At 41.9% G+C, this 122,826-nt stretch overlaps 4 protein-coding genes across 11 annotated transcripts; 2 read left to right on the top strand and 2 right to left on the bottom strand.

Annotated features, from left to right (window-relative positions):
• The first annotated feature begins 6,817 nt into the window (after window positions 1–6,817).
• COG2 (component of oligomeric golgi complex 2) lies at window positions 6,818–33,798 on the top strand. Of its 2 annotated transcripts, XM_021527146.2 has the most exons (18): window positions 6,818–6,938; window positions 7,422–7,583; window positions 8,298–8,363; window positions 9,280–9,360; window positions 9,988–10,091; window positions 11,312–11,420; window positions 13,096–13,275; window positions 14,289–14,413; window positions 15,683–15,809; window positions 19,540–19,679; window positions 22,828–22,889; window positions 24,135–24,286; window positions 25,530–25,730; window positions 26,511–26,583; window positions 27,712–27,854; window positions 28,380–28,519; window positions 31,574–31,754; window positions 33,365–33,798. In XM_021527146.2, exons 1-18 carry the CDS (start codon window positions 6,870–6,872, stop codon window positions 33,464–33,466), a joined length of 2,217 nt encoding a protein of 738 aa, XP_021382821.1. In that variant the 5' UTR covers window positions 6,818–6,869; the 3' UTR covers window positions 33,467–33,798. The 2 variants fall into 2 exon arrangements, with proteins under 2 accessions (XP_021382821.1, XP_021382822.1); XM_021527147.2 differs by lacking the exons at window positions 6,818–6,938; window positions 7,422–7,583 and having other exon boundaries at window positions 8,335–8,444.
• Window positions 33,799–38,323: 4,525 nt separating this feature from the next.
• Window positions 38,324–49,888, bottom strand: AGT (angiotensinogen). 5 transcript variants are annotated; one of them, XM_021527150.3, is made up of 5 exons: window positions 49,790–49,888; window positions 43,459–44,272; window positions 40,904–41,168; window positions 40,340–40,484; window positions 38,324–39,877 (listed from the first exon to the last, which is right to left on the bottom strand). In XM_021527150.3, the coding sequence occupies exons 2-5, from the start codon at window positions 44,243–44,245 to the stop codon at window positions 39,692–39,694; spliced, it is 1,383 nt and encodes a 460-aa protein (XP_021382825.1). In that variant the 5' UTR covers window positions 44,246–44,272; window positions 49,790–49,888; the 3' UTR covers window positions 38,324–39,691. The 5 variants fall into 5 exon arrangements, with proteins under 5 accessions (XP_021382825.1, XP_021382828.1, XP_021382826.1 ...); XM_021527153.3 differs by having other exon boundaries at window positions 43,459–44,269; window positions 49,790–49,826; XM_021527151.3 differs by lacking the exon at window positions 49,790–49,888 and adding an exon at window positions 46,648–46,795.
• Window positions 49,889–61,249: 11,361 nt separating this feature from the next.
• On the top strand, window positions 61,250–83,092 carry CAPN9 (calpain 9). Of its 3 annotated transcripts, XM_021527200.2 has the most exons (20): window positions 61,250–61,462; window positions 66,037–66,106; window positions 66,526–66,644; window positions 67,250–67,383; window positions 67,737–67,905; window positions 68,414–68,497; window positions 68,744–68,829; window positions 70,599–70,676; window positions 71,512–71,672; window positions 72,463–72,620; window positions 73,247–73,455; window positions 74,120–74,156; window positions 75,279–75,359; window positions 75,879–75,936; window positions 76,493–76,557; window positions 78,876–78,944; window positions 80,339–80,417; window positions 81,066–81,182; window positions 82,204–82,262; window positions 83,066–83,092. In XM_021527200.2, the coding sequence occupies exons 1-20, from the start codon at window positions 61,250–61,252 to the stop codon at window positions 83,090–83,092; spliced, it is 2,073 nt and encodes a 690-aa protein (XP_021382875.2). The 3 variants fall into 3 exon arrangements, with proteins under 3 accessions (XP_021382875.2, XP_021382876.2, XP_021382877.2); XM_021527201.2 differs by lacking the exon at window positions 70,599–70,676; XM_021527202.2 differs by lacking the exons at window positions 66,037–66,106; window positions 66,526–66,644.
• A 16,038-nt stretch (window positions 83,093–99,130) lies between these two features.
• On the bottom strand, window positions 99,131–120,284 carry C3H1orf198 (chromosome 3 C1orf198 homolog). The gene is made up of 4 exons (XM_021527155.3): window positions 119,885–120,284; window positions 112,598–112,648; window positions 103,477–104,031; window positions 99,131–101,575 (listed from the first exon to the last, which is right to left on the bottom strand). The coding sequence occupies exons 1-4, from the start codon at window positions 120,230–120,232 to the stop codon at window positions 101,519–101,521; spliced, it is 1,011 nt and encodes a 336-aa protein (XP_021382830.1). The 5' UTR covers window positions 120,233–120,284; the 3' UTR covers window positions 99,131–101,518.
• Window positions 120,285–122,826: the final 2,542 nt, after the last annotated feature.

Genomic DNA, 122,826 nt, shown 5'->3' with positions numbered 1-122,826 from the left:
AGTACAAGATTACATGCAATTTCCGTGGTATATGGTCCACAACTCACTCATACATTTTCCCATGCAGAGTTTCTCTTCCAGCTTGGTTAGCTCACACCTCTTAAATGAAATGTGCAAAAAAACTTTTAAACACCTTTTGTTGTGTTCCTCAGAATTTTAGAGTATTTGTTGCCACCTTAAAAGTCATCAAGTTAAACAAAACTTGGCAAGCGCAACCAGATCTCTGCTTCCTGCAGGCTAATAAAATTTGTTCCCATTTCAGATGGAAATGCTTCTCCTCCAAATCTTGTGATCTTTAAATGATTTTTTACCCTTTGGAAAAAGTGCACAGATTTCTATGTTTCTGTGAATCATTGGTGACATCCAGTGGCTAAAATGCTAAAAATTCATAATTCCTATTGTCAAGGGACACCTAAATTTTCATCTCTTTCTCTAATAGCTACCTATTAGTAAAAGGAGAAAGGTGAAAAATTCTGATGCCCAGCTCTTCCAAAACACATTGTGAGTTTGATTAAATTTCACTGAACTTGCAACATACAACTGTTATCTTTCCTTTGTGATAACTATAAGAAACTATAGAGCTCCCCCAAGGAACCATGGAGCTCCTTTAAGAAATCAAATGGCTGAAACCATGCCACTTTCAATCAAAACAGAGATACATATCACAATGCAAAACAAACATGAAAATGCTGAGAAATATAAACCAAAAGCAGAAAAGGGTTTCACTAAGTAGTGTTCCGGGGAGGGTGTGCGTGGCAGAATAAGACATGCCGAAGAAACAATATGGAATGAAAGAAAAGGAACAGCAGTGATCTTCTGGACAGTCACAGCATTGCAGAACTACAGAACTAAAGAATGATTTGGTTTGGAAAGGACCTTTAAAGATCATCTAGTTCAACTTCCCTGCCATAGGCCAGGACATCTTTCACTAGCCCAGGTTCCTCAAAGCCCCATCCAGCCTGATCTTGAACATTTCCAGTGCTGGGGCATCCCCAGCTTATCTGGACAACCTATTCCTCTACCTCACCACCCTCATTGTAAAAACTTTTCTTCCTTATATCCAACCTAAATAAACCTTCTTTCAGTTTAAAATCATTGTTACATATCCTGACGCTACAGGCCTTTCTTGGTAAAAAGCCTTTATCCTTCTTATAAGTCTTCTTGTTCAGACTGAAAATCCTCAGTTCTTTCAGCCTTTCTTCATAAGAGAGGTGTCCAAGCCCTATGAGCATTTTCATGGCCCTGCTTGTGAATAATGTAACCTTGACCAAATGTTTAACAAATTTTTTTTGGCAAAGCACTAACTAAAAGGGATCTGGATCTATAAACCAATGCAACATTGTGCTGTTGTTTGAATGTTCTGTCTTAAAAATTGCCTTTTGTAATTTCTTGTAGTAAGCACATCAAATTAATAACAACTCTGCCATTTGTTTCCTCTCCTGATGGTAATAAATTGATGACTCCTGAAATTTGGGTAATAGTCTGCTGAATCAGGTATAGGCAGTTATCTCTGCTCTAGTCTCGCTACTTCTGTAATGCCACTGAATTCCAATTAGCCAGCTACCTCAACAACTGAGAAGAAATTTTCAGGTTAACTCAAAATAATTAAATTCCATTTTGAGAGCTTTCCTAACTGTCATTGTGAGAATGTCAGGAGGAGCTGAAGCTGGAAAACCACAGCCTTTTTTTCAGCTGTGTGGGGACCTGAGGCAGGATGTCTTAAGTTAAGCAGCTCCTTTACACTACGCCTTGTCTGGGCATGGCAACTCAAGCATGGGAGAGCTGAAACCTCCTTCACTTCCCTTTTCTCCCCTCCTGCCTCTCTCCTTTCTCATGTCACTGTACTCAACATATCTTTGATGTAAAGTATTAGTCTGTACTTATCCCATCAGGGCAAAGGGACAATTCTGAAACAATTCAAGATGGTATATGTTCAAAACTGCTTTTAAGCTGGCATATTTCATACTGCAGTTCTACATTTTACACACATTCACTACAGATCTTGTAGTATGTGCCACAGAAACATAGAATGGGCCAGTTTGGAAAAAACCTCCAGAGATTATTTGGTCCAACCTTTCATGAGAAGGGGAGCCTTAGGTGTCATTATTTAGCACCCCATCCAATCTTGAAAATCTCCAGTGATGCAGCCATGGGAACTTCTCCAAGTCCCTGGGGAGATTGCTAAACAGAATGATTGTTTAAAAATTTCTTTTTTATGTCAAGATTCATGTTTATATCATACATATAAATTCATATTTTGACATACTGCAATATTATAGTTGTCTTCCAAGTTCCATCACATGAGGAATTTCCAAATTTCTTTTGCTTGTTTATTTAGGACCAAGTATTTTTTAATGTACTTATTGACATTAAGCATGACTAGACCCTCACCAGCTCAGTAGGCTTATTAACACTTCTGGTGTTGGGTTACTGACAGTTAACCAGAGAAATCAGCAGCATTCACTCACTGACTTCAGTGTTCAGGACTGGAGTCAGGTATATAAACTCTTCTACACTTTTTCATGTATTTAATTCAATTTCCAAAAGGAAATAAAATAAAGGGACTCAGTAAGATATCAATATTCAAAAAATGTCATTTTCTCCCTTCAGAATTTCTGTTTATTAACTGATGCTCTTTGTTTTTAACATCTACTGAAAGCAGCTAATATAGACTAGTTCTTACTCAGTTTTTCTGGAGGGCCAGAAGATACATTGATGGAGATGTCATCTTAGGAAGGCAAAGTACTCAAAATAATAATTAACACTGGCATCTCAGTTTGCCTAATACTACCTAAATTTTTGAAGCTTCTCAGTACCTGGAGTGTTGTAGCACATAGTAACTGTAGTATATCTGTCTCTATGTGTTGTACACAGTCACACTTTCCCCATTTTTCATAAATTGTAGGTGATTTCTTCAACTCTTGTAAATAATAAAACCAGAGACGACTTTCAGGAATGTGGTAGAAGGTAAAACTAAATGCTATCCTTCCCAATTTAAGTGGTATCCACCAGTATTTCCAAGATAGTGGATTGGTAACTGGCAGCCTTCAGTAAAATGATAATACAATTATCCTAAACATAATTTGTTGTATCATTCATTATTCCACCCTTGTAATGTTTTTTATTTGAGAATAAGAAAGGGTCCTAGAATCTTTAAAATTCAGCGCCACACAACAGCTAAAAGTAGCTCTTCTACTCTCAGGTACCTACATTATCCTTATTCAGATAATAACAATAATAACTAAGACAGACTTTCAGGTGCTCTCTCTTCATTCATCTAATGGGTCCATTAATGATATGCTATTCAAAGCTGCAGATTAAATGGTGATTTAAAGTTTTCAAGAAATTCTTAGGTGCCATGTCTTTGTTGTTGGGAGAAAGTGTTTAAAACTGTGTTTTCTAAGCCAGGAGGTATTGGAATGACAGTAACAAGAATCAGGAAAGGAAAGGGATGAAATAATGAACTAAGTAAACAAAAGTCATGGAAGTATAGAGAGCTTTGCAGGAATCTTTTAGGGTAGCTCCTTCACTGCTTTGTCTATCTCTTCTCAGAGAAACCTTACTTTGTGCACCACTGCCCCAGGTGAAAATGGCTGTATAGAGACACAGGGCATGTGGAAATAACCTACAACTCCTAATTCTTGTTTTAGCATTAACTTACAGAGGTGCCATACTGCAGTCTGCACTAGCAAATTGTTAAGTTCCACAGACTTCATATTTGAATTTACAATTGCATCAATAAATATGAAGAGTGTAAGAGCTCATCAATAAACAAATCCAAGTTAGAAGCATACTTTTTATTTCCTCAAAGAAATTCATAATTAGAGCTTTGTAAACAAAACCATAAATGGCACTAGCAATTATTTTTAGTGCAAGATTTGTCATAGCTAGTACACTTAGAAGAAGTAGGTGTAACTACTTGTTAAGAAGTTAACATTAACTGCTGGTTAAAATTTTAACTTCAAGCATCCAGCTCATTAAATTAAAATATGGCTAAAATTAAAATGTAGCTTTGTTCCTGTACCAGAATGTAGACATTTCAATATCACACTGTAAGAAACCTGACATGCACAGTCATAGTTATCGCACAAAAATGCCAGTGTAGATTTGGGAGGTGGGGTGTATTGTTTTCTGCTCTCCATCTGACAACACATGACAGCTATAAATCACGCCTGCCAACCTCTGACATCTCTGAGGGGGTTGGACTCTCTGAATCATGTCAGTCTTGAAAAGCTTTCCAAAGGGACACAGTGAAAGCAAGCGGGGGCAATGAGCACACAAGGAGCCAGCCAGGTACCCATGTCCACCATGCTCACCAATGACCCACCTGGCCCTTCATACTCCTAGCAACTCAGGGATGTCCTGAGAAACTCAGTGCCAGACTTGAATCACTGGCATGAATCTTTGCTGGTTACAGACCAGCCAGGCTCTGTGGCAGTGCTGAAGAACTTAGGACGGGAGATATGTGTTGGAGCTGTCAAAATGTTGGCTGCCCAAGAGGTCTGGGGGTTTTGAGCCCAGCATACCACTGAGTCTGCATTCATCAGGCCTTGGGAGTCTTCTTTGTTATTCATTATCCACAGAGCAACTAGCAAAGAGTTGTGCAGGATGCACCTTTATAACTCTCTGGAGCTGTCACTAGGATAGCTCCTCATTTGAGCTCACTGAGACAAAATTAAATCCACAAAATGCTCATGTGAGGAATGAGGTCATTTGCTGTCTTCCATCCTGAGATGCAAACAGAAACATAAGTGACAGCAGGGAGGCTTTCTAGAGCTAAATTTGTCTTCACTAAGTCATCAGTGACCTCGAACAAAAGATTTTGAAGGAAAAAAGAGCCCAAGAAGAGATTCTGCTGAAAAGGATGGGGGAAATAAATTATGTTCTGACTCAGTTCCTGTTACTCAGGATCACATGAACACAAACTACAATAAATTTAAACATGAGAAAAAGCTTATTTTGCTTTAGCGAATGGTCTGATCCTGGCATTTCTTGCCTATAGAGGCTGGGTGTCCTCCACCCCGGTAATACATAAAACCTGAGGAGATGTGGCTGTGGGCTACCAGATCTGCTCAGCTTCCATCCCCTGGAGCCCCTTTCCTTCTCTGCAGCCCTGTGTCTCCATGGCTTGTGCCGTCGGCCCTGATGGCTGGGCCCCGCAGCTTTACATGACTGGGTCAGTTTGGTGCACTTGGTGCCCACTGTGGGGCACACACCAGGCACCCACACCAGCAGCAAAGCTCAGCTACCCTGACATCTCAGGGTGGCAAGAACCACAGGTTTAGATTTAGGTATCAGGAAGAAAGCGTTTACTGTCAGGGTGATGAAGCACTGCAACAGATTGCCCAGAGAATGTCCCTGTGGATGTCCCAACCCTGGAAGTGTTCAAGGCCATCTTGGATGGGGCTCCGAGCAACCTGGTCTAGTGGAAGGTGACTCTGCCTATGGCATAAGTGTTAAAGCTATATGATCTTTAAGGTCCCTTCCAACCTAACCCATTCAAGGATATTATCTTTGCCAACCCAGATCATTCAAGGATATTGCTGTGCTGGAGCATGTCCAGAGAAGGGCAGCAAGGCTTGTGAAGGATCTAGAAACATGTCTTATGAGGAATGGCTGAAAGAGCTGGATTTATTTACTCTTCTCTAGAGGTGGCCCTCATTGCTTTCTGCCTGAAAGGAGGTTGTAGTGAGGTGGGGACTGGTCTCTTCTCCTATGCCTGCACTGACAGGACATGGGGAAATGTTCTTAACCTGAGACAGGAGAGATCCAGGTTAGATATTAGAAAAAAAATTTACTGGTAGGGTGGTCAGGCATTGGAATAGGTTGCCCAGGGAAGTGGTGGAATCAAGAGGCATCTGGATGTGGCTCTGGGTGACACAGTTTAGTGTTTTAGGGGTTAGAGTGGTAGTACTGCTGGATGATCTGGATGAGGGGATTGAGTTTACCCTTTGTAAATCCACAGGACACAAAGTTGGGTGCAAGTATTGAGTGCTGAGTCCTACACTTTGGCCACAACAACCCCATGCAGTGCTACAGGCTAGGGGAAAGGTGGATGGAAAGAGGCCCAGTGGAGCGGGACCTGGTGGTGCTGGTTGGCAGCAGCAGAACATGAACCAGTGTGTGCCCAGGTGGCCAAGAAGGCCGATGGCATCCTGGCCTCTATCACTAAGAGCGTGTTCAGCAGGACTGCGGCAGTGAGCGCCCCTCTGGACTTGGCGCTCATGAGGCTGCACCTTGAGTTCCGTGACCAGCCTGGGTGACTCTGTTCAGCAAGGACATTGACGTGCTGGAGTGTGCCCAGAGAAGGGTGATGGAACAGGTGAAGGGTCTGAAGCTAAGTCGTGTGAGGAGCAGCTGAGGGAACTGGGAATGCTCAGCCTGGAGAAAAGGAGTCTCGGGTGATCTCACTACTCCTCTGTACGGCTGCTCCAAAGGAGGCTGTAGCCAGGTAGGGGTCAGCCTATTCTTCCAGGCAACCAGCCACAGGATGAGAGGAAATGGCCTCAGTCTGTGCCAGGGAAAGTTTAGACTGGACATTTAGAAGGATTTTCTTCACAGGAAGGGTGCATGGACATTGGATTGGGCTGCCTAGGGAAGCGGTGGAGTCGTCATCTCTGGAGGTGTTTAAGAAAAGGCCGCACGTGGCCCCCCATGGCGTTCGGTCACAGGCTGGGCTCGGCGATCCCAGAGGCGTTTTCCAGCCCCTCCGCCCCACCCGCAGAGCCGGCCCCGGCCGGCTCCCAAGGGCCGCGCCCCTCGGCCGCCCGGCGGGGCCCGCTGCAGCGCCGCCCGGAGCCCTCCAGGGGGCGCTGCGGCCGTGCCGCGCTCGGCGGTGCCGCGCTGGCGCGGGGGCGGGGCGGGCCGGCATGGCGGCCGGGATGAGCCTGCCGCGGGGCCCCGAGAACCTCTGCTTCGACAAGGACGAGTTCATGAAGGTGCGCCGGGGGCCGCCGGGGCTGGAGGGTTGTGCAGGGGCCTCCTGAGGATGGGGGTGGTGGGTCCCCTGCGGCAGAGAGCGGCCCGGAGCCTTGGTCGGGATCTACCGCTCCGCCACGGCCTTTCCCGGGCGGGGGCTGCGGGAGCGCCGAGGGGAAGCGCCCGACACTGGCCGGGGGATGCGGGAGGCGGCCGGTCCCGGGCGGGCCGGGCTCTGAGACTGACAGCGAGAGGCCTCGCTGCTTGGACAGCGTAGGGTAGTTGTCAGCACTGAATTTCGACTCTTGGCTGATGTTCCGTGCTTTGTTTGGTTTTTAAAGTTTCCTGTATTTTACAGAGCTGAGTTTTAACTACTGCGTTAAGAAGCCTTTTGCCCCCTAGGGCTTTAGTTTGGTGAACTCACAAGCATATGGAGTACTTTATTTTGGGTGTGTTCCTCGTGTGAACTGTTTATTTACATCCTTCTCTCCTTCCTGTTTCAGGCGGATTTTGATGTTGATCACTTTGTGTCAGACTGCAGGAAACGTGTGCAGTTGGAAGAGCTCAGAGAGGATCTAGAGCTCTATTACAAACTCCTTAAAACTGCTATGGTAGAACTCATAAATAAGGACTATGCAGATTTTGTTAATCTCTCAACAAATCTAGTAAGTGTTACTGGTTGTATTGTGTAGTTCAGGCTTAATGTGGTTCAGTGGGATTTTTATTTTTCATATGAAAAGTATTTGGCTTTTATTTTGGTATTTTATGATTTAAGACCTCTTAAACTGAGGTGTCTAATCCTTGCACTGGGACACCATTCCTGTAGAACTTACAGAATTGCTGTTGGCCTGTAGTAGATGTTTTAGATGTATGCATTTTCTCTTGAAAAGCTGATTTGTTAGGGAGTTAGACTCAGGGCAGACTTTGTTTCAGACTGTCAGCACTTTTAAAATGGAAGGAAATAAATTATTAGAATAGAATAGCAATGATAAAAGTAAGCCTGTTCTGAAGGATTCCTTTAGAAATCTTTTAACTTTTTATATAGTCAGAGTATCCTGAAAAAACCCCAACTTCGTGTCTGAAAATTGTAATTGTTTCGATTATACAGATTCAAAGACTGAGACTTAACATATCTGAGAGGAAAATTTTCCATAGGAGGATATTTTGTTTCTCTTTTGGCTTTGTGTTAAAGGAGTCTTACATCTTTATGCTTGTATTTGAGATAACATATTTTTGCATTGAATTAAAAACTGGAAATTATAAAGGAAGTTATGTTTTCTCAGTTCTCTTTCAGTAGCTGTAAAATGATAGGCTTTGTCAGTAATTCATATATGATCTTATCAAAGAAGTAATAAATGTGTTTATGATGATTTCTTCAGGTTGGCATGGACAAGGCTCTCAATCAGCTTTCAGTACCCTTGGGACAGTTAAGAGAAGAAGTGATGGTATGTTCAAAACAGTCATTGTCAACAGCTTGGTAAACTTCACCTCGCTCTCATGTGATGTACAGAATGTCTTCTACTGAAGTTAGTATTTGTTAAAATAAACTCTTTGAACACTGATGACTTACCTTGCTAGTAGGAGAAGCATTGTGTTTTCAGGCTCTTGTATTGCAGTAAATTTATGTTTCCTATAGTGCATTTCAACCAAAAGATAAAGAGTTTCTAAAATTTGACAGTGAAAATTTAAAAGAGAATAGACTCTTACAAGACGAGTCTATGGAGATATTTTGGAGCTATTTTAATATTTGAATAACTTAAAGGTGGTAGAAAGTTCAGATACAGCACAGTCCCTTTATGGACTTAACTTTTCTCAGTGTGTGATTTAACCATGAAACATCACCCTCTTGAAGGTGGATCTTATTCTGGATCTTCCACACTGACTTGGTATTTATAGAAAGAGACAATTTTTTATCATCTTGGCAGCCAGTTCAAAAGGATGCTTGCTGCATAAATGTGCCTTCAAAATATCACATCCTTTGTGTCTCACAGAAAACAGGGTTGGCTAGCATAGAGAAATCCTTATTATGTGAAAAATACTATTTAAAACTGATTTATAACTTCAGTTACAAGACATAAAAACATATGAGTTGATTGCCTATTTTTAGGCAAAGGTCATTTGTTCTCTCTAAGGTACTAAATGAATGGTGGAAATAATTATATTTGCAGTGGCAATACTTAGGGAGCACATTCTGCTTTCAGTTATTTAGTTGTATTTTTGGTTTTTTCACTTGATGTACTGTAGCTTTTACTAGTCTCATAATCTTATTAATCTTTATTTTAAGTTTAGATTATTTTTTTAGGTTTTTTCTCAACCCTTAAATGGGAAGCAAGCTTCAAATACTGACTTTTTCTCTCACAGAGTCTTAAGTCATGTGTCAGTGAAGGTATTCAAGCAGTAGATGACCGGATGACTAAACAAGAAGACATTAGAAGAAAAAAGGTACAACAGATAAATTACCACCTTTAAAAGATCATCCTTAGGAATACTTTGATTTTGCCATTAACCCAGAGAAAATGAAATTTAGAAAGTTCTAGGCTGTCTAGATGAACATTGGAGGATTTTGTACTTGTAAAATAGATTGACATTTTGGTTGACAGACTTCATATTTTTCAGTGTCTTGATGATCATAAATTTGTTTTACTGTTGTTGTCCAAAACATATGTTTGATTTTGTTGTTTTTGTTTGGTTTTTTTTTTTTTTTTTTTTTAAAGTTGCTCTTGTTTCCAACTGCAGTAGCATATATTCTTACTTATTATGATTGGAATTGAAGTACAGCTGTTTAATTTTTATGGGCAGTAGACACACTATTTTTTGTCTTTGTGCTTAACTTTGAAAAACATGAGGGATAGGAACAGCTGCCCTACATCTGTGACAAACATTTATTTGTGGTGTTTTATGGACTTATTGAGCAATACTTCAACTGAGACATGGCTCAAGTGTTAAGATAAAGGGAGAAAACTTAAACCAGTAAAAACCCAAAGAACTACGTAACCATCTAAAATGTTTTCTTTACGTGATGTCATTGGGGATTGGGGTTAGACACAAAAAATCTTTTTTTAATTACAGATGTGTGTCCTGAGACTTATTCATGTTATTCAGTCTGTTGAGAAAATTGAGAAGATTCTACATTCCCAAGGCACTAAAGAATTGTCCTCATTAGAGGGGAACAGGTAAAAAAATTGCAATGTTCAGTTTTATTTGTAATTGATGGGACTAACTTCATTCCATTATATTGTTTAAGGTGAATTTACACGCAGTAGGATTTATCTTTAGAAATGTAACTCTGATGGGATAAATTACTTTAATTTTAGTATTTTCTTGGTTTTAGTCTTCTGCAAACAAGTCATTCACTGAATGTATAACAGACTCCAAAGTTCCAAGTTACTTGTGGTACTTTCAGTAAGCAAGCTTTATGAAGTTAGTGTGCAGTTATTTTATTTTACTTTATTTTATTAGAAGTCACTAATCCTATTATGCCTGAAATACTCTGTATAGTTTGTTCCAATGTCATTTGTAAGTGAAACAAAATAGTTTTTCTTGTTTTCCCTGCTTATGTGTAAGTGAAAGGACTGCTGCAAGAGTAGCTGAAGGCAGGTAAGGCAAACTTAGTACAGGGAAGGTTTGTGACAAATTCCAGTCAAACCTCTTCCTCTGCCATTGCTGAGGATTGCAGGATGCTGATCAGCCAGTTTTGGAACTGATGTAGCAGTCATGTACTTGAAAGGCTTGACTGGGATGCAAGTGCAATTTAAGCTGGAGGGAAGACACAGTGTGAGACTGTCTCTTTAGCTCAGTGTGCTGGATCACATGGTAGTGGGGTGTAGGTGTACCAGAAAGGTTGATACCTAGAGGGACAAAAGCGGATGTTTTCAGTCAGGTGAGGCACTTTGCAGAATTAAGTTTGCAGTTAAGATCATACTTGAACTACTGAAAATTCAGCTCATTACTGGGGTTGTGTGGACTTGAGAAGGGCAGGTGTGTTTCTCTAGAGATAACTATCATTAGTTTTACTATATGACAGCATAAGAAAGAAACAAATCTGGATGGTGAAGGTCACCTGGTGCAGTTTCTGAGCTCTCTTAAGACTGACTTTTCATGTGATAACAAAACTGCCATCTAGAAGGAAGTGCTTTATGCTGCTGAGGCAAGAGCTTATGTTCCTCTCAGCTTCTGCTTCACCCACTTGATGTTAGAGCTGCAAAACAGCACTAATCATGTAGCGTGCTCCAAATAATTATTGCTTGGTTGCAATCATATAGTAGTACCTATCAGAATTCAAAATACTAAAACTACAAAAAATGTAGGGAGAGCTCTGTCTATCTGTTACAGGTGAGAATGAGTTGGTTTGAAGGGATCTAACTGTATTCTCATTTTGTATCATCTCTTCTAGTCCACTTCTAACTGGACAAGTTTTAGAGAGAATTGCCACAGAATTTAATCAACTACAATTTCATGCAGTACAAAGCAAAGGAATGCCCCTTTTAGACAAAGTGAGACCAGTAAGTATTGCATGACACTTAACACTTGCAGAGTCAAGCAAAACCAGTATAATTGGAAGACAAATGCCTGTTTCCACAGAGTTTATTGAATTCATTTATGGAGGAAAAATGGGTTTCATTTTCATCAATTGACTAGAACTATTGCTTTTTCTGAAGATTTATGCCATTTGCTTACTTCTTGAGCATAAATTACTGAGAATAAGAATAGGAAATAAAACAGATGTTTTTGTCAGCCTAATGTATTTTGCAGTTGATCTGCTTACTGATACTGAGGTCTCGTTCTAGAGATGTATGTTGGCTTTGTTGGCTGTAGTGTACAGACCAGAATATAAATGGAACGTGCCTACACAGGGCACATTGAATATATTCGAGTTTGTCTTCTCATGAAATTATGCTAGCTGTTACTAATCTCCCAGTGTACTGTTTTACCTACTGTAAAATATTAATTGATGTTTTGTTTTGGTTTTTTTTTTTTTTCTTCTATTCATTCAGGTGGGGAGAGGGAATAAATGAAAATTTGTGCTTAAAGAAAGCTGTGAATATAGACATGGGGTAATGCTTTAAACTGATTAGCATGAGGGTGTCATTCTTAATGGCTTTCAAGCTATTGAGGTAGTTCAGAGTTCCAGTTTGTGTCTCTGTCTGTTGGCAGTATAAACATGTTTCAGCTCCAGACATTCATGGAATCATGTTATGTGGACAGTTACAAGACTTCTCTGGCTGCTAAGTTATCAAACTTGGATAAGAGTAGCAGTGAGCATGAGCAGCAGAGTAGTGCATGTGGTGGGAAAACATTTGTCACGTGGTTTCCTTAATGGTGTTTGCCAGGACTTCTGTCCTGTACCTGTTGTTACTAAGGCTCAGAATGTAGCTTTCATGACCAGTCAGAAACTGGGTTCCTGACTTTGCAGATTCAGTACATGAATCATTTTAGGATGGATGGACACAATACAGCATGTAAAAAGGGAGAGAAGAAATTTTACTGGTTGTATTCATAGTTCAACTCTGACTACCATAATGTGTGTTGCTGAACTTCCTTCAAATGCAGAGTTATAGGGAGCATCTTGGGCCAGGAGTATACCTGCAGTATATAGCAATGAGTCAGATCTAGTAAAAAAGATGTCATGGGAGATCAAGAAAAATGGTTTGCAAAAAGTAAAATATGTGTAGACTGAAGAAGCTGTTTGGCAGAAGCCAGAAAGAATCTTAATTTCTCTGGTGTCTGCTAATGTCACTCAGTGTCATTGGTTTGTGGCTATTCAACAATTAGTGCTGGGTACACGCTGTCTGTTTAGTCTCTGACAGGGAGGGATAAATGCTACAATTGTTATCCCTGGTCACTTACTGTAAATCGTTTGTTTATTGTCACATACTGGTTCAGTTGAACAAGGAACAATTTTTGACTTACTTCCTCAGAATAAAGCAGACCTGATAAAACTTACAACATATAGAAGATAATAATTGCCTGTAGCTTTATTATAATAAATCCTGTCTTATATAGACAGGAACCCATTAAGTTTGTGTTAATGGTCATTCAACCCTGGGAGTTATCAAATTCTTGTACTTTCAAGTAAGGCTAGAAAGCTAAGTTAGGTACATCTGATGAATTTACTTCAACAATGATGACAGGCTTTGATTTTGGCTTTTTATGACTATATTTTCTTTCTCTTTGTAGCGTATAGCTGGAATAACAGCCATGTTGCAGCAGTCTCTGGAAGGGCTGCTCTTGGAAGGCCTTCAGACATCAAATGTTGACATAGTACGCCACTGTCTACGCACTTATGCAACAATTGATAAAACACGAGATGCAGAGGCATTAGTTGGTCAAGTGCTTGTAAAACCTTATGTAGATGAGGTAAGATAACATAAAAAAATCCATTTGTTTTCCAAACATGCTTATTTTTCCTATGAACCTCCAGCTTTTTTTAGCAGTTTAAAAATACCTTTGTGGAGAGAACAGGAGAACTGAACTACAGCAAAATGTCAATTTGGTTGTTGCTGCTATTTAAGAAAAAAAGGGATGGAGGAATTCTCTTACCTGCCTGTCACCAATTTCAGGTTATATCCAGTGTGGATTCTTTTTCTTTACTCCATTTTTGTTGGGCTAGAGAATCAAAGAACCAAACCTCTCCTGTTTAGGACAGGTTTTCACTGGGTTTCTGCTAAGTGCTGTAACAGCTGCTACAGTGTGGGACGTGTCAGTCTCCCCTCAGTTTTCTCAGGGTCTATTCTTTCACCACTTCTGCACCATTCCACTTGTTTATGTAGCAAGAGATGAATCTGTTCAGACATGAGGTGAGTGTGTTCAGACATGTGGAAGAATACCAAGAAACAAGCTGTTCTTTTCCTACTGGCTTCTCTTTATGGCAGAGATTATCCATTTTCACTGGGTAAAAGGCACCGTCCAGACAAACTGATTTGCTAGCTGCGTTGAAGGCTTAGTAATGTAACAGAAGTTGCTTTGCTTTGTCTTGCCTGTATTTCGGATTGGACCAACCACCTCAACATTTAGAAGGAGTTTTTACTTTATTCTGAGTTTGATTAGCTTTAACCAGTTAAACAGTTGCCTGTTTAACTTGACAGACTGCATCAGGTGACAGTGATGTGGCAGTAGGCTGACACAGTGGCTCACATTTAAAAGAAAGGATCTCCTTCTCGTTTTTGGGGCCAGTCTTGGCAGTTAAGAGTCCTGCTTTAAAGTAAGTAATAATTCAAGCTGGCAAGTTATACTTGGAAAATATAATGAAAAAAAGTAATACACTGACTATCCCAGTATTTGAGGTTATAGTGTTAAGAGTTTTGCGAGTCTTGCATTACAGCATATTTTATTCACTTTTCTGGCATCTAACACTGAACTGTTCCTGGCAGGTGATGGTGGAGCAGTATGTGCAATCTCACCCTAATGGCCTCCAGGCTATGTACAATAGGCTGTTGGAATTTGTTCCTCATCATTGCCGTCTCCTGCGGGAAGTTACAGGGGGAGCAATTTCCAGGTAAATACCTTGGGCTTCTCAGCTGCACTGAAGTTACAAGTATGATATGCTTTGAAATCCTTTGCATTTTCAGCTTTTATGCACTAATGACTTCTCTGGCCTTTCCTGAAGATTTGTAGTAAAGTTTGATTTGTATCTCATGCCTCCGTTTTTCAAAACAAAACAGTGAGCAGAATTTCCTGGTTCTGCAGCCCAGACCTTCAGAGGAAGCAAAGGCAATCCTGTATTTCAATAATAGAACTGAGTCCTGTGCATAATACAGTGTGTCAGATAACTTGTTTTTTTGTATCCATTAAACATGATTGTACACTTCATCCAAGGAGAAGAGTATAATAAAGCTATTAAAATACAAGTTCAGAAGTTATTGAGTTGTTAGTGCACGTCAGAAAAGTGGGGATGGTCCTCAGATGTTTGACTGATTATTGCATGTACTGAAACTACAGGTTTAATTTATTTTGCTTCCACTGTGTTCTCAAAAAGTGCTTAATTCCTTATGCAATTAAATTGCCTGTTTTTCAAGCTTAAATAATTCAGGTCTACTGAATTGTATCCATTTCTTCATCTGTTTGCAGGATGGTTAATATAGCAGACTGCTGTAATTAGCAGAACTATGGATGTAGCCCCTAGGGACTGCAGAATTACTTTTCTAATTAGTCATCCATTGCTGAGCTTTCTATGACTCCTAAGTTTTACTAACATTTTAATTCTTTTAATCCCTCAGCAAGTTTTAATTGTTCTTCTTAATAATGGAATGTGTCTACTTTGTAGTGCAGTGTACTAAATTGGAATAGAATGCTTTTATCTCTTCTGTTCTCAGTGCTTAAGTTTTCATAATCAAGGTAGCTTTTAATCTTTGGATCAAACACAATATAAATACAGTTTGGATCAATTAGGAAAAAGTTCTTCTTTTCATTGCATTAGTCACATTATTCCTGCTTGGTAGGTTTTGGAAGTTTGGAGCTATTAAAACTTGAATTATAACAATAATAATAATATTTCTCAGCTGAAATGTACTGATATGTATTACACACTTGCAAAATATATAACTGATAAATTTTTAAAACACTTTGAGAGTTACAAAAAAAACACCTTGGATTTGATGAGACTGTGGAATCAGATAAGGAATCTTCAAAGGAAGAACAGTTTAGTGAATCAGTATGAATATGAAAATAAATTTTGTTGCATTTTGTATAGTGCAGTGCATTTAATTTTTAGTGATTCCTGTCTGGTGGTAAAATATAACCTTGGAATAATTGCTTTTTTTTATAGTGAAAAAGCAGATATTGTTCCTGGATATGATTTCTTAGTGAATTCGGTGTGGCCAGAAATAGTACGTGGTTTGGAAGAGAAATTACCATCACTTTTTAACCCTGGAAACCCAGATGTGTTTCATGAGGTAATTTCATTTTTTCCATTTCTAATTTCTGTAACAGACACAAGAATTGAAAGAGTCATGTTCTCTAGCTTCTTCCCTCCTGCTGCTTTTGTCTCTAAATTCATGTTGTTGCATGGCTTGGAAGAGGAGGTTATCTGAAACCGCTTGATTCAATTTTCATAGGAATTAATTCTCCCCTCAGTTTTGTTAGGAGAGCTCATACAAAAGTTACTGGATGCCATTTAGTCATATGAATTAGTGTTTATTTTAGGAGTAGTATTGTAATGTTATTGAAGGTGGGCGTGGATGATTCCAGAGTTCACTCAAGTCTAGAACTTCTGTACAGCAGGAGCTGTCCTATTAAATAAATACCTGGGTTACAACTTATTTTTTACTGTGAGAAGATTTAAAAAATTCTTTGTTTCACTTGCATGTTTTAGCTTTTGATCTCTTGCAGTACTGTATATTATGTTGTGATTATAAAAACAAGTCAGCTAAAACCCGAAAATATTTGACAGCACCATCAGATTTAGAAAACAGATAATATTTCTCTGGTATCACAAGCTTACATTAAATAATGAATTTAAAGTACTTGTACTCTTGTATTTTCTTAATTGGTAGTGCTGTTCTGTCTCGAAAACATCATCTTTTACTAATGGTGAAATAGATTTCTTGGTCTAGTATGAAGATTGGCTCTGGCAGTGTTTTACAGTATGTCATAAGTAGAAAATATGAACTCTGCTTTTCCTTGTGTCCTGTCTGCTTGTTTTTAACCATGATTACTGACAAATTTGGATTTATTTCCCCTGGCAGTTTGACTTGTGATTAGTGTGAAACATCTTATTTTCAAGATAGAGATGGGAGGCATGGATAATTTGTCTGAAGGCATTGTTGGCGTATCAGGACAGATGAATTAAGGAAATGCTTGGCAGTGGAGGTTTATAAGGCATGTGATTCTTCATGTGTTCCTGGAAAACTGCTTTTACTGAACACTTAGATATTTTTCTTGGGGTTTAAGATCTCTTTTGTACAGATAGATTGAATAAGTGAAGGTAGGTAGGCACGACTGAGTGTGTTTGCAGAGCTGTCTCTGAATAAGAAGTAAATTACATTGATATTGAAGTAAGCTGTGGTAGTGCCATGCAAGTGACACTGTAATGTGTTCCTCCTCCCTCATTAGAATTCTTAGTTTACCATGAAGTTTTAGTCTCTCTTCAAGCTTTTACTTTATGCCCTATGCACTGCAGATTATGAGCCTTGTTGGGTTTTTGCTGTACTGTGCTGCATTATGTACAAGAGTGTATTGTGTCTTCAGAAAAGCTGGATTTGCTTGAAAGGCCTGTCTTATGTTACACTGATACTGGCCAACAAAGGCATTGCATTTATTTAAAAAACACCCAGCAATCAAAAAAAACCCCATAAAATCCCAGCACCCACCCATGACTTCAAGGTAAATCACATAGTAAGTCCAAAGTGCTTTCCAGACTGCTTTTGACTACTTAAGTGACTCATAGGCATTAAAATCATTAAAATATTTTACTTTAAAATCAATTGCAAAGTTGAAATGCCTAGTGTAAAAATGCTATTACACCTATCCAAAGACTAGTAGTTCTGAATTGAGAGGGAGGGAAAAACCTTTTAAAATTGTTTTTGTGCTGATGATGAGTCAAGTAATGCTATACAGATTTTAGACAATAATTTTTCTTCTCCATTTTCTAGGTTGATAGAAATGCGGAACAGTTTTTTTCAGCATTAAATCTATACATAGGTACATATGCAAATAAACATTGAGAAAAGTTTGAGTATGCAGTGTTTTCCATTATGGGGTTTTTAGGTGTAGAGGAGAGAGGGGGATTGAAACATTTGTTTAAAATAATTTAAAAATCAGACTGGCAATGTTAAGTATGCTAAAGTAAGTGTTCATGCGAGGTGGCTTTTTAAAATTTGTTTCTGGTTGTGATGTGCCTTCATTTGAGTTAGATGTGTAGATTCATGGGTATTTGAAAATAATACTTCTTTTATCTCTAAACATTCATTTGAGATTAAGTTTAGATTTCCCTGCTTGAAAATTGCTCCTTTTTGGTGCCCGATTTTACTTCTCTTAAATAACTGTGCAGTCAACAATCCAATCCTAGAAGCTGAAATAGGAACCAATCTTGCAGTTAATTCCCACTCCTGGATATAGTGTTCTCAGTATTGAGATAAATATCTCTTGAGGTGCCTTCTATTTTGAAAGTGAGAGGTCTTTACAGAGTGTTTGGTTTATATCTCTGGCTTACACTTAGGGTAGCAGAGCCTTAACAGCTTATTTGCCTTTTTACAGTGCTGGGTTTACTATCTAAGAAAGGAGGCCTGAAAGAGAGCTAATCTGTCATTCAGTCTGGGTCTAACTCCCATCCCTTTTATGGGTCCATTGTGTTATAAATACAGCTAGGTTATGAGAAAAGTAGTTACTTAAAAGCTTTTGTGTGCATTTTTCAGAGTACTGTCTTGACACTGAAACTACCATGTTACAAGAAAGGTGTTCTGTAATTATACCTATTATACCTTTTAATAGTAAGTTACAAACTTACTGAGATACACAATACAAAAGCATCCCTGTGGCAGTTTATGTCCTTTGTTCAGAGGGGAGTTTTTGAGAGGAGGCCCTCTGAGCAACAAAAGGCCTTCTCCTGATAATGTTTTATTGCCTCACAAGAGGCAAAATCACATTGCTCCCATAGTGTTCTGGCTTGTGGATTGAACCCTAACCCTACAGTGAAGTCAGAAGCACTGAGAGATTGTCAGGCTTATTTCATTAATTCAGTAGTGGATTTAGGAGCATATATGATAGATTTTATGTCTGTTTCCTATTTTTTTTAATAGAAGAAACTTGCACAGAAATCAAACTAGTTTTCAGTTCATAGAAGTAATTTTAACTGCAGTTGTTTTTTGATTTTAAATTTATATATGTAAGTTTTGTGGTCTGTTAGGGAGGTCTATTTTGTATGAAGTAACTTTTTTTGCTGTTTTACTTCTGATTTTCATCAAGTGTTTGACTTTCTGCTTTGTACATGATTTAATTTATTATTTAATTATTTTCAGTGTTCTCATTCTGTTGAGACCAAATCCACAGTATGTTTGGGGATTAATGTAATTAATAGGGTAATTTTTTTTTTGTTTGCAACCAACTTAATACTATTCATAAACATCTTATTAGAAGTATGCACTGGATGAAGCTAGTTTAACTCAAATTATTTGAAGTTCTGCATATATTTGATATTTGCAAAACATTTTTAGGGAAACAGCTCTAGAAATTCTTATAATGCAGGTCTTGTGTAACAGGCAAAAATATTATGCTTCCATTCTCATGTGCAGTTGGCTATGTGTACTTCTGAGTTTCATTCCTAATTATTTCTCCTTGTTGTGTAGTTTTATCTGCTGCATCTGACTCTGTTAGTACTGTGCAGGACCACCCCAGTGATTGAGCTCAGAAATAGTCACAAATTTCTCATCAGTTCTGCTTGGACAGTTTTATGCTTTTTAGAATTGTCCTTACCATAGAGAAATACTTTTAAGTTAATTTGATTTTTGTGTCTCTGCAGTCCAGGCTTTTAGCCTTGTATGATTAGGTGATGAGAGGCAGTGTCTGCCCATCCTGAACCTCAAGCTTAGTGTAGCATGGTACAAGCGTTCTGCTGAATGGCAGAAGTGGCCTTCCTTGTTTGCTGGGAGCCTGTGTGTGATCAGAACACTTCTTCTCTTCCTGCAGAAATACACCACCAGTATGGATTTTGTACGGAAATTTGAACGGCAGTGTGGCTCCCAGGCCAGTGTGAAGCGGTTAAGAGCTCATCCCTCTTACCACAGCTTTAACAACAAATGGAATTTGCCTGTATATTTTCAAATAAGGTTGGCATGCATTTTTTCTGTTCACTCTTTCAAAAGTAGAGGTTTTGAGTAGTCATGGCAAGATTATCTGGCTTCAGGTCGCACCTCCTCATTGTTCAAAGTCTCACTTGTCAACAAATCATAGAGGAAATCAAACTAAGAATTTAAGTATGCCAAGTAACTTTTATATATCTTTCAACAATTTAGCAGAACATCACATAACTACTCTTCAATATGTACTGTGTTGTTACACCAGATTTGATAAGGTGCTCCAAAGACTTTCAGGAACAGATCTAAATAAGTCTTGAATTCTTGTTTCAAATTATTTTTCTCCAGTGTCCCTGAAGCTAAGCTGTACATTGAATGCTACATATGCAAATCCAGAGGAATACTTACTGTGAGGGAAGAAGTATTTTTTCTTAGAGGTATAGAACTAAAGGACTTAAGAATTTTCAGCTTTTCCAGACCTAGCTGTGTTTCTGACATTCTTTTTGTGTCACAGGATATACTCCTTAAATTGTAGCATTGCCTTCCCAAAGATTGTCCTCCTATTCCCTGTTCCTGAAGAGCTGAGTAATAACTTGTAGGATATTTTAGTAGCAGGTCTGATGTATCTGTAATACTTTCTTTTATAACCCTTGCAGCTAGAAAAGAACAGTGAGACCCAAGAAAGTTCTTTTTTAATTCTAGTAATGTTAGAATTTTAATGAACAAAATAGAATCTAAAACTGTATTTTTAGAAAGCGTAGACTACGTGTCTGATTGTAGGGCTGGAGAGCAGCCCTCCAGGGCAAGGAACAGAACCATTACTGAAGACTGTTATGACCCAGCTGTGCCATGTGTGATCTCTCTTGGTCCAAAGTGTTCTGATTGCCTCTTAAAACAAACAAGCAAACAAAAAGCAGAATTTCCAAAAGAGGGGGAAGAGAAATTGATTTTATTTTTAACCTGGATCACTTTAGTGGCCTTTTTTATTGCACAGCTCTGTAGTTGGCAATAACAGTACCACATTTATGCAGTTTCTTTAATCCAGAGTGAGTCTACACTTGTGCTGAAAAATTCCATCCAAGAATCTTAAGAGTGGTAGAGTTAATATAAGTGACAAGAATATGGGGCTGGGAGCTGCGTCTTAATATTTTGATGGTTCATGTTGTTTTGTAAAATTGTAGTCACAAAATCTGATACCCTGATTTGGTTTCTTGCTTGTACATCTATTCCTGCAGTAGTGTAGTGAACTGATAAGGACCTGTTACTCAGGGGAAAAAAAAAGACTGATTTTCAACTCCAGTCAATTTCCCCAAACCACTTAACTGTATTCGTATATTCATGCTGGCCCAAGGGAAGGAGTATTCACAACATAGTGGTGCACAGGCTGAAAGTGTCTGTGGAACTGCAGCCATTATGAACCTTTTAACAGATATGTATGATTAATTGCCCTTTTTGTTTCAAGTCCAACTTGTCTAGTAGGAGACCAATTGATCAAACTTTGATAATCTTACTCATAAAATTGAAATGGAGCTTCAGCATATTTCTCTTCGAAATGTTTTCCATTACCTATTCTGAGCTCTGATTTATTAAAAAACTTTTAAGAAATAGTTTTCTTTTAATCCAAGATTACTGTAAGTTTAAATAGTGTACTATTTTTAAGAAGTCTGAATAGTGTACTATTTTGAGAAATGGTTGGATAACAGCAGCTGATTCATCGTCAACGATAGTATTCCTTTATATTGGAAAAGTCTAACTTTGAAAGTGCCTATGAATTCTTTAGTGCATAATTGTGAAAATAATAAAACATATTAATTATATATATCAGGGAAGCTTTATCTTGATGTGTGTTAATATCCTTTAAGTCATACAAGATTTTGATTGAACTGTTATCTCATGCTTCAGCATTTACAGTTGTTTGTTTTTTTCTTTTTTCAATTACAAAAATTCCCCAGAAAAATCTGCCATTACTAAAGCCTTTAGAAATGATCCTTGGAGGAAAAGATAATAAATAAATGCTCAGGCATTTATTCTGTAGCAGTGGTGTCACAAACAGCACCAGTAACTCTTTCCTGTGTCTCATTCTTTTGGTTATGTCGATATGGCTGATTGTGGAGCTGTAGTGAACCCCACGCTGGGGAAATTATTTCCTCTGTAAGACATACTCAGCAAAAATTACATCATTGTTAAAAACCTTATTCTGTTTCCGTAGCCATTTCACCATAAGACTTAAAGACACTGCTCTGTTAGTGGAAGCAGTGCATAGGCAGGACTGAGGTTTTGAAGCCATTTCACAAGCATGTTTAGTTGCTAAACATCCATCCTAGTCCATTACAAGTTTGAGCAAAATAAGTTAGGTAGGCTCCTGGCCTGATCTGGAAATGATAGTTAAGAGACTTCAAGAGAAATCCTACAGGTTTGCAATTACGAAGTTTGATAGAAAGAGTTACTATGATACACAGAAAAGTAAAAAAGAGGAAACCACTGACAACAGAGCTTTCTACAGGGAAGCTTAAAATTGTGCAAGTATGAAAAAGTATCAGAGGTTTTAATAACTTTTGCTGTTACACCTAAAAAATTTTGGACATACCATTTTGGTTTTTTTTTGTTTTGGTGGGTTTTTTTTGTTTTTTTTTTTATTGGTTGGTTTTTTTTCTTGCTTTGAATGGTTAATTTTTTAAAAGGGGAATTGAAAAAAAAAACAGGTGTCCTTGAGGAACTATTGATTTTTATTAGGTACATAATTGTTTGTAGAACCTTATGTTACTGCTCACTGACAAACATGTAGAAAGCTGGAGCCCCAGTATCATGTGACATATCTGAAGGTTAAAGAAGGTATGTGTCAATTTGATTGCTTATAGCTTAAAAACAGTAACAAAACAAGAAACTTCCCTCCTGGAAAAGCTGAGGACTTGTCACTCTGTGAGCTATTATTTTGATAATGTTTGCAACCATAAATTCAATAATAACCCAAAGTATAAGCTCTATATATGCCTGTAAAATGTCAAAGATTCTCTTTCAAGTGTTTGAATGCTGTTGTTAAGTTGGGCAAAATAACCCCACATTTAAAGTCTGTGTATGTCCATTGATAGTACATAGAAATAATACTATACATTGAAAAATGTTTAGGCATCAATTTAAGTAACTGTTGAATTGTGATATTCAAACTTTTTCTTTCTCACAGATTCAGAGAAATCGCAGGGGCTTTAGAAGAAGCACTTTCAGATACACTAGAGGAAGCACCAGGTAAACTTATATTGCAAAAAATATTTATTGTAAAGGAATCAGTTGTATAAATAGCAGTGATCACTCTGTCTCTTGAGTATTCAGTAACATGCATCCCATGGTTCATATGAGCTTTTTTTATTTCTGATTAACTGTTCAAACAGTATAAAACATTGTTACAGAGGTGGCAATGTGAGAATTCTGGTCAGGGATCACTTTGCTTACAAAAAACCCCCTCTTTAGCAGCTGTCACTGACATGGAACCATCCCCTCAGTGCAAGAAGGAGTATAGCATTTGACATCTAAGTGACAGCCAAAAGGCTATGCTGTGTTATTGCAGCATATTCTTAATTGTTGTAGCACTGTGTAGAGGTGAAAATGGCTGTCTCTTGGGAGCGTTTAGGCTTGCTGTTATTCATATTGTTGGTGTCTGCTCCAAAATCATACATTGATTTATGAGGAGATGAGGAGATATGCACAGAGTGGAAGAGTATAACCTGATGCATGCATTAGAAGCTTATTGTAATCAGAAGAACTAATTTCAGCTAACAGAGTGAATACTTATGAAGAAGGTATCTATGAGCCACCTAAATGTCTGTATGTATGTATCCACACATATGCTCTGAAGCAAATCAGAAGAAAATCCTAATGGAGACAAAATATATAGATCTTGCCCCTTCAAGGTGTAGGCCTGGAACTTGCAGACACATTCCTTATCTTTCTAATTGTATTCTCCAAAATATTAGAACTCTGTAAGCTGCTTCAAATGTGAAACTGTGTAAACTGCATTAAAAGTACTTTGTTTAAATATGGATATTTGCACAGTGTTTTAAATGAATATTTATAGCAAATATCTCAAATAACTGGGAGAAGAGCAATAGTTTAGTGCTAAGGGAGTATTATGTTATGGCTGGCAGGGATATCTAATGTAACTTCTTCAAAAGACTGCCAAAAATTATTTTGGAAATGTAATTTCCTGAAGTGGATTATTTAGCCAAGCTGTTTCTGCCTTTATTGTAGGCAAATTCTTGTTTCTTGCTTTTACCTGCACAGCTACAGCAAGACTTTAGTGGAATTTGAAGTCTAAAGCATTGAGGAGATAGGATAGAAATGTATTAAGCATTGCCTGAAACAAACCCTTAAAATACTATGATTTTATCTTTTAGGAAAAATCTTGGGTAAACCTTGGGTAATGCAATTACACTGATGTTGCATCTTTCAAAAACATGCTTAGGAACTTGACCTTTGTTGCCTAATCATTTGTAGCTGGGAGCTCCTTCTGTCTCTTGGCCACTCACATGGTCTGGAGCAGTCTTGTGAAGTGCTGGTCAGATCAGATCTTTTTACCGCTGCTAGCGCACCGCCTGTGGAAGCTCAGCCTGCAGGTCTTGGCACGCTACTCTGTGTTCATCAGCGAGGTGAGACAGCAGCCTGCTTTAAGGGCTTGCTGATGGGGTATGTCCATCAAAGAGACTTTTGAAGCAACATATGTGACCTCTTTTCAAGAGTTCTTTTGTGAAGTTAATGCTTTTTAATCTTCAAGCAGTTCATGAGTTTGGCTTATAAAAAGTATCACTGCAAAATACGTGATCAGTCACAAATATCAGTACTGTTGCAGTGTTGCTGTCTGGTGGTTGCCAAAGCTGTACTTTATGCTGCTTTATTCTGCCTCTGCCACTGAAACAAGAAGCCAAAATCTCAGTTTTCTTCTGTTGTGTGTTGTTGATTGAGTGAATGAAGTTGTGAAACAGAGCCAGGTAAAAAAAAACCTTCAAATAAGAAGCACTAATATAATCTGAATCGGTTCTTCAGTATTGAGAATGCAAAACCAAAGTTTCCTGGGCAGCTGACTCAGCATCAATGGTCACTGCTTCTGAGCAGAGAAACTGTGCTTTGCTCTTGTACTGGCTGCCAGCCATACAAGTGGGCCCCTGTTTCTTGTGCCATAGAGAGACAGTGCAGTAGAATAACTAGGATTTGAAGAGATTTCTGGAAGTCATTTGGGCTTGTGCAGAGCCTCTTAAATTGGATTTTGAGTATATCCAAAGATGGTGATTGCACTCTTTCGTGGTAACTGTGGTCCAATGACTGATGGCTTTTTCCTCCTGTTTGATCAGAATTTCTCATGCTACTTTACATATCCTTTGCCTTTTACTCTCTCACTGTACCTCAAGGAAAAATCTGATTCTGTCGTCTCTGTACATGCCCCTTTGGTAGTTGAAGACAGCAGTAAGATCTCCATTTATAATTTCTTTTGTGACTCAGTCACTTAGTTCTCTCAGCTAAATCAGCTCATGCAAAGTACTGGTAAGCACTAGAGTTTTAAAACAGAGTAGTCAGAGGAAGCACTTTCCTGTCAGCTGAGAGCGTGAGGAGGTGGGAGAAAGGAGTTGTTTGACAGCAGGACCGGACTGCCCTCTACTAACCTTAGTTAGACAAATTTGTTCTAAATCGTCCAACTTTGTAGTGCACTCAAATTTTTTTAATATTTACTTTATACTTATTTTAGTAATGGTATTTGGTAATATCCCTTTGAAGTGTGGCATTCTACTGCTGAAGTCTTACAAATCCTTGATATGTCCTGAAACAAACTGTTTCAGTTTGTCTAGCTTTAACTGCCTTCACTATTGCTAGGGTTCACACTTCAATTTGATGTTTCAGGTTTCTGTAAGACCCATTTCCAGTGAGAATACAAAGGAAAGCAAAAAACCTGTGCCAGTTGGTAGAAAGGAATCTTCTTTAAGCCTCAATCCCAGTGAAGACCAAGGGAATGGATCTTCTCCAGAAAGCCTGCCATTGTCTTCTATATCTAGTACTCAGCTGATATATGTTGCTGCTGATCTGGACAAACTGCAGGATCGGGTTTGTGCTTTTGACTTTACTTAAGAATAATCTTCATTGATGTTTTTGGCATCTTGTAAGGGCATAAAATTGTTTAAAATAATGTGCCATAATTTTTTTTTAATCTTAAATGCTAAAACTTGGGGTGTCTGATATTTGAAATACATGGCCTACTCTGTGCTTATTTGGAATGGCAGATTATGAGCAAACCACTTCGTGTATTTAAGTTTTTATCAGTAGCTGCTGGATTTAACTCCTAATGAAATATCTTTCTACTGTTTTTTGGTGTGAAGTGTCACTATACCCATCTTATTTTTTCTAGTGGAGTCTGTGTTGCAGCTCGGAGTGTGGTGCAACATTCAGCTTTAATGTGTTTAAGTGTTTGCTGCTTTGAGTCTTTGAGGTTGGAAAAGGTTTTATGATCCTGATTACACTTGATTAATGATCCAGAATCTTGAGGAGAGTTGTATGGTGCTAATTGTCTCCCAGTAGGAATGATTCCTGTGTATTTATTTTCAGTAAGGCTGAATTTTCTGTGATTTGTGAAGTTGTAAATTGCAAGAGAGGTTTGTTAATTCTAAATTATTTCCTCTGAGTAGAGTAGTAAGGTAGAGGATTGAGTGTGTAAGCCTAAATTCCTGTGCATATTATAAACTTCTTGTGTATAGAAATGAAGTAAAACTATAGAAATTGAGGGTGTTTTGTGATTTACTTCAAATGTACAGGATGTAGGTAAAGTAATTAAAATTTTTATAACATGACTGTATCTCTCTCGCTTTTGGGTTGTTTTTTTTTTTTCAGATTCCTGACATCTTAGACATGATTAAACCAAAGCTTGAAATGATTGGCTTCAAGAATATATCTTGCATTGCAGGTAAAGCTGAGAGGCTCCTTCCCCTTTCTCCCAAATTCTCTCTGCCAAAAAAATGAAATCAACTTTTACAGTTTCATGATTTAGAATGAAAATATTTAATGGAACTTGCCTTCTGTTTAAATTGTTAAATGGAAACAATCTTGAACAGACCTGTTGAGTCTGGAAAATATTTAAGGATTAAAATTGAGTGAGTCTAAAGTGCATTTAGGATTTTTTTCTAGAAAGTGAGGACTTTATCCTAGAAGATTCATATTGTTAAACTTGAAAGAATGGGGAAGAAGACATAAGGAGAGGCTTTCCATTATCCAATGGAAACGAAAATGTTTTTCTGAAATGACTGTTCTCTCTCAGGCCCGATGAGTCACTTGAGGCAGAGGGTTATCAAAGTATCATAGTTAAATACCTTAACTTCAGAGAGTAGAAGCAATTCAGTATTTTAGTCTCCTTTTTTCTTTCTGAGTTTTTGTTTTGGGTTGGTTTGGTTTTTGGGTTTTTGGGTTTGTCTGTTTGGTTCATTTGTTTTTTTCATCTGGTCATTGTTTATGTGAAATATGGAGTTTGATTTTAATTTAATAATTAAAGCTAGACACGTAGATGCATGAGTGAACTAGTCCAAGTCTGCAAGCATAGCCAGGAGTTCTGCATCGTGAATTCGACTGAAATCTCTAAATCAGAACTACTGGTAAGATGTCCAAGTCTATTAGAGATGTAGGAGCTTGTGCACATCCCCTGCTCAGTAGATGATCTGTTGCCAGTCACAGCTTTGAATTGAACATGTTCCAGTCGTTCCATAGGGAATTTAGAGAGAATTTCACACAGTTTCTTTGGAAGGTCAGAGCCTTTTGATTCAAGCCCTTGCTTCATTGGTAATACTGGAAAAACTTCAAACCTGAAAAATGTTACTTTACTCTGCTTCTCTTTCCTTGCCTCTACTGTGTTTCTGACTGAGGAATGGTTGGTGTTACTGGCAGTGTTTTATAAGTGGTTGGTGTGTATTTATTTGGTAAGCATATCATGTACTTGACACCAGATAGTGAGTGGGATTAGGAGGCTGAGGGGATTCACATAATTTGTGTTGTGTTTGGGCTGGTTAGTTCAGCTTAAACTTCAGCATTTTTACTTTAATAGGAGCCTTGGAAGATTCAAAGACTTCTCTATCAGCCTGTGTGCCTACCTTGAATAACAGGATTATCCAGGATCTCAGTGAGTCCTCCTTTGCCTACCTGAAGAGTGCACTGGAAGTTCCAAGATTATATAGGAGAACCAACAAGGTCAGTGCTACTCACAAATGAAAAAATAAATCTCAGAAGTGGCTGTGCTGAGATTGTTGTGAGTTCTTCAAGCCTGTCCATATCTGCTTGACAAAGCTCATGACAATGTCTTCAACCTAGTGAAGTATAGTGCAAAGCTGCAGGTATTTTAACAAAGGTGTAATAGTCTGTTTCGGACACTAAGTCTGCTCAGCTTTGTCTGGAATCAGCATGAGCAGAAAAAGCATTGAGGATTATACCCTGTTAATAGAAATGGCTGGCACATGCATCTCAGAAAAACCTTTGGGCATTCTGAACCATGTTCTATATTGTATCATGCTGTATAACACTACTGAATAATTTTGTGATGGTTTCTTCCCTGTGTATGATGATCTCTTCATTAACTTGTCCTAAATGGCTTATGTATCTCTTTGCTTAGGTACAAGATTAGCATTTTTTTACATGGGATAGAATTGGGTGTTGATACTTTCAGTACGCAAATGACTGGTTCCTTCTTCCCCAACTTGTTTCCCTGTCATCTGCCAGGAGGTGCCAACTAAAGCTTCACCTTATGTTGACAGTGCTCTTAAGCCCTTCTACCGACTGCAGAATGACTACAGAGATTCCTTGAAGCAGCCCATGATTCATCAGTGGTTGGAAGGTGCTCTCTCTGAAAGCACACAGAAGTAAGCGAACCATACAGAACATTATTTGCCTTAGTTAAAAACTCCAGTGTCTGTTGAACGGGCACAGAAAAAAAAACAAAAAGCCATGAACTGACACAGCTGTAAAGAAAACCAAAAAAAAAGCACTCTTTAGGCAGGATATATTTCCGTGGAATTACTCTCATGTTGTATATTCAGGAGATGAAAAGCTGGACAGAGAATCCAAAGACCTGGTTCCTGCTCAGATATGTGCAAACCATGACATGGTGGATAGGGCATTTGAAAAATTGCTTGGTTCTAGGAGTGCAGCAGTGAACTAAAAAATCTTCATTTTATTTCAGAATTGATGCAAGACCTTCACCTCATTACTTTTAATGAAAATTACTAACCTTGTTACTTTCAATGAACAGTGCTTGAATTTTCAAGAACTTCAGTTCTACTGTCCTTTGACTTCTTTAATTGTATGCAATGATTATCCAACTTTTTAGTGGTTTAAAAAAAAAGCTTTTGGCCTTTTAAACTGCTGAAGAACTAATTGTTCGCAGTTTTAATAAGGCAGTCATAAAGTAATACTTTCTTTAGCAGATCTTCTGTTTCTTAGCATCTTGAGGGCTTTTGAACATGAGTAGTCATATGCATTAGATTTCTTAATGGATTTTTTTTTCCATTTTTCTACCTGTATTTTAAATTCTTACTGAGCAGGGATTTTGCATTTTGTGAGTTGTGCCAGTTAAAGCATGTAACATGACACAGCAATACTTACTTTTGTTTGGAAGTTCTGCCAGAAAATTTCACAGGATGCCCCCTACTTTTTGTGTTGTGGACAATTTACTCTTCATATTAGCTATATTTTTTTTTTATCTCTAACCTTGCCTAAAACCAAAGAGTCACCTTAGCCTGTTTGGATGTTTTTTTTTTTTTCCCTTTTCCCATCTTGATAGTTTTGCTTTGTTGGTTGTCTTTGACCTTTCTGACCATAGATAATAATATCAGAAGAATCCATGCAGGTTAATGTGTGCTTTCTGTCCTTACATGGTTTTTTCCAATAATTCTTTGCATATTATATTGTCTGTGCTCAGGCTGCTGCTGAGCATAGATTTTTTTTTTTTTTTTCCCTGAGATTTAAACACATAGTAATACTGAGGTTTTAAACTATAGTAGAACACGAGCTTTTCCTTGTCCTTTGCCTCCTTATGCTTCCCTACTCTTCCAGTACCTTTCAGAATAGACTTAAAATTGTAAGACAATTTTACACCTTCACCAACCGTTCTTAAGGTTTTTCTTAAGTATTTAGGCCAGGGCTAAGCTTAGGTTGATCTTGACTGCACTGGTCATTTTCATTTTGCACAAAGCCTCTTCTTTCAAGCTTGGTGTCTCTTTATCAGTTTTTTGTGCATAGAAAAAAGCTTATTGTTATTTGTTAAGTAACATTGCTGAAGAACTGCAAAGATGCCTGGAATCTCAAGCCACTCAAGGTTATTGAGCTAAAATATCTTAGGGCGAATTCTTGTCTATTTCTCTATATCTCTGTACCGGATTAGTCTTGCTTTTAAAGCTTCAGTAAATCTGGTGACACCATGCAAAGTAACTATTATATAGTTCTTTATCTCCAACCAGAGCTTTTTTGCCCTCAAAAAGCAGTTTTTCACTTTATAAAACTCAGGTTAAACATGGTGACAGTGGTTAAACACTAGTAAGACTGGCACGTTTATTTCTTAATTCCTTAGAATTTTCTGTCAAATTCTGTTTTCATAGTTTGTTGCTACTATTTTCATCATTATGTTTTACAATATCTTGTCCTCACTGACAAGTAAGAAGTCAAAGAAACTTAATTTCTTACATGAAGGATTATTGTAGTTTCTTTATTGAGAATACAGATGCAAATAATTAATTTCTTGCATCCAAATGAAAAAAAAAAAAAAAAGCCAGAAAAGAGGATAAACTAGTTAAAACTACTGTGAGCTTCTGCTTAAATGGCAGAAGGATTTGGGAGTACAACAGAAGTAGGAATTAATCACAAGTAAGTGGTACTAGGAAATACCAAGATATGAAAAGAGGACACGACTGACTTTTACTGGAATACTTTTGATTTTCATAGAATGCCATCGTGAAACAAGTCTTCATGGCACTGGCAAGCACATTTTCTTTAGCCATCCCTATCTAATTAAACTTAAAAAGCTTGTCTGCTTTCCATTGGCTCCTTGTTTAAAAGTAATCATCAAGAAGATTGTTTCTACTTTAATTCTTAGAGTAATATTTTTCACAGAGAGGCTCTTTGAAAGTTAGGTATTTTAGCAAAGTACAGAACATAGCTCAATCTGGTAATTTCTCTCATGGATCTTTTAATTTACCATTGTTGCTCTGTTTTCTATTCTTATTGGTAACTCACTGTTCTGGGCATCTGTTAATTTGTATGATATCCTCTTCCCACTTAGGCATGGGATTTCAGTCCATAAGGCTTTTTGAACTTTTGTTGTGTAGTTGATGTTTGATTCTACACTTCCTTTAATGTGGATCCCAACCTCTGGGCAGTGGTGTTTTATTTATCTCTGCCATTTCTAAATTAGGGTTAGGGTTCTTCTGTGTTTTTCTGCCAGCTTTCTGAGACTCCCATTTAAATGTTTCTTCATTTTAGAAATAGGCATTTCTGACTGGTGTGCACATGTGTGTTCTCATACTCACTTATACTCGTCTAAAAATACATGGGTTTTGGTCTGTCAGGCTTTTATTCCTGTTTGTTTTACTCAGTAGTCTATTGATTGTAAAGAGGGGCTGATTTTGACTGATTAAAATTGAGTAGTTGCATTCCTTGGCTACTATTGAGTACAAACATCTTGAACAAGTCAAAAACGTTGTGATAAGAAGTCTTCAAGACTGAATAGTAATCTTCAGATTAACCTTTGGAACTAATAATGAAAATACTAATTAATTGATAATGCTAATAAGTAGCTTCTTTGCTAGGGAAGCCATTCCTTCTGGCATTGTTCAGCAGGGCCAGTGATGTACTTCTGTGTATGAAGTAGGCTCTTCTGTAAAGTGGAATCTTTTCTTTCTTGTTCATCTTTCTTAATTCAGGTATTATGAAACTGTATCTGATGTCCTCAGTTCTGTTAAGAAAATGGAAGAGAGTCTAAAAAGGTTGAAGCAAGCCAGAAGAGCTGCAACTTCAAACCCTGTTGGTACAAATGGGGGCATGAGTGATGATAACAAAATACGACTGCAGCTGGCCTTAGATGTTGAGTATTTTGGAGAACAAGTAAGTTACGACAAAAAAGTTTTTTATTATTAATAGTTTTGGAAGGGGAAAGGGAGCCTTAACTCTGATTTTGGTCTTGAAAGTTGGCGTGGGTTTGTGGTTTGGGTTTTTGTTTTGTGTTTTTATGTTTGTATAAAGGAGACAATTTCAGATGTTGATGATTATAGATACCACTTCAGCAATGCATACTTTCCTGTCCTTTCTTGTACAAATGCAAAGCTTATATTTCTTATTACTTAAAATTCAAGTACTGCTCAGTGCTTGGAAGCATTAAGAAGAAACATTGTCTTTACAGATGAGAGGCAGGGACCTGACTTAGATCTGATAGAAACTTCTTTATGGCCCTTCTTTTGTCTGTCTTCTGTCGGGGTGTTTCTAGCCTTGACTTTCTGCATGGTCAGGGTCTGTTCCCAAGAGTTGTGAGGATGTCAGCCTGATTTGTTGTGTTGCATAACTGTAAGTGCTTTTCAGTGCCAAATATGAAATTCTAAATAGCAAAACATTGAGGAAAATATTCCAGGAAATGTATGCAGTAGCTACATTAAATTGTATAGACATACTGTTTTGTACTCCTTTATTTCTAAAATCTTATCTATTCCAACTAAGTCAAATCATACCTATTCCAACTATGATATTCTGTCTTAGCTATTCCAACTAAGAGTCTATCATTAGTTGCCAAGGAATTGTCTGATCTTGTTTATGAGTAGGTGGTGTTGATGCATTATATCAGGTAGATAAAGTCTACTTGTGTGTGAACAGATGCTTTTCTTAGATATGAGACTAATCACAATTGGGTGGAACTGAGGAAATCTTACTAATGTAAACTATTATTTGTCAGTTTTTGCCTGTAGTTTAGCTTTTGTTCTTCTTTTCCATGACTGCAGTGTGAATTTAAGCTGAAGTGGGACAGGTTATTCATAATCATTTGGGAGTTGTTTTGGTACATGTGACTATTACAAAGAGGTCCAGCAGCAAACACCTTTTCAGAATCAGTTCATTATGGTTTCAGTTAGATCCAGACTTTTCTGCTTCACTGCACTCTTAGTATTTTCATGGCCATATTTTTCTTATTGTCAGAGCAAGAGATTTCCTGGCTAAGAAATTACTTTCAGCAACCTCTGTAACTGTAGAGTTGTTTTTGTCTCCCAGGAAGTTCAAGGCTAGAACCATAAACTATTGCAGCCTATTGAAATGCTTTCACCATCATGCTGTTGGCTCTTCTTGGATGTATTCATGTTGATCTTTAAAGTATTGCCTAGAAACTTCATTTGGAGTTGGAAAAAAAAGAATCAGTTGAAATCAATGCATTAAAACCAACTGCAGCCAAGTTTCTCTTTCTGATTGCTTTACTGGGAAACTTCCAGCTGGCTTTAGTTACAAGTTGCCTAGAAGAAGGTGAAATAATTCCCTGCAAGACACTTCTGTAACCAGAAGGACTTAAATGAGCAAAGTTGGATGCAAATTTTTATCGTTTGCAGTATATGCAGCTGTGTTTTTTGCCACATGTCAGTGCAGGACAAAGCATAGGCTTCACTAAATTTCTTAAGGATAATAGGTAGTGGGGTTTTAATGTTTTAAAGAAAATTAATGGATTTTCTGTATCTTTTTAGATACAAAAGATGGGACTGGAAACAAGCAACATAAAAAGCTTTTCAGCCCTTGCAGAGCTGGTTCTAACTGCCAAGGATCAGGCTACAGCGGAACCATCCTAGATATTTTTGAAAGCGTGTGTTTGAAGACAATGTCCGTAAAAGAAAGAGAGAGAATTTAACTCAGCTTTGTTTTACCAAATAAATAGCAATGAAGTGCTTCCTAAAGTATCTCAAGCAGCAAATCAGTATATCTTCTGCCTCAATGAACTTGCTTCACCAAAAGACTGAGATTTTATCAGTTATCCATTATATGGAAAGCAATGAAAGTTCTAAACTTTCTACTGTAGAATAAAAGTAGAAGAAAATGTTTTTCTTATTTTTGTTGTACAACTTGAAATGTACAAGAACAAAGTTCTGTGTTGAAAATAATATGTAATAAATTGTCTTCCTAACTTTTGATGTCCCATATGTTTTTGAATCAAATGTATTGATTGATGGCTGTGTTACAGCCCACTCCAGAGTCAAAGTAACTGAGGTTCTTGGTAAGAGAACCCTTGATTAGAGCGAAAGGACAATGCGTGACCAGAGTTTCTGTATCTATATACACATACATACATACATATATATATAGCTATATTTATCTATCTATGTGTATATATATATCTCAGGTTTATTTTACAGCTGTTTGCTGTAAAGGTATGTAGCTGTTTTGGTTATTGTTTATAGAAATAGGACAATATGGCAGTATAAAGATATAACTTAAGAAAATACATAAGTAAAGAAAGAGAGATAATATATGAGTACATAGTAGAGATAGAAGACATCACCATCTAAGGATCCAACAACAAGACTTGATTGTTGCTATTTTAGATGTTTGTTGGTCAAAGTGTTGGTCACAATCAGGGATGGGGGAAGCCCATGAAACAGTGTTCATACATGGGTTTATACATGTTTTGGTTCAGGTGGGAGTGCCCTGGTACCTCCCCTGGCAGGGAGTTGTCTGGTGTTAACACTGTGACTCACATGCAGTCCTCTGGTGGGAAGCCCAAGAAATGAGTCTGGGGGCACATTGGGGTTGTTGGTGGTCACAAGCTCCATCTGTCCCATAACTTAGTGTGATTTTGAGAAGTGATATGAGTATGAGCACTTGCTTTCTTTCCCACAGTTTGCCAGAGAATTTTTGTCTGGATGCATTAACCAGGATGTGCTAACCATATCTCACCACTGACAAGTCTGGAATCAGCACCTTCCTGTCACAAATTCCTCCCTTCTGTGCTTATCTCCTGCTGTGGTGGCTTATCTTATGGCAAGTTCTGTCTGTGGCCTTGACAGTGTTTGAAACAGGCTTTAACTCTTTACAGGGTGTCAAAAACTTGCAAACATTATTCCAGCTCTCCTGGGATAAAGTACTCACAGGAACAGCGTACTGCTATTTCTCATTACTGCTTTGCACTTACTGGCCCTCCTTTATCATGAGATGTGGTTGTCTCTAGTTTGGATTTTGAATGTTTTCATTTAACTGTGCTTTTTTTTTACAGACCATGGTGGTGTGAAGGGTTGTGTGACAAAAGCTTATAAAGTACTTTAATTTTTTTAAAGTAATTTCTAGTACAAGTATCTAACTTAAAGGTTATTACATTCAGACTACCTGTTTTCCTTCAAATTAAAACTTAATTCACTAAGTTAGAATTTATTCAAGGATGGTGTATTTCTGATTTGTATTATATTATCTATTAGAACTCACCTGCCTACATGTAGAATTTTCGTAACTTGAAACCTAGTTGCATCAGTGCAAGGTGCATCTTTATTTAGCAGGAAATTTGAAAGTGTTACTAGGGTTTAAAATGGTAGAAGTAGTAACAAAGAGCTTTCTTGAGCCTAGAGGGACCTGCCTATTGATGCTTCTCTTTCATATGTGAAGGGACAGGCAACATAGTCTGGGCACAGTAGGAGTTGAATTTAAGGCTTTAAAGTAAAAAAATGCCCCGTTTTTGTTTGTTTTGTTTTTCTGATTTTTTTTCTTACTTTTTTTTTCTTAACCTTGTGAAAATTGAACACTGGAATTCTAGTTCCTGATTATTAATTAAAAATACCTATTTCTTCCTATTTCTTTCTCCCTTAGAGCGCTTGGGGCTTAATGCTCAGTTTATGCAAATTTTCCAAGTACTTAGAGAGATGAGGTTTGTAGCACATGGCTGTTGTGTGAAGTGAAGCTGTGGTGAGCAAGCCTTTCACAGCTTGGGGGCTTTCATTCCTTGTTGTTGGGAACTGATCATATTTTAGTTGAGAAGACACAACCTTGTGATTGTGGAACAATTAAGAAAGGTGGCTGTTACGACTTTTCTAATACTAATACTAATTTTTTGAAGGGAGGCAGTGAGGAAAGCCCTGCTGCTTAAAATTATGTGGTGGTGCTTGCATTCAATCTTGAGCAATGGAGAATAGGATTTGGCTTTTCTAATTTGCTTAGCATCGCTCCGTTCATGGCACATGCACAATTGAAGGAGCATCCAAGTTTATTGCTGAAAAAAGGAACAGCAAAGTGAACCAACTTGTCAGATGACAGATCTGTTTGTCTCCTCAGGCACGTGGAAATCCTCAGCCTTAGACATGCACTACTGAGTGGATGTAACTCTTACTGCTTATGAACAAGAAGTTTGTATGTATTATATTTTTCCACACTTCTAATAGCTGAACACAGAAAGCTTGGTCTCCCCACACCTTAATTTTCTTAAGAGTCAGGAGTAGAAACATCTTCCTAGCTCTAGCTACTGTTGTTTTCAGCAATGTTTTCTTATTATAAAATGGATGTCTAAGTTGTATCCTGAAACTGAGATTGTAGGATTGTAAATGCACTGTGCAACTGCTCACTTCAGCAGGTGTGCATCTCTATACAATTAAATTTCTACAGCAGCTGTCACCAAAGCATCAGATTCTGAGGTCAGTGCACACTAGTGCCCTCCCTCCAAAACTGGGGAAAAGGATGTAGTTTGTGTACCAAACCAAAAAGGCACAAAGAGATTACTTGGCTTGAGTTGCAAGTGATTTTCCACATCTTCTGCAATTACAATGCTTCCTACTTGTCTTCATCAACTTTCTGAGGATGTTCTTTTCCATTGAAAACCAGCTTTAATTTCAGAGCAGGAAATAACATTGTGTAGCAAATCAGAATTCCTGAATGTCCTATGATTGCGTTAAATGTCTGTATCACTGGTTCTGTGTCAGTTCCCCATCTTTTATTTTTGTTCACTTGAATAGGATTGCATTTTCTTTCAGTAGAATACAACATCAGGTAAGAATTTGTGTGATACCCCACTGAAAGAAGGGTGTGAATTAACTTTGTCTTTCGTTAACTGAATTTGGCATTTTCAAACACTGTGGATCATTGAGGAGAGGATCTACCATGTGAGTGTTCCAATGGAGATGTCTTCTGCTCATAATCCTACTTCTTCTATTCCTTAGGTAATTTTTGAAGTGCACTTATGACAGTAGTGCAGTTTTGATTTTGTGCCTTTTTCTTCATTCTAGGACCTTTAGAAAACTTGCTATGCCTTTCTAATCTTGGAAGGAATTTAGCTGGAAGAGGATTTTTTTACAATATTGAGGAGAGAAAGAGCAGTGACATGTCTTCCTCTAAAATGGTAACTGGATTCTCAACCTGGTAGTTTAGACCAGAAGTGGACCAGACTGTTCTAACCTCATTGTTTAAAGATAACTAGCAATTTGGCTGGACCACTTGAGGAATATTTACTCTTTTTTTCCATCAACTGTTGTATTTTCAAGGTTAAACTGGAGGGATGAGGAAGCAAACTACATAGATTTCTTAAAAGTTTTTTAAGCTGTCCCTAAATTGTCTGCTGTGCTCAGGGACAAACTTTGCTGTTTGATGAAACCTAAAAAGCTCATCCTTGCTTTTGTTCTCTTTCTCTAAATCTCACACCTTTTAAAGCCTGAGTTTAGGTGCTTCAGTCACTAGATTATTAGGCTGTAGATTGCATTTGGGATCTCAGTATGTGAGTGGTGTCTAGGATTCTTGGAATCTGCATCATGGTGTGCCTGACAGAGGAGTTTGGTAAAATTGAAGGAGAGCAAAGAATAAAAAATGCCATACAAATTTTAAACATAAAATTGATGTCAGAAACAAGTCTCAGGAGAGTACATATTGTTGAGGAAGCAGAGACTTAGTTGGGAATTGGGCATGGGTCGTCTTTTTTTTTTTTTTTTTGTTAGTTTGTTGTTTTTTACCATTTGAATATGCAGGAGAATGGGTAGCTGTACAGATAGCTTGTCTTGTTGGTATTGTAGCATTTGCTCCAGCACTTCTCTCTTTGCAGCTTACTTTTAGTTCCCTGTCTCTGTGCTTTCCTTCTTCCTTTTCTTCTCCAGGGTGTCAGTGGAGAGGTGCTCCCCACCACAAAATTTATTTTCTGAAATGTGTGTTTGACTGGTTTGTTTTGTTTTTCTGCCTGTAACCACTGAACAGGGATATGGAGTTCCAGAGCATGCAGCCCCCACCTGTGAATAAAGGCATTTTCCCCTAAATTTTGTCAGTGTACCCACTGTTATTTTCCACCTTCTTTATAAAAATGGAACATTTCATGGTCTGAAATTTTATTTTTAGATGATGCTACCTTCTGACTTCAACAAGTAAATGGGATAACATTTAAATTAGTATGAAGCTGGCTCTTTCATGCTTAGAGCTATACCATTGGCTGTAGTGCTTGATAATATGCAGCTTCCTGTCTTAAAAACATAAATCTGATTTGGAGCAGATTTCAGAAGCCAGAACATATTTATGGACAAAAGCCCGACTAAACTGTGGCAAAGAAACTTGGAAGTGAGTTTATTTGCATCTTTCTACCTCTGCATGTTCATACTTAATTATTTTTATATATAATACACGTACAGTATTTATATGTTAGAGCATCAGGAGTCCATACAGTATAAATGGATAAATAATACATGGATGCTGTGTCCTAGTATTCTTAAGGTATATTTTATTTATGATGTTACAGCATTTTCCATGAAGCTACAGGGATGTGTCACATATCCACATCACTGATATCAAGCTGCTGGCATTAGTGCATTTAGATTAGATACACATTTGGGCCACTGTGGAGGGTAATGAGCTGCTGTGCACTGTAGGATATGTCTCACATGATCTGCCAAAGAGGTTTGCAGTTATTTTTAAGTGCTATCTGTGCTAACAATAAATCTAGAGATGCCAGGTGGAAATCCTTGTTCCAGGCTCTCCTCAGTACCAAGGTTTATCTCCCAATTCCTCACTTGCTAATTCAAGAGTCTAATAATCTGTTACTCCACTTTAATTTTTCAAATTTTTATGACTCTGTTAAGAGTTGGACTGGACTGCTGTAATCATTTTATTCACAAGTAGCAGCACCACATCCACTATTATTATCCATCCATTATTGTTATTATCCATCCATTATTGCCATTAATGCTATTTTTAAAGAACATATGGTAAAGTTTACAGAATTGGACTCTAACCAGTAATGTCCTCCTTTGCTATAAGGCTGTAAGAAATGCCTCACAGGTTATAAAGTAGTCCAAGAAATTGAATTGTGCTGCAAGAGTAGACCTTGTGGGATTTTTTTCCCTAAAATATCAGAGAAAATTCTGTCTGACTCCGAGAATTTATCCATCACAGTTCACTAACACTACCAAACCCTATATTTAGTATTTCCACAGAGTTAAGAAGTGAACATATCCATCTGGGCTGTATAAAGAAGAAACTTCCTCTAAGCATGTTTTTGCTTCCAAGGCAGAAAAACCTTGTCTCAGTGGGACAAGCAGAGCCTGCCCGTGCTGTTGGCAGCATTTTAAAGGGAAATGTTGCTGATGAGGCTAGAAATCTCTGTGGATAATTGTAAAATCTTCACTGTAATGTAAAAGAGAGTCTCTCTTGCAAAACTGACAATACAGTTAAAAAAGCTTTTTAAGAATGAAGAAGTCCTTTTCTATAGTAAATAAAAATACTATCGTAAAAGCTGGTTATCTGTCTATTTTTTCAGGCTGATGCTTTTCATTGAAACACTGCCCTGCCCCACTGCATCCAAAAAGGGAACTAGGAGCAAAAGAGAGACAAAGAGTAAAATGGAAGCTGGAGGAAGGATGTGAGTCACCTCACATGAAATAGATGAATAAGGATGCAATGTTGCAAGGTGTTAGCTTTCAGAAAGCTGTATTTTGAACACTAACTGCTTCATTTCAGAGTTAAGTAGAGCATTCAACAACATCACAAAAATATCTGATGAATAAGAAAAAGGTGATATGAAATGTGCATCATTCCACTCCTTTCTTATCCTCCATGTTTGTATTTAATCCTCATGCAGAGGGGTTTACTACTCTGCCAAAAAAAAGCATTGCCCTTGACTGCTTTTCAAAAACAGCAAAAAGGAATGGCTTATTCAGTGTTACATCCAGGTATGCCCCATCTTCCTTCTGTGCTGCAGGGTCTTCTGGCTGATCTGTTCCTTCACGAGCCAGTTTGAAAAAGGCTTTATTTATTACCTGTAAGGGAAAACATATGAGTAATTCTGGAGTCATCAAAGCACAGTCATGATGGGACAAATGAGAGTCTGAGTAAGTGATAAAACGCATTGTACTCCACAGATGTTTAAAAAAGATGGTGGAGTACTTGTCCATAATGTGCAAAAGCTGTATAACTGCTTTTACATTGGGCTGGTCTGTAATCCTGTTACCCTTGTGTCATGGTTTAACCCCAGCCAGCAGCTAGGTACCACACAGCTGCTCACTCATTCCTCCCACAGCTGCCAACAACTAAAACTCTCATGTTATCAGAATTATTCTCCTACTAAATCAAAAACATACACTGTATGTGATACTCAGTCCCCTACTAAGCATGTCCCCTACATGGCTCTGACTGCTTAGTTCTAGGTAAATTTATTCTGTCTAGGAGGCTGAAACCATGCAGGAAACATGATTTTTTAATGCCAGTGTTATGTACTGTACCTTTCCAACTGTTAGACTGGCATTGCTTATCTTACTGAAATCTGCTCCCTTCCCCAGCAGTTCAGGCAGTTCCATATCTGCAAGAAGCTCCTGTAGATCAGAGCTGTCTTCTAGTGTTAATGCTGGCAGCACTAATTTAATTTCTCTGCAGAGAGGGAGAGAGAGAGGCAAGTGAGTGCTTGTTCACTGTGAAGGCACGGTGGTTGCACAGTCCTGGGGAATGGGCATATGAAAACAACTCCAACTAGTGCTTGGTGTGTGGGCACAAACACAGTGGGTACCTCTTAACTGTTCGCAAGTGTGAACTCACCCAGCCTTCACCCAGAGTCTGCTGCTTAACCCCAAACCATCCCACTTCATGGGTGGGATGCTCATTTTCTTGAAATACCCCTAGATAAAAAGCTGATGCCACCAAAGTGGAGCTCCTTTGAAGTGACCCCTCTGGCTGTGCATGGCAGTAAAGCCTCCGTGGCAGGATCTGACCCCAGGTCAGCGGACAGGCCTGTGTGGCTCACCCCATCCCATCATCCCTTCTCTGGGAGGGTGCACATGCCCCTTCCCTACCTTGGGGACAGCCACTGGAGCCAGGCTGAGGACTGCCACGTCAGCTTGGACTCCACGCTCTCCAGGTCGCTGCCATTGATGGGCTGCAGCAGCACCAGCAGCGCTGTCTTGCTGATGGGGATTTCCACCACGGAAAAAGTCCCACTGGCATCAGTTTTGTACTTGAATGTCCCCGTGATAGACAACATAGGAACCAAGACCTTTGTGTTTGAATCCACACAGAATTCCTGAGGCTCTTTGAGTGGGAAGGCTTGCTTAACATTCACTGAAAAACAGATCAAGAAAGGAGAAATTGATTCTTCTCTTCCTTCCCTCCTCCCCTCTGCCCCTTAGCTGATCTTTTTAAGAACACACTGTGCCTTAGAGAAGGACTGCATGTATAAAATCACATTTAGCTACTGTAATAATATGTCTCCCCCTTTTAATCTGCCTTCTGGTAGCATCAAGCTCACAGCACAGGGCCCATGACCATCAGGACCTTGACTAAAGCTGCTGTGTTTCTGCTGTCTTTGTGGCCTTTCCTGGGGACAGGAAAGTGTCTCTGCTTGCTTGGTTGCCTGCTTCCTCCCAGGCTGCCACATGGTCCCCAGGGGCTCACAGGCATGTGCAGAGAGTCTGCTTGGTTTCCTCTCTGTCCCTCGAGTGCACTGATGGCATGTTTGAAAGCACATCCATCAGGGCCAGCCCTTGCTGCAGGAGCTCTCAGGCAGCCAGGTGGGCTCAGGAGAGGGAAGGCAGCATAAACTCAGCCTGAGCTCTTCTTACCCTTCACCATCTTACAAATCAAAGCAATGGGGAAGGTTGTAAGCACAACACTGAAGTGTTGGTTGAGCCAAGGAGGTTAAAAAGGACATACTCAAACACTTACTAGACCTTAAATAAATTTCTTTCTCAGTTCACAACTATAAGAGGCCTTGCTCTCATATTGCACTACTTCTGTACAGCTTTGCATTTCAACATGTTATCTTCTCACTGCCACAGATCAATGCTGCTGCCCAGCTGGGCAGATAATCCTGTTCAGCATTAAAGAAACTACTGCCCTCAGTGAAATTTGCACCTGATGTTCTGCATTGAATTCTAAATGGCAGGCCCTGCTTGGCAGCAAGTCTACAAATGTAAATAAAACTGTGTAAGTGAACAACATTTGACACTACTGGAACATTTAGGTGTTGTTTGGTATGGATTTCTGTCACTTTATCAATGCTGTGGTTGTTAATAGCATCTCAGAGCTTATATAGCGTGTTTCAGAGAAAAGTATTTTTTCCTTTCTGCAGCTATGGAGACAGACATGGAGCATGACGACATCAGCTGTCATGGATGTCCCTTCACAACCAAATGGCAAATCAAATACTGAAGTAATCTTCTGTGTTTATTAGAATATAATTGCTTGTGCAATTCATTTGTTCTTGAGCCAATTTTATCCCCCAACATGTGGGGACTGCAACATTTCAAATTCACCTTCTGACATAGAAGGTAGTAGAGCTGACCCAGTGAGGCAGACCCTTGAACATGTGTTTCTATACCAAGTAAAAGTTTCCAATAGAGAAGAAGAGGTTCTGCTAAAGAAAAACTGCTTTTGTGCCCAAAAGACAGACATGCCCAATTCTGTAACACAATTACTTTTGCAGTATCATATTTATACTAGATCTTACAATGAAGAGAAAGCTGATGCCCACAGCTCACCGAGGGAATGACAGCACCCATGAAAGGCAAAGAAAACCTGGCATCCAGTTTTGAAGTGGGAAGATGGAGGCACAAAAAGGTTTCCTGAGTACCACAACTCCACCCTTAGCAGTAGAGGCCCACTCAGGAACTCAGGGCTCACTGCAAGTGTTCTGAAATACATTCCCAAGTGGGCAAGCTGTCTGAAGTGTGCAGTCTTTGGTGTTGCATTAAGTCACAAGGATCTAGGAAAGCAGCTACACTCAGAAGAGAAGGCTCAGTTGTAGTGTAGGGGGATTTCTGGGACAGCAGCATGGAATGGCCCTAGGCAATGAAGGTATTGCCTTATTCTAGGTTTGTGTAAATGTCCTGATTCCATAAATGATGATGTCCAGTTGCTTGCTGAGCCAGATTTTGCCTCCAGACTTCTGTGTTTAATAACCACTAGAGGAGTCATGTCCACTGTATTTTTTAGCCTTTTTTGTATCTGTAACTCTAGCCTGCTACCCTCAGCTCCTTTGGCTTTCTTTAAAGCTACACCCTGATCAATCTTGCTGAAGGCCCCTCATGACCTTTAGCTCCTTTGCAGCCAGAAATGCTTCACGAGTATTTCTAATACACCTTTCCACTCCTTTCCTAATCCTTAGTTTCCTGGACAAGGAAAATTTCTTGGAGGCTATCTCCCTCCTCCTCACTCTCCATTTCCCTTGCTGGCTCATGGCACTGTGCAGGCAAGATCCCTGGCACAGTGGTGGGGAGCAGAGGTCCAGCCTTCCATCTGAGCCCTTCTCTTTCCCCACTGAGCAGGTGTGACCCTGCTTCCTTCCCAGGAGCAGGGTTACTGCCCGTCCTTCCCCAAGCCCGTTCCCAAAAGGAGCAGTGCGGCCTCGTACCTGCCAAGCGGACTTCCTCTGCCAGCAGCAGCTGGGTGGATGGGTTGATGTCTGCCAGTAAGCCTTTGCTCTGGCCCTCGCTTTTGGCCTCCACAAAGGCATTTATTTGTTTTGCTGCCTCGTCTGGATTTGCAAAGTCAACAGCTCGGGCATAGAATGCATCAGCGCTGGGGAGCAAGTGCTCCATGAACAGCTGGAAGAGGGGTACGCCAGGGGCAGAGAACAAGCTCAGTGTGTTGGAAAAGAGCAGCTCCTCGTCCCCACTCTTCACAAGCCTCTCGATCGTCCTCAGGCTGGAAAGGAAATTGCTTCCGACTGCCGTGGAAGTGCAGTCAGGATTGCCAGAGGGGGGAACAAATCCCAGCAAACCCTGCAAATCAAGCGCTGTCTGGTTTGAGGCCCCCAGGTAGAATGAGACCAAGGAGCTGTAGAGGCTGGTTGGGGACAGGAGCACGTTTTGGCCCCTCTGAGCTTTCTGCAGCACGCTGTAAAACCTCATGCCCAGGACATACACCAAGTCACTCAGGTAGCTCCGTTCCTCCTTCCCCCAGGTGCTGAGGCTTGGGGCTTCCAACTTGTTCTCGTTCATGCCAGCTTCATATTCGGGTGTGGTTTGGGACTCAATGGACACAGGGACAATAGTCTTTCCCTCCTGAACCAATTTTTCCAGCTTGTCACAGTCACTCTCATTGAAACAAAACAAAGTGAAAGGGTGGACGTAGACCCGGTCACAAGTCACCATGGTAAGGCAAGCCGACAAGTAGAGAAGATCTGCTACCAGATTCATGTTGGGAAATTGCCTCCACTGTGTCTGCTGAAAGAAAAAATTCGAAGGAAAGGAGTCTGGTCAGGTGTTTCAAGTAGAGTTTCTCTTAATCACAGTGGGAGGTACTAGTGCTGTGTTGGAGTTACAAAAGTGAGAATTTCAGTATTTAGTGCTGTTTGGTCTGACTCTGCCCCTAAAAAGCCCAGGATGAGACAGACACCAGTTTCAATGGTAACAGGTGGGAAATGGCAAGCACAGACCTGACTCCATTACCCACTGCAGTACCCTAAGGATTTTTCATGGGAATGGCTGTGGATCCTGGTTATGCCTGCAAACTAGATCATGCTACTTCTGCAAAACATTTGTTTTGCAACAAATGCAAAAACATTTTTTCCTGGGACCTGGTCAGAACCATCCATCTCTGCAAACTGCTGCACTGACCCTTGCTGACACATAGGCTAAGCAATGTGCCTGCTTATATGCAGGAAGTAGGTTTGGAAACCAGTTCTCTTAAGGTCCAAACACAGTACGGTCCTGCTTTGTATGTCTAGTCAGCAAAATACTTGGCACTAGCAGAGCATGTTATGTTTTCATAGCCCAGTGCAAACATTCATTCTAGCTCTTAGGCAAACACTCCAGGCTCCCTTATACAAATGTGCTCACACTGAAATCATTTTTCATTTCATCTTCTGTGTCTGACTACAGAGTTAGAAGGAGTAGGCTGAGTTTTACTCAGCTGTGCAAGCAGTCTTCTCCTGAGGTAAAAGACCACTTGCAGCTCTTGTTTTTCCTGACAAGAAGCAGAGAATTTTACTGTGTGTGGATGTCTCTGGTGTTTTAGCACAAAGGATATAATGGAAATTGGGACTAGAATGTCATGGACACACACACACACACACGCAGACACATTATACCTGTTGACAAATTTTATATTTTTAGAATTCTCTCTTTTATAATATCAAGCTTTTTGATAACTAATAGCTCTGCTGTACCTTTCTTGGACTTCTAGTATATACTTTTTATCTGTGTATTTGAAATCCAAACTGAAATGTGTTGAAAATTATGCATCTGTAAAATATATCATCAGCCAAAATACTGTTATTCAGAGCTGTATTTTTATTCTACTAGTAATTCCTTGTTTTTTGTAGCTTTGTTCACTCTCTTTCACTCATTTCAAGTTCTGCAGAGCTCATTGGATGGGCAAAATGCTATCAGCCTTGCCAGTACCCAAGCCCTGATCTGTGCTTTCTTCCTCCAAGGCTTTTTGAGTCACTCCAGTCTGTCAGGTATTGTACTTCTGGTAGTCTGAGCCTTTTGAGAGCACACAGAGCAATGTCTGTCTCATCAACACTTTACGCAGGGTGGAAGTACTTGTGTATAAATCCAGCTATTCAAGACCTGGCCCCTTCCCAGCCTAATTTACAATGTATAACCATATTCTTTCCCCTGAGGGGTCCCCAAGTATTTAATGCCTAATAATAGCCCAGTTTGCAGTGCCACCACTCTGTTGCACATACAAAAACTGAGATGTGCAGATGCTTGGTAACTAGACATACCTTGCTAGGTAATCTGACTGCTAACATGGACATCTGCATTCCCAGGCTGTAACTGGTTTTGCAAATGGAATTTATGGTGCTGTAATGGTCCCTTAGGATGTCTAAGTGTCTTCCTACTGTATGCTCTTGGGTCAAGCCTGAAACTATTTGCTCCCCAGAGGCATGCAGGGGAGGAGCTGCTGTAGATCCCTGTCCTTGTGTCTTCACTCAAGGATTGTTCTTCCCCATTAACTCCCACTTCATCCTCTAAATTACTGTATGGGCAGCACAGTCGTGCTGCTGTCCGCTCTGCTCCCGTCCCCTCTTCACCTCCCCAACTACACTGGTAGCATGTGACATGCATGACAGAGCATATTCATTTCTTGTGACTGGTTAAAAAAATTATCTTAGGAGGTGCCTTCCTAACTTCACTTTCACAGTTAGCCCAGCTTCTGTGCTAGTGGATTTCTAAACTACTCAATGCATTTTTCACATTGGCATGCTCAGGAAAATGAACCAAAAAGCCACAAATTAGAAGGAATTCCTTTCCTACACTGTTTTCTCCATCACAAAATTATTTTGAGGCATTTCTTAATCTTTTCTGCACAGCAGGGAGGGTGACCCTATGCCACCCAGGCAGGCTGTGCCATTAGGCACCGCTGGCACCCAGCGGTCACTTCTCTCTGGCTGCCAGAGCCCCCAGCTCTGTTCAGCATTTGTTCCATGTCCAGAAGCAAGAGGAGCAGTTCTCACTGCCAAGCACTTACCCTAAGCGCCATCTGTGGAAAGTCAGCGTGGTTTATTTGGCTAAAGGAGAGAGCCCCAAGCCCTTTGGAAAAGCATGGAAAAGCAGCACTCAAAGCAAATGCACGAAGAGCGCGTACTCGCCTCTGTGCTGGGGTGTCACCCCTTTGTTGCCCCTCCGATGCCGCTGTCCCTCAGGCGAGCTCCCCACGACACCTGTCCCGGGGTGGCGGGACGCGGTGCAATTCTGCCCTTCCTGCGTGGCTGCGGCATTGCGCAAAACCGCTTTGCATCACAGCCTGGGGCTGACAGAAGTTACCTCAGGCCAATGAGACCTGAGCCCGGCTCAACAGTGGCTTCGCAGAAAGTTCCAGGGATGGATACACAACCTTTAGCCAGCCCCAGCACACCTGTGTAGCCTGCAGTTACACATTCACCAAGGCAGACACCGGCGGTTTTACTGCGTAGAATAACTGATTATAGGAAAGACATCATTTTGTGACAGACTGAAAGGAATGCAGATTCCTTTGTACTTATATTTGTTGTACAGTTGGATCAGATTTTTTGGCTTCACGGATAAATTGCCTTTAATCTCTCCCTTGCAGCCTGGGGACCCACCAGTGTGTGAGATGTGTATGCTACTGCAGAATAAAGTGATTAAGCTCTTAATTTTTACCCCTTCTTTCCCTCTTGAACTGTTCAGAATGTCAAGGCTTTGTTCTTTCTCCTCTTGAACAAGATGTGTTGAAATGGAGAAGATGAAAGCCAGGTAGGTGAGATTGCCAGAGCTGGATCACAAAGACTTCATCCCTCCCAGTGTCAGCTTCTCAAGTCTTGTTTGGGAAAAGGGGTTGGGATTTGCAGATCTTTGAGCTGCTTTTGAAACAATCTTTCAATTTTGGTGTACCCCTTCTTCCTATTTAAGCATGTAAACAGTGAATCAAATGCAATTTGTTAGACTGGGTCTTGTTCAGTACCCTTTATTCTTAGTCCCATGGCTCTAATAGGAGTAGGGTTGATTTGTCATCTGTGCTTTGATTTTAGAGGGCCAGTCAGGCATGTTTTGTACTCCAGCTACATGTTGGGTTCAAGGAGAGAGCTGAGAGAGGGGGATGTTTTCAGCATGCCTGGGCAGCTGGAGCTGGTGGAAATGAAGGTGGAGACAGGGGCAGCTGAGTCCTGCCAGCCCAAGGGCTGTGTGCCAGATGCCTGACAGCAAAGAGATGAGAAATTTCTGTCTCTGCAGTCCTGCTTTTCATTTAAACAATCTGATTACCTTCACTACAAAGAGGTCCAAAAGTGGTTCTGAGCCCAGGCTTGTATACCATGCTCTCATGCACTGAAGGCTTAAACAAACAGCTTGAAACTTTCAAGGTGTTTTGTCCTCTTGCTGCCTGAGCATCTCAGTTGAGGAAGCATCTGCCCACAGAACAATCCCTGAGCATTTGTACCACCCCCAGACTTAAAATGCTTCTAGCTGAACAGAGAATACAGGCAAAGGGAGAAGGATGAAAAATGAAAAATGCATATTGCTCAGCTAAATGCTAAGAGATCAAGTCCCCCTTTCAGGTCCCCCTTCTTTCCCCTCTACCCTGGAGACTCCTTTCCCCAGGCAGACCTGGGGAGCCAGCTGGTCCCTTAGAGGCCAGTGGAGCTGTGGTGGGACATGCAAATCTGTTTCTTCTGCACCACCACCCATATGGGTCCATCTGAGGCACTAGGCAGGCAGTGCAGTGCACATGAATGGCCAGACCATGCCGAGCCTGTGAGCTAGAGCTGGTCTGCTCCATCCCCCTAGATGAGGTTTGAACAAAGGTGAAAAGAAAACCCATCCCAGTACTCTCTGAATTGAGGACACACAAATGAAAGTTGTTTCATGGAAAGGCACCTTGTATTCTGCAAAACTCTGAAAAGTATCCTTATTAAATTAATTACTGGCTTTGGCTAATAAGCTACAAGTGATGTTAATAACAGATAATACAGCTGTAAGACTTACATGTTTGCTGTGGACAATAAACACTGAAAGGGGAAATCACAAACCCCTCACCCACTGTAGTTTTTTTCCTTAGATAATTATGCCTTTATTCTGCAGCATTCAGACAATGCTGTTGTTTGGGTATCTCCTGCTTCCAGCTCCCCTGAAGGTCATGACCAAGCCATGCTGCAGCTGTGGGTCTCCTTGTGCTGTAAGTACCAGCCCTAAACAGGCAGCCCTGGCTGCAGGGGATGCTGCTCTGAAGAAAAGGAGGAGCAGGAGTCACCTGAACAACAAATCTAGTATGTGGGTCTGGGGGCTCTGCCTCATAAAGAAAGTTGAATATTCTCAGGGTTTTCAACCAAGTTGATCCTTGGGTGTCTTTTGGTGTTTGTGCCCTCAGTTCTATGATTTTCTGTCGATAAAAACTGGTCAGTGTCTTTGAGGATCACAGAAGGCTATCTTTTGCCCCCCACCCTTGCCTCCACATCAATAAAGTAATCAAATAAAAATACCTAGCTTTATCTAGAAAAAGAAGTTTCACCAGGTAATGTTCAATGTCCTGTTTTCACCACAGTCCTCCTCTTGCCTCCTCCTTCCTCAGCCACTGGGAATTTGGCTGGCCTCAGTAATGAGGAAGAGCCTTCAATTTCACCTTATATTCACACACCACTACAAAGCTCAGATACAGTTCCCTCCCTCATTCTCCAGTCACTTGTGCTCATTCAATTAATATTCCGCTATTAAGATGCATCACACACCAGCACACTTCTTAGATCTTTGTCCTTTATCTTTTAACACTTTCTTCTAAAGGAGAAGGTTTCAGATTTCCAAGAACATATCTTGCCACACCTGCAACATGTTTTATCCTAGTAGTACTTAAAAACAGTTAGTCTTTAATTTTATTTCTGAGACATTTTTAAGAAGGAGTGCATGAGCATTATTCCAATTACTAAATGTGGACTCTTGTCAGGTTTTTTTATTGGGTTGCCATGGTTTTAGGAATGAGAGTGTGCTTAAAGATAGAGCTTTGACTTTAAAAAGCAGACTCTATCTATCTCTCTCTATCCTACCCTTCAGCTCTGGTGTCCAAGGATTTTGCCCCTTAAAGAGAGCTGTGCCAGAGAACTTGCACTGGGCCAAATTTGGGCAAAAAGCTTTCTGGCAACAAAGAACCCAAGAGAGTGAAAGCAAGGCTGTTCTACAAACATCCCCTATCCAAAACAAGCCTGTGGCCCACACACGCTTTCTAAAGAACCTCTCCCTGCAACAGCCACAGTAAAGGTACAAAGAAACACAGAGCTCTCAAACCTGGTTTTCAGCGGTGAGGTGTGTTCTCTCCTTTTGCCCCACTCTCCAATTTTGGAGGGGTAGTCAGCTCCCCCTTTTATACCCACTCTTGCATAAGCCAGGCCCATCCCCCGTCCCCCCCACCACTGCCCTCATTTCTCTTCAAAACCTGCCTCTGTTTTTCCTGCTTGTTATTCATGGTAGCTGCTGAGAGGGGAGCAAAGAGGGGTGGAAAAACACTGGTGCTGCAGTTATGGGTTTCCATGCAGCCATCCTAGGATCAGTTCTCCTGGTCAGCCTCACTGTTGTGAAGTGCTAATGTGGAAGCACTCCCCTGCCCCATGAAAAATTCTCGTTGATGGTGCTCCAGCAGTTCTTCATGCAAATACTGACAAAAAAGGCTTCGGAAATTTTAACCCTGGCAGAGGAACTTTAACCCTACAGACAGCAGCATATAATTCAGCCTTGAACGGGAAAATGTTTTTGTCCAAGCTAGAATTTCAACTGATTGACCAGGCAGCTATTTTTTTGCCAAAGAACACTGCGTCTCCACTTTGCAAAAAGTAATTTCATTGATCTGAATTGTTCTGGGAAAACCTGTATAAAATTCAGAACTTTGTGCAGAGACAATAGTAAATATTTTATTCTGTTCAGTTCTGTTTGTTTTCCAGGTTTCCAAATTTTGCTCCGAGACTTGAACACAAAAGGGCCAGATGTACTCCTGTGATGATGCTCTTGTCTCCTGTGAGGCAGCAGACATGGAGGAGGGATAATAAATTACTCTGCTCACAGGCTCAGACCACAGACCTTTGTCAGAATCTGAGGTATTGATGATTCTGAGATTGTAGAAAGTCTCTGTCTTACTGCCCCATTGCCAAAGAAGAAGTCATAATTCGTCTGTGCTGGTTTCAAGGTTGTTTATTCTTGCTCATCTCTAACATGTTCTGCTGCCCTGCCGCAGGTCTGTCCTGCAGGGCAGCGTGTGGGGCTCTGCCCTCAGTGGGATGTTACAAACATTATATACCAGAAACTACCTGTGCTATATTTACAATAATGTGCCAATATCTGTCCCCTACGTTGAACAGTGTGTCCCCAGCCTAAACCAATAGAAAAATGCCAACACTACAGTGAAACATGGAGGGCATGAAGAAGGAGAAAAAAGACAAGACACACCCAATTTTCTCCATCTTGTCCCCTTTGGACCCCTTATCTAGAATCCTAAAATTTAACTTTTGCACCCGTGCCACAATTATTACTCATATCAAACACTCAGAGCTTGTAATTCACCCTGTAAGATTGAAAACTCTTTTCCATGGACAGAGATCAGAGACAGTGTCTCTCGGGGCTCTGTCCAGGGGGGTTCCTGACCCCCTGCCAGCGTCCCAGGCCTTCCAGGGCAGCCAGAAGGAAGCTCTGGATTCCCACAGACCTTCACATGACATCTTCCTGACCTGAGTTGGCATGTCTGACATACACAGGTTATGAATTATGTATGACTAATTTAGACATAATAGCATGTACATGACATATATAATTCATTACTAAATCTGAGGGTTTCCCTTATTAAGCCCAAAAGTTTCTTGAGTGAGAAATGAGCCACAAACTGTTTATACAGCCTGTGAGTTGACAGTGGTAATTGTGAACCTCTACATCCCATCAACATTCACAATGTTGCCTCTCTCATCTGTTTTGGTAAGGGAACACAGCCTGGAGTCCAAGGCTCCAAACTGAGAGGGTAAACAGGCACTGGGAAAAGGACAGGGAGGAAAGGCAAAAGAGAATGCCTGTGTGGGAGGATCTGACAAAAAGGAAGACTGGGGACTATTGCTTCATCAGCTGCTGCAGAGGTCACCCCAGGTATGACTGTTGGTCGTGGGGATGGAATGAAAGAATGATTGTTTGTGAGACAGCCAGGAAAAACTTTGTGGAGCAGTAGAGTGCCTACAGAGACCAAGACGTTTCAATTTGGAAGAGAATCCACAGGTATGGCAAGTATAAACATAAAATACTGAAGGTGAACAGAAAGTCTTGAATCACTCTTTTACAATATTGCCAGAATCAGTGCATTGCTGGTAAAATTATCAGTCAACAAATATAAAGGAAGAACCATTTTGCATGCTTGAACTGCCAGAGAATCTGCCACAGGATGCTGCAGAGACCAAAGGTACAAAAAGCAATTAAATTAAATAAATAACAGAGGGTGTGGCCATTAGCCTCTGCAGAACATGACACTCCAGGTGTGATTGCTAACTCGGGAAGTCCCCAGCCAGACAGTTGTCATGAATTTTGCTTGCTGCAGCATCTCTCATGCTTCTCTCCAAGGGATTGTCTTCAACTTGCTGTGGAAATAGAGATGTCTGAGCTGAGGCCAGCTTATGCCGGCTCATTTTGCAGCACAGACCAAGAATACTCTTTCAGTAGTGCTATACTAAAGAAACACCGCATTCAGCAAACCTGACCCTCAGCCTCACCATTGTTCCTGTGCACAGAGCATGTAGCAACATGCTGCTATCTCTTCAAAATCAACATAAACCCTGGCAAATATGAAGAGTTTTCAAAAACTGTGGGTAGGCTTTTCATATTAATTAGCTGTGTTTCAGGTTTTTTCTCTTTTAATCCGGGTACATGCACGAACTAAGGCAGAGTTACTGGGGTCTAAAACATGTCTCTGTCTCCTGCCAGACCTACGGGCTCTGTTCTAACTTCAGCTGCACAGAATATTTCGTGACTTTTTCCAGAGTGAATAAGTAGGAAAGGAGTACCACTCTGGGAAGTTTCTATACTTTAGTAAGCCAATTTTCCTCCCATTCTGTGAGAATTGTGGCAAGCTGCCATGGACCTTTGTTTATTTGTTTATTTTTGCTGTCTCTAGTAGAGAAAGGCATTGCAAAGTAATATTTTTTTAGCTGTTTTAATAAAACAGGAATAAGTTTGCATGTGATTTTTTTTCTGTGTTTTCTCTGTATGCCTGACCTCTGCCCATGCTGGCTGGAGCCACTTTTCTGTGAAAGCTTCTGGTGAGCATGAGGGACGTACTCAGCTTGCCCAATTTTTTGTGTAAAGAGGATTGCAAAAATGCTTTTCAATAATACCATTCAAAGTACAGATGATGAAAGAGAGGGATTATCCTGCTTCTGCCATGGGTTCCCACAGCAAGGTGCAATGGAAAACTTGGTAATTTGGCTCCCATAAACCCCAAGGATCACGTGTGCCGTTCCTGTGCTGGGGTAGAGGCAAACAGCGTGTCTGCCTGGATAATGCCAAAATGCACATGATGGGTGGGCAGGCTGAGAGCTGACTCAAGTGGAAGGGCTGGTGTGGCACAGTGCTCCCTTGCCATGGGAGAGGTGCCCTGGCTGAGCCAGCCGCCCGGGCAGTGCCACAAATCCTTCCTGGATTTCTGCTGGAGGAGGGAGCATCACCATCTTGCCATCTCTTTCAGCTTCTCAGGGAAGCTTGTATTAACACTAATACAATCAGCCTAAAATTACATTTGGTTTGTCAGAGCTTGTGTTTACAGGCCCTGAGAGTAAAGATTGCTTTGAATTTTTGTAGCCCTATTTTTTTTTGTCTGTCTCAGTGGAAGATGCAGTTTTTAAGAGCATTTTAAGAATTATCTGTGCTCAGCCTGCACATGCACACAGAGGCATGACTGTGGGCCCACTGTGTGTGTGGGCAGAGGAAACCTCCTTCTCTGAGGATCTCTAAATAGTTTACAGTCTAACAGTTACATCAGCAACATATAACTAATTTTGGGTCCTTTCCTGTGGCACAGGCTGTGCCTATGAGGAGCAAGAGAAAATCCCAAACTGCTGCAGCCAGAACAGAGCAGCCTGTCCTGAGAGTGAAAGTGTACACAAAGAGGTGACATGAATCACCTTCAGTCATGCAACAGGTTGGCAACATCTCAAAGACAAACACCCAGGTTTCTCTACTCCCAGCCCAATATGTTTACCATTTTAGAGCTCACTCTATCTTCGTACAGTCCCATGGATAAGGCAGAGCAGCAGGAATGGCAGCACCAGCACAGCAAAATGCCTGCCTGAAAGAGCTGGTTCCAGCTTTGTTATCAGAACTTTGGAAGATACCGTTGTGTCAGGGAGGGATTTTGCATTATCCCAATATTTGCCAGCTGGGTCAGCCACTGAAGTTCTCAAGCTATTACCCACACTGAGCAAGGGAAGCAACCAGGTGGCCACTATCTGGGAAATGCCACAATATATTTATTCATCTCCAAAAGCCTTCACCACCAAACATCTGGCTGCCCTCAGTATTGCAAGGATGCTGCAATAAGCTCAGTGATTTACTCCCTGGGGATGTCCTAAGTGGTATCTCCAGTGGCTGATCTTTTCTGTCACTACTGAGGTTTTGAAACTCTGGTTGTAATTTTTGTACCCCAGCCAAATTGTCCACAGGGCACTATGCACAATTGTTGTTGTCTCCTAGCCTGGAAATTCAAAGCATAGCCATAGAGAGACCTGTGGAAGATGGGATATCCGTACTGCCAGCATAAACTCAGGCTCCCCTTTATCTTTTGCCAAGCTTCTCTCAAGACGCCTCCACCCCTCCTCCTGCTCCTCTGCCTAGGTAGGCAAATAGTTGCAACCAGCAGGACTCCTCTCTTTTGGGCACTATCTGGTGTTCCCCTGAGCAGACTGTCTGTGATGGTCCCCTGCCTCACTCGAGGAGTGTTTTTAGTGATGTGCAGTGTGTGCAGTGCATTAGTGAGAAATAGACTGGCTCCTTCCTCGCTGATGGCATTAGGGGACTCTTCCATCTTCTGGAGCCGCAGCAGCTCCCACTCAGCCAGCTACAGGGGCAAAACAGCAACTCTTGGGACAGCAGCCGCAATTTTCAGTGCTCCAAGTACAATCTACGGACCCTTTTGCGACCTGAGATGAGGGCGAGGCTTTCAGATTTGCGTTAGTTTGAGGGGCGCACAACTAACGAGTGTTTGGCTACGCCGGACTCTCCTGCTTTCGGATCCTGCTGGAAAGCAGAGACTGAGCCGGGCAGCATCAGGGCTGCCCGGTTTGCAGGAGCCGCGCAGCATCTCCCGTGGTGCTCGGGGTGCCAAAGTGGGAACCAACTTCCCCGGTGTGGAAGTGTTGGCAGGTCTGAAGTGTGCCGGGAAGGGAGAGCAGTGTGCTCCCGGCGCTGATCCCGCGGTACATCCCATCCTTTAGCCTTTCCCTGCCCTGTTCCTTAGCCGAAGCTGCCGCCGTGCGGAGGCTCCGCCGCATCGCTGCTCCCGGCGTGGCCGGGGCTGGCCCGGCCGCGAACGTTTGGAAATGCTATTACCTTACTGCCCTTTGGTAAAACAGTAATACTGGAAGCAAGAGGAGAGGAAAGTTCCATTTATATGCAGTATTTTTTTTTTTTTCCCTACAGGAAATAATGAAAGAGCTCATAACTTAAAGTTTCTGGGGTTTCAATAGAACTGCAAAAGTCAATCACCAGGCAGATCAGAACTTCCTGCTCTTTTGTTTTTGATGGCTGTTTTTAAAGCAAAGGCTTAAATGCTGCAGTTTTGGGGTTTATTTTTACTTTTACTTTCCTTTCTTTTTCTACCTTTTCTGTTTTAACTGTAGAAACATGAAATTATAATTTAGCTTACTGCTTGAGGGATAAATCAGAGGAACAGTATTACTGAGCCCAGAATATTCATGATGAAAAAAGGATTAAGATTGCCTTCTGGCAACATACCCTGATGAAAGCTTTTGAAAACCATAACTCCTGTCATTAAAAAAAAAAGGGGGGGGGGGGGAGAGAGAGAGAGAGAGAGAGAGAGAGAGAGAGAGAGAGAGAGAGAGAGAGAGAGAGAAAGAGAGAAATCACTGAGTGCTCTTGGAGCTATTCTATTAGTCCCAGGAAAAGCTGAGCTCCCTAAGGGACTGCCGCTGACTCAGGGAGCTGAAGACATACTGCATCTTGGCTCCTCTCCCATACTGACACTTGGTGTTTCACATTCTTAAGAAAAAGAATAAAAATAATCTTAAAAGCCCTCTTTTGTTTGTAAAGCTGCCACTCCCCAAAAGTGATGAATTAATGCAACACTGTGTGCTTAACTCTGACAAAAGCCTGGATCAACAGCTCAGAAAGCTGTGCTGTTTGGCTGAGTAAAGCACTTAGATGGCTGCCTAGTGATGATATTTCAGCTGCCAGCACAGATAATGTTGTCCTTACTTACCCAAGCATACAAAAAGATGTTTCACATTTCTGGGTGTGTAAAAGGGGTGGTAGCCCATCAGAGAGGCCGAGCAAAAAGGGGAGAGCAGAGCTGCCTCCTGGCACTGGAGTGCTGTCAGGGTAAGCTGGGCAAGGGGGAGCCACCCCTGGTGGCAGCTCAGCACCCCCCTGCCCTCAGCCCCCAGCGCGGCCACACCAGCATTTCATAGCCAGCCACAGCAGTGGGCAATGACACAGCACACAGGGGTGTGAGCACACAGTAATCCTAAAACCACATCTGAGACCGATGCCTCTTTAGGAGAAGAACCTATGGCTTTTGCCCAGCACAGTGAAAACAACCAGACTTCTTACATTCATTGTAATTTTAGGCTCCTCTCTTGAATAAGATTTTGATATCCTACAATTCCTCCAAGGGATTTTTTTTTCCCCTTAATCAGCAAGATTTTTAAAGGGCACTTCTTTAAAAGCCTCCCTTTGATTTTCTGTACCCTTTTCTCATTGCTTTGTGGCCTTTTTCACAACATTTTGTAGGGCTGTCCAGTCCTCAGGTTGTCTTGCAGAACCCCTAAAGCTGTCCTTTCTCACCTTCCTTTCCTCTGCCTCACTTCTGCCTGGAAATGAGGGAGAGGAGGATAACTCTAGCCACTGTGTAGCAAGCCATGTTTTCTCCAGAGAAAACATTACTTTACTTCCAGGAGACAACACAAATTTCCTTAAAGAAACAGCCCCAAGCTGGGCTTAATTTTATCTGGTCTCAGCTGTTGTTGGAACAATAGAAGATGTCCCCAGTTAGTAAAGATGTGTGCAGAAGCATGTGCAAAACCTGCCAGGCTGCAAGCCACTGGGCAAAAGTCCATGCACTGTATTGAGCCTAAGTAATGGAAAGTATTAGAAACAGCGTGGTTTCATGTGACTGTGACTGTGGCATTTGGATTCAAATCAAGGCCAGGATCAGAGGGTGCCAAGCAGTATGAAATGAGACTAATCTCAGAGACAGAACAAAGATGTTTTATGTAACTTCATACAGATCTGGAGTAGGAATGACAGAGTTCTACTGAGTTTCACAGGTGGTACCTCAGTCCACATAACATCTCCTCTTAAATCTTTGCAAATAAAGGGATAATGATAAAGGGACCTAGACAAAACCAGTAATTTCTCTCAAACTCCTGGAGAAAGAGTACAAAAATGAAATATTCTAGCCTAAACCAGTCCCTTAGAGAATGTCAGATGACACTGAAGGGGCTCAGTCAGCAGGCAACAAGCACAGGGAACATGGGGTCAGTCAGGCCAAAGGCTACAGATAAACCCTCCAATGTCAAACTGTTGACAGGGCAGGAGGTGTATTGACAAGAGAGTTATGAAAGACTTAGTCAAGTTCTGTCATTTGAATAACCAGCATTAAGTCCTGAATGACCAGAGTCTATCTGATGTTAATGGGGAAGGAATTATACAAGTGTGACTCAGAAAAAGCACACGCTAAATGTGCTGAACAGCAGAGGATGAAAGCCAGAGCTGTAGCACGATGCTATGCAAGGAAGACAAGAAATGGAAACCATAGTTTCCTATATCAAGCCTTTAAGTCACCTTCTATCCCATGAATTACACTGGAAAGTGAATAAGGGTGTCTTCTAGAGTAAAAGCTGCTCAAGCCACAGAAAACCAAATCAGATGAAGAAAATAAGAAGTCCAAGGAAGTCTGACCTAATAGCAGACCTGTTCCTATTAGCAGTACGTGTGCCTGAGACTCTGCTCTCAGCAGAGGATGCTCACCCTCTACCACTGCTTCTTCTGCACAATGCCCATCTGGGCCCCTCCCTTTGTGTCCCAGGATGAGCAGTGGGCTCAGCAGGAGGGTGGTGCCTGTGGGCAGCTGCAATTGCAGTGGTGTTCACACTCCCTGACTGCCTTGTTCCCATGGCTGAAGGTAGTGGATAAAACTCCTGATGTCAGGAACAGGCATTTAATGGCAATACCTGGAAGAAGATGGTGTCCAGCTTTACATATGTTGCCAGCCTGTGCATCACTCATGCTGTCATGCTGTCACTTTGAAATCTTGCCTGGCCAAGTGGCTTGTAGTGAGATCTCTGCAGTCTGCAGGAGCCTAATGGTGTCCAGAGCAGTCCCACTAGGAATTAATTGCACTCGACCTGACAGCTCTCTCTCTGCCAGCAGCACTTTCACACACTGGCGGTAACTCACTCACTGCCTGCACAGCCCAAAGACAGACCTGCACTATCCCCCCTGCTGGGAGAGCCCAGTGGGCTGCACACCCACAGTTCCTGAGACAGTGGAATCCTGGAGGAAGGACTTTATTACTCAGTGTGACAAGACTTTCGTATTAGTACTGCCTTGTACTGCTTAAATGTCACAATATGTCTGCTGCAACAGCGTGCCAAATGGCAATGTACACAGGCTGGTGTCACAGCCTCTCGTCGTCTGTGTTCACCTACTGTTCCAGGAAGTGTTAAAATGCACTCTGCTTTTACTCACTGAGGCAGAACACCTAAGGTGCAAAGGTGTTCTAGGTCAGATTCTAGTCAAATCCTGCTCACCTCTCTCCTGAGCAAGTAGGATTGTGTTACTGGTGTCTGTCCATAAGAGACTATTGCAGGACATGGTGCATTTTCCTCCCATCCTAAATTATCTGTAGAGAGCACCAAGTGGCAGGTATAACAAGTCATCTAATGGGAAAAATGCTCTTTCACTGCTTTCAAAAGGGGATTTAATGGTAAAAGAGCAAAACTGCTCAGTCCTTGTAAAACTCCGGAGTGGGGTAAGCATGTGGGTAATACATAGATTTGTTTGTTTCTGCCCTTCAAGAGAAAAGCCTATGATTCTTAACACATGTCAGGCAAGGTATTGTATTTTCATGAGAACTGAGACATTTTATAAGTGTTTTCTGCTCATTCTTCTTTTTTCCATCCACACTCCCCAGACACTGTCTCTGCTGTGCAATTTAAGTGCCTTGACACCAAGGCTTAAATCTTGTGATCTCAGCCCACACATTTTCATCTGCAACTGAACTCTGAGAAGGAAAAAATTTCCTTAAGTGACACATGGTTACTCTCCTAGGGACACAGCAGGTGTGCAGTCTGTATGTCTAGGGCACTGAAGGACTCGTTCCCCAGTCAACATGTTATTCTGGTGACAATGTTCCTTGGCCCACACAGAGGTGTTGTGGATAAAGTTCCTGGTTTGCTGATGGTTGAATATGAGATTTTCTTCGCATCCCTGGGCTTGTTTTGGCACTTAAATGCCTTTTACCTGCTTTAACCCCTTGTCTGGGGTTCCTCTCACTTGACTCTATTCATTTAATCTGGGCATCTAACCTAAAATAATCCATGAGGGCCTGTCTAGAGGCAAATGAAAGACACAGTCATCTCCAAAGGGATCTTAAGTATGAGGACACAGTGAGTCACTTTCTGGAGGATTTGGTCCTCTCACTGGCTGTTGAAAAAGCTGATGTGAGTAACTTGGATTCTATTCTGCAAACCTAAATTTTGGACAAATGACAACCATGTTTGGAGCACCAGGCCTGCCTCTTCTCACAGATTTGGACAGTATCCATACATTTGCACAATGAGAACTTGGTTTCAGCAGGGAGCCTGCCGACATCAACAATGGGTGCAATTATGGAGAATAAACATGGGAATATATGTTCTGAAAAAGAAAGCTTTCCTCCCAGCACTGCTGTGAAAAATAGCAGAACAGAGAGGAACTAATTCTGTTTCACCTAATTGCTCTCCATAAATCACCTCTTGGCAGCAGGCTAAACTGGTCCACCAAAGAGCCAATTAAAGCAAAGGGAGGCTGAGCGCTGTTTGTACTCAGGGGTGTGTTTTATACTACAGGAACTGTTCCAAGAGGGTGGCATCTCCTCCCTTTCCAAGCAGAGAGGAATATTCATGTCTGGCTCTGAGTGTTATTCCTCAGTACATCCATGGTGCATTGTCTGGCATTCTCTCCAGCCAGTGTTTTACTGTCCACTGTGAGATACAATAGTGCAGGTGAATGCTGGTAAGAAGAAAAATCACAGAATCATTTCAGTTAGAAAGGATTAATAAGATCATCGAGTCCAACCACTGACCGAGCACTGCCAAGCCCACCACTAAACCACATCTACGCATCTTTTGAATATCTCAGAGGATGGGGACACCAACACTTCCATGGGCAGCCTGTTCCAATGCTTGACAACACTTTCCATGAAGAAATTTTTACTCAGTATCCAATAGAAACCACCCCTGGTGTAGCTTGAGGCTTTTTCCTCTTGCTCTACTGCTCGTTACACGGGAGAGGAGCCCAACCCCTCACCTGGCTACACCTTCCTTTCAGATGGTTGTAGAGAGAAAAAAGGCCTCCTGAGCTTACTCTTATCCAGGCTAAACAACCCCAGCTCCCTCAGCTGCTCCTCATAAGACTTGTGCTCCAAACCCTTCACCAGTGGTCAGACGAACAAGATCGTGCAGCCTGGAAATCAGAGACAATAGGTATTTGTTTTTAAAATCCCACGATACAGTGCACGCAGAGCTCCTTCAGTGCGTGGCCCATCAGACTCCCTCCTCGGGATAACATTTTCCAATGCTCTTCCTGTGTTTGCCCAGGATGTGTCCTGCTCCGAGTCCTCCCCACTAGCTTTGCACGCCCCTCCTGTGCACACCCAGGCCCCTGCCAGCAGAGCGGCCGTGGTCACGGCCATCCCTTGGCCCTGCTGTCCCTCCTGCATGCCGTCCAGCGGGGACAACACCTGCCCGCCAAGGCAGCGTGCCGCGGGCAGGCCAGGTTCGCTCCCACCTGGGAGAGCCCCGCAAGCTCGAAGCGCGGCCGCACCCGCCGTGGGCTCCGGCTTCCCTCGCAAGGCTCAGCTGAATGGCCCTGGCCGGGTTCTGCATTCCTCGAAGCCATTCCGGGCCGTGCCGGGCGGGGAGCGGAGCGGGGCCGCGCACGCCCCGCCTGGTCCGGCAGCGGCGGGGAAGGACGGGACAGCCCGGCCGCTCCCGCCCCGCTCCCAGCGTGTCCGGGACCGGCCGCCTTCCCTCCCTGTTTGCTTTCAGGGTGTTTGTCTCTGTGCTGTGCAGAGCAGCCGGGAGGTCAGCGGCACTCGGCAGCAGCTCAAGGAGGTGGCACGGAGGAGGGCTGGAGGATACTGCCGGCTCCCTGCCACAGAGTCCTTTCCACCCTTGTCCTTCACAAGGCACCTGAGGCATTCTTGTATCCTTGCTCCCCTCTCTTTTCCCACCTGTTCTGTCCCCAGCCTTGTCTCGCCGGGCTGTCCCGGGCAGGAGGGAGGCAGACATGCCCTACCTGTACCAAGACTCGAAGCCGCGGCCGGCTGCGCATCCCGGGGATGCCCGCGGCACGCACAGCTCGGAGAAGGACTACGAGCAGCTGAAGCAGGAGTGCCTGCGCAGGGGCGTCCTCTTTGAGGACTCCGACTTCCCCGCCTGCAATTCGTCTCTCTTCTTCAGTGAAAACCCACCCATTCCCTTCGTCTGGAAGAGGCCTGGGGTGAGTGTGCCGTTGCGTTTGTGCCTCCCGTCCTGCCCAAGGTCAGGCAGCTGTGCTTCGGGGTTGCACCAAGTACATGTTCAGGGAGATGTGGAGATCAAGTGTGGGGGGAAACCCTTCCCACCTCAGGATCAGTGGTTCAGGATTGGAATGCCCCCCACGAATAGCTCAAGCTGCAGGATGAAAGGACTGGAAGGCTTCACCCCATGCTTCAAGTGTGACTGGTTGTACAGACACACTTATGCATGTGTATTTATGTGCATGCTTAAAGAACTCATAATCAGCTTCTCCCTTACATTATTGCCAGACAAAAGATGAAAATAAGAAGGCACGCAGGGAATTAAGGGTAAAATACATTATGATAATGCTCTAACTGTGTAAAATTGTGTGTTGTTAATGTAGGAAATTCATCATTAAGATCAACTTCAAAAATTCAAACCTTTTAACTTTTAGAGTACTAGAGTCTTTCACTTACCTGCTCACTCCCATCAGGGAACGCTGAGAGATTACAATTGCATGCCGTGGTTACTGAGCCATTCAGCAGTAGCCAAGGGCTCAGTGAGTATCTCTTAGTGCATCTTGCATAACATTCATTAATTACACAGTGGGAGCCTGAAGCTGCACCAGTCGCATGCTCTCAGATCACAAATCAAGCATCACTCCAGGTTCCTTCTTCCCCCTTCACTCAGTAACTAATAACCAAAGCAAAAATTTGGCAACATGTCATTTCTTTGCTAAGGACTGATGTTTATTCTGGGCTTTCTTCATAGTCTGGAAGCTTCTTCCTTTATAAAAAAACTTTTCTTTGGTGATAGTGATACCAAGGGAGAGAAAGAACAAAGTAAGCTTAAAGAAGGGTTTAAATTATCTTAATTCCCAGTGATACACATTCAGTGCCTCACCATCTGGTAGTTAACATAGTGCTGATACAGAGCAGAATAAAAGCTGTTACTCCTAGACAAGTTTCAATTGTGAAAAAAATTGGAGATCCCAACACATGCTAAGTGCAGCCCTCAGAGGCACTGCTGCCTATCTGTGCTCCAGAAAGCCAGGTGGCCTGTGGGCTGCCCTCCCAGCACAGGAGAGGGCTGTGAGGCTGAGATGCTTCGGGTGTGGTGACTCCAGAGTGCTATGAGGCATCAAAAATGCACATGGCTGTGACACTAAATCTTAAAGAATAGTTTTCCTTTGCTCAGCTCTTAGGTGCTAGTTTGCCTTCTTTGGGCTTGGAATAGTTAAAATTTGGTGTAAAATGGGACCAGGGATGGTTGAGAGCTTGTGTGCCCTTGTGTATGCCCCACAGGGGCAGTGGAGAATGGTCTGTTTTCTTCAGGATCTTTGTGTGCTGAACTTGAAACATTTCCAGGATGAGTAAGTTACCTCAAAAGGCATCTGCCTTTACACTCCAATTCCCCCTACACACTTTTGTGAGCAGCACAGTGAGAAATAAAACTCAGGGGAGGCTGAGAGGATGTGTAAGGACAGGGTATTAGTTATGCTCTGTTCTGGCTCCTCAGCATTTAAACTAAATCAGTTTCATCTCTATTATCCACCAGGAGCAGCAGCAAAATAGATGTGGTGTAACAATTTCAATTTAACACATTTTAGTTTGTAAAGGGAACATGGGCCTGGAGCATGTGTTAGGTGAGTTGCCACAGCTGGAGAGGGTGAATACAAAAGCATGGCCTCTGTGCACTGTATCTACATTCCATCTTCTTTTCATGGTGACTGGTTTTTACTGCCTCTCCCACCAGTATTTTACAGTAGCTTGGTTGAAGTGTAGCACAGTACATGAGGGTAATTGCAGGGACAAATAATCCAAATCTTCTGATTTACAATCTGATAGAATTTAATCTGTAGTAATGGGAGTAGAGAAGGCTTTCTCCTTACTTTGACATACATATATCTGCATATATGCATATTTGTAGCAGCATGAGCAAGACCATCAACTAGCACTAATCTGTAAATCTCCCACAGCAATTAGTGAGCTACATGGATATATATCAGATGAATATCTAACTTTCTACGTAAGTGAAGTACTCCAAGATTCAGACATTTAGTGATTTTGTTTAGCAATCCTATTAAATCCTTTTTAATTACAAATTCAAACTGTCCTTCATCAAAATTTTAGGACAATCTGAAGAACATAAGACTTTCCTTTCCTTTCCTTTCCTTTCCTTTCCTTTCCTTTCCTTTCCTTTCCTTTCCTTTCCCTTTCCCTTTCCCTTTCCCTTTCCCTTTCCCTTTCCCTTTCCCTTTCCCTTTCCCTTTCCCTTTCCCTTTCCCTTTCCCTTTCCCTTTCCTTCCCTTCCCCCAGTGACTGGAAAAGGTAGACATACAAATTGAAGAATGAAATAAACCCAACCCAAAAAGGAAAGACAAAAGGGTTTTACCAATTTCAAATAAGTCTATGGTCTACAGGAGGAAGTAAGAAAGAAATATTCCTAGTATGAACAGCCATGGACAACCAGTATGACAGGTTGGAACCAGGCAGAGAAATGTAACCACAGAAATCACCTAAACAATCTCACTGCCAGTGTGCTTTAGGTCTCTATGCACCCCCTTTACCAGTGCAAGACAGGCATTGGGATGCAATTTATTTTCTTTTGGGTTTAAAGAAACACAGCTTTAATGCAGCATAGGACAGTCACGGGTCACTATGTTTCATCTCTCTGAAGACTGTATGTTCCTACTTCCAGGCAATATCTTTGTGCAGGCGAATCCTTAAATTACTGCATACTGTGTGTGAATGCTGGGTTTTGTCCTTTAGCATGCAGAAAGTCCTGATATATTATTATACCACCTGAAAGTCCTTTTAAAATTAATATTATTTTTGCAACACCTACTCAAAAACTGTAGAGTGCTCTCTTTTGTTCAGCAGAGAATGTGGCACAAGTCCAGTCAACACCCTTTCAATTCCTTTTAATTGATTTTTTAAAATTATTTTTGATTCCTCTAGACACAGGAGGTTGAAGACATTTTCCCATGTATGAGTTACAGAGATGTGTAATAAACAATGAGTCATGAATCAAACCTATGTCCATGGAAAGGTTTTTTATCTTGTCCCTTGCTAACACACAGGGCTTCTTGGTAACAGCTAAATGCATTAGTTGCAATGAGAATTACATCTCCTGAGAGCAATGGTGCTAAAACAAAGTGTGCTGTTGAACATCAGCTACTCTATCAGCCATCGCTGTATCAATGTCTAAGGGCAATGAGCTGTGGTTTTATTGCTCATGCCCAGTCCCAACGAGACCGGGTGTATTTAACAAGCAGGCGGGCCAGGTAAGGAGGAGCTGCTGTTTGTTTCCCTTTGCTCCACACACTCTGGGGACATGGTGTTCTGTGGTACCTCCTCCCCGGGGCACCTGTGCCTGAGGCACAGCCTGGCCACCACCTCCTCCCCAGCAAAGGCAAACAAGAAATGTGCAAAGCAGCTTCCTCCTGGGTCCTGCCTCTGCGGGGGGAGCTCCGCAGCAGCAGTGCTGGCTCACTGCGGGCAGTGCCCTGGCTCCAGCAGCAGGTGCTGCAGCAATGAGCGCAGGAACCTGGACAAAGCTATCAGTATTCTGCTTTATGGTCTGTGAGAGAGCAGTGATATCAAAGCAAAGCAACTCAGTTTAATCTAGGCAAATGCAAGGATTAAATGACTGAATGTGCTCTTCTATTTCCCCCCGCCCTCCCCATTAATTTATTTCATTTGCCACTTAGGCAGAAGGATCTGCTTCCTGCCACAGGGTCTGCAATAATGTATCACAGCAGGCTGATTAACTACAGGCATATTCCTCCAGTAATATATTAGATATTCTCCTCTCCCCTTTTCCATTCAGTTCAATCAATTGCATTCAATACAGTTCATGGGGAAATGGAGAAGATAAGAATTCCTGCCACATTTATTGGTTTATCACTATAATTTTTCTGTCCAGCCATGGTACTAGTAATTGAATTAACCAGTCTAATGAATGCTTGAGAATTGTTGTAATGCCACCATGAGCCCCATTCCCTCTGACCACATGGGGTGGGTAGTGTTAGCTCCTCCTAAAAATTAGCAGGACTGAAGCTGTCTTTGTTGTTTGTTTTTTTGAGGACAAAATTGTTTCATGGTTGTCAGACACTGTATGTTTCAGGTATTACATGCAAGTAAATAACTAGTTTAGTTAAAAGTAAATTGCCAATTTTATTTTTTTTTCAGCCATTGGAGGAAAGCAAGAAAACAAAAAGCCTTGTTAATCAGGGCTGCAGCCTGACATCAATCTTCTGGATGAGTTTGTGCTATGATATTTTAACAATTGCCTACAGATGAATAAAGAATGCCAGCCTTTCATTAGCAGCCAACTAATTATGAAAAAAATAAGGATAGTTGATTCTTTAATTGCTCTACACTGTAATTAATTAGCAAGGATTCCCCATCTTGTTCTTTGTGATGGCAACACTGCTGCAGGATAATACAGCTCTGTGTACCCTGTGGCACACAGGGTTTGTCAGCACTGCTGCAACTCTGGTTCAGAGTGATGATGATATTTTCCTATTTTTCCTTAGAAATTCTAAGTAATTTTTCTGTCTCACTGTTGCAGGACATTGTCAAAGACCCTAAGTTTATCCTTGGAGGAGCCACCAGAACTGACATTTGTCAAGGGGATCTTGGTGAGTGATTCCTCCTGGGTGGATGTGTTCATGTCTCCACACTGTGGGGAGAAGCAGCAGTGTCCTCACAGAGGAGGGGATGCTGTCCCTCCTGAGCTGGTGGGAGCAGTGGAGCTGGAGGTCCTGCCCAGGCTCGCCTGGCCCACTGCTGCTTCCTGGATAGCTCTCACCCATCCATGCCAGGGACCATCTTGGTGCAGTGGGATTCAGGATCAAGGAAGGATCTTCACTGGAGGGTACTGTGAGCCCAAGGGAGTCTTTTGTGTACCAGCCCCTCCAGACTGAAACACAGTCTGCCCTCGCCAGGCAGGGACACCCTCTCTGGGGACATGCAGGCTGTCTTTTGGGTTTCAGGGGAAGTGGCAGCTAACATCTCCTCTGGCCCCTTTTTCTCCTTTTTCCCCCCTCTCAATCCACAGGTGACTGCTGGCTATTAGCAGCCATTGCTTCTCTCACACTGAATGAAAAAACACTAGCAAGAGTGGTGCCACTGGATCAAAATTTTGGGCCAGATTATGCTGGAATATTTCACTTCCGGGTAAGGTGGACATCTGTCACAGAATGAACACATCTCTGTCATTACATTTCATGGTGTATTTTGCAGTGAGGCTGACAGGTACTGCAGAGGAGACACTGAAAAAAGAAGGATTTCTGAGCTTACATTGTTGTTCATGTTTTGAGAAACAACTAGAAGGCTACATCAGCCTCATACAGGCACAAACACAGCCACTCCTATTTTGTAAACAGATATATAGCTTTAGAAATAATTTCACATTTTCCTGGACACACACACCTTACTTAGGATATAAGTCCTTAAAGGAGTGGAACTGGATCTGTAACACACGTGTGCCCTAAAGGAGTTTTGAATTATGCAGTGAACACTGGTGTAGGTATGTGATTGACATTATCCAGGCAAGGAGCTACAGTACAAGTCTACACATTTAGTCTTAATGTTTTCTCAAGAGAGATCACCCTTCCTAGAGAGCAGCCTTGCAGGGCAGAGCAGGAACAGATGATTTACATGTCTTCTAATTGAGCCTATGATTGTCACCAGCTTACAATTAGAAATGCTGGGACACCATAATCCTGCTCTCAGGAAATGCTGTGCTGTCAGTGAACTCATGCACCATCCTTTCTAAACAGTTTTGGCAGCACAACGAGTGGCTGGATGTTGTGATTGATGACCGATTACCCACCTTCAAGGGCCGCCTGGTTTTCCTGCACTCAGCTGAACTCAATGAATTTTGGAGTGCCTTACTAGAGAAAGCCTATGCCAAGTAAGTCCCGCTGCACATACATAATTTGCTACTTGTACATACATTATTCACAGTTTGTTCATATGGTATTCACAATTCTAGTGAGCAGCTTCTAGCTTTTGCTACTGCCCTTGCCAGCCTGACAACTGGCACTTAAGAAAGAACACCCCCAGGCTTTAAAGATATGGAGAAATGGATGAATTAAAAATGCAACTAAAAAGGGAAGCAGAATGACCCTGATTCTACTGCTTGGGTACACTCTGGGGTACTTATTTTGACTTCAGTGCTATTGCTGCAATTCTACACACGTGCGAGAAAGCTCTCAAACGTGGATATCTTGAAAGCAACTCTCACAGTCAGTGTGTGTTTTCCAGGTTAAATGGCAGCTACGAGTCTCTGAAGGGTGGCAGTACAATAGAGGCCATGGAGGATTTCACTGGGGGTATAGGAGAAATGTATGATGTTAAGGCGGCTCCTGACAATTTCTATGAAATCCTAGAAAAAGCCCTGAAAAGATGCTCAATGGTGGGCTGTTCTATTGATGTAAGTAAGAAATGGGGTCTCAATTTCTTGGTACCCTCAATTTTGGGGTTCAGTGTTTTCTGGTTTGAGTTTCACTTTTTCTCTTGATGAAGCTTGCTGCTTGCAAAGACTAGTTAAAATTTTATTGAACTAGGCAGTGTGATAGTCAGCTGGCTGATGGGGCCCTTCACATCATCACTGTCCATCAAAGCCTTTTTACAATAAATGAGACCATGTGAACATGTGATCTCAGTATGAGAGTAAAGATTGAGATCCTGAAAATGTAGATGGTGCTGAAAAAAATCACAGGGGCAGAGGAGGAATTCCACTCCGGAACCACCTAATTTTTGCTATGAGTGAGCAACACTTAAACCAACCCCCATATTTTTTCCCAAAAGGGGACTGTGGTTGAACAGAAAGACAAGTTCCTTGCTTGTAGTAAGAGTCAGCCTGGAAGGGACCATGTGGCACCACTTGTGATCTCACTCTGAAGAGAAAGGTTAATTCATTTTTTTTTCTCCAATTCCAGACCAGCAGTGCTGCCGAGTCAGAAGCCCGAACCCCATTTGGCCTTGTAAAAGGCCATGCGTACTCTGTGACTGGCATTGAGGAGGTATGTCCAGCAGCACGGGGCAAGGAGACACCTGGGGAAAAGATAAGGGAGTGTCCCCTCAGCCTCAGATGATGGGGGAAGTTATCCTGGGGAAGTTGTCCAAATTCCCATCCAACTTTCCTTCCCACATCTCCTGTGGCACTCTGCACCTTTTGCCCAGATGTTAACACCAGCTTCTGTACACTGGAGAAGCCTTGCTACCTAGATCCTGGCACTTCATATTTTCTCTATTTTCTTCTCCCCCAGGTGAGCTATAGGGGCCGGCAAGTGCAGCTCATAAGGATAAGGAACCCATGGGGAGAGGTGGAGTGGAACGGCCCTTGGAGTGACAAGTGGGTGCACTGTCCCTTACACATTGGGCTCGCAAAGGCCAAATCCCAGCTTCTGCTCCATAGCTGGCTTCCTGCAGCCCCAGCTGCTCCACGGGAAATTAAACCAAGAGTTTGCATGTGTCTAACAGTGTTACTGCCCTACAGCATCTCCCCCTCAGCATTGTCAAAGCAGCACAATGCAGGGACACTGTCGAGGTTGTTTAGCCCCCAATACCTAGCATCAGCAGAAATCATGTACAAATATAAATAAGTTAATATTAATACACTCCCAATTGTAAAAGTTACACATTTGGTGTGATATTTTTGGTTAAATATTTACAAGCCTGTTGCTGTAGTACTTGTAACACAACATCCAACATCCTACTACAGATAAGCTGAAACTGACAATGTATTACCCTCTCTGAATAGCTTGCATCTCTCTTTATTTTGGGGGTTCTTTGTTTGGAGTTTCTAAACACATTGGGTGTAATATCATAATAATATTAAATGGGCATTCAATGACACCCTCTCCATGCCAAAGTTGTGGAAGGACCCCAAAACACAGGCAGAGTTGGCCTGAGAACCAGTCAGGTTTTACTACTAAAGGTAAGCAAAGTGCAAACAATACAAAATGAAAAAAATACATGGTAAAAAAAAGCAACACTACATTCCTCTCCAACACGCACTGTTCAGTGTATTTTTGCACATAGGCATAGTTTCATTTTTGTTTCACTTTTTCTTCTGAGATTTTTTTTTTTCATTCACATAGACACAGAGGAGAGGAACCATAACCTGCCTGGCCCTTTAATATTGCTGAGACATGTAACCATTTGTAGGACTCCTTTAAATTTCCCTGTTCTTATCATGGCTCAGAAGTAAATTAAATATGTCCACATCAGTTCAGATACTTTATCTTGAAGAAAAACATGGATAATTGATGTGTATAATGAGTTCTTAAATCTGAAAAAGATGGAGAGGTTATGATCAGGACAGGCATCTGGCAGTTTATGCTGTTCATCAAAAAGACTGTCTCTGCAAAGCAGAGCTCTGACTCTGCACTTGGGAGGCTTTTTGTAACTCAGGATGAAGAGGGGCTTGCAGGTCAATACAGGAGCCTGTATTAACATTTTGCAATGGTTGCTGGAATTAAAAACAACACAAGGTGCCTTCTACTCCCTAAGTTTATTATGTCAAATTGGAAATACAGTAGTGCACTTCCAGGTTTCCTGAAAAGCTTTATCAGGTGTTTGTTTGGTTTCTATATGCTACAGCTAGAGCAAAAAGGGTGCATGAAAAGGAAGCAAAGACTTAACTGGGGCCCCAGTTACTCCACTGACTCTCTCTGTGCAGGGGAAGGAACCTAATCAGTTCCCATTGACTCAATTTTGAAACAAACATCTGGCCCTAAATTAGCAAGAGTGAAAAAGATGATGGTGCTACAGATGGAATACAGATTCAAGGAGAGTGTTTACTTACCAACATCTTGAGGTTTACCAATAGCCCTATTATTTCCAACCCAAACACTGAGATCAGTCCCAGTGTCAATAACGCATTTTAAGACCACTCTGGAACAGCTTTGGGATCTTTGGCCTGGTGCTGCTTTTTGGCTGCATTAATTTGGTCTCTGCAACCATGAGTGCCAGTGGGATCAGGAAACATCTTAAATGCAATTGTGTTTGTGTAAGCTGCACAAATAAAACACATGTGAGAGAAGAACAGCCTGCTGTTACATCAAGCCAGTCATTCTGAGCCACATGCCTGTAGTAAAGCTTGGTTTTGTTTTCCTGTAGCTCTGCAGAGTGGCGCTCAGTCAGCCCATCGGAACAGAGACGCCTGTCTCAGGCAGCACGGGATGATGGAGAGTTCTGGTAAGACACAGGTTCTTAAAGTGTGGGACTCTCATCAGAAATCAAGGTGCAAGTGGCCAGAACAAGCAACAAGGAAGAAGCCTTTGTGTGATTAAATTCTAAGTTTCTGCCTAAGAGAGGGCAGGTAGAATGGTCCCTTTGTTTTCTGTGTTTCATGTGTCTCCCTTTGTTATCTGTTTTAATAACAAAAGCCCTCAAATCAGTTTAGTTAGTGGCACTGCTATTTCAAATACTGTGCATCTCCCATGAATGTAACACCCTTTAAAGCCTTCCCATGAACAAAGGCAGGATATACAGAAGGGAGCATTGTATGGCACTGTATCACCTATGATGGTGACTGTATCACTGGGCATCACTTGGGAGAGAATGAGTCCTGAGAAGCAATACTACTGGTTGCATGAAGTAAAAGAGCACCAAGATATGTGTGAAATTGTGGAAAATTTGAAGAAATTAAATGAAATTAAGTGAAATGAAAAGAGAAGAAAAAAAGAAGGCAACAGGTGGAAATTGCTTTAGAGGTGTGAAGTGTTCTCCATACCAAATTCATGATCTCAGACAGAGCAGATGACTGACTTGCACGTGATCCCCTCCCCATATCAACTGTGCTGTGTCAGAATGAGATGCAGACAAGGATGGCTGTGCTTTACATCACAGTGAGTGAAAGCTAGTTGCTCTCCTGATGTACACTGGCATATATCCATGGTCACCAAAACTACTCTCCATGAACTGGTGATCTGGCTCTGGGGCTCCGGGGCTCTGGGGGGGATAAATACTTCTGCTGGGCATCCTTCCAAAAATGAATGGTTGCCTGTTCCTTACCACATTTTTTACTCAGGATGAAGTTTGAAGACTTCAAAGTGCATTTTGACAAAGTTGAGATCTGCAACCTGACTCCAGATGCCCTGGAAGACAGCACTGCCCACAAATGGGAAGTGACCATCCACCAAGGCAGCTGGGTCCGGGGGGCCACCGCAGGAGGATGTAGAAATTTTCTAGGTAAGTACATACCAGCTTGAAAATGAGAAGCAGGCACTGAAATCTTACCCGCCCTCAGCTATAGCTCTTTAGAGAGGAGCTCTGTAGCCAGAGCTGTGGATGCAGGACAGTTCAGCTGACAAGAACCAGCTAAAGGGACAAATGAGGAAACTCAAACAACTGTGTGGTTTAAGAGTGGTGTATTTAAAAGATAAGACTTTTCTGTGATTGGTTTTTTTTGAATGAACAAACCAGCAATGAACAAAGCGATAAATGGTCATATGGCCCCACTTGAGACTTTGAGGTTAAAGATTTTGGTTGTTTTGCTCTCAGGCTCATTGTATCTGATTTATCTCTTAATGATGTTTGCATGAGCAGGAATCGATTCAAATAAGCCAGTTAGACTGCAGCAGCAAGTGTAAAATGAGACAAAAAGCCCAGATCAGCCAGCAAGTTTATGTGCCTCTGAAGCTGTGTCATGGATCCAAATTGTTAGTGCAGACTGGCACCAGCACTATGGGATCATGGTAGCTATGTAATTTTAACAAAATTTCATCTGACAACCTCATTTGAACCATGGTAACTTAATAAGGCACAAGGCCTAAAATCTTTTCTACACCTAGTTCCATGAAGGACTTTGGGATTTGGCTTATTTTTTGCAAAGCTTAGTGGAAAGAAGTATAATGATTAATGGAAAAACTGAGTGAAACCTCATCTTTATTACCTTTTTTTGGTTTGGTTGGGGTATTTTAGTAGTAATAGTGGTGGTTTATTCAGTCAAGAAACTCTCTGGTGTTCCTTACATTGGCAGAGACTTTCTGGACAAATCCACAAATCAAGCTGCATTTGACAGAGAAGGACGATGGACAAGATGACTGCACATTCATAGCAGCACTGATGCAAAAGGGTCGCCGTAAACTCAAGAAGCTCGGAGCTGAAATGCTGACCATTGGCTACTCTATTTATGAGGTACTCCTTTGCTTCTACAGCACAGGAACACAGGAGCTACATTGTAGGTGTTTGGAACTTTCTTTGGGTTTGTATCCCTGCCCCTTTTCTGGGGCCCTTGCACCTAAAATAACCTTTAGTAAGTAACCTAATGGTTACATCAAGGCCTGTGGAGGATGGAGTCCTCTCAGAGGAGAATTTAGGAGTCCCCAGGGTGCCATGGGTTCCTAGGACAGATCCCTCAGCCCCATGATTCTGTCACCCCCTGCCTGGCTTAGGGAGAGGGGATATTGCTTCTTCTGAGCCTCCTGGGGCATATTACACACAGATGCCTGTCCTCGAGTGACTGCTCTGTGACACCCTGTCTGGAATGGTGGTGTTTGATGGCAGGGCATGTTTAAGTAGGAAGACAATGTCCCAGAGTACTCTGAAATTGCCGTCTGGGTGGGAAAGGACAGTGGTCATGGGTCCTTGCCATAAGGTGGGAGCTCAGTTGCTGTAAGCACGTGGGAGAGGGAATGAGTCAGGATCACAGCCTGGGGTGACACTTGTGCCAGGCAGGATTTGTCTCTGTGATTAGGAAAGGGGGGAGAATGGCTTTCAGCACACCCTGGCCAGTGCAGCACTGACTTTTTTTCCCTTCCTAGAGCCCGGGCAGAGATGGACACTTCGGCAAAGACTTCTTCAGGTACCACCCCTCCAAGGCCAGGAGCAAAACCTACATAAATTTAAGGGAAGTATCGCACCGATTCAAGCTGCCACCGGGCGATTACATTCTTATTCCGACCACATTTGAGCCGCACCAGGAGGCAGATTTCTGCCTGAGGATCTTCTCTGAGAAGAAGGCCATCACTGAGTAAGTCAGGAGCAAGCTTTGGGCCCTCCAGTGCTCCCCTGAACGTGTAGTTGTTGTCTGCTGGGGAGAGCGTGGCTGCCAGGAACCCAGCTCTGCAGCAGAGACCCAGCATGGCAAGTTCTTGATCATGTCTGGTTTTTTTATTTGTACTTGTTTGTTTTTACATTTTTGCTAAACATGACTTACTTTTGAGAGGAGTTGAGAAGGTGGGAAAATAGGGTGTGCCATGATGAATATGCTGGATGTTTGACAGGGAAGGGTTGCTAGCTGGCACTGTCTGGGTCTCTATGAATACAGCAGTGTTTGCTTCCTGTTTATTTCCTCACAAAGTTTGTCCAAAAGACAATTTTATGTTAAAAAAGCATACTGAGGAAACAATGTGTTCACAATGAATAATGAATAAAGCATGAGATGAATTCCTAAGCAGATGACATGCACAGCTGTGTCCTCCCTGAGTCCTGCCTAATGTCTGTTCTAAGGGCTTATTCCAAAATTTAAACAGTGCAAAAGTCTGATTGTTTGATGAATTTTAGCTAAACATAACCTGTTAAGTAAAAAAAAAGCCTGTTTTATCATTCACCTGGGGAAAAGGTAACAAGCAAGTTTCCATCCCAAGCAGATGTTGAATACCTTCAGATACCAAATAAGGTTTTGTTTTCTCCAGGGATCTAGATGAAAGTGTTGCCATTGATCTTCCTGAGGTAAGTCTACAGAATTAAAGTAGCAAGATAATAGCTCAGCAGAAGCTGGCACACATTGCTTTTACTGTCTTTGGCAAAACCACGTTCATTTCACAGGAATGTTACACAATTGCCAGCTTTGTGTATGTTACTGAAATGCTAAGCTCTGCTGAATGTAGTAAAAGAGCTGTAAAAATCAAAATCATAATCATTATGCTTCACACTCCCTTGAAGGCAGTCAGTGCCAGCCAGCACGAGAGGTGGGTGTCAGCCACCACGTGTGCAGTGAAAGCATCACCCATTAGCACTGGGGAGCCACATGGCTGTTTACATATTTAAAAATTTTATTTATTGTGAAAAATAAGAGGCAATAGAATGTCTAATAGACCTACATTAATTTTGTATACAAATATCTTTATTTTACTTCTCAGTATCTGCGGGACTTGAGAGAGAATGCTTACAAATGCACGTGCCTACTGAAATGATTGAATTCTTTTTGCTTTTAAATGGCTTGGCCTGCCTGCTGAGCACTAATTGCAGCTGGGTCTGAGTCAGCTCCTGTTTAAGTGTATCCCTGCAAATAAGCCATTAATTGTGGTGTACCTTTCCATGGAAACAAGCTAAGCCAAGATCTAATTTGTCCCTCTTTAGTAAAACTCTTCTCCAGGGACCCAGTGAACAATGACATCTTCATTTCCGTGATCTCAGGGCCATGTTCTATAGAAAAATAAATCTGTGCTGGGTAATATGCTGAAGTGCAGCCACCTCTGGCTGCTACTCTCAAAAAGGTCCCAGGATGATGCCATGGGAGAGAACTCAACAGCACTGTGGTTGTTGGTGGCCCAGGGAAACAGAATGGTGCAGGGTGGGATGAGAGGAGAGAGAGGTGTTTTCCAGGATGGGTGCTCTTGGTTTTTACCAAGGCCATGGCACACTATGCACTTGCTCAGGTGAAGGGAATGAGAGAGTGAGACTCCCCTTGGGCATAGAGGTAGCTGGGAGGCCTCAGATCTGGTGGAGTTTAGAAGCATATGTACCCTTATTTTAAGATGTACACTGGTCCGGTGTGCACAGAGGGGCTATTTGCAGGAGAAATGTCATGTTTTACAATTCTCATAAGGACTTGTGTGATTGGTGTTGCAGCCTCTACATCCAACCCCAAGCCCACAAGAAACTGAAGAAGAAAAGCAATTCCGGGCATTGTTTGAGCAGATTTCAGGAAAGGTGAGTGCAAAATGCTTTGGGTTAGAGCAAGATGTAAAAAGAGGGGAAACGCTTCCACTCCTATACAGGGCCATGGATGCATGAAACAAACCCAAAATATTTTGGGAATATGCTTAGTTGTAGTGTGTTGTTTGGGCACCAGATGTCACCATGCCTTGTGGCTCGATGGATAAGGATGCAGTCCCTGGTGAGCAAGCAAGAGGACCGAAGCTTGAGGACCTAAGCTTGAACTCAAGCTCTGAAGGAGCCTGCCTGGTTTAATGTTCAGTTGCAGTTGAGTTTTCTTTGCATCAATAGCTCTCCCTTGAGATCTCCTTCAGACACACTTATGAACAGCAGCACTCCTGTATTTTCCCAGCCCCTACATTTGTAGCTTTTTCTGGGTTTTGTATGGTTCTCTTTTGCTGGTTTACAGTAAAGTACAGATGAGTGATGTTTGTGTTTTCTAAGGTTTTTGGTATGTCTGATTACAGAAAAATTCAAGTAACAGATGCTTCCCTTTTTTTTTTTTTTCTGCAGGACATGGAGATATCTGCAGAAGAGCTTGAATATGTTCTGAATGCTGTATTAAAAAAAAGTAAGTTAAGGGTTGTATATAACTTTATAGAATCTGCCATTTAATTAATTAACATACAGAAAATTCAAGGCTCTCTTACGACCCCAACTTGGTGTCCTTGAGCCAGTGAGGGCAGAGGAAAGCACTTGGTTCATGATCTAACCACAAGCTTGCCCTGCCTCCATCATGGTCCATGTGAGTGGATCAGCAAGGCCAGCTCTCCATTGCACTGCCACACTGCTGTGATAAAAGAAGCACTAGAATGGGACTTTTAAGACCCGGATGTAGCTCATGATCCTGCTACAGGCCCTTTGTACAGTAGGAAATCTGTCACTCCCTGAACCTCATCTTCTGATTTACAAATCAAGGACAGTATTTCCTGTCATGTCTCCAGTAAATGCGTCTTCTGTCTGGACTGAGACTTCTCTGTGGTGAGAGCTGCCTTCATCTTCCAGTTCACAGCACTCCCACAATGAGGACTGAGAGTCAGCTATCTGTGTTCATTAGTCCTATTTTTTCCTTTCTGCTTATAAAAGACTACTTTGCCCATGATTTCTTTTGTATTGTTCTTTTTCAGCAAAGAACATAAAATTCAAGAACTTAAGTCTCATTTCATGCCGAAATATCATTTCTCTTATGGATGTATCCTTTCAAATAAGGAGGCTAAATGAAGAATGAATATAATTGTCCATGACACTATATATTATGGATGTCAGAAATGGATTTGGTAATGTCATGGCAGATCACTACCCAAAGAAAACAAAAATACATGACTGTTTTGTCCTGATTTTTATTTTAGAAATTTAGGGTTAGGAGTTTCAGCACAAACTGTTTTATATTGCAGACTTAGAGGCAGATGCTTTAATGCTGACTACCTTTAGAAGTAAATCTCAAGCTACTTCTGAAGAGAACAGTGCATTTTTCAAGCTGTTGTTTATTTGAAAGAGACCTATAAAACTTAAGAAAAGTGTGTTATCTGGGGGGCTAAATTCACCAGATAGAGTTGTGCATGCAAGTTATGGGTCAGAAATTAAGGAACAGCAGTGGTGAAAATTGCTGGCATCAAAGCTCTTTTTTGACAATCCATTTAAAAACTGGAAAATCTGGTCTTTCAGCTAGTTCCTGGGACTCCAGGAAACAGACATGTGGGTGAGAGTTGTCTGTCCAAATTTAGGCATTTGTGGTGTAGGTGTCTACATCTAAGCCAGCTTTCTAGACTTCCTTTGTAGATAGCAAAATGGGTGGTGTAATTGTTCTAGATTATCTAACTGAGGGGTGCTAAACGACTCCTCAGACATTGGGTGAGGTGAATCACAGCCCTGGTGCTTCCCCACCAGATTTGTCCTTTGCAGAGTTCTGGTTCCTGCTGAGTTTGCTTAGGATGGCTTCTCCTCAGGTAGGGCTGCTTTTGCAGTGTGTTTTTCCAATAAACAGTTTTGTTACACATGAGAAAAAACAGTCCTACCAAGGCAAGTATCTAATGTTTGGTTGATGTCTTGCTTGTTCAGCTGAGATGTTCTTATCTTTTGCCTTTGTTGCTCCAGTCCATGACAGAGATAATATCCATTCAAACATTTAGAGAAAACAAAAGCAGACAGAACTTTATCCTGTTAAAGCTAGTTTATAATATTAAAAGTCAATGCAGATTAGTCACCCTGCACATGCAATGAGAAATAGTACCAGTCCTAAATTTCCTTGCTTAAAAACCAAGCCTCAGTAGGGAGCTGGTCCATGTTCACATCTCATCCTTACATGGTATTGACACAGACCCAGGGCCTGCTCTTGACCCTGGAGAATGGCAGCAGTTCCAGGTTTACTATTTAGGATACAACTGAATAGTTTCCATGATTTGCAATGCTTCCAAGCAAATCTCTGCATAGTTTTGAATTAATGGGGAGACAACTCTTCCTTTGCTTTGGAAGCACAAGGAATGCAGACACAATCATCCCACTCTGGACATGCTATTTGGAGCACAATGGAGGATAAAAACCATAAAAATGAAAACCCAAGTCAATGCTGGCACAGTCTCCTCTGTGTCACATGCTACTGAATTCCCTGGCAACTGTCACCATGGGGTGGTGAGGAGCAGGGACAGAGTTCTTCATGACCCTGGGAAGAAGAACCTGGCTGGGTAAAAAAGCCCTTTGCAGAAGAGAGACTGTCCTTGGGATCTGTGGGTGCCCTCAATAATGTCACCAGCTCAAATAACAGCGGGTGTTAGCTAGACCCCGCTTGTCATGTTTTGACCTTTGTGAATGCTCACTGAGCCAGTGTCCCTCTGAGCAAGGGCTTTGTCCTGGCAAGATGGAAAAGGGAAGGGGAATGGGACTATTCCTTATTTAGCATTTCAGAGCAGGTGTCTCATCCTGGAAATGTACTGTGCTTAGTTCATCAATATCTCAGAGAAATAAGTCCCTTGCTTCAGACAGAGGGAAAGCCAGGCAGATCTAATAATTGCCTCCTAGAACTGCTATAAAGGCATTTATTTCAGACCATAAGGACCAGATTTTTCCAGTCTTATCCCACTACTCCCATGAATTTTTGGTTGAGCCATTGCAACAGAACAGACAGATCTAGATAAAAATACTGAACAGCACATCGGTTGACTAACTCCTTTGGGTACAGTAGCAATTTGTTTTAATCAGGTAATTTAATTCTCTGAGTCATTTATATCCCATTTACATCCAGAACTGTTCTTGCCTTAGAATAATCTTTCTTCCTTGTGTAGTGACTGAATTGCTCAGCTGTGTTTTTATATCACATAATGTTCCTCCAGCATCACAGTCACAGGCATGACTGTAACTGCTGGAGCTCTACCTTTTGAGAAATCCCAGTGCCAGTTTCAGCAGCACTGTAGGCTTTCCAGTCAACATTTTCTGCTTAAGGAAACTACTCTGATAAGTTCAGACTGAATTTGGACTTTCATTGTAACAATCCTTTTCCTTAGTTCATATTACCAGACCAGTGGCAATGGGAAATTGGAATTCAGTGAGTTCAAAGTTTTCTGGGAAAAACTGAAGAAATGGATAGTAGGTGACATTATCCACTGTAATTTTTCCTACATTTCATTAGTTACTTCCTGAACAGTTTATTAGGCATATGCAGACAAAAATGGAGACAGGAGTGTGTTCAAGCCGTGAATTTTAACACAAAGCAAATGTTTTAAAAGCATGGGGTTTGTTTTGGATAGTCAAAGACATTCTTAGCTTTCCATGATGATAAACTATAATGGTTTTCTGGAAATAACTGAGATTTTTGTAAGCTAATCAACTCTGTTTGGGATAAAGAATGCAATGAACACTAATAAGCAAGCCAATCAAAAGGAAACTTAAGGAGTTTCCATAACTGCTGTTGTACAGAAGAAGAAAGTGATGATTCATGACTAGTAGGAAACAATAATTTCCTAAGTCCCTACATTTTCATTACTGATCTCTCAGGAATCAACTGTACTGAAGTCTGGGAAAGTGCCGATTCTAATTTTAAACACATTTCCCTGCCACTGTATATGGCAGTAAGAGTAAGCAGGCTTGCAGAATCAATCACAGACTGAATATTCAAATAAAAGACATTATAATTGTTTCCTTATGGCCATTAATAGGTTTTTCTGAATTTGTGCTTCACCAAAGTATTCAAAATATGCAGTTCTTTGCTTCTTGTCTAGCCCATCAAAAATGGACAACACTTTTTCTGGGTACTAATGCCACATCCCTTTTAACAAAGGATATATTGTGTTTCAGCAAGGGTCTTGAGAAATCCTTGTGCTCTGATTTGCACATATATTTGCTGGAAAATTTTAAGCTGAATGTGATGACAGCTCCAAATAACTCATATTCCAAAGGAGAGTCATATTTGCCATCTCAATAAAAGGATGGAATTTAACTCCAGCTTGCAAATTGCTTAATATATAGGTCAAACCACAAACTGTTTTGACCAGTTCTCTTGGTTATACCATGAATGTGGCTATTCAGGTCTTTTATACTTAGACGCAGATGAATAAGTGATATTATTAAGTGACATCATGTTAAAATTTGTCTCTAGTGTTCAGAACTACAGAAAAAAGCATAAAGGAAGATTAAGAGAATGTGTCAGTTAAGAGTTAAAAGAAAAACAATACATCTTTCTAGTTAAAATCACTTTTTAAAAAATCATGACATTTTTAATGAAGAGCAACTCATTTTTTTTAAAATGCTTGGATTTGGCAGTACTTGTTTAAGTCAGAACAACCTGTCCATATGATAAAAAGAATTGGGACCAAGATTTGCTCTCCATTATAAAATCAGACTGGATCTAGACCAAAGTCTTGTCAGCTTTCTTAAGTGCTTATGCTATGCAGTTGGAAATAAACACCTTGCCTTTCTGTGCTGTATCTGTGCTCCCTTTCATATGTTAGTACTGAGCTTTCTGTGTGCTCCTTTCATAACAGAGTATCTTTCTTCAATTTGACTTTGATAAATCTGGCTGCATGTCCTCTTATGAGCTTCGTGGTGCTCTCAAAGCTGCAGGTAAGACAAGCACTGCACTTTATCTGCTAAACCTGTTGGGTAGATCAGCGTGAGTGAACAGGACAATCAAGTACACAGTCCAGTTACTCCTGAACAGGAAGGAGATCTAAACCCCAGAGAGAAACTGGGCACATTGAATAGGGGAACTTTGCCCCAGTTACCCTCAGTATTGAAGGGCAGGCAGAGCAATCTCTATATTTTATTGAGCTCTGTTAAATTCAACAGGACTGCACATGTGTAGGGTTAGACCTTGAAACAGGCCAATTCAGAGTCCATCTGCATTCAAGGGTTGAAGGAATAGCGAGTAAGCTGCTATGAAGAGAAATCACTGCATTAGCATTTAATCACAACTTATTTTTATTAAAGCAGATAATTTTGCAGAAACCCCTCCAAATTCAAGAAGACAGAATGGTCTCTCATACATCATAGTGTGCATGGACTAGGATCTGCAGTGCCTGAAAAATTTCCTGTTCAGAGTTTGTTATTCATTGCAGACTTAAGGAACTTTGTGGTTAGATCTCTTTCTGGACAGATGTGTGACACCGAGTATCCTCCCATTAAGTGTTTTTCAAGATTAGTTAATAGACATCTGTAGATTCCCCCTGACATGTGAGGTTGCTCACTTTTTTTGTGTGTGTGTTTGGGAAGGATACCAGCTCAACAATTACCTGCTGCAACTGATTGTCCTCCGATACTCTGATGAGCAGTTCCAGATTGAATTTGATGATTTTCTGAACTGCCTAATACGCCTGGAGAATGCGAGTCGTGAGTATCTTCTTCCTCTGGAATTTCATCCCCTTTGAAAAAGAAATTGTTCTGCTTTCATCTGTTGAGCATGTTGCACAATATCTGAGATTGAGTACAAGGCCAACAGAAAGGAGCTGTGTTTAGCATTTGCATGTAAGATGGCTTTTCTCCTGTAACGTGAAAAATGTTCTGCTGCCAATGGAAAATTTCCCCATGTGAATAGAGCTTGCTACATAAACTCTGCAGCAATGTTGAAGGCATGTGAAGAATGCTGGTAAAGTCCATGTTGTAACCCTTCTTGTGGCTTACCCAGGAGCTTTATTTGGGATCACACAAGTTCAAGGTTCAAATATTACTTGTGCCTCATGGAAAGAGAAAATTGGCATGTACTTGGGCAGGTATCTCCTGTACCTTTTACACGACATGTTCCATTTTGGCTTCATGTGCGGTTCCCTGTACATCAAAGCACCCAAGGTCTCAGTTCACTTCTGGCACAGGGTCACTCTCATTACAAAGCAGCAGTAGAGATAGGTTAAAAGGCTGCATAAATGGCTAGATTAAGTTATCATTAGTGTGGCTGCAAATTCAAATAAAACTCCACTCACTCTATGAGAAGAAAAATCAACTTTTTTCACTGATTTTTTTTGGTTTTGTTCTTCTCTTTACTTTCTGGCTTGACTGTAGCAATAGAATTATTACATTTCTGAGAGATAGAAGTTAAATAAGATATATAAAGAAATGCAAATTGCTTGGTTTGATTTCAGAGTGTACTCCAAATCTGACTGTTTAGCAGATTCAGGAAATCTTTTCCAGACAAGTCCTGAAGAGAGCCTTGCATAAAGGCCTTAAGTCAGCAAGACATTTCCTCTTGCAAGGTCTTTGCTTTGTCAGAGGAGCTGCCACCACCAAGCAATCCTAAGCAATCTGCCTTTGCACCAGGCCTTGGCATGGCCACTCGTCCATCGTTGTGGGTGGGAGAGCTCGTGTGTGAATACAAATGAGGTGTATTTATAGCACTGCTGTCCCTTTCTTATTTCAGGAGTATTCCAAGCACTGAGTGTGAAAAACAAGGAGTTCATTAACCTGAATATAGGCGAGGTATGAGCACAGATTCATAAACATTGACAAAGTGATGGGTTTCTCTAGAGCTTTGTCCTCTTCTGTGAGCTGGAGTATTTCTGCATGACACTTCAGGTGTCCATGAGAATGCAGTGGGGTATCTGCTATAGGTTTCACCACAGCTGGACTTTTACAGCCCACTACAGCCCACACACTGATTACATCTCCGCCATGCTATTTCCTTATTTCCTTCCTTGCCCTGTGGCATATTGACAGATTCCCATGCCCCTTTCTAGTTTCTTTGCTTTTTTTCCTTCCTTGGGTGCCAGGTTTCAGTGGGGGAAAGAGGAAGGAGCAGATGGGAATGGGGCGGGGGTCTTTCACTCCCCCTGAATCCCCCAGGAATTCAGATCACCCTCGCCTGTGCATGTCTATCATTTGCTTCTCAAAATCTTCAGCAAAGGTTTCTTGTTTTCTTGTGCTCTCCTTGTCTCCCTGTTGCTTTGAGCCATCTCTCATTTCACACTAAGCCAAAGCTTCCTGGGGTGAAGCACAATGAATTCCCAGGGAAAAGAAATGTGGGAACGAATGTGGACGGCTGGGATGCAAATAAAATAACTGCTGTTTCCAGCATGTAGTGCTTTGCCTTATTCCTTCCTGCTAGCTGAGGTCTCTCCTTAATGACAGGATGTAAAAGCCAAGTGAGCATAGGTCCTTTTTCCTGCCTGGGGTCAATTCAGAGCAAAGCACTGCTTTGGAATGGCTCTCATTTGGGGAAAGACATGGCGAGGGAGAAGGGCCTGAAAAACTTAATTGTAAAGTTGATCTTTTTCTGATACTAGTTTATCAACCTGGCAATGAACATCTGAAGAAATCTGATTTGGATGCCAGGAGTTTCTTGCGACTTCGCTGCTGAGACTTTTGCCTCAAGACCTGAAGTCTCCTTCCCATGCAACCTTCAACAGGAGATTTCCTGCAGAGAAACATGCATGCTGCCCCCCTTTCTGTTCTCCATCCCTGTGGATGAGTTAAAGTGTCAGATAATGTGTTTTTGGTAGAGCCTAGTACTGGGTTTGGCACTGAGCATTTGGATGGAGCACATATGCCTCTCAGGCAGGCTTAAACTGTTGTTCCTGAATGACCACAGGTTCTTATGAAATAGAATTGTGTTTATTTTCAGCATAGCACAGACTACAGTGATTAAAAGTCTTTATTGCTGCTTGGCTACTGATTACTGTAAGGGGCTTTTGAAAATACAAGGTTACATAAAACTTGTTCTGTTTGGAATTTATTTCCGGGCATAATGTGCGGCTACATGGCAAGTACCCTGTCCTAGCCACATGGATTGCAGTCTGGTGAACTGTGGACAAAGAAAGACTAGGGACTGTGTGGATGAAAAGTCACTTCTTAATAGTTGTGGTCCCAGGTCCAGGGGTCCTTATAAGGATGGTTAAGCTAAGGCTTGACATTCATCACAGGTGTGCTTTAGGGAAGAATTATTGCATCTCACATTTCCCTGCTCCTCTCTCTGCTACCAACAAAATTCCTCTGCTTCACATTTTGCTGTGTAGCCAGTGAGTATCCCATAGGCTTATCTCTGCAGAGTTGCACACAGTTTGTCATCATTTTCAGAGAAACACGTGACCTCTGAGACAGAGCGCTTGCATGGGGCCCTTTTCCTCCAGACAATCTAAGATTGTGTCCCACACCAGCCATGCTCCAGAAGAACAACTGTAATAATTTTAGATTAACTAAATGTACCCCTCAGTAAGGTCTTGATCTCTGCAGATGCTATTTTGCATTTGTGACTTACACAGTATTATTCATGTGATGTGGGTAGCCAGTGCTGACTTAAAAAGTAACAGTAACAGCAGCCAGAGACTTAAGAGGTCTTCACAGGATTTGTTTCCATGATAATCTTCATAACTTATGTCTATTTTATAATGAATCAACTGGCTGGCTTTGTTTCCTAAAACCTTTCTCGCAGTGTAACAGATGGCCCTAGGCTAGCCTTGCATTCTCTGCTGTCTAGGGTCACTGAGACAGACAGGGTTTTGTTTTCTCTAGATTTAGACCTAATGAACAATTCAGGAAAGAAAATCAAGCTGCAGTAAAGGTGAAGCTCAAACTGTGAAAAAACATAGAGATCATGGTGTTTAAAATGCCAAGTTTCCTTTTTTCTAGGAGTTACAATGTTGTAACTATGCAGAAAATACTCTGGAGCTAGCTGGAAGCTAAGCAAAAGCTGATGGTCACAGTATTTGATTAACTGAGGTACTGAGCCCCATGAAGTGTATTGATTTTCAGATGCGCTGGTTGTATGCTCTTTTACAGCACCAGAGACAGCTGTCTAAATTTGTGAAAGTTTGGATTAAAATTTAGACAGTCCTATGAACATTCAGCCACACACTTGAAACAAAAACATCCCCAAACCACAGATTTGGTTCACTGTACAAGCTTAGATGTGGATACAAATTTGTTGTAATATACCATAGTTCACATGCTATGCAGAAGAAAAGAGCTGTCTCAATACCTGGCATTACCAGTGTAGCTTCCTGTTGCTCTCCACAGAGCTGATGTACCATTACAGGAGCAATGGCAAATCCCTTATGGTGCTCAGAAAACTGGGACTGGTACATTCCCTAATGTGGTGCACACAGACCTTGTTAGCAAGAACGGCTCATGCTGGGAAGGCCTGCCTTGTCTGCTAATAGCAGCATTAATGGGGAACATGAGAGTCATTTTTCATAATTATGTGAGTGGAAAAAAACCACGAATCACTTAGCTACAGGGCTGCAATCTGAGCGTGCTTTCCCACTACCTAACAAAATGGAAAGCTCACCCTAATCCTGCTGCTAAAGCTTCAGGTTAGATGTTAGCAGGGGCTGGCTGCTGCCCTAGAGTTGATTGTCTCTCCTCTGCTCCCTTGTGTCCTCTCAGCCACCTTGGCACCCCAAGATGCTGGGCAGTGCACCGAGATGTGGCACATTTCTGAGTTTAAAGGAACAACATCAACTCAAGGCATAACCTTTGGTGAGGGTATTCATTTGTGGTTTGCCCCAAGCTCCACCACCTCCACCACCCTCACCACTGTGATGGTAGATTTGGCAATGGCATTTCCCTGCCTTGCAGTAGGTTTTCTTCCCAACCTGTTGCTGAGGCCAGAAGGGAGATAGATAGTGAAAACTGCCATCAAAAAACTGCCTTAAAAAAAAATTGAAAAACTGAAATTGTGGTCTCCCTTTTTTCCATACAAACAGAGACAGAAACCATCAGTAAATATTGTGAGTACAAGGTGGTCAGAAGCTCCTGTGCTTCTTCAAAAAGCTCCCAAGGAGTAGCTCAGCAGTGCTGCATCTTTCTTTTGGTTTGGGTTTTTTTTGGGGGGGTTTTGTGGGGTTTTTGGTAGGTGTTGTTTTTTTGGGGTTTTTTGTGTGTGTGTTTTTTTTTAATTTGTTTTTGTTACAGACCTATTTTAAGTCCCACTAGGTCTTTTGGGAGCCTACAAACTCATGTGTCAGCACAGGTGGTGAATGAGACATTGCAGGAGGAGTGAGGGAAAAGAAGGATTTCCCACTGCTGGCAAATCCTCCATATTGTGGAGGCTGTGGTGTCAGATAGGAGAAATAATAGAAGTGATGTGGCAGTTCACCCCATTTATAACAGTTGTGGTTGCTTCCAGTCATGAAAATTAAAAATTTGTTGATAGAGATGAGTTATCTAAATAATTTTCTTTTGAACTGCATTATCTCTCCAGAAGTCCCCCACCTCCCCCCTGAAATATGTGAGCCTTTGTGGTTTTTGACTTGTGGCAGCATGTGTTTTGGAAGAACATCAGAGTGCTGAGGGCAGTTTGCAATGTTCCCAGCAAGGCTGGAACTTCAGCGTTTTAAAAATTAATTATAAATACTTGCTGATTGAGGTAAACACTCAAGATGTCAGCAATTGCCAGCAACTATCTTCTGCATGTCACGCACTTATAAGGGCAAGTGTGTTATAAATTGCTCTCCTAAAATCTCTTATTTTCATCCTTTGTCCTTTGCATGACTCTTCAAAGGAAGTGAGCTCCACTGAGCAGGATTTGGCCTCCTGGGCAGCCTGGATACCTCTTTGAGTATTATCTGCAGAGGCAGAGGACTCAGAGCAAAGCTCGCAGCAGGCATTAGACACATGCCTGTTCCTCTTCTGGCCCAAGGAATGTATAACTGTAACTCTTAATTGTAATTTTTAATTTTATTTTTAGATAAAAAGCCCTGAACCAAAGTAAGATGGTGTATTCATCTCCCCCAAGTATACAGCAGAAATGGTGAATAATTTCCTTTATCCAGACTACTTGAAGTGTAATTTTTTCCTGGTCCTTCAGAGAAGAAAAAAGCATCTATCACAGCTCCAAAAATTGTCCATGTTTCATTTGCCCACAGGGACAGATGGAGCTGTCTACTTGCCTTACGTGCAGCGCAGTGCATGAGGGCCAAGCTCCCTCACACCTTGGGAGAGGCCGTCAGGAAAACAAGGACAGGATGGGGCGTCCCTCAGGAGTGCTGCGCGGCCACCTTGCCTGGCAGACAGCCCCCCAGGGACACAGCCAAGCCCCTGCCCTGGTGAGGGGGGCAATGCCAGCATTTTGTGACTATTTTATCCAGTTGCTAAGCAGCTGGGTCCCAGGGACACAAATAAAGCGAAAACAAAGCGTCCCGAGGGTGAGCAGCCCCTGCAGCTCCAGAGCCATGGCTGCCTCCGCGCTCCTCCCAGCTTTTTGGGGCTGTGGGAGGGGCATGGCAAGTGCAAGGCTTTGGGAAGGGGCTCTGGCAGCCAGGGGCCGAGCTGAGCTGGCTTCTCCTCTCGCGGGCCGGGAGCCGCTCCTGCCTGCAGGAGGCTGATGGAAGGCACACACCCGGCTCCTCCAGCCCCCTGCTCCAGCTGTGCCTGCGCAGGGCACGGAGCACTGCTGGGGCTGGGGAGGAAATCTGTGTCCAGCCCTTCAGCCCAGCACTCAGGGCACCCACTGCTGGGATGCAGCTGCTGTGCCCCTAGACAATTAAGTGTTTTATGGCAAGCATTCTCCTTGTCTGACCAGCAAACCATACTTTTCAATGCTTGCACACTCTCGCCATCCCTGACCTCTCAAAGAACTGCCCCTTTTCACTGCAAAGCAGTGTAGCTCTGGCACAGGGACCTGAGAGGTCCCAGTCACACTGTATGGTGTCTCATATCCCAGTGATCAGAGCTGAAACAGGAGATCTGGGCTCAAAACCCCTTGAGTAATTCAAATAGCATTACCTCTCTCCAGTCTCCTCTAGTCGTTAGACACTCGGTTTTCTGCATCTGTTTAACACCCAAATTCAAGGCTGTCATTCATTCAAGAAATAATCTCTGGCACCTTATTTCTCAAAGTATTTGTGGAGTGTTCTTCATTGGAGATGTCTAAGAAATGCCTGGACACAATCCTGTGCCAGGTGCTCTAGGATGACCCTGCTTGAGCAGGGAGGCTGGACTGGATAAGGCCCTCTGGTCCCTTCCAACCTGACCCATTCTCTGATATATCAGCAGGCCATTTTAGGACACAATACTGTGGAGCAAAACCATTTATTGTGCAAAGGGGGGCCAACACAAGTCTTCAGGGATGCAATCACATTGCACTATAGCCCCCTTGGCCATCCAGCAGCAGGCTGCCAGAATGGGCATCTCAGCATCTGCTCCAGCTTGAAAGCAGATTATCTGGTGCCAGAGAAAATGGATTTATCGTGACTGATCCTATTTATTTCCTAGAGGACATGCCAAGTGACTGAAATAGAAATGGGTCAGCAATTAATAGGGTAGCTCTCAGTCACTGTCACCATATGTTGATATGATGATGGCTGGTTTATTTATTTACCTGATAAATAGCTTACTGAAAGTTCTGTCAGGACACGGGTCAAGGAGAGTGAAGATAAAACTCAAGGGGGCTGTTGTACAGATGCTGACATCCTCATAGATTTCTTCTCCAGCATTGAAGCTTGCATAAATATTTCTGCCATTTCGTGGAGGGTTTCTTCATGTCCCTGGGGAAAGGGGACTGGATAAGTCACAATCAGCTGCAGCGACAACTTGGTTTTCTGTCCTACCAGGTTCAGCTGGAGACTGTCTGACTTTACTCCTTACAGGGACATTATATATGATGTATTTTCTTGAACTGGGGTAAGAAAACTTTTGAGCACAAGAAACAGAGATTGAGAAGTGTCTTAATAAATGTGCCATGTCACAAGGGCAGCAGGCCAAGTGTGAGTTATGTTGTTGGAGCCAGGAGCTCTGAGACAGCTTTAGTCCTGCCATGACAAAGGCTGTTTCAGTTTCTGATCCTTGTAATAAATCCAGCTTTCTCTGCAGCTCGTGGGTAATACCTTTCCAACAGATCCCACAGCGCTCTTTTAGAGAGATGTTATTTCTTCCTGAGGCAGGAAATTTCAAGCTTGTCAAAGCACTTTTCTGAGCCAACAAGAGCTACAGTAGAAAAATTTTGATCAAAAACAGGTGCACAGGCTGGCTGGGAGGCTGAAAAAGAGTCACTGTGCAGTTTGCACAACCCCTGGGGAAAAGATACGTAACTCAGTGTGAGGGGAAGAAGATGAGCTCTGGGTTGAGTGTGGGATGGGGAATCTGCAAGGAGCAGGAGAGGGACTGCTCCCTCAGCAGCTCACACTGCAGTCTGCAAACATTTCACAGCAAGTCTGGCTTAACTGGGTGGCATTGCAGCTTTCCTGGCCCACTAGGGAGCAAATGTGTTGCTCCCTTCTTCCAGGATGATGAAAGAGTGTAAGACATAAGCAGCGACAATTATCATGGGTTTAAGTCTTGGGAACCAGAAGCAAAGGCTTCATCACCACCCCAAAAGTTCTGAGGAGAAAAGACCCATGTATTGGGGGGCTGAGTGTCTATTAGAGCTCACTGATTTTGGGGAGTGATGTATGGAGCTAATCCTTCTTGGTGAAGAGGGCTGCCTGTATGCAGTTTTCGGGGATGGGACAATTTTTTCATTATTTTAGCCTATTAGAGATCTCTGGTAAAACCATTTAATCTGATTAATCAAACACCTATGGCACTGGAAAGAAAACTTCCCAGCTGTGTACAGATTTTGCATTTAAACTGCCCTCATGCTCCTCAAGGCACATCCTCGAGGACAGCCACCTAACTTATGCATTTCCTAAAAACAGATGCCTATTTTTGAGTATAAAAATCTCCCACAATGCCAAAGCCGCATGCGCAAAGCAGCTTTGCTGCTGGGATGCAGCAATGCAGCACCCCAGACACCATGGTGAGGGTGGTGTGAGGGGCCAGGCAGGCAGCAGTTGGAGCCCACCTCTGTGGCTGGATGTGGCAAGCACATTTCAAGATTCTTCATAGAAGTGCACAGAGAGAAATGAAAGAGAAAACAATTTCTATTTCTACTCCTTGTTTTTCCTATGTGGAATGCGTTTGGAGAATAGTTTACCTGGAGTGAGTGCTTGATTGGATTCTAGTGAGGATTGTTTGAGCCTGATGGCCAATCCAATCCACCTGTGTCTGGACTCTCAAGAGAGGGTCACAAGATGCGTTAGAGTCAGAAAAAATAATATGTAGTTTTAATATCCTCCTTTTATATAGTATATTAATGTATTTTAGCATAGTTATAATAAGGAAATAATTCAGCCTGCTGAATTGAGTCAGACATTGTCATTTCTTCCCATTAAGTTCACCTACATTTACAATAGCTGGGTGCAGGGATGTTCCCACAACACCCAAAGCATGGGGGCAATACTCCTGCACAAGGCCAATGCAGCCCTGTCCTTGTGTCCCTCCACAGACCACAGCAAATTTCTCCATTACCATGCTACACCTAGACCTAAGATGGCCCAAGAGACACCAGATAGGGTTCCTTTGCCCTGCTTACGGCAGGAAGACACGACCCATGATTTGGGCTAACTGAAAAGATGCTCTTTGCTTCATGTGGGGTGGAAATCTGCTCAGAATTGCAGTCTGGATTAGAAAGGCGCCTTCCTTGCTGGCAGCCTTTGCAGTTGCACTGTCAGTGCCATAGAATTACATTTACTCCAGAAGCCTCTCAGAAAGTGAGAATTGTCAGGATTTTTACTGGAAGTTTCAGCTTTTATGATTACTGAGAATATCTATAAAATGGCATTAGAGGAAGTCTTAAAGCTTAAAAAACTGAATACAAATAAAGATTAATCCAAATTTATTATTTTTGATGTCTAAACCCTGTGGATGATTTCACTGGCCTTAACTCATTGTTTGTATATGTCTTGATGTGTTGTTACCACTCCTGACATGAAATAATCCTACACTGGCTTTGTTTACAGGCAAGGATTTCCTTCCCCAATAAATGATTGAAAGTGTTCAATCAATTAACTCTCCAGAGTAGTTAATTTAGTAGTTTCCTGATCATTAACAACCAGTTCTTGAAAAGCATTAACACCAAACTACCCCAAGAGTGGAAATTTGTGGTTTAAACCTATGAAGCCCTAACATCAGTTTTCTAATGCTGCATCGTTTGACTGAGGAGCATTCTTTTTCTCTCCAGAGTCCCTTTGCTCTCAGGCATCTCTCAAATGGGGAGATATGGAAGGGAGCTGTGGAAATCTACTGCTCCAGAAGCATATTAATATGTATATTAAAGTGGGCTTATATACTTAATATAAAATATGTAATATAAAAGATTATTTTTATATAGAGATATACACGTGTTTTAGGTACATTTAGCACAGCTTGTGTACAAGGCTTCAGTCACAACTGCCAGTAGTGAGGCAGCTGGTCCCCTGAAAGTATTGACAGCCAACTTTGGGTTCACCATGCATGGATTATCCAATTTCACTATTAACTGGGTAAGAGTACCAAAGCCCCTGCACCCTGCACAGAAAACTACCCATAATCATGGACTCATCTCTGTCCCAAGGGCAAAATTCTGTTTCTCCAGTCACTTATTAATGTGGAACCCAGAAAATCTCCCTTAGGTTTCATGGACCTCTGAAGGGAAAGACATAGGAATATGCATGTGTATCATGTGGGAATTGGTCTGTGGTACTGTGAGGAAGAGCTCCCTGTGGCCAGTGCAACAAATCTTGTCATGACAAAGGCCTGTCAATCAATCTTGCTTCACTTGTTTTGCCTCTAAACAGGAGCCAGACTTCAAAACTCAAAATATTCTCCAAGTAGCAGGGCCAAGCAGGCAACAGAATGCAGAATTCACTGTAAAACGCTTTTTTTTCCCAGTTGGCCCCTTTGCTGTGTAGGCTGTTGAAGCCTCTACAATGTGATTGGTTTCCTTGAAACAAGGAATCAACTGTCCCTGGTATCCAGCCACAGACCTGAAGGATATTCTGCACCCTGCAGGTATTTTCCCCTTATTTCCATGCCTCTAGCTTTCACCCTGCATATACATTGCACACAGAGATTTCTTCTCAGACATGTTTGCACGAGAAAGCAACACAAAAATATCCCAGGCATTTTTGCCTCTTCTTCATGCCTTAGTTCACAGTCCCAGCAAGCCTCAGAAGCCCTGGGTAACTCCCAAAGGCAGACACCTTCAGCTCCAAGGCTGGCCCCACATGTGCACCGTGGCAGGGGTTGTGAAGGTGCTGTCTCCATTCTGTCAGCATGAGCGCCGGTGAAACGCCGGGTCTGCTTCCCCTGGCGGCACAATAAGCCCCTGTTTTCCAAGCAGGAAAACATTTCTATTTCAGGGCAACAGCTGCCTGCCAGAAACACAGCACACAGAGATGTGAGAGTGAGAGCCCTTGCTGAGAACTGGGAACCCCCTGAGAAAGGGCCACCAACTACACACAGCTGGGGTGTGCCAGGTCCTGTCCCACTTTGTGTGCGCATCCTGAAACATCCATGGGTTATAGAAAGCTCTTTCTCAGGCACATTTGGCAGCCTTTTCTATTTGTAAGTGTATTTTGACTTCAAGTTTCTCCATAAACTCTACTGCTTCAACAAAAGCTTATCTTTATTGCATACCAGTGGGTGCCACCTCTGCAGGACACATCAGAGTAGGACATGATTTGGGGCTGCTTGTGGTAGACTGGCCAGCCACAATTTCATCCCACAGCAGCATTCCTGTGCAAGTCCCAGCGTGGATACTATCACAGTGTGAGGACATTTACTCTACCAGCAGCCTGTGTCCCAGCTAGCATCCAGAAAGGCATCTTTGCCACCATCTTACAAAGGTCTATTGCTTGTCCTTCCCACCATGAGGCTGCTTCCAAGTGACTTCAGCTGATACTTTTTGCAGCTTTTCAGGAGTTTAAAATGATGCTTTGAGCTGTGTTCTGGCATTCAGCCAGAGGTGATGCCAGGATCAGAGCCCGCTGCTTTACTGGAAGTCTCTGAATGGGAATCTTGATGTACTTTGCATCGTCAAGAGAATACCCAAGGGATTTCAGTGCAGAAAAGTTCTTTGGAATAACTTCAACACTGGAAAAAATTGTGTTCTGTAATAACAAAATTGGCATGTTCACTCATTGGGCTACATCTCATGCAGTCAGCTGAGGCAGGGGCATCCTCTTGGCTCTTCACAGAGAAGGAACTGTGGGCTGTGAGTAATTTCGGAAGGGGAACACTGCCATCCATCACTGGTCTCACTGAGGCTGAGACAGGCTGGGGGGGCCATGAGCACCTCATCTTTACCATGGTTATTAGCAACTGCTCCAGCCAAGAGGTTTTCATTTTCTATCTCTATTTTCATTTTCTCTTTTATATTTAGAAACCTAATCCACAGGCCTCCATGGCCTTCATCTCGCCAGTCCTCAAAAGATGACAACAAATGTCAGTGTTACTGTCCTTAGGCTTGGATGTGCTTTACACACACACATGGCCAGCATCCCTGCAGAACAGCCTGTAAGGGCATCTCTAGGTGAAGCAAGGGATCTGAGGGCACACCAAGTGTGCAGGCAAAGACTTCAGTGGCAGTGTCCTGCAGCAATGCCCCATCACTGCAGCTTGCCTGTCCATGGCTTCCATCCCAGGTCATCCCTTCGGCACCGGAGCAGGAGGAGGCGCTTTGGGGTGGAGGCCCAGCACTGCTGCCAAAAGGGACAGCAAAGAGCTGGGCTGTGCCACAATCTGCTCTGGAAACAACATGACAGATGGAGCTGACTCTGATCCTTGGAGTTTTGCTGAGAGCAGAACCGCTGGCAGATTTTCAGTGTTTCAGTTGCTTTTACAAAGAGTGAGCATTTCTAAGCCCCAGTTTCTTGACTTTAAAAATATATGTATATCCTTGTTTGTATCCTTTTGACACTCATTGTCCTTCAGGACTGTGAATGCCTCTTCCCTACAACTACCACTGATTTTGAGTCTCCTGCAATGACTGGGCATGGAAAGAGAACATGTTTCTGCACAAAACTGGATCAGCTGTTTGCAAGAGGTCATGAACTGACCACATTTTGTAAGTAGCTGGTTGCAAGGGCTGAGGCTGCTAAACTCAAAAGCTCATTTTAAACATGGTAAGAGTAACATGAAGCCTATGCATTTTTAAATAGCTGAGCTCTGGATCAATTAAAAATCTTTCAGTGAACCTCTCTAGTAACAACTTGTTTATGTGCCACGTGCTTTCCCTCTCTCTACAACTGGGTTATAATCACTCTCTTTACAGAGCTGTATGTGGTGCACACACTTTTGTGGCTTGCCTGCTCTTTTTGAACCAGTCTGACAGCTGGCATTTGGTCTTCTCATCTCAGGAGGGTCATTGCTTTGCCAAGGTGTGTTTGGAGTTTCTCAGCCTCGAGAAGAGACTGAGCCACATCACCTGTGTGCCAGAAGGATGGCTGTTGGTCCTTTTTGTTTAAAATTTAAACTGTGAAGAGCCTTAGCCTTATCTTGAGGCAGTGGGAAGCTGAAATGCTGGATTTTCCCCTTTCATGGGGCAAGAAGCTGTTTTGTTCCCCCACTGGTTGCAGTGCCCGACCTTTGTCTCTCCATGGTGAGTGAGGATGTGGGGTGTGTGCTGGTCTGGAAGCTGAGACTCCACTGGTGCTGGCAATCACCTCTCAGCCCTGCTGGAGCCACTGGCAAATGCAACTTCCCTGGAGCCCGTGTGTTTCAGCTGGTCAGGTTGGGCTGAGCAGCCGCTCCAGAGTGTCCCTGTGATGGACACACAGGGAAGCTGCTGTGGAAACACTGCGGGCAATGTATCCTACAAAACCAGCTTTTTCATTGGAAGTTTAATGATTTCTTCTCTAAGTATTTCTACTGCCTGGCCAAAATACAAGTGTCTAAAATTAGCTTCCCCAGATAAAGACATTTTTGTCATATTTGGTGCATTCCTATCTGAACACTGAAAGCCAGCTGTTGGGGCCGGGTTACAGAGAGCAATCTGTTTGTAACTATACCGATCTGGCATTTCTAGCTCTGGAATTAATAGCTTTTTTATCTTTCTACATCCTAGGTTCATTTTTTCCATGCTAAGAGAGTGCCAGAAGAAGCATTATAAACGCTATATAATTAAAACCAGAAGTGCCTCACAGTGAACTTAATTGTAAATGCTAATGGCATTTCTAGCAAAAGTTATACCCTGGGGGACTCATTGCAAATTAACTAAGAAGAACTCAGTGATGTTGCTTCTGTGGATTTTAACTGAAACTGTACAGTTAAAAGGAATCAGGAGTGGATTTTTTTAATGTCAGTTAAAATCCTCTATAACTGGAGTCACTAAGTGCTGGTAAAACCTGTGAGACGAGATTCAGAAGCCATCCCTGATTCTGTTTTTTATTATCATGTAACTTCCCTTACCAGGACATTACCATTACCCAACCCAGTTTTTCCATCTGCTCTTCTGGCTCTACACTGGTGAAAGTAATTTGGCTTCAGGGAGTGGTGTTGGAAGAGAGAAAAGAGCTGGGTTCCAGTGTAAGGAAAAAGTAGGGGCGAGGCTGGTGACCTGGTGGCTGGGCTGATGGCAGCAGAGGGACTAAGGCTGGCTCTTTACATCTCAGGGTTCTGCACCCTCTAGTACAAAAAAAAAAAAAATGTTGATAGAGACAAAAATAACATATTTAAAGAATGCCCACAAAAATCCAGTGGTCTCTTAATGGCTGTGCTTTGCAAATACTTCTGTGTCTGATTTTCCAGGCATGTGTGAGAAGCTCGCCCAGGGGTTTTTAAACAAAATGTTTAAGGAGACTTTGCTGTAGCCTTCCTGTGGCCTCTCCACCGAGGTGCCTGCTGCAGGGGTGGGGGCTTTGGCAAGATAGCAGAAGACTGGAGAGTGAGTAACAGTTCAAGATAAAAGGTTTTTCTGTGCTGAGGGTCATGAGGACTGATGGGCTGCAGGTGGGCTCTGGTGCCTGGCTTATGAGCTACTGGTGGCCAAATGCCTCGAAGGGAAAGTGTCCCATCCTGGCATGGGGCCCTTTGCTAAACTGCTGCTGCAACAACAATCCCTGCTGCTGGGGAGCGAGCCTGGGGGTGACAGCTTCCTTTAAAAGGGCAAGCCCAGTGCTGGAGCAGGCTGGACTGGAGGCTGACAAGCTCGTCAGCAAGTGACCACCTGGATAACTCCTGGTTCTTGCTCCATCCATCAACAGCAACCCACCCCTTGAGCCCTGGAGTCTTGACAGCCCAAAAGGGACAGCTGCCTGCCAGGAGTGACCTCGAGCAGTGACGGGGCAGGGAGAGGTCTCCATCACTGGCTACAGGCCTGAGGGACCTGTCTCCATGCTTTGGCATGTTCATGCCATGCTGGCAATGGGGGAGCGAATGTCATTCCTGGTGGAGAGGTGCTGGACACACCAGTGACAAGGAACTGAACGTGGCTGGAGGGGAGAAGCTCGTTCAAAGTCACAAGCAAGATTTGCTTGTTCCCAGCCAGGGCTGGTTTTGAACCAGCTGGTGAAAAGAGCATCCAGGAGGGTACTTTGCTTTTTGCTAAGCTTGTTCCTAGTCACCAGTGCTCCTGAAATACTACTTGTGAAACCTCAGTGATAAGAAGCTTCCCTGGGACTTCTGTGCGATTTCCACAGTCAGATGATTTGATGCCAAAGTTAGCTGGTTGACTCAACGCTTGGGTCAAGGCTAGTGGTAGAGATCTGGTACAACTTGCCCTAAGACTGGGCATTCAGAATTATTTTATCTGGGAATTTTTTCCCTTTCTCAACTCCTTTTAGTGGTCTCTGGAGGAAAAGCAGTTAAGATCTGCATGAAATTTAACATGCTAGGTGTGCGCCAGTGAAAGCAGGTCCCTGATGCCTTGCTGTGTTATTAAAATGTCTTGCAACTTTACGTCTTCCCACTAATAAGACACTGCATGGCTCTTAGTGACTGCTAAACCATTCTCCCGGTGAGATGGGAGCCAGAGAGGATGAAACAGGACAAGCAAGAAGCAGTACTCCTGTGTTGGCAGCACAGTGGGCCAAGAACCTCTCATCTGTGGGTACTTTCGCAGGGACTTTGGCCAGACTGACTTTCTGGAGCTCAGTGTGTCTCAGACTCAGGCCATGGGCTCTGCCAAGGGCTCAGAGGCAGTGGCACAGCCCCGGGCAGCAGTTCCCAGCACCTCAGTCCCTGCACTGCTGCCAGCCTGTGGGAGCTCAAAGGTGCCCTCCTACGTGCTCTGAATCACTGGCAGCAGCTCAGTTTCTCCAGGACAGAGAAGTTATGAAAAAAAAGCTTTTAATTACTCGCCACAAACATTTGCAGTATTCTTGCCTTAGAGCAACTGAGCTGCAGCCAAACGGGTGGAACGCAAAGTACAGCACTCAGGCCAGAGCAGGGTTTCTTAAACATAAGCTTATAGGCACACACCAGAAGTTTTTTTCTTGGCAGATGTAAGGTCTGAAAAATGTGTCAAGGAGAGCAGGATGTTCAGTTAGAACTTTAATAACAAACAGCTGTAATAAAGCCTGGGCTTCCTACAAGTCAAAATAAATTTTGCCACCAAGCTAAGTGGAGCCAGTGCTCCAGCTCACATAGCTTGGAAATGTCAGGGTGGAGAGGACCCATGTGGTGAATTTTCTCCTCCCCTGAACTTTGTTTTTTCTTCCATCACCTTTTCCTCTTCTCCCATCTCCACTGGGATGCCACTGCATCTTTTCATAGCAGCCAGCACTTCACAGGAACAAAAACATTTCTCCTGAGATAATTTCCACCTATTGCAAGTGGGAGATTTTCAAACACTGCCTTCAACTCTGGTTATTGCACTTTAGAGAACAAACTCAGGAGACAAATGACCTGTTGAACTTCAGAGTCACTGGCACTCAACACTTTTGGTAAGAAGAGATGCTAGGGCTCAGGTCAGACCCTTGTGTAAACCTCTTTTTTTGGTCACTGAAGTCAAACCATCCAAAAAGCACAGAAGACTCTTTTCTTCCCCCATGCATTTTACTTTCTTTTTCATTCCCTTGTTCATTTTGGAGAGAAGCATTATAGGAAAACTACAGTAAGCTATTTTCAGGGCAGCTATATGTTTTTTGGTTTGTTGGCATCCCAGTCAGATCTTGACTTGCCAAGGGCATTTAGAACTATATCTTGATCGTGCATAAGGTCCAAGTTTCACAGCCATGTGCTCAACTACCCTTTGAGTGAAGAACTTTTTTCTAATATCCAACCTAAACTTCCCCTGACACAACTTCAGGCCATTCCCTCAGGCCCTGTCACTGGGCACCACATTATGGTTTTGATTTCAGAGTAATATGCAGTAACATACTGATTCAAGTGAGTGATGGGCAAACTTGGACAGCAAAGCCCAGGGGTCTGTCTGTAAATAACCCCCACAAAGCTGGGTTTGTCTCCCAAGGACATGACTTGCAAGCTCTTAGAGGGACGCTGTTGCTGAGTGATCAGCACGACTCTGCCTGCTGGGTGCTGCACCAGCACCCACAACCATGACCTCAAAGGCTGTTCCAACCTCAGCAAATACCACCTAAGTCACTAATAAATCAATGAATGAATGAATGAATCAATCAGTCAATCAGTCAATCACCATTCTTCAGCCACAGCATCTTTTCTACTCTGCCCTTACAAGTCTTCACTCACACATCAGACCTGCTGGCTCCATGTGCTGAGACAGTGCCCAGATGCTGTGGATTTGCCTTTAGTAGAGAACTTCTAAAAGTTGAGAGGGAGCTTAGACAAGATTGAAGCAAGTTATGTGTAGGCCAAATCCTAAATATAGTTGGAATACCACCCTTAGCTGGCTGTGGAGTCTTTCCAAACCAAATTCTTCTCCAAATGCCTTTTTAGCTGTTGGAAATCCAGCTCAAGTACAAACCCAATTGTTTCTCCAAACACATTTCTGGAAGAAGTAGATGTGAGCATGCAGAAGAAAAACTATCCTTGTGGCTGCACATTTGATTCTCTTACACTTTGCAAACTTGCTGTATATCACAAAAGGCAGGCAGTGAGACTACCCAGTGGCCTCTGTTAGCACCTTCCTTTTTATGAGATGCTTTTAAAGTCCACCCATAACCCATTCTCTGCCCCACCCTGCTTGGGTGAAGTGAAGGAAAAGCTGTGTGGTGTTTCATTGACAACTGGGCCTAAACCACAACATGCAGTTTTCAAATTGCTTCTACAATAATTATCCAGATACTGCTTTGGATTACCTGGAGATACTGGTGGGAGGGTGTGTGTTAAGTCTATTACAGTGAAGTACAAATAGATTTTAGTCTTCCCAAATCTCATTCTGCCCCCAGTTGTCAGATTACATGATAAAGCAAGGATACCTCCCCAGACAGATTCATTTAAAGGCTTGAAAAAACAGCTGAAGTGTGTTGATTTTTTTTTTCCCCGATATAAAAAAAAATTGGTTTCTAAATTCTGGATCAAATCATTCTTGGTTGTCTCTTAGGCAGATTCAAGATGCCCTGAACTACTCCAGTGGCACTGAGGAAGGCAAGTATCAAGGACAACATACAAAGCAGTACAAAAACCTTGACAGCTCTATTTAAAGTGACTTTATTAAAACATTGTTAATATAAAATGTGACCAAATACAATTTCGTTTTTGTAAGAATGTTTAATAAAAACATAATCAAGAAAGAAGGAGCATCAACTCTTGTCAAAGCACAGGAAAAACCTACCAGGATAAGTAAAAAGTTCTGCAGCATGTTCTACCAGCTGGTCCCAATGTGTATTAGGGTCGAGTTAGCCGATGGAAGAGACAGGCAGCCCAAGTTCTTCCCTAAGAAGCTTTAAGGTATTACCAGAGATTTAAAGTAATGATCCTTGACAGTAGGAGACACTGTTTTCAGATCTCCCCAAATCAGAGTACGATTAGAATGTGCATCTTCATTTTTGATTTACTACTTTTCAGCAGCTGAATGTACAGAAAATCAGATTCACAGGTAACTGTAAACCCCAAGATTAACATTTATTAGCTTTAAAAGGAAGGTGCAAGTCAATATCAATCATAGACCTAAAGAATTTGTGTTAAAGTTGTTCTAAGCTGTATTAACTCTAGACGCTTGTAGCAAATGCTACAAAAGAAAAAACAGCAGAAAAGTCCAGGATGGTAACAACAAGTATTTTCTGAACTGCTGAATGCAGAGATAACATCCACGAACTACAGGAGTTTGCACATCTCAGAAAGAATGTAAAAAAGCTTTCAGAAGCCTATAAATAAGAGTATGCTATACAATGACTTCTACTCTGTGGTGATCTTAGCATTTAGCTAAGGAACCTTTTAAGAAAACACGAAAACAAGTGGAGGTTTTGGCCTTGGTGTTTTGGGGTTTTTTGGGGTTTTTTTTTGGTGGAGTGTGGGGGCAAGAAAAGGAATGCTTGCAGCATTTTCCTTGTCCAACAAGTAAATTTTAATGCTCTATCAGCATACTCTGCTTGCTCAGAGCAAGCAGCACACCAATTAGAGGCAAGGATTCTTCCAGGACATTGCAAACTCTTCCTGTAACAAGCAGAAAAAATACTGCTGCATCCAATTCTGCACATTGAACTGCCCCTGGCACTGAACCAAATGTCAAGTGCTAATCCATGAGAAGCCTAGCACAACTATGGCTTAGGAGATGGTGACCTTCTTACAGCCTTGGCTGGGACCCATAAGAGCCCTGTTTTGCCTTCCACCCCAAACAAATGCTATGGGACTATTGCTGAGGTAAAGGGAAAAGTCAAACCTTTGGCATTGGAGCAGACCAGTCACTGGCTGTGCGTGGGGGAATTAAGGCTTCAAGGTGAGGTAAACACAGTGAGAATCAGTGTGTAAATCATGCTGCATTTTAGAGACAACAGATCCAAACAACAGCTACTCTTGTTCTCTACATTTTAAACACCAAAGATCATTCAAAAGCAGAACTGGAGGCAACACTGCCAAGGACCACCTTGAGATGCCTCTCTGCACCTTAGGAATAAATGTAAGCCAGATGTTGAACACAAAAAAGGATGAACCCACAAGGAGGAAAAAGCACCAAAGTTGATGAGTCCTTGAGACGATAAGCTGCTGAAAAACCAAAAAAGCCTCACACTGCTGTGACCTCCCATAAACATAGTGGTTTACTGACACAAAGGTAATCTACACTCCAGAAATTCTCAGTGCTGTAGTGCCAGCACTAGTATTAGGAAGAGTTATGCTCTAGTAAGGAGGCAGTAAAATTGTGTTCCCTGAAGAATTTCTCCAATTCGTTAGGTGTTGTCCCACTCCCTTCTACCCACCCCCAAGTCTTCAATCCAAACACCAGAAACACCATTTCCCCAGGTCATTTCTCTATCACTCTTAAGTTATTTTAGCAGATTTGTAGGGTACAAACACAGTGCTTTTTTGCATCCATCATTTTGGCAATGCCTTTGCCTTCTTCAGAAGAAAAACTGTCTTCAGTAAGTGATACAAAAGATACTTTCAAAGGAAACTAAATCTACAAATCAATGCAATTCTGGATGCTTGCTTTTCATACTGTTTTTTGTTAGCTAGCTGAAGTATGGTTGGAACCACTGCATGTGCAATACTGTTTCTTTTACAAGTCACGCTAGCAAGGTTTCCACTGAAAACAGCAATCTGGTCCTGTAGGTTCCATTTATAGGATACAGAGACTCTCATTTGTGTTTCTTTAACATGTGTACAGTAACTTCTCCCATCCTCTCAATACAGTAGCTACTAAAAATTTTAACAGATATTTAAAAAATATCCAAATGAAACCACACTTCTATCACTGTTTATAAAACAAAAACGCATACATTATTACAAAAGTTTATACAAAGGCAACATTTAAGAGTTTGAAAGTTACTTCTAGAAAAAGACACAAATGCTAGTAAATTAACATACAAGGAGAAAGGTGTTCCACTCCTTCCCCAAAATTGGTTTGATCTGTTTTGAAGTATCTTTTACCAGTTGTCTAGAAAATCAAAGCCAGTCTTCAAGATAACATTGCTTGTACTAGTCTGCAAGGTAAAAAAAAAAAAAAAAAAAAAAAAAAAAGTAAATAAGATGTAGTTGCTAATTATGGCATTACAAACTCAATATCTGACTGCCTATCTAAAAACTAAAGTTTAAAATGTTGCCTGACAATATTTCAAGGTCTTCACCATGCTCTAGGATACCTAAGTACCTACACCATAAAATGCTAGACATGACATGGCAAAATACTCACAATGCCCAAAAAGGCAATTCCAGATAAAAATAAAATTATTCTTATGGTCTGCAGGCATAATGTTTTTTTTTTTCTTCATAGAAAGAATTAATGAATATCAATTTTTTAGACTACAGTGGGAATTGCAGAGAATGAAACGAACACAGAAACAAACTTCATTAATTCAACAGATTGTCTGTTGCAATTAGAGACTGTTGTTTGCAGAAAACTACACAGATTAAACTTTGATGGCAAGTTATTTAGTAGGTTATCCAGAACACACTCATTCCTGCAGCGTTAGGCATGACATTTAAGATGATTCTGGTGTTTAGGAAGAGTATTCAAAAGGCCCAGCTGAATCTGGATTCTCTTCCTAGAGCATTGCTTCCCAGAACAGGGAAGATAATCCAGAAAAGAAGGAAGAAAATTCTTATCCTACACGAAGTTCTCTGCTCCTCTGTTCCCATTTTCACATGGGAGAGTGGTTTCTCCACAGAAAGAAAAAAACAGGCTTTTCAAACAATTTCAGTTATCTTGAAAACATTCACAAAGGAATTGAAACTGTTATTTTGTAAGAAAACATTATAAAGCCTTTAACTGAAATTAAAGGACTATCATGTCCACAAATTGCAGCTAGGCAGCTCAGGAAGCATTATCCCTCAGCCTCAGAAAATGCTAACTAAACAAAGAGCTTCAAACACTGGAGTGGCTTAAGTATTGTTCTCTCCTAAGTGCTGCCACTTACTTCTCTTATAACTATTACCTCACTCTGCATCTTTCTGATTTTACATCATCTTGTTTGGAATTCAAACAATCACAGTTGGGAAAATAGAGAAAAAGCTGTGTGAAGTGCTGAAGGTGTACAGTAATGTGTCAGGCTACTGCCAGAGATGCCACAGATTTCAAACAAAATTGCACAGCTCTGCTTGAAGTACCACTCCTCTACTTCACAGATTTCAAGCTTTTGATCTCTTTCTTTTTTCCCCCTCCTTGTATCATATCCTGCTGTTCCTTTTCTCACAGATCAGCATCTGCTTTTTAAAATAGCTTCAACTGGCTATTGAGCTTCTTAAGGTTATTTTATGTTGTTGGGTTGTTTGGGTTTTTTCATTAAAAAAAAACATTGAGAAGGCTAATTCTGGAAGCTCATTCTATTTCTATTTTGGACTTTAAAAGAAAACACATTTGAAAGCAGCACAGCTGCCTGGGACAAAGTACTGGGAAGTGGCTGTCAGGCTACCGCTTAGAACAGCTGAGAACTAGTTCACCATTCACCACTATGCTGTGTGAATCAATAAAGTATGCTAGACCCTAGTTCACCTACTTTTCAAGTTAAAAAGCTTATTCTTCCCATTAAGTGTTTTGCTTTTTCAAATAAAACCCCAAAACCCCACAACCTCTTTTATGTGATACAGCAACTTGCTAGGTTGCTGTCAATTAGCTACTTGGTGCCTTGTCAGCATTTTTGGTGTTAGATTTAAATTGTGCCTTTATCCTATGTGTTAAAAAGCACTTAATTGAAGTTAACATGTTAAACAGACTGTTAAATAGTAGATTAAATAGATTTTTTCACATTTGAAAGACAAAAAAGCCATCAAGCCGAGCTATGGCTTGGTGGCTTTTGGAGTCCCTAATCTTCTAGAGTGGCCCTGCCAGATTTTAATGTGCTGTACAGTTCTTAAATATAAAGACAGCGGATATAGCAGTACTCACCTGTCCAGGCATTTGTGGGTCTGTAAGTATAGTACCATCAGTATCTTCCTTGTTTGTCCTAGAAGATGCCAGATCCTGTGGTGGATCAGGAAGAAAGAAGTCATCTAGAGAACTAGTAGGGAGTTGAGTAGGTCGAGGTTTCTCCCACTCAAGACACACAGGAGGTGTGCTGGGGACAACAGGCTTCTCTGGTTTAGTTATGCTGGGCTTCTCAGCTTTGGTCATCTCCTTTGGAGCAGACTCTTGTCTGTAAAAAGAGGGAAGGGGCTTCTCTCCTTTCTCCATGGACTTGATCTGGCTGGGGGTCAGGGACTGGAACTCAGACTTGTCTCCTTCAAACTTCGAGCGCTCTGCATTTATCTTCCAGAAGGACGACTCCTCTTCCTTTCTGGATGCTGCTATCAACCCCTCAGAGCCAGGGGTCTTATTGGCCTGAGAAGATTTAGGGGCTTGGACACCAGGTACTGCTTTAACAGGCTGCCTCTGCTCGTTCTGCAGCTGGGCACCACCTTGCTCTTGTATGGAGAGAGATGCAACGCTGAACTCCATCTGACTCTGTTCAGGGACAGAAAAACAGCATTTCAAAGCCCTTTACACAGATACAGTTTGACTTTCTGACCTTGGTGCACACAGATAACACCTCAGCCCATTGCGAGACAGCTCTCAGACAACAGATACTACAGCAAAGATAACTTAATTCCTCATAAATGTCTTTGTAGTTTCATAAAATAATGATTTTTAAAAGTCTGAAATGCAAGCAAACATAAAAGTCCCAGACCTGCTGCAGAGGAGACAGAGAAAGCAATTGTATTGGAGTTACTCAGTGCCATCTAAGGCAGCAGTGCACAGCATGAACAGCACTGAAACATTAGAATAGCGGCACTAAAACATTACAACAGCTGCAGATGCATTTTGAAAGTCAGAGATGTTTTATATGAAAAATCTATGCAAAAAAAAACTTCAGAGTGTAGCTCAAAAGGCAATTTTCCATTATAGTCTTTCAAATAGTTGGCTACAGGTCCATCTGCTTCCAAGATAAAGGATTAGATGTAATGGGTATGCATAGGTGAATCATTTTATAACTCTAATGCCCCTCTGAAGGAAGAGAAATAATTCCAGCAGGACCAGTTCTTCACCTGTTCTAGAGCTCTGGTTTGTTTTCACTTGCAGTGCTGAGATGACTGTATGCATTTCTGAGAGGTAACACTAGGCCAGGGAAGCAAGTGACCACAGTTAATACATGAAAATCATCTTACAAGTCACAGAAAAGTGAACAGTACTTCAAAATGTTTGTTTTACTTACCACCACTTCAATAAAATGATTCTCAACTAGCTAGACACTCTTCAGGCTAATAAAAGTTAAGCCTTATTAACTTCTGAGAAACATGTAAGTATTTGTGCCAGGATAGAAAAACCTAATACACAGACTCGTGTTTGTAAAAAGGAACAAATAATGCAAGGAAAATAAAATGCCTATACTGTTTAAGCTGTGGTGTTGTCATTATGGGCCTGATCGGGTTTGAAAAAAATCTCAAGAGGACTTGTAGCCTTTGCTACAAATAGTTGAAAGACACTTTGAAAGTTCATTACAAATTTGTGATGTTTCTTCACCATTCTATTTCATTGCCCAGCCTTTCCCAAATGAAACTGCAATAGCATCAATGGGCTTCAGTCTAAAACAAGTCCTAGCTGCATATAATTTTCACTGAAGTGTTTGATCTTGAGTCCCACATTACTGTGCATGTGAAGTTCAAAGGGACTCTAGATCTAGCAGGACTCATATGCCTAGTAGTTAATATTCAGAAACTTCTCATCAAAGAACAACTGTTAAGCCAGCAACTGATTATTTATAAAATATTTTTTTAAAAACAGCAGCTGACTACACATAACTTGATTCATGGACTTAGATCTGACCTTTCTAAAGAATTAGATGCATCATTTTTCCAAGGCTGTAGGCAAGAGAGCACCAAGCTCTGTGTTCTCATGAAGAATATACTGTGCTATCAAAAGATGCAGAACATAAACAAGCTGCAATTAATTATAGCTCAGCTAGAATGAGATGAGTGCAAGGATACACACAAATCTTACCAAACAACTCAACACCCCACCCTGCCTGCAAAAAAATATGAGGAAAAACTTCAGTGCTCTGATTTATTTTTTTTAAACAAGTCATGACGTAAAATTAAGAGCAGGATATTTATTCACAGATAAATTTTGTAAAAACAAACCATAGATACAATGGTGTTGAGGATTATTTACAGTGACTGCCATTCCCTATATTAAAATACAGGGATTTATTTCCCTAAGCTCATTTGGCAGTATTACTGAATAGTGATTTACCACCCTGAAGTTAAGATGCTTTAAGACTTTAGAACTGATAAAATCCCAGCTTAAAAAAACTCACAACACAATATAAAATAGACCAGTAATTCCCCAGTAGCCAAGGGATAAAACAAAAGACATTCTAAAAATCAAAGACAGGTTTAAGAAAAAAAATCCATCTTGGAAGACTTGGAAGTCATGTAGGAATTAAAACAGTGCTACTTTTTGTCCTGCAGCAGTTTGCTGTCTTCTGAATAGCCTATCCTGGGGCTCCCACTGGGGATGACAGTAGCTAAAGGCCATCACAGCAGCAGTCACTTCCAGTGGAATGATTCCTTCACCCCCCAGCCCAAGGCATAAGGAAGATCAGAGCCCAGAGTGCAGAACAGCCATCATAGCCCCCAGGTCCACCAGGGTAGTGTTAGAAATAAAATCCAGAAAAAAACACCAATGGAAGGGAAGTATGGGTCTATTAAAACAAGAATTAGAAAAAGTAAACCAACAAGATAGCTCTGCATTTCAACAGCAGCTAGACAGACAAGCAAAGCCAGGCCTTCTGAAGTGTTCTTAGGCTGTGGAGCTAAAGTCACTGACTGTGGCAATATGTTATGTTCTTTTTACGGGGCAAAATATCAACGCAGAGCTGTGGTTTGGAAGTGGCACATCGCTCCTAGTGTAGAGAAGAGTGTGGCACTGCAGCAGCACTTCAGGCAGTGGTACCTTTCCAACCTGCTCGTGGAGAGAATGTGCTCTTTGCCTTTTGGTGCAGAGACCATGGGGTACACCCATTGCAGGAGACAGGACCACCTGACATTTGAGATTGCATATCTGTCTCACAGAATGCTCTGGAGATCAAAGAGTTCATAGCCTGACATGGAATAATCCAAATGAAAATACTTCTTCAGGAGTTTTCGTTCTCCCACAAGGAAGACAAAGAAGAGAAGACTACCCTGACAGGTTCTGAAAGCACTGTGTCTCAGCATGATGTAAATACAGCTCCAAGAGGGCACAGGGATAATTCTACTTCTAGCATTTAATTCCAGAAGCCAAGAACTTCTGTGGACCACAGTCACAAGATACTCTGTTTTCCCTGAAATATATAATGCTTCTATTTGACTTCTGAGGTTATTTAACACGTCTAAACCCCTAAGAAATGTAGCTGACGAAAGAAAATGATTAATAGGCAATATCTTTCCAGTCAAAAAATTGGAAAAAAAACACCCTCCCCCACAAGGAAAAAACAAACCAAACAACAGAGCAGCAGCCCAAGTAGGAAGATAATTTCACAGAGGCCCATGTGTGAAACACCCTAAGCTGATATCTAAGTAATGAATAGTACTGCACACTCTAATGAGTCACTAGACACTACAAATGTGATTTTAATTAGAGTTCTGCTCTCAATTTCTTACATCAGATTGCAAACTGGCAATTGGTTGCGTCAGAAGGAGAAGGAAGGAAACTATATTTAAAAGACAGCAACCTCCCCCTCCCTCCCAAAAAATGTCCTTTTCCTTTAGGTTTGCCAGCCATGAGAATATCTTGATGCACAACTCTCGTGGTCCCAGCCAAACTTAGGGTAGCAGCTCACCTGTAAAGGTTTGCCTTCCCCAGGCTGGGGCAGAGTTGTGTGAGCTGCACCTGCCCATGCAGTGCTCAGAAGCAGAACTGCACTTGTGGCACTCTGCCTGGGGAGGCAAATACTGAACAGTGGGGTGTGATTTCATGGTCAAAAGTGAATTGTCTTTCAGGCACAGTTAGGGATTCTAGAGAGAGAGGGTTTCAGTTCCCCGCTGCTTTCATTGATTTTGTATTACTTTACATGAGCTGCAGTTTCTGTATGTATAAATCCCCATCTGAGGAATAAAATAAAAATATTTCCTTTTTCCTACCATCTGTCCAAATGGTATTTCTGGGAATTGTTCAGCACAGAAAGTCTCAAGAGTTTACAGACAGACTAGTATGGTCCCAACTATAATTTCTAGAAATCATTGGAATTCAAATAAAACCTATTAACAGCAGCAGTATTTTCAAGATATTACATGAGCAAGTCTTTCTCAACACATTAAGAGAGAGGGCGTAGAGAGTGCATGTGAAAGCATGCACAAAGAAGTAATTTGAGGTAAAGCAAACCTAGAAGTCTGTGTGCTTTTCAGTCTTATCCTTCTGGTCCCAGACCACTGCAAGCATTTAAATACAGGACGTCCTGTCTTGATCATTTTTCTGTATCATAAATATAAATAATATTATAAATTGCAGGTTTTAGGAGGTTGCATGACCATCTTTCCTTAAAAAGACCATATTTAGGAATTTTGTTTACTGGATTAAAAAATTTAGACCAAACTTCAGTCTCAAGGCAACAATAATCCACTAAATTCTAACAGTGGCTGTATATACTCATGGGAAAGAAAGAATGTATGCTGAAAGAGAGGCACCAGAGGCACTGAGAATGTCATTATTTAATTACACTGTATGAAATCAGGTCTCAGTTCATAACTACATATTAAAAACAAGATGACCACAAAGAACCCAGGATCTTTTAAAGCTTCTTATTCACTCATCAGGAATGTGTAGTATTTTACTAAGCAGTCACGCAAATACAGCCAAAACAAATTGTTTTGCTTGGCAGGCTGAAAAATCCAAATTGTTGAGACAAAGACTACAGAAACACTGTCAAAAGCAACTTGTTTTAAGCACAGCCAGATAAATGCAGAGGTAAGAAAGACAATTTTAAAAGATTTAGAAGATGACTTTGCTTTGCTGAATGGACAAAACCAAAATAAATATAGGGATCAAAGCAGCTGCAGTTTTTGCTTTGTTTCCTGTGCACACCATGGGTGTTTTCAGGATCTTTTCAGAGTCAGAAAGAAATCCTTAGGTCAGCAGAGGCAAATTGCAAGGGCAAAAAAAATAGAGCAAAGCACCAATCTAAGTAATTTTAGTCCATACAGAAAGACAATGCCAATGTTATATAGTATGGACCTTTGGAGGAAATTCCTGCTGATATGAACTGACTCCAGTCAGCCACTGTTTCTGGCTAGCTTGAGCAAACTTGTACTGACAGTGCCTGGTTTTATGCTCAAAACCAACAAAGATTGATGCACGTAACTGAATCCTTACACTTGGCCACACAGACCAAAATAAACCTTGAACACAGCTTCTATTACCACAGGTTAAGTTTGGTGGGGTGTTATTTTGCTCAAGAACTAATAGTCAACAGAAGTTTTAAAGCACTGTGTTTTAAACATACGTAGTCTAAATAAAAAAGGGAAGGCTAATCTCAAAAGCTCAAGGATCACTCTCCTTCCAAGGAAGTGCTGCCATTTATACCAGCTTGGTAAAAATAATCACACCAAATTATAGCTTGTAACAAACAATTATAATATCATGCTGCTAAGGAAGGAAGGAAAAAATTATCTTCTGCCACTGTGTTCCTATAAAAAAAAAACAAAAACCACCAACTAAGGCTTGTACAAAGAAGGATACTGAAGACTGCCTCAATTTTAGATAAAGGTAACAGTTGGTAAAGCATGTTTATTACAAGTGGAACATAGCTTTTTTTTCTCCCTAAATCATTGCTGGGATTAGATCACTTCTGTAGCAATATAATTAGGGAATTCAGACAGGGAGGAAACAACCAGATTATTGAAGGGATTGAAGCCTGTCACTTCTTCAATTTGCTTTTTTTGTTTTGCTTGTTTATTTTAAACACGCCTCAGAGGCTTCTCTTTTCAACAAATACCTGAGGGCCTGTCGAAAACAGAAGAGAATCAGCAACTATTCTACCTGTATCAAGACAAGGAAATCTTTAGATATGCATGTGTCAATTTAAAGCATTTGGAACAAAATCTATTTTTGTTAATAGCATGGATTAGAGGTAAATTGCAATTTATTCTCATGATGCTCTGTGCATTCCATGTGTTAACTGAGGTGGCAAACTGAAACATTTTCTGCCCATTACTAAATTAAGTCCCCCCCTGCCCCTGCCCAAATCCAAAATCACAAAACCCATAAAGTTCTGAATTCAGGAAGAGTTGCAGAGAAATTTTACTTCCAAGTTGAGGCATGACCCTTGTTCTCCATTTATATCTTGAGGTCCGTTCTGAGGTTCACTGAATTTTTATTTCAAACAAACCAAGAAACCTCAAAGGCTAAACTCGGCCAAAATGTCATCTTTCATCTCACGTAAACCTGAAGCCATAAATAGAATGCCCTGAATTCATAAACCTGGGTAGAGCTCCAGTTAAAAACATAACCCACATTTCAAGACATTTTATGTCCATGAGGGCTCCACCCATGAACTAAATCACTCCCTCCAATTCAATATTTAGTTTTAAAATGTCAGCCCTTTTGCAGTACCAAGAGAATTCACTGCTTCCCAAATTTTCCTTCTGAGAAGTATTATCATTATCTACTAAAAATATTATTTTAAATGCTGTCTAACAGCTAACTTGGCAATTTACATTGCAGTTCTACTTTGTTTGCCTTGTCTAAGGATTTAAAAATAAAAAGGTGAGACAAGAAATAGTAATCTAAAAATAGTGGTGATATTCATGTAAGTGTTTGTTGTGATATGAATGATGGCAGCCCTATCCCACATTTGTGTTTAAAATGAGAATACAGAAAGTTGACTTGTGACACAAGTGAAGTCACCAAGCCCTTCAACAATGTTCTGAACAAAATGACAGCAATTCAGTACACTGCTCTTTGGGTAAGTTTGACTGCCATGGAAGTAGGGAATCCATGGCACTAGCTACAGTGAGAGAAATTTGTCCATAACTTATGAACTAGAATCCCCATTGGCATCACTGTTACAGCTGAGAGCCTTCAACCTGGGAGAATAAAATACTCATTTTGCCTCTTTATTTTTCTTTCTTGTTGTTAAAAAAAAAAAAAAAAAAAGCCTATTGGTTTTACTGATTTACATCTCCACTTTCTTCTGCTCTACAAAAGCCTCATTCCCTTCCTTGGGTAAGCCAGTGCATATTCCTGCACATTCAGGAAATAACATGCTAAAAAACACAAACCAAACAAAAAGCTCTGCATTAAAGGGAGATCAAAGAGAAGAGTACTGTGGAAAGAACAACCCATCCTGGGTAGAGCATGGAATGCAAAGATCCTGACAGCCTTAAATAACAGTGGGAACAGGTCTGGCTCACAGGTCATTGTTCAATGAATTACAACACACCAACCTTCTTGAACAGCTCATTCAGGTTTCCTCACATGGGACCACTTGAGTAAGGCTACTTTTTCCTCAGCTGCTACCTCATTAAAAATTGCCTTCCAGTATTGCCTCATAAAAATTAGGGAAGATCAAAGAGTAAGCACAAAGCAAGATCTCCACTTTTGAAAAGGAAGACTCAGCAGTGGAAGGATTTGGTTGAAAGATTGATACACCGTGGAAAAACCAAAAGGAAGAATCCACAGGAAAGGACCAAACCATACCCCATAAATCCAAACAAAATGGATTCTCTAGACTTTTGCTAAAAAAAAAGATCATGCAACTTTTCAGCCCACAGCTGTGGCACAGCTTTTATTTCTGGTCAGCAAAGAAGGAGAGGGGAAAGAGACACACAGAAAATCCTCCACTGGTTCCTGAACCATCCCAACTTTTAAGGGAGTTTTAAGGCAAGTGGAGACTGGCATTGGCTTCTCTTAAACCACAGCACTGCAGGCTGCCAGGGGCCAGGAGTCACATCAAGTTATAGGTTAATCAGCTTCTGCAAAGCACAGATGGGGTGCAGCTACAGGCAGTGACCTTGAGCAGGGAGGGATAAGCCTCAGGTCAACCAGATTAATTTAGTATTCACTGGCATTTCCAAATAATTACTCTGCATTAGGCTAAGATTATATTCATAAGGTCATACAAGATTATCTACATAGTTCAAGGGCAAGGAAAAAAAAAAAAGGGAACAGGGAAGTAGCAGCTTTCTCTGGCAGATAAGGGCAGAAAACACAAGGTCTGAAATGTGTGATTAAATTAACATGCCTATCATACCCAGTTGAGAAAGACAATGAGCTGTGGTTTTGCTCCCAGAATTTCCCCAGCAAGAAGAACTAAACTTGATTTCCCACCACACATATGGCACAACTGTGTTTCCTCACACTGCAGGCTCAGAAAGACGGAGAACTCTGGCTCTGTGTTAGCCATATGAGAATCCCATCATAAATAATGCTTTAACAAAATACCAGAGATAAAGTGAGGTGTAAAATAAACCCCAAACTAGCTCACCACATTAAAATATGTTATTCTTTTAAGGAGCCTTTGGAGAGGAAATAACATACTGCTTCCAGCATGGCCCTAGGTTAACAAGTTTCACTACATTTGTCCTAAGACAACATTTTAGTTCATAATAAAAAGATGAAGTACTAGATAAGTTTTCAGAAAGAATCCAGCAAAGTTATGAGATACCTGCACATTTCTCACACTGTCTTCTAGCTACTTTACTCCTGACCTAAAAGTGAAATGCAGCTATGTTTATACAGTATCTGAGACAAGGGTCTTACTAAACATAGAAAGTTAATTAAAAAGTTTGCAACAAAAAATAAAAAGGTAATGAATTGGTTTTACATCTGCACTTAAACCCAGAACATTAGTTCATTAAGTACATTTTGAGTTTCTCCTGATGTAAATCAAAGCATATCAGTCTTGTTTGATTTGCAATATGGTCACTTTATACCGCTTGCACGGAATAAAGGTGACATTAATCTATCAAGTAACAAAATTAAGACAATAAATGCAGAAGGAACAGTATAAAATGACAAAGCAACACTAAAAAAATAAAAAAAGTTGTTTAATTACCTTCGTTTCCCAGGAGAATGGAGCTGAGTGTTCATCTTGCCAAGTTATGTCCTGAAATAAAATTGAAGAATGACTAAAAATCAGAAGAGTAGCTTCATCTTCTCAGAAGCATCACACAGATGACATTATGTTACAATGGTGGAACTATAACAACCACTGCTACAGAACTGACTAAAAAGTGAAAGCACTACTTAAAGATGGCACTGATTACATTTTATGACTGACTGAAAGCTGGTCCTCTAAGGGGAAGGTTATCAATACTATACCAATTTAATCTACAAAATATATGATGATTTAGCCTGGCCTAAATCTCCTGAAATGGTTTCTCCACAAATAGCATTAAAATGTATTATATTTCCAGTTTTCTACTAGACATTTCTTTGGTGGCCGCTAGCAACACACCGGGACAGAAGCAACAAAAGGAGAAGGGGCCTCAGGGAAATCAAGTCCTATTTTCTCCCTTTGGCAGACCAAAGAGCACGTGCACAACCGAGCAGTCGTGGGGCAGTGAGACAGCTGCGTGGCCATTGGGCCAAGGCACAGCTGGACCCAGCCCCAACAGGACACATCATTGCACCACAGCAGTGACAGCAGCTCTGAAATACACGTTCAGTGGTGTTGAAGGAGCCACATGGCATCCACAGCACAAAATCTGAAATCCATTATTTGAAGGTGCTGCATTTCTGAAAATAATCCCAAACAGAGAAATTTAAACAATCTCTATGTACATGGCATGCCCTCCAGAAATACATGCAGCCCACACTGAAAAAAGAAAGGGTGGAAAATAATTTGAAAAACGATTGTTGTTTGTATTTGTTGAAGAATTCCAACAACATGATTACATTTCTATTCCTAGTCGTGGCTGGGACTCACTGGTACATTGGATGGTCCCACAGGTAGAGGTGGAGAGCTGCACCCTCCATACTGTGCAGGTCACTGCCTGTGGACATGGCAGCACACCTGGAAAAGAACAGGAGTGGGAACACCGTGTGGAAAGGGAAAGGCCAGGAGTAACCATGCAGGATTGTCACGCTCCTGTTGTTCAGAGAATAACAGAGCTCAACCATGTTTTAGTACAACACAGGAACCACACTTTTCACTGTGGCTGCTTTTTACTTCTTATTTCTGGTCTCTGCCTTTCTAGGAATAAGTTTCTCAGACATCTGATATCATTCTCCTCATCTGCCCTCTCTTATTTCACTGTAGGCAGATTTTTATGGCCTAGAGCTTTGAGATCACGATTAGAAGTGTCTAAAACCATCTTCTAAACATAAAAACATGTCATACCCCAACTATTAGTCATCTGTGAAACACAGGGTTTCTAGAAGCAAGGTATTTGTGGTATACATGAGAACTTAAAAAGAACTGGCCTGGTAGAGCTCATTTAAGAGGAAAGGCCTGGGCTTGTCTTAATCACATATTGTGGCCAAAAGGAAATTTGGTATAGGAAATTTTTGCCAAGAACGCAAATGTAATTCAGGTTCTCTCAATCCAGGAAACAGATTCTCAGATGTTTTAACATTTAAAGGACAAAAGAAGCAAAAGTCTGCTTTTTAGTATTTATCAGCATTGGCATTGTGGTGTGCTGTGGTCTACATGGGAATGCCACATCACTCAATGTGTGACACCTCAAAGCAGGTGTGTCTAATTTTTTCAAACTCCTTCTAGGACAATATCCTTTGCCTCTGAAATGGAGTTGGCACTTCATTTCTGAGGCACGCATGAGAGAGGAATCACGGCCCAGAAGGGAAGAGAGATGGGAGAACCTAACCTTGGATTGAGTCTCACACACAAGGCAGGACTATAACACTTCTCTGCATGAGGTCTGGATAAATCAGGGCTAGACTTTAACCGCAGCTGTAAAGGACAGAACTGAAGTCCAGAGAACAGTGTAACATTCCTGCATGCAGTCATAGCACCTTAAAGCTCCAGAGGTGTAGTCACAGGCACCAATGGCCTTTATCTAAAGAGTTTGAAGGAAGCTCTGTCTTCTTGCCATTCACAGGACGAGCAAAACAGCTGGGGACCAGTCTTAAACTTCTCAGTAAACCAAGTTCATCCTCGTCCCAGATTCAAGACATCCAGTTCTTTATTTTGAGTATTTGAGGCAAGAGAAGACAGCACTGGCAGGGACAGCTCCTACCCAACACCCCTGCACAGCCTCCATTCAGCGATGACACGCTACAGTGAGCGAGCCCTGAGGACAAAAGGCCGACCACAGAGGGATGAAAAAGCAGCATGGGGAAGGCAGAGTGAAGGTGTGAGGCTGTCATGCAGCAGGATACATCATTCCCTGCAGGACAGAGCAAGTCAGCCTCCCACTTCATAGAAGCTAATGTCTTCTCAAGCATCATTGTCCTTGTTGGCACCGCAATTTGTAACCTCAACCTCCAGCATAGGCAAGCAAAAAGTTCCTGGAATTAATTAATTTTGGTAACAGTTGTGAAAAGTTCTGGTCAGAGATACAGTCTAAGAGTTTTACAGATTATGTAAAATGGAAGTAATATACCCTTGTTAGGCAGCAGCTCTCTAAAAGAAAAGGATTTTTTTTTTTTTAAAGGATGGCTCATTGTTTCTTGGGCTGCATAGCCCAGGCCTCCTCAGAGTGAGTAACTCTGAGGAGCGCTGTTGACATTCAGAAGATTTCCCATGGCATATAGAAAAGAATAAAATAGGATAAGACATGGCTGGAGGATACAAACCTTCAAGCAATTGAGGTCTGTGGTTATTTGAAGTGTACTTGGGGCTAGGATGAAGGAAACAGTTCTGCCTGTTGTCAGGAAAGGGAAGGAAGTTTGTGGCCTCCACCTCATGTGTCTTCAAACAGGGAACTTGTAGAGGACCAGACAGGATACTGTTGGACTGTGTTATCCTATCTAAACTGCTTGATTCATGTTTATCACCAACAAAATATGAGAAGTAACTTAGGGTTTTTGTAGAATAAACAAGTTCTTACATGCTTGAAGAAACTGGGAGCAAAAGAGTCAACTATTTAAATAATAACAAAAGCGAATTATGACTGGAAATTCTAGAGAAAAAGGCTTCAATGCCATTTATCATCAACATAGATTAGAAAAAATCCATATCTGATCAGCTTTTGTTTTCAGCACACAACAATGCCTTCTTCCAGAAAGAAGGCAAATAAATAAACTTTTGTTCACCAGAGTTAAAAAAAAAGAACCTGTTTGTAAGAAATGGGGCCTCATGCAACACATTGCAAAGCTGAAAAAGACAAGTAAGAGAGGCAAAAATCTGGTCATACACTTTGCTTCAACAACCAGCTGCAAAAATATATAAAAAAGAACCACAAATTACATTTGCTATATGTAGGCAGCTTGCTGCAAAACAACATCTGAATTTCCAAATGGAAGACACTGGTAGAAATGTGTCTGTGTATCTGACATGAGCATTGTTCAGCACAGCTGACAGTAGCTGGGCAAGACACAAACTCACCAATAAATGCCTCTCAGAAGTGTTATTAGAACAGGACTTGCTAGTTTTACTGCACTCAAAAGCTGTCTTTCATTTTTGGGTGTTTAAAAAGCACAAACCTCTAAAAGGCCCAACTTAAAAAGTTTTTGCTATATCAATCATTTGTTGCTTTAAAGCAATTTTAAGTAGGAAGGTAAAAGTATTGATCCTTTGTTTGGTGCCAAAGTTCTTAAGGCTAAGCAAAACAAACAGCATCTCTGCCTGAAGGCAGGTAAGTCAATCTTCCCTCTTAAAACACAATGAAGATAACCAAACTCTCTTACCTGTCTTTCCTTCACATAAAATGTTTACCAGTTCCTAAAGCAAATGGTATTTTTTCCAATAAAAAGTTCAGTTATTTCACGTCCAACTCTTACTGCTCAAATACTGAATATAGATTCAAAGAAAAAAAAAAGAACTAAAAAACAAAGGAGAAATCAGACCATGACTCCATGAGTATGTTACATGCTTATGGATACAGAAGGTGGTATAAAGAGAACAGTGAGAACCTGCTGTAAACCGAATATCTAACCTATCTTTCACTGAACCAGAGAGAACCCAGTGGCATCAACTGATATCAAATCAGCTCCATTATCAAAGGCTGGCCATTACAACACGCAAAGGGTGGTAGCCTCTCACATACTGCTGGTTTTCCACCTATTCCACTCATAGTTTATGGTGTATTTCAAAAATAATCCGTCTATATTACACTCATGCTCAGTCTCAGCTTGCACTTCCAGATTTCTGTCTGCTCAGTTAATCTTCATTTCTACCGCTATGGGCATTAGAATGAAGAAATTATAAATGGAGAAATGCCAGCAATTGGAGACTTGTTGGAAAGAGGAAGCTCTGCTGCAGCATCCAAAAGCCCTTGGTCAGGAGGCCTGGGCTGTCTAGACACACAAAATTATGGTGAGGCAACAAACAGTCTCCTGAGCTGGCTCATGTGCAATGATAGCAAGTCAATCTTCAGCAAACAGGACAAAACTTATTTCACTGGGGTGTGAAATGACCCTGTTAGCTTAATTCTCTTTTGAAAACTGTGTTCACAGTGCCTGCAGGGCTTCTGCTACCGACTCCATGACTGGTGATGAGGATAAGATGGAAGAGAAGCAGCAGTGACTCCAGGCATTTGCTAAGAGTCACGCATGGTGTTGCAGTGCTCTAGCATTATAAAATGACTGGATCATGGCTACACGATGCCACGGTCCTGTTACTGCATGTCTATTCTCTGTAACACCCTTCCCACACAGCCAACACACTCAAAGGTGTTTTGAAAACTTAAGAGTTGTTTATAGTTTGAGAACTTACAGTCCTGGGCTACAAGCTCAGGATATAAATTTGGTGTTAGAAGAGACATACAGGAAATGGTGGGGGCAAGAAAGAGGGAAGCAACTGTCCACTACATATATCCTCTGGACACCTCATCATAATGGTCATATGCATGAAAATGGGACTGAAACAGTGAGAGGCCTGGACCAGCAAATCAGTATCCTCAGTATTCATTCTTGGTTTGCTTTCTACCACATCCTCCAAAGAACATGAGGTCAGAGAGATCACATTTCCATGCTTAAGCAAGCCCAGGTAGATCACTACAGATTTCAACATCAGTTAACAGGGAAGATGAGCTGTGGCTGGAAACATGAAACTTTTGGACCAAGTGTATCAGCCAGAACATCATCAGGCCAAAACACTCGCACTGAAAGCTCTGCAGCTTCCACAAGTGATTCTGAGGCATGCGGGGTACTCTCCGTTTCCTTGCCTTAGAGCAGGCAGGACCAATGCAATGGTCCTGAGCGAGGGCTGGGTGTCCACAGTGCGTGCAGCAGCTGAGGCTCACACAGGCAGCAGGGCACAGCTCCCTGAGCAGGGCACAGAGGTGACAGAGCTCTGCAGGCCAAGCTTTGCGAGCCCGGGAAGCGGGACCGAACCGGCGAGGGAGCGGCGCGGCGGCGGCTCTGCCGCAGCCAGACAAGGAGGAACAATTTGTCAGCCAGGGCAAATGTCCAACAATCAGGTCAAATGCCAGCAAGGGCGCCAGGGGAGAGGAAGCTATCAGATGGAGAGCCAGGAAAGGCTCCAAGGCTCAGTAGTACAGTTGGAAGAACTAAAATGGAAATGGCGAATGCCAAAATGAGTGGAATCTCTTTTCTTCAGAGAAACAATTTATATTAACTTCTGCTTAGAAGTCATTGAGGAAGTCAGTTGAGGCAGATACTTCCAAAATTAAACACTTTGTATCAAGTATTTGGACAAACCATGCCTTCTGTGGTTAATGGCTACAGAAACATTAACATTATGCATATTGTAACTGTATTTGGGGAGAGAGGGGAAAGAAAACTATTTGCCCAGTTTCAGATGGACTCTCTAGATGTTTAGGAAATTATTATTTCTATACAGTGCAGCACAACAGCCTATAAACATGCTTGCTTTCCTTCCAGATCCACATAATTCAAAGCAGACAGCACAGCAGAGCTCTCCAAGGCTGGGAAAACTGAACATAGTTATTTTCCACACTCTTTAAATTATTTCACAATTAACTTCAGATTTAAGCTTCTTTTTAAAGGTTGTTTGCATAACCAAATTTGTTGTCTTGTGTCCTTCTACACCTCCTTTTGGCCATTCCTGTCAAATATTTATCTAGAATATTGGGTGTCATGAACTAGACAAACCTGAGCTACATCCTATGCTTTCTAGCTTTAGATATGATGTGTGTGCAGCACACCTTCCTGACAGGGGAAACACAGGCAGCAGTCTCCTGGCACAAAGCCAGTTGGGAACCTTGATGCCCAGTATATTTGTGCCCAACAGGCTTCTTAGAAATCCCATTGCAAGGGATATTGGAGAGGAGCCTAAAAGTAGCACTGCTCTCCTTAAATTGGATTGATGATTACAAATGGAGAAGCAGATTTTTTTTTTCTGGTAGAAGACATATAAGTGAATTATGTTAATTAATAGGTCACTTAAAGTTATTATATGGACATAGTGAAAGAAACCGACTCTGTAATCATATGAGAATAAAAAAATACAATAGAAATGTAAAAGAATAGAAAACAAAGGGAATCAATACACTGAATAAGAGACACAGTATCTGAAGAGTACTGTCAGATCTCTTCAAGCATTGTTAGACCTTCCTCTTCAAGGGCTCACACTCGGTAACACGACCCACTGCTCCAGACCGGGTACTCTTTTACTGTGGATTTCCAGAAGGGCTGCCACGCTTCACCATTGGATAGGTGGTTCTCAGAAGGTTCAAAATCTATACTTTTTGCCATCTATCTTTCCACACCCTTGTTTTTCCTGGCATGTGACATGGAACAGGCTGCATTTTTTTAAGGTGTCAAACATGCCAAGAGCTAGAATGTATTCAGTGTTGTATTTTTAACCGTGTCTAAAACTAGAAACCAAAAGGAAGATATTTAATTCAGTGTAAACATTCCCTACAGCCCATTTTCAGCAAGAGACTATGTCCAGCGCCATGACCCGCCGTCGGGGGAACTGAGACCGTCCTCTCTCCGAGTCTGCTTTCTGCAAAATCCACTTCAGCGCTGTCGCTGCCGGCGCCTTCCTTGCCTTTACGGTGTGACCCGGCGCCTCTCTCGTGGTGAGCATCCCGCCCTCCCGCACAGCCAGGCAGCGGGAAGGAATCAAGCTCATCACCGGGGCAACTCCTCCCGCTGCCGACGGAGCGCCCGCCACCCGGGCAGCCCAGCGCCGGCGGCGCCGCAGCCCGGGGAGGTCGCGGCCGCCGCGCCCCGCCCGTGCGGGGGTGCCGGGGCCCCGCCGGCGCCCCTTCCCCTTCCCCCAGCCCGGTACCTCGTCTCCGAAGCGCACCACCTTCTGCCCGGTGTTGAGGCGCAGGCTGGGGTAGGAGGCGGGCGGCGCGGGCGGGCGGGCGGTGCCGCGGTGCGCGGCGTAGCGGGCCTGGACGTGCGGCTCCACCAGGCACTTGTCGATGATCTCGTCCTGCTGGCGGGGCGGCAGCCGCTCCCACTCGGGCCCGTAGCGCTCGCGGATCCGCTCCTTCTCCGCCATGATCTTGCGCGCCATGGGGCTCAGCGAGGAGAAGTAGCTGAACCGCTTGCGCTCCCGCTCGTCCAGCGGCCGGTTCCCGTTCATCACCGCCGTGCGGGAAGCGGCGATCGCCGCCGCCATGGAGGCCATGGCCACCCCGCCGCCGCCGGCCCCGCACTCGCACGGCGGGATTGGGGATGGGACCGGGAAGAGAACCGCCCCCTCCGCTCTCCTCCCGCAGACGCCGCCTCCCTCGCTCGCTATAAAGCCGGGCGGCCGCCGCCCCGCGCTGCCCGCCCCCCGCACGCCCAGCCCGGCGGCCCCTGCCCGCCTCCCCCGCGGCGCCGCTGCCGGGAGCCGGCCTTGCTCCCGCTGCCTCGGGCCGGCGACAGAGGGAAGCGGGGACACCGCCTCCCGGGCTTGCTCCGCTCTCGGCACCGTCGATAGCGTGGGGCTGAGCGGGCCCCGCGGCCCTCGAGTGCCCCTGCCCGCAGCTCTCGTCTCCTACAGCCCTTCCCCTGCTTTGCCGACGAGGTAAGCTGTAGTATTCCCACGCTGCCGGGCCAGGAGCACCACGAAAGGACTTGCCTCAGCTAGCAGAGGATCACCGTGCCCAAGAACCTGCCTTTCCTCACTCCCTAAAGAAGTCGTACGTGTTTCTTAACACGATAGAAGACACCGGCTGCTGTCAGAAGAGAGAGGATGTCTGGCACATGCACTTTTGTCCAACTGCACCAGTTAGGGTGCCAGGTGGTCCGAAGCCTCTGTATGAATTTGATAGTAAAGTTGCAGCCTAAGCGTAACAAATCAATGCAGTAGGCATTACATTGGTAAAATAGATGCCTAAAGGCTTAAATAATTAGGTTGTCTGGTCTCTTCCTTTGTTGTACAAATGCTCGGTTCTGGTAAAAAGTCCTTATTTTGGCAAAAGATTCACCAAGGATCCACACACAAATTCCCAAAAGATGACCAGTCTCCTGGGGTGGGGTGGTGGAAGCATACTTCCTTTCCACAAAAAAAACACTCAAAAAAACAACAAGAAAAAAAAAAATCAAGCTTACCTAAGAGAGGCAAATATGTCAGAAGATTTATACAAGACTAAATCTATTTTGACTTTTGGCCAAGGTAGTTGCAGGGGGAATGTTTATCATCTTCAAAATATATTACAAAGTAGTGCAAATATTGAGGTTCAGATTAATGGTTTTTCATTGCTTAGCCTATTTTTTTTCCTCAGTCTGCTTTCTTTAGTATCATTCTTAGTAGATAAATGACTGGGGCTGCAATACATTAATGTTCCCATTTAAGAGTTCAAATGGTATCACCAGACCAGCTGTCTAAGATGGCACAGAAGAGGATGGAAAATGATAATTAGATTTCTCCACGTACTTGGTCCTTAGGAGGTAATTACAGTTCCCCAAGTCATCACATACCAGCCCAGTTATATAATCTTGTTTTGTTTGTTAAACTTGTTTGAGAGCACTTGACTTGAGCTCACTCTCTTTCTTAGTCATCTGCATCACACCCAGAGAAAGAAGCCTTTGAAACACTTTTGCAGCCACACATACACTCATAAGAGGTGTAACACACATTACTCCAAACCCTCCCATGATCTCCCCTTAATTAATCTCTTTTGTTTGCCACCAGGAGATAGGGATGAAGTCAGTCACCGGAGTAAAAAATGAGGACAAGGAAACCCAGACAACTGCACATGGTTTGTTTGTCCAGGCAGTTTTTTTCTTCCCCACCACCCCTTCTCCACTACCTCTGGTCTAAACCTCAAAACAGAACCCCTCCTTTTTATAGTTCCCAAGCCTGTCTGGTCAAATGCCAATATGATTCCCCTTTCTCAATGAATAATACAATGAATAACAAAACTTAGAGGAGGCTTAGAAGATCACATTAGAACACAAACAAGGTATAAAGTTAGGCATAGTTTTCAGGCTGCTGTTTTTCCAGGAAAATAACAATTCCTTTCTTCCTTAATGAAACTTAAACTTCTAGTCTTTTAAACAGAAGAAGCAAACAGTGCTTATTTCTAGTGGGATAGAAGAAGGTACTTAAGAACAGAATGTTGAAAATACCTGTGTCACAAATGGACAGCATCCCAATTCTTTCAATGAAAACGTACAAACCTCCTTTATCCTTACTTGCAAAAAAAAAAAAAAAACCCCAAACAAAAACAAAACAAAAAAAACCAAAACTACTTTTGCCCTTTACAGAAATTCCGATCAAGAAAGTTCAGAATTCATATTCATTAGTACTAAACACACAGGTGGTCAAATTATGGTTTGGTTAGGGAAACCTGCTTTTCCTGAATGCTGCCAAGTCTGTCCAACAAAAAACAACTCAAGGAACACTAGCTAGTGCTCCCAATATATTTAAATCCTGTCACTCTTTTATTAACTTTTGCCAACCACCACCACCAGTGGGTACTGGGAAAGGGAGATTGTTCTGTTTCTGACATTTACTCACCAAGAGCCTAACTCCAAATAAGTAATTGGTTTGGTTTTGTTTCCTAATGATGTTTCCCTGAGCCCCATTCTTTTAAGCTGACATCTGTTCCTTCACTGCACTGCACCACATGAAATGCCTGTGTATTCTCCAGTTACTCACACATGGTAGAGTTTTAAGTGTTCTGTGCAGAGGCTTTAAAACAAACCAGTGAGAAGTAAAATAGTGTTATTTCCAAAGAAAATTACTTTTCTGTTTTTTTTATTAAATAAATTTTCACCTGTAGTATGTTC

Source organism: Lonchura striata, chromosome 3 (assembly GCF_046129695.1).
Source record: "Lonchura striata isolate bLonStr1 chromosome 3, bLonStr1.mat, whole genome shotgun sequence".
NCBI classification, from domain to species: domain Eukaryota; kingdom Metazoa; phylum Chordata; class Aves; order Passeriformes; family Estrildidae; genus Lonchura; species Lonchura striata.
Note: the sequence above shows the minus strand (reverse complement) of the source record. Positions and strands in the feature narration are given on the sequence as shown.

Excerpts from the sequence above, each read along its gene's own strand:
- C3H1orf198 (XM_021527155.3), bottom strand. The coding sequence starts at position 120,232 with ATGGCCTCCATGGCGGCGGCGATCGCCGCTTCCCGCACGGCGGTGATG. Across the intron at positions 112,649-119,884 it reads TGGTGCGCTTCGGAGACGAG|GACATAACTTGGCAAGATGA; the intron begins GTACCGGGCTGG and ends ATTTTATTTCAG. Across the intron at positions 104,032-112,597 it reads CATTCTCCTGGGAAACGAAG|AGTCAGATGGAGTTCAGCGT; the intron begins GTAATTAAACAA and ends GTCCCTGAACAG.
- COG2 (XM_021527146.2), top strand. The coding sequence starts at position 6,870 with ATGGCGGCCGGGATGAGCCTGCCGCGGGGCCCCGAGAACCTCTGCTTC. Across the intron at positions 10,092-11,311 it reads TCCTCATTAGAGGGGAACAG|TCCACTTCTAACTGGACAAG; the intron begins GTAAAAAAATTG and ends CATCTCTTCTAG. Across the intron at positions 11,421-13,095 it reads TTTTAGACAAAGTGAGACCA|CGTATAGCTGGAATAACAGC; the intron begins GTAAGTATTGCA and ends TTCTCTTTGTAG.
- AGT (XM_021527148.3), bottom strand. Across the intron at positions 41,169-43,458 it reads AGAGGAAGTCCGCTTGGCAG|TGAATGTTAAGCAAGCCTTC; the intron begins GTACGAGGCCGC and ends TCTGTTTTTCAG. Across the intron at positions 40,485-40,903 it reads CTCCAGTGGCTGTCCCCAAG|AGAAATTAAATTAGTGCTGC; the intron begins GTAGGGAAGGGG and ends CCCTCTCTGCAG.
- CAPN9 (XM_021527200.2), top strand. The coding sequence starts at position 61,250 with ATGCCCTACCTGTACCAAGACTCGAAGCCGCGGCCGGCTGCGCATCCC. Across the intron at positions 68,498-68,743 it reads CTGTGACTGGCATTGAGGAG|GTGAGCTATAGGGGCCGGCA; the intron begins GTATGTCCAGCA and ends CTTCTCCCCCAG. Across the intron at positions 82,263-83,065 it reads TTAACCTGAATATAGGCGAG|TTTATCAACCTGGCAATGAA; the intron begins GTATGAGCACAG and ends TTCTGATACTAG.